At 48.4% G+C, this 144,179-nt stretch overlaps 1 long non-coding RNA gene across 1 annotated transcript; it reads right to left on the bottom strand.

Moving 5' to 3' along the window:
• Positions 1-44,098: 44,098 nt before the first annotated feature.
• Positions 44,099-109,038, bottom strand: LOC138296412 (uncharacterized). Its single transcript, XR_011203827.1, has 4 exons — positions 108,965-109,038; positions 84,438-84,490; positions 76,871-76,909; positions 44,099-44,309 (listed from the first exon to the last, which is right to left on the bottom strand). It is a non-coding gene; the product is annotated as an uncharacterized lncRNA (long non-coding RNA).
• Between the last annotated feature and the right edge of the window lie 35,141 nt (positions 109,039-144,179).

A 144,179-nucleotide genomic window follows, 5' to 3' on the forward strand; every position in this document is an offset into this window, starting at 1 on the left:
CAGTGAAGACAGTGCAGTGCATTCAAGCCAAGGCAGGCAGCAGCAAAAGCTGTCGTTTTCAAGCCTCTTCTGCACCGGCCTGCCACATGTGCAGTAAGTGCACACATGGAAGGCTGGTGCACAGGAGGCCTGAAACTTTAAGGCCTCTTGTGCACTGGCCTGCCCCATGTGCAGGGCACATGGAGCAGGCCAGTGCACTAGAGGCCTGGGCAGGCTGGTGCACAAGAGGCCTGAAATGGAAGCTTTCACTGCCTATGGTCAGGGCCTGAATTCAGGCCAGGACTGTAGACAGCGAAAGCTGCAAGTTCAGGTCTCTTCTGCACCAATGTGCACATTAAAGAAAAAACAAGGACTTACCTAGGTACTCCCAGGGGGTCCTTGTTGCCAGCGCCACAGCCTGGCTCTTTAACGCTCTCTGCTTCCTGCACCTGGAATCCATTCTGAAGCTGCCGGTGAGAAGTGCGCACCTCAACATCAGTTATGGGCCACACAGCGCAAGTGCAGACTGTCTGAGCTTGCACTGTGTGGCCCGTAACTGGGCTGCAGAGCGCATGCAGTGCACTCCGCTCCACTGGTGGGGCCAGCAAAGTTTTTGGTCGTATTCTGTGCTCCAAGTTGAGCGCAAAGTGTCGAAAACTCTGTTAGCTCCGCCAGCTAAGCTCGCCAACCACCCCTAGTTAATAGAGGAGGCGGGGGATTTGCTAAGTTCTCCCTGAGAGGGGGTGGATTGGGGAGGGCAAAGAGAGAGAGAGAGAGAGGAGGTCACCGGGAAACGGGATAGGAAGTCGGGGCAGAAAAGAAGAAGCAAAAACAAGGAAAGACCAAGGAAAGAGAGGTAAGATGGGGGGCGGTGGGTGGTCAGGGAGTGGGGTCCTCTTGAGCTGGGTTGAGCTAGTTCATGGAGTAGACAACAGGGGGGACAAAAAGATGAAACTGCAAGGATAGGGATGTATCTGGGGGTGGAGGAGACAGGGCACAATAAGGAAGGTAAGGTCCTTGTAAGCGTCAGTCCTTGAGGTTAACTACTAGATGGACCGGGTAGTGAAAGATCCCAGTCCAAACTGGAGTAGAAAAAACGGGTCTAGGTCTGTGGGTCTAAACCTGTGGGCCCATCATGCCTAAAGGGCCTCCTCCGGAAAGAGATGCTAGTGGTAATGGTAGGTAGTTTGTGTGTGCATTGGGCATGCATTGGGAGGGGATGATGATGGTGGTGTAGGGTGTCTTGGGCTCCTCGATCAGGGGGGAAAGGAAGGGAGGTTGCCATCAACTGAGCTGTGCCAGGATACAGGGGGATGGGGAGAGAGAGGGGGAACCATTACTCCTATTGTCAGCGGGAGCTCAATTTTGAGGTTCCAGGTTTCACGTATTTTTTCCAGGGGGAGGTGGGCAGAATTGCAGTGGGTCGGAAGAGGTATAGTAGTAGAAAAACATGGTAATTATGGTTATTTGTCATAGGGGGGTTTGAGGGTCTTTCTAATTATTCTCAGCCTTATTGCTGAGTGTCCCTATGGGATTCAGGAGTCTTCTAGGGGGAGAAGGTTGTTGTGGAGGAAGAGTGGGGGATGACTTGTCCTGGCACTGGGCCTGGATAAACTGGGAGTCATCACAGTGTCATTGGAATATAACAGAAACCAAAACAAGCAATAGGTCTGACATGTGACATGTAGCACATTAGAACATGGTATGGCAATGCAATATATTAGCGAACATGACTGCCTAACTTTGGCAAACAATGGTGGGGAGTCGCGGGGTCAAAGGAGAGGAAGGGATCCTTATCTATATTTGAGACTCAATATCTGCTACAATTGTTCAAAATCACACTCTACAGTTAGTAAGGTGATTATATTTAAGCATGCAAGTGATACTCATCAGAGAGACAAGGAATGGTCTTAACTCCCAGTCTTTTAGGATAATGCACATGGTTCGGCTGTAGAAATAGTGCCCCAACCATGTCAGGTGGTCTCTGTGGGAGAGGAGGTAGGTTTCAAGGGGGATCTCGATTTGTCTGTCTTGATTATGGGTGTGGTGGGCCACTACTTGTCATGCTTGATCATGGTCTCCTATGGGTTTCAACAGTCTCTCATGGTCCCACCCTCAACAGTCTCTCGTGGTCCCACCCTCTGTGGTAGGATCCCTCGCTGCTGGCTGCCCTGAGAGGGATGCGGGGTTAGTAGTGTCTTGGGGTATTTCTTCTGGGTGATGGCGGGGGCCAGCACTTCTACCTACATTGTCGAGGTTGAGAGTTCATCCAAAGAGAGACGTGGGTCCTCTGGGTCGAAGAAGTCCAGAGATTTGCTGCCTTTGGTTATAAGCATTCTGGCCAGACCAAATAGGCTGTACTTAATGTTAATTTGGTAGAGCCGGGGGTAGAGAGATAGAAATGCTCTGCAGCTGTCGCTGGTTTCTTTGGAGAAGTCTGGTGCAATACAGATTTTGTGACAGTCATGAGTGTAAGGGAATGCATGTGAGCTGTGGTTAAGAGTTGTTGTGTCTGTTCATGGCATAGGAAGCAGGCCATGATGGGGTGGGGTGTGCCATGCTGCCGTGACAGAGTGGTCCCATAGTGTGTGCCCAATGTAATTCCAGTGGACGTTCAAAGGTGAGGCCAAAGAGCTTCAGCAGGATTTCCCTTATGAAGTGTCTCACATCTGATCCTTACAGGCATTCTGGTATCCCAAAGAAGTGGACATGGTCCCTGTGGCTCCTATCTTCTAGGTCAATGACCTTGCTGCGGAGAAAGAGCAATTCTTGGTCTCTGCCCGGGAGAATGTTTGTGCGGTCTTCCAACAAGGTGAGTTAAGTTTTAGGCTCAACATCTTGCTTTGGAATCCTGCAATGTTCTCATGCACTCAATCAATCAATCAATTAATCAAATATTTTTAGAGTACGCTATTCACCCATAGGGTCAAAAGGCGCTGAGGGGTATGTCCTCAGGGTTCAGTCGAAGAGCCAGGTCTTGAGGTCCTTCCTGAATTGAAGAAGGGATGGTGAATGTCTCAGGAAAAGAGGGAAGGTGTTCCAACCTTTTGGTACAGGTAGGTGAAAGATCTTCTTCCAGCTGAGGACTTCGATATGTGGAGTACATTGACGAGTCACTGTTGGGATGACCGGAGAGGTTTGGAAGGGGAGTACCAGGAGATGCAGTGGTTGAGGTAGCTGGGTCCGATGTTGTGGAGGGCTCTGTAGGTGTGTACAAGGAGTTAGAATTTGATCCTCTTCTCGACGGTGACCCAATGGAGGTCTTTCAGGTGTTCTGTGATGTGTTCTTGTTGGGGGATGTTCAGGATGAGTCTGGCAGCAGTGTTCTGAATTTGTTGCAGCTTGTTCAGATTCTTCTTGGAGGTCCCAGCATAGAGGGCATTGCCGTAGTCAAGCCTGCTTGTGATTAGGGCGTGTGTCACAGTTTTTCACCAGTCGGTTGGTTGAAAATCTTTCATAGGAGTTGGAGGGTGTGGAAGCAGGTGTATGCGACGGAGTTGACCTGTCTGGACATGGTGAGCACTTAATTGAGAATGACGCCCAGGTTTTGTGCATGGTCTATGGAGGTGGGGGTCCTGCTGTGTGTTGAGGGCCACTAGGAGATGTCCCAAGCTGAGGAGGAAGGACCCAGGATGAGGATCTCTGTCTTGTTGGAGTTCAGCATAAGGCAGCTCTTCTTCATCCAGGTGGTGACTGCTTCCATCCCATCTCTGAAATTCATTTTGGCTGTTGAGGGGTTCTCACTCAGGGAGATGATCAGCTGGGTGTCAACAGCGCAGGATGTTCATACCGTAGCTCCTGACGACAGGGGCAAGCCGGGTCATGTAGATGCTGAACAGCATGGGGCTCAACGAGGATCCTTGGGGTACTCCACAGCTGATATCTGTAGGTTCGGACAGGTGTGGCGGGAGCCTGATTTTCTGTGTTGTGCCTGTCAGGAAGGAGTGTATCCATCGAAGGGCCTTGCCGCGTATGACTGCTGTGTGGAATCTGTCACATAGAGTGCAGCGGGACACTGTAATAAAGGCAGCTGTAAGATCTAGTAGGATGAGGGCTGCTCTTTGGCCGCAGTCGAGGAGGCAGCTGATGTCATCTGTAGTGGCAAGCAGAGCTGTTTTGGTGCTGTGTTTAGAACTGCTGATTGCTTTCTTAGCTGGGAAGGGCAGTAGGGAGATGTGGCGGTAGTTCTTGATATCCGTTGGGTCGGCTGGGAGTTTCTTCAGAAGTGGGCGGATCTTGGCGTGCTTCCAGTCCTCGGGGAAGGTTGCTGACTCTAGAGAGCAGTTGATGGTCTTTCAGAGTTCGGGCGCGATCAAGGTGCTGGCCTTGTTGAAGATGTGGTGGAGGCAGGGGTCTGTAGGGGCCCCTGAGTGGATGCTGCGCATGATGGAGTGAATCTCGTCCATTGTGAGGGGGGTCCAGGCGTGCAGGAATTATGAGGGTTTGGTGGATCCTGGTAGGGGCATTGTTGATGAGTTCAGAGAGTCTTGGGGTCCGAAGCTGTCATAGATGTCTTTGATTTTCCGATGGAAGAAGGTGTCTAGTCTGTCACAGAGATCCTAAGGTAGAGGGATGTTAGTGGTCTCGGCTCGTGGTTTGGCAAATTCTTTGATGATGCTGAGGAGTTCTTTAATTTTGTGTGTGGTGGTGTTGATGCTGTCCTGCAGGGAAGTTTTCTTGGCGGATCTGATGAGGCCATGGTGGGATCTTGTGTTGGATTTGAGGTTGCAAGGTCTTCAGGGGATTTGCTGTTTGCATGGATTTGGTCTCTCCGCAGTCAGTGCAGAGATGTTGAAAACTGTTCCTACAAGCCTGCAGCCCACTGCTGTGATTTTGTGAAAGATACGTTCCATGATGTTCTCAGCCACTTGATCAGTCTAATTGTCCTGACACTGATGTCCACGGGCCATGGCCATGGGGCGAGAGTGGAGCAGAGCTTCTGAGAAGAGAAGCTGTCTCACTAGTTTGCCGGTGGGTTTGCCAGGGTCTTGCCAAGGGACATCTCCAGGTCAGGCACTTGGTGTCAGGTTTGCACCCAGTGTTCCACTCTGTATGCTGTGTCCTCTGGAATGTTCAGATGTCTAGTTTTCAGTCGAGTTGACTGGTGGGGGCCTGTGGCAGTGTACTCCCTATCGCTGATCTCGTATCTGGGGTGGTCAGAGAGCTTGGTGTGGCAGGATCAGTCACCATGTGGGAGCATGTCTGCAAAAGACGTAAGGCAAGATCTAAGAACAGGACCCGTCGGGTAAGCTTCTCTGTGGTACCACGGGTCTGCCCCACAGGGAGCACAGTTTAAAAGGTCTCCATAGGTCAACAATCGGTTGTGCCTTGTGATGTTGAGAGTTCTAGGCTGGGGCCAGCAGATGAGGAAAAGTCCAGGAGTCAGGGCAAGGTGTAGCAAGGGCAAGGGTGAGTACAATAGTCTTCCTCTTCAGCTAGTCTAATGCTAGTCTAATGGCCTTCGCAATTGTGGGAAGGCAGATGGGAAGACTGGTAGGCTCAGCATGGACCCAGGGCCTGATCAAGAGGCCAGAGGGGGTGCCAGGCGTTTGCTGTGGTTCTGTGTGACTGCGGGGGGTCCTAACATCTTGTTTATGTGCGATGGTGACCATGTCCTAACCCCTCCTGCGATAATCTGTAGGGATGTCCAAGGCAGATATTTACCTTATGATGAACGGGTGGAAGTATGTTATAGTAGATGGCAATCTGAAGGCCTGGCAAGGCGGGATGGTGTTTTCGGAGGGCGGTGCATGCTGTCCCTCAGAGCTGGGCCAGACAACCTACCTCAACATTACTTTGCACCAGGGTGGTTGAGGTAAGGCATTGGTGCATGTACTTCCTTGTAAGGGGCCCAAGGATTTTTTATTGTTGGCCCGATTTTAAACTTGGGTGGGATTGCTGGTAGACGAGTTCCCCGATGAGGTGGGACGAGGGTACTTGCATGATCCTTGGCCGCCCCTCACCTTTCACTCCTTGCTCATCCCACTGCTGCAAGCTCATGCTGCCTGTGGGAGGTCTATCTTCTTGCTGGCGTATGGCTTGGTGCCTTCGCAACTATGGAGGGGGTGGCCTGCACTGCCGATCCTTCTTTAATGTCCGAAGGTGGGAGGGAGAGCTGTCAGTGCCATCCCAATTACCTGGGCATGTGGCTCTCCATTCCTGGTATGTTTAGTCCGTGACAAGGCCTCATCTCCCAGGGAGTTGCCTTCAGCATGAGTGACTCTGTGTCAAGAGGCTCCTAGCAGTGGCTTTCAGGCCAGTGTGCTTCTTTTATGACCGACTGCTGTTGCGGAGGTAGCAAGGGTGGAGAGCAGGCAGTGCTTCCGGGGTATCGTAGCAGGATTCCGTTTTCGGCTGCATTCGTTTCCTGATGCCTCTGCGCCTCCCTAGTCCAGCCGGCCAGCCCCTCGGGGCTAGCTCCACCACTGCTGGCCTGTTTGGTATGTGGAGCTCCAGGAGTATCAGCCCGCTCAATGAATACAGCCCCACTGGTTGGAAGTCCACAATTTTTTGTTGGGTCAATGTGCCCCCTCCTGCAGCTTGTGTGAAGGTCACTGTTTCCTTCAAAGGCCCTCCAGCACGCAGAGCTCCAGTTCAGGCAGCCATCTTCCACCGTGGCCAGACCACACCCCTCGCATTTCCCTTTCAGTTGGAAAGTACTCAGAGATGGCACCTCCTATATGGCCCCTTGCAGATTATGTTGTGTAGAGCAATTTCACATAAATAAAAAAGAAGGGAGTGAAGTTAATTTTGGCTAGTAGATAGAATTGATAGTTCCATGGCACAGAGTTGAAGGCCTTGTGAAAATTGACCAAGATCAGTGCCTGATCACCAGGTAGTCTGTCTGCTAGGGACACCGCATTGTGACCTCTCCAGATATTGAGACGCATAGGTCAGTGAGGCATGTACCACAACTGAATGGGATGGAGTAGGCATCCTACCATTTTCAGCAGCCAAAGATTTGGCCTGCATCTTCACCTCTGTGTTTAGAAGAGAAATGGGATGGAAAGATCTGCAGTGTATGCTGCTAGTCTGGCATAGTAATAACAATGATGTCTTCTGATTGCAAGGGTGGCAGAAGTAAGTCTACCTCTAGAGTAACCCAGAAGGTGCCAAGTAGCCAGGACCTTGAAGTATGACCATGAGGCTTTGACAAATGCCACTCACAGCCTACTTGGGCCCAGGGTTTTATCAGCTTGAAGTTGATTCAACACCTCACCCAATTTCTCTAAGAGATTGCCTCCTTAGCATCCAGTGTGCTAAGATTCGCCAGGAAGGAAGAAAGGTCCTTTAGCTCAGGGTTGCATAGTTTAGCATTTAGTTGAGTATACTAGGAAGCAAAACTCCATGCTATTAGGAGGTCGCCACAGGCAACCTTGCCATTACTGTCCAAGATCTAGTGCTTGGGCTCTTTCGTGAGATGAGGCAAGCTGAGCCAATGTAGCTTTTTGCTTGTTTTGATTGTCCCACTACTGGTATATGCAGCTCTGAGTGACGTGCCATGTGTTATGCTCATCATTCAAACAGAGTCTGCTGAAGGACTGATTGAGTATGGCACAAGTCACTGAGGATAGTCTTCCAGGGAGTCAAGGTACAGTGATTCCAGGTCTCTAATACGAATCTCCAGGTCCATAGTCTCCTGTTGGTATTTTCACTTTTGATCATGCAGCAATAATTCCCCCATTAATTGTGGCCTTAAGATCCTCCCACAATGTTCCCCAGACCCACAACCAAACTCTCATTATCCTATAGGTAAGTATCTATGGCTTTGAGGAGGAAGTCTCAGAGTTCCAGAGCTTTCCGTCTCCAAGCACTTAGGGGGTCATTCCAACCCTGGCGGTTATCGACCGCCAGGGTGGATGACCACGGAAGCACCGCCAACAGGCTGCAGCCGCGGTCGCCCAGCCGGGTCCGGCGGTTTCCTGCCGGATTTCCCCCAGCTGGGAGAATCCTCCATGGCGGCGCTGCAAGCAGCGCCGCCATGGGGATTCCGACCCCCTTCCCACCAGCCTGTTTCTGGCGGTTTTTACCGCCAGGAACAGGATGGCGGGAACCGGTATCGTGGGGCCCCTGGGGCCCCCTGCACTGCCCATGCCACTGGCATGGGCAGTGCAGGGGCCCCCTAACAGGGCCCCAGCATGATTTTCACTGTCTGCATAGCAGACAGTGAAAATCGTGACAGGTGCAACTGCACCCGTCGCACCCCTGCAACACCGCCGGCTCCTGTGTTGCAGAAATAATCTAATTTTTAAAATCTGTTCTGCACCCCTGGGAAGAAGCTATAGCATCTCTCAGATGAGTGGTGGAGCCACCAGACACCCATAATGCCCATAGACCTTAGGAATCCTGCTAAAAGTATCTGACTTGTACCCTTCCCAAGAGCCACAATGGAGAGATCAATAGTTGTTGCCTGCATGCTGATAACATCATTCCTACAACCAAGGGCACAGGTGGGAGTTGCATTGAAAGATCCCATAAGAATTCTGCTGACAGCGGAAGTGTGCCTTTAAAATAAGTAGAGATAGGGGTCGAACCAGAAGAGTGCCTGTAGCCCCTACATACCGGCCCATTCTATTGCACCAAGTTGAGACACTTTGAAGGGTACCCAACCTTGAAGCAAATAAGCACCAAAAAGTGGCATTTGTTCCCTAACAGGTGGGTTTCTTCAAGGACGTGCATATCAGGTCCCAGCATACACACTGCCCCCAAGACAGCTTCCCTTTGCAACTTGTTCAAGGAGACAATTGATATTCCAGATGGTCACAAGCAGTTGGCCCTGTAACACAGAAGCATGGTGCATAGCCATCTACACGGCGGCATATGTAGTAAGTCGAGTGCCATAGAGACAGAGATGGTGGGACACTTGATGGATGTCGGCAACCTGATCTGTATAAAATTAATCTGACTGACTGAAATACATTTAAATCTCTCACTCCTTCATACTTCTAAAACAAAAAGTATCTCTTATGGTGTAAACTGGGGGACATTGCCAAAACAGCAGATGTGAGGATAAAACCTCTGCTTAAACCATGATGTTACTGTGCCCTCCCAGTACACAGCCTGAAGCTAGAAAGTTAGTACAGTAGCAAGCTGTGCACTGCCAAACCCCTTCAGTCACCCATTTGAAGGAGAGACAGGCAGGCAACATGATGGTGATCTCAAAGAGCCCTAGATCTGGGCCCCGGTCAGCCTAGTATTAATGGACTAAGGAGTTCAGAGTTCATCAGTTCATCAGACTCTGACATTGGCCGGCTGCCTTCATACCTTTCCCCAGTGGCTTCTGCTAATCACATCCAGCGCTTGCCTCTCTGTATCCTGTGCAGTACCTGCCACCAGACAGCAAGGCTCTTATTTCTATTGAGGTTACCCGCATTTTTATTGGGACCACCCCGAGATGGGAGAGACCATCATGTCTGGTCTCTCTTTCACTCAGTCCCATGAGCTCTCATGGTCATTATAAAAGATTGGTTTGTAAAAAAAAAAAAGAACCTTTAACCTTTAATTGAGCCAGAATGAGTAGCATGTATTTGGTTTGCATTGTCCAGATCTTCTGTTTTACTACCAAAAAAGAGCAACACTATTGTAGGACTTTCAGTGTGCAGTCAGGAAATATCAGACTTCTAATGAACCGCTCGTTGAGGTGTCCAGAGGATAAGAGGCTCTCAACACTGCATCCCTGTCAGAGAAATTGGAGATGCAGGCAATGAATGGACGGTGTGGGGCCCCTAGTATTGTCCTTGGAGCCACTGATCTATGGGCTTGTTCCACAATAAAGCATGCCAAAACATGTTCTGCTGGCACACAGGATTTGTTTATTGTATTTTTTTAAAGTTTAAGACATTTGTTACTTTTCATACTATACATGGGGAGACTGTCGCCTGTGTGTGAAAACTTACTTGTCATAAATGTACACTTATAAATTACACTCCACCCTCTGATTTAAGGGGATGGTGACACGTAAGTCTATGCTTTGTAGAAAATTTACACTTGTAAAAAACTGGTAAATTTACAGCAAAGTGTAAGAGTAAAATTACATGTGCAGAGGCGTGTGTAAATTTGAATAATTAATGGACCCACTCTGTGTTGTTTCCATGCACAATGTCTCTTTCTTTAGACATTTGACATACACACACACACAAAAAAAACACCCATAAACAAACACATATATATAAATATATATATATATATATATATATATATATATATATATATATATATATATATATAAATATATGTGTGTGTACATGTATATATACATATATACACACACACACACACTCACATGGCACACAAAGAGCCAAGTTAAACAGACACACTGTAATCATAACCTGTTTGTGCTTGATTTGTATGTGTTAACACATTCAACTCAGATCTCTTGATTTTTCCAAAGGAATGGTTCCTTACCATTACTATCTCCCCCTTAAATTTAAGAAATGATCTCCACTCAGCACTCTTTAGATATTGCAGTTTAAACAATAGCTGTACATAGATGACATAGACTAACATAATTTTTAATTAACTAATGCTTTCTTTTTCTAAAATAAATATCTTTATTAGATTTTTATGAGGAACATAACAAAGAAAATAAGGAAATAATACAACAACCTGCAGTAAATACACTGTTTCCATGTCCTTATAATATCATGAATTTTGTGTAATATACAAGAACCCCCATTGCATAGCTATGTCAACGCAGGGCACCACAGACATAGGTGAATGAAGTGGCAGAAAAAGGAGGGCTGGCCTAAGGGCAAAGGGGAAGGGAAGGGAGATGATGGAGGGTTGGGGGCAGAGGAGTGGGAGGAGACTAGAACCAAGAGATAGGTGAGGTGGGGAGGAAGGGGAGCAATAAAGAGGGTACATTATCTGGAACCATCATCAGGGCCACCATCAATGTCTCCTCCCCATCCCCCAGGTCATAGTAATTCCTTCAGGGGTCCCAAACATCCTCTACCACTATAAGTTACTCTTTCTGCCACCATATCTCCATCCATTCCATCCTTCCATTCATGCAGTGTGGGGAGCTCAGACACACCCCTGTTTTTTGGCCACATTGTGTTTAGCCACTACCAACCCCAAATTACAAAATAAATATTTTGCCCTAGACAAATCAACATCAGTAGGCATCCCTAATAGGATGTAATATGGATTCATTAGTATTTATTGTCCTAGGATATGACTTAGTTCCTGTAGGATGTATCTCCAGCATACTTAAATGTTGCAGCAGTCCCAGATGGTATGAAAGAAGTCATCCTTGGTATCCCCACATCTCAGACATTGCAGTGTCTCTGCTCTCCCCATTCTGTGTAGCCTACCTCAGTCATAATATCCCCAGTAGAGTACCATAAATTGCATCAGAAGGAAACTAGATAGAATCACTACTTCACTAGGGTAAATTAAGGCAGTAATCCAGTCAGTGTTGTCTATTTCCCTCCAGCTCACCCTCCCAATGACCCTTCAGTGTACCCAGGTTTTCAGGAATATTATTATTTATGGTTTTGTACATGTATGAGACTGCTTTAGTGGATAATGCCTCTTTCAACAGCAGTTCTTTTTAGTGGGGCTCACTTTGGAATATTTTCCTCACCTAGTCCCTCAGCCTGCCATGAGTGCAGAGCTGAGCATATTTAGAAAAAAACTGGCTCTGTAGAAGACCTTTCTCTTCCTGCAGCCTTTCAAAAAACATCAGTGTCCCTTTCTCTCATATATCCCCTACTTTTCCTTCATTATGGCTCCCACCCAAAGGGAAGCTAATGCTTTCTTAAACTGATTTGTAACTCTTGTTACAGTCAATTCACTCCCTGTTATCTTTCCAATTTTTTTAGTTAACTATGTAGGACCAAATTGTTCTATGTAAAGCACTGCATCACCTTGACTAGAAGATGTATGGACCATGTAAATTGAGTGTCCTTTATTAAGGCAGGAGGCCCCCGCCTTCAAATTCCCCATCACGTTCAATTCCAGAATTTCTCCCTGCTACATTTGACATTTTACCACCCTCACTTGGGGGTAGGGTCAGAGATGGCTGTTGGACCGCCTCCTTCAGGTAACTGTGTATAAAATTGAATGTGCTCACATGAAACTGAAAATAGACACAAGCTATGCTAAAAGCTGAGTTGGTTCATACAATCACTTCACAGTTCTGTGTGATTAACCATAAGGGCACTAACTAGAATAACAGTTGGTGCCCTGGTGAAAAGAGAAAAATGAATATATAGACAAGCTATGCTAATCTCTGGCAAACACATTATTCTTGTAGGAAAGCTGAGTTGGTTCATACAATCACTTCACAGTTCTGTGTGATTAACAATGAGGACACTAACTAGAATCACAGTTGGTGCCCTGGCGAAAAGAGAAATATGAATATATAATGCAATGGTGTCCCATCCTGTGGCAAGAAGCACTGTGAATATGTAAGTGATTGTTTCAAAATGTATAACACATGGTATAGGATAAGCTGTTGGAGTTTACACAAAATATTACCCAAAATAATAAAGGCTACATCAAAATGTGGTAAAAGAGTAGGTGTTTAAGATCTTAGAGTGTTTTCAAATTGTTTTGTTAAGTAATATACAATAACATGCCTGAACCAAACTATTTTTATTAGGTTTCTGTTGAAAAGGATGAATTTCCTATTGTTAGCACGTCAATAATACCTCTTAGAAAGAATAACTCTTTGTCACTTTTGTCGCTTTGTACATCAAAAGGCCAATTAATGGATCAGGGCTGTGTGTGAGTCTGTCCAGATAAAATTCACTTAAACTCAGAGAAAAAGCATAGGAACATCCACACAGGAAAATCCATACAAGACAAAGTTCAAAGTACAAATCATGAGGGTTTTTTCAGAATTAGGAACCAATGCAATAGTTAGTCAATCAATTCAAAATGCTCAGAAGGCACAAAAGGCAAAATATAATTTAAATGAAGAAACGGAACTCTAAGTTAAATCAAAGTCAGCATCGTTTACAGTCCAGCAAAAGGCTAATAAGATATAAAGAACATTTGACATAAAAACTGCTCATTTAGCCAGAGAGAAAGAACTTATATATATTTTAAGTTCTGTTCAAAGAAAGGTTTAACATGAAGACGGTGTCTAAGGAGAGCAGGGTATGTCTGTCAGCTGTCTGTCTAAATGCCTTCAGCAGGAAAAACTGCAGTCACAGTTGTCTGACATAGAACTCACCAGTGAGCTACCAAATAGTAAACAAGAAGACACCTCCCATGTAAATTTGACTTCACTGTATATGTATTAAATAAGTTTGATGTAGGAAAGTAGACTACTAGTTGTGTGACTTACACAAGTAATGGGTCAACTATTGCCCTTCCTGGAAACCAAACACCCAATTATAGAGCTTGACTCTCACTGGGTAGCACAATGAAGCAGTCCAAGGCCTACTCAAGGGAGGTAGTGTGGGCTAGTAATCACCAATCACTGGCATGCAATAATAACACTCAATAAATGATTGACTGGACAGCACTTTTTCTTTCGAAGAAGGAGAAGTACATTGATTACACACCCACTACCATATACTACAAAATAATTTACAAATATGTCCATTGGCGGATGGATAATACCATATATGACATTGTGTAACCACTGGTGGCCCCCTAGAGGGGTCACCCAAACATGTTAAATGAGTATCAACATTTTGTTTTGGAATAAAACACACATTTAGGGACCTTTAGCAGAACTCATTGTCATTATTATTACAGTAATCAATAAAGCATTTTAAATAATTATGGTTAACCAACAAAGCATTTGTCATAAATAAGCCCTGTGATTGTGTATTTCTTATACCTTTATACCAAATTGCAATAAGAAAAACATTCCCTAGAGAGCATCACATTGAGTTAACATTGTAACACAACTATATACTTGGGCCCTAGACAGTGTAACAAAACCAGTATTACTTATAAAAGACTTATAGGCCTTTCAGGCCATTATGAGTGTTAACATACACATAACCCTAAAAGAACGTACAACTCCCAACTGTAGAGCCAAAACTCCAGCCCTATTACATTGGAACATGAAGAAAATCCAGGGGAAGTGATGGATTTGAGGTCCCCCCAACTTAGGTTGGGGACTCTGAAAATCCTTTAGGTGAGAAAAGGAAGAATTCTGCTGAGTTCATTGGTGGTGACCCCATAGTCGTGGAGGAGAGATTGGCAAAACCAGGTTAGAAATAGTCACGCCCAGCAAGACATTATGGGACGATCCTTGTGGTGCAGGGAATATCAAAGCAGCGGTTCTGCTGCTGCTCTGGGGAGAGCTGCCTTCGGGTTTACTATTTTTTAGGTGGCCTCACATGGCATCTTCACTTTCTGGGGGTACCCGGTCCCACCGAGGCACCCGACAAATGACTCCCTCATTTGAGGACAGCTTAGGGAGATCTCCCCCAGCTACCTTCACCAGTTCCCACACGGCCAGCACACTGGTGTACAGCGGTGAGTGTTGGCAGCTCATTCTGGTCTGCCAGCTCCTGCAGGCAGACACACATTGTGTGGCTGGCCTTCCCAATCTTCCAAGACACAGGCTCAGGGAGCGAGGCATGCTGCCCACCTGGGGAGCATGACAGCATTGCCAGCTCACCTTTCTGACCTCAAGACCTCGAAGTGGGGTCCTGTGCCCCTTCCTGCTTCTCATGGGCGAGCATGAGTGAGCCCCCTCACTGTCCAGGAGGGATCAGGGGTCTGGGATGTGGTCACAGCCCCCAGGATTAGAAATACAGCCTAGGAATGAGCTCCACAGGTGGAGAGAGAATATGGAAGAGGGGGCCCCATGCACACTCACCCCAGAATCTTCTTGCACCATCCCTTAGGCCCTGACCCACCCTGGGGAAATTTCACTGGCCCTGCCAAGAAGCCCCACGTGCTCAATGACAGGAAGGGGGTCAAAGATCACCAAAATTTAAAATGGCATAGCTCGGGCCCTGTTGAGCCAATTTGTATGACCTTTGGTGCTTTTTACTGCTGACTCTACCCACCAGGGTCAGTTGCTGCAACAAACCTTCTTACTTGCAAAACAGTGTAGCCCTCAAAGAACCAGTCTTGCTGGTCCCCTGAGCCAGCTCTCCTCCTAATCTTGATGACTTTGAGAATCTACATAGGTCATTCGACATGCATCACATTTTTTTTGGTAATTTGATTCATTGGTCATGAATGTTAGGACATATTTAACTTTTGTCACTAATTTAACTCAATGATTAGCTTGTGGTTTTTCTGTATGCCAGCGCAAGTCTTTTAGAACTTTTATAGTTTGATTGATTTATTATATTTTATTGAATCTTTGCCATGATGTCTTTGAAATTAAGGCAACATGTGAATGCATCGAACTTGTGGGTGATTTTGAATCGAAGATTCCTTTATTCTTATATGGAATACGAAATTTCCTAGCTATCGTGAAGGAAAGTTTCAATTCTATTAAGGACACGGAGGCGAGGATTATGCAAATCTTTCTTCACTCTTTATTCAACAGCAAGTTCAAAGTTAAACAAAACATGAACAGAAAAACTACAAGTTCCATGAGCCCGCCGCCATGGTAACGAGTATCCAATGAGGTGCCCTCCTTCACGTCAGTATAAATGGCCCGAGACACGTCACACTTCCTCGACTTCACTGCGGAAGGAATCCTGGTAGAGTCAATTGGTCGTAGTTTCGGAACCTAAAAAATAGGTGTAATTAGATGCAAGTCCGATAGAACACAGGAAACCTACCAAAGGCAACAAAGTTATGAACTCTAAAACACATATAAATGAAAATATATCTGAATCAAGTGTTTACCTGAAAAAATTAAAATATGAGCAGAATAACCAATAAACAAAGGCATAAACGCAAGTATACCACCTTGCTATGCAGATAGATGTAATCGGGAGGGAACATATCCGCGAAATGTATGTGGGTGGGATAATCCTCGCCTCCGTGTCCTTAATAGAATTGAAACTTTCCTTCACGATAGCTAGGAAATTTCGTATTCTATCACAGGACCGGAGGCGAGGATTATGCAAGTTCAAAGCTTACTTACCACCAGTGCGGCTGCGTCGTGAATTGGTTTAAAGTAAAACGTCTTAAAAGTAGACTCTGAAGACCAATCAGCAGCATGCATGATGTCCTCCAATCTGCCCCCCACTTGTATGGCTTTGGAAGCCATAGCTCCCCGAGTAGAATGAGCCCCAAAAACTCGAATATCTATACCTGCCTCAGAGAGAATCCACCGAATCCATCTGGCAATGGAGGGAGAAGAAACCGCCCTAAACGGCTTCTTAATAGAAATCAACAATTGAGTCTCACCTGGAGGTCTACAAGAACTGGTTACTTCCTCATAGACTTTTAGACATCTAACCACACATAGCCTCGGGGAATCAGGAAAAACGGGATAGGACACCGACCTGGTATTATTCTTTGTTCTCCTTGCAATAGTAAACGTGACTCCTTCTGGAGTAAAGACTCGAGCGGAAACATCCAGTGCTCTGATATCTGACACACGCTTACAGGAAATGAGGCAGAGAAGCATGGCTAATTTTGCCGACAATTCCTTCATCGACAAATATTGGTTGTCCCGCCAAGAGGATAAGAGATTAAGAACCAAGTTCACATCCCAGAGCTCCGAATATCTAGGTTGTGGAGGTCTGGAGAGTCTAATACCCCTAAGAAGTTTACAAACCCAGGGATGCCCCCCAATCGGGAGATTATTCAGGGGAGGATGGCCCGCAGAGATGGCCGAGCGAAAAGAATTGATGGTGCGATACGCTAAGCCGGATGCAGCTAATTCCGCCAGGAAATTGATGATGTCGGCAATGCTGGCCCCCATGGGATCGCAGTGTTTGCCCACACACCAACTAGACCACCTATTCCATGCTGATCTATATCGTTTGCATGTACCAGGGGCCCAGGCCTGTGCGATGAAGTTATTAGCTTCCTGCGAAAGCCGGTTGTTTTCCCAATGATGCCGGAAATCTTCCAAGCTATGAGGGGAAGATGACCTTGAAGGATTAGAGGGTGGCAGAACCCCGACGGATCCAGGAGTATCGAGGGAAAATCCGGGAGGCGAAGAGGACACTCGCACGAGAGTTCCAGCAGAGTCGGGAACCATGCCTGTGATCTCCACCAGGGGGTTATTAGAATCACCGTCGCCTCTTGGCGGCGAACTTGAGCAGCAACCCGCGGGATAAGAAGAAACGGGGGAAAAGCATAACCCTGAAGAGTGCCCCAATGTTGGAGAAACGCATCTACTGCCATCGCTCCCGGATCCGGACGCCAGCTGAAGTATAGGGGAAGCTGGGCATTCCAACGAGACGCAAAGAGATCCACTGAACAGGGACCCCAATGATCCATGATCGCCTGAAAAACCGAGCGATGTAGTCGCCAATCGCTGGGATCCCGGAGAAACCGAGAATTCCAGTCTGCCCACACATTCTGGGTTCCCGGAAGATACTCCGCTGTGACTGAGATTTGGTGTTGAAGGCAAAAATGCCAAAAATCTATCGCTAGCCCCGCTAGGGCTCTTGATCTTGTTCCCCCTAAACGATTTATGTATCGCACTGCCGATACGTTGTCCATCCGTAGTAGAACTACGCATGAGACCTTGTTTCTCGTGAGGGACTTGATTGCAAAAGAACCCGCCAGGAGCTCCAGGCAGTTGATATGCATGGTTAGTTCCTGCGGGGTCCAGCGTCCCCCCAACGAGATGTCCCCGCAACGAGCCCCCCATCCCTGGCGACTGGCATCTGACTCGATCACCAGATCCGGGGCCGCCCCAAAGATGGCCCTGCCATTCCATTCCTCCATGTGGTCCAGCCACCAACACAACTCCGTCCTTGCCTCTTGAGACAGGGAGATCAACTCGGAGTACGTCACCCCTCGGCGAAGGTGAAACGCTTTCAAGCGTTGCAGGGCTCTGTAGTGTAGGGGACCCGGAAAAATGGCTTGAATCGAAGACGAAAGCAGGCCTACTACTCTGGCTAACTGGCGTAGAGAGATCTGGTCCCGTTGCAGGACCTTTCTCAGTTCCTTCTTTATCTTGGAAATCTTCGTCGCCGGGAGACTGAGAGACGCTGAGCGGGAATCCACTAGAAACCCTAGGAAGACTAACGATTGAGTCGGAGTAAGTTGCGACTTCTGTTGGTTGATCACAAAACCAAGGTCCTGGAAAAGCGCAATAGTTGTGTTCAGATTGAACATCAACCGAGACCTGGACTGATCCATCAAAAGGATGTCGTCCAGATAAATTATGAGGCGAATGCCTTGTAACCTCAGAGTTTCCACTACTGGTTTGAGAAGTTTTGTGAAGCACCACGGCGCCGACGACAGGCCGAAGGGGAGTGTGGTGAATTCGAACACCTGGTTGTTCCATAAGAATTGCAGGAATCTGCGATGGGGTGGAAAAATAGGGACCGTGAGGTACGCGTCCTTGAGATCTAGACGAACCATCCAGTCCTCCTGTAAGAGGAGGTCGCGGAGCAAGTGAATACCCTCCATTTTGAAATGTCTGTAAACCACCCACTCGTTGAAAGCACGAAGATTGATAACGGGACGAAACCCTTTGTCCTTCTTGTCCACCAAGAAGATGTTGCTTACGAAGCCTGTGGGGTGAAGGGTAGTAAAGGAAATGGCACCTTTGTGAAGAAGGGCCTGAACCTCTAAATCTACGAGTTCTGAGTCGTCTGCCGAGAACGCGATGGGCTGAGGCAGTTTCTCCTGAAATGGGGTACCCCAGAATTCTATTTGAAAACCTGAGACAGTTTGCAGAACCCATGCGTCGGAGGTAATGCGCCTCCAATTGTCCCTGAAAAACCTCAATCTCCCGCCAAAATTTGTTGGGAAAAAAGGGATAAGCCTCACCCGAGGGACCTCCTGGGGCATTATATGCTCCTCGTGCATTTCTGGAACCTCTGCCTCTTCCCCTGCCTCTGTTGGGGAAGAAGGTTCCTTGTCTGCCGTCCCTCCAACCGTTGTTGCGGAAGGAGCTGGGGCCTTGCTGGAAAGGACGGCCGGAAGAGCGACCCCTGCCTCGCCCGGCCCCGCCAAAAACCTTGTTGGGGAAAACCTTCTTAATCGAAGATTGCGCTTTATCCAAAGCTGAAAACGTAGCCACAAATTTTCCCAACTCTTTCACAAAGGGATCGCCAAATAAATTGCCTTGGGCAACAGCCCCTGCCTCCGAGTTAGACAGTTCCCCTAACTTGGGGTCGATTTTGATCAATAAAGATCTGCGTCTTTCTGCAGAGATGGCACAGTTCGCGTTGCCCAGAAGACAAACAGCTCTCTGAGCCCATCCCGCTATGATGTCCGTCTGAAGGGGAGTGTTTGCTTGCTTGGCCCGCTCCGCCAATTGAATAATTTGTGTGAGGGGACCTAACACATCAAGAAGTTTATCCTGGCATGCCCTCCAGGAGCGATCAATCCCTTTTTTGGGATCCTTGGTGTACTTGGAAAAAAACGTACACATTTTTGGGTCAATAACTGGCGTGAAAGCGACCTTATCTGATAAAGACGGGCGTGGGCACTCCGCCCGTAGACGAGCGCGCACCTCTTTGTCCAGAGGTTGCCTAATTTTACTGGCGACATATTCAGCCACCTTGTGGTCTGGACGCCACTCCGAGGAACGCGGATGGTAGATACCCTCCGGCTCAAACATATCGGAGTCAGAATCGGCGTGATCCGAAGGATCTGGTAGGGTAGCACCCGGACGCCAAGGGCGACCCGAGTCGTCATCTAGAGATGATGAGTCCTCATCTGAACCTCCCATGAAGCCTTTGGGGGATCCCCGATCAGGGTTCCATAGGTGGTGAAGCTTGTCACCCAGTACTCCGGGCAAACGGTCCTCCCGGGAGGGTACGCGCTTATGCGCGCGCGCACTCTTGGGATTGGGTGAAAATACCCCATCCCCCAGGTGCCCCGCGTCGCGCTTGCGCATTTTCCTGGGGGCTGAAAGGGTAGAGGAATCACCCTCTGCTCCCGTCACACCAAACATGCCCGTACCTCTGGACACCTGTTCAGTAAGCTTAGCTACAGTATCCCTAAGAGGGGCCAAAGCGTGAGAAATAGCCTGGGAAAACAAAGTGTCCACTCCGGGGGGAAGGGTACGGTGAGAGGGACCCTCACCTGGGGACATGTTGGGAAAAGGTTCATTCTCTTGGGAGGAATGCATAATGAGGACTATGACAGAGTGTACACCCAACAAAAAATATACAATATATAGGGTAAAATCCCTACCCTCTCTGTCACTGATAGTAAGTCAAGAAATAATGCCTTCCCTAATGGGGTAATTCTTACCCAAACGGGTGTCAGGGTAGGGAAGAGAAAAAATGCACCAGGGTGGCAAACATGCAATAGAGGAGAAACCCTCAATCCTGGGAAGAAAAGCAAAGTGATTAATGCAGATATGCCTGCTAAGAGACTGAGTGTGTCATCTGGCAGGCCTGGAAATCGAACCCTGCTTGTCTGGGTGAAAGGCAGGAACCTAACCCCCTGGACAAAACAGGTTTCCCTAAAAAAAGCAAACGCGAAGCGCGAGCCACGCGCTGAAAAGATGCACGCTCTTCGAGTACGAAGAACACAGCGCGCGCTCCCTCTGGTGGGCCCGACGTGTATTAACACGCCGAGGGCCGAAAGGAAATTAAACGCTCGAGCGGCCCGTCCGTTCCGGACCGCTCGTGGCGAGAAAGCTGCTATAACAACAGAAAGCCCCGCAAAACAATTGAGCGGCAGCGCGCCAAGTTTAGGAAAACAAACTCCCAACGGAGGCAGAAAAGGCACTTATCTGAGCAGTGAAGAAAGAGGAAGTGTGACGTGTCTCGGGCCATTTATACTGACGTGAAGGAGGGCACCTCATTGGATACTCGTTACCATGGCGGCGGGCTCATGGAACTTGTAGTTTTTCTGTTCATGTTTTGTTTAACTTTGAACTTGCTGTTGAATAAAGAGTGAAGAAAGATTTGCATAATCCTCGCCTCCGGTCCTGTGATAGAATCTATATTTCAAAAGTTGATAATGTCTATTTTTGGCAATTTATATATTACTTTATGTGTGTTTGTTATGAGTTCACTTCGAGATGACGATAGAATTGTTATCAATCTTCATCAAATCCATATATGCAAACTGATATTTCTGTTCAATCACTGCATTGGTATATTTACGAGCCATATGGGTGACACTCAAAGATGGCCGCTATGTTTTTTGTTATTTTTTAAGGACTTCTTCGCTTTCTACATTAGCCCAATTCCGTCCCTTCTTTGACAGCTCAATAACCTATGCCGGTGTTCTGACGCTTGACGCTCCCCCGTCCGAATCTGCACCCCCTACGTCAGAGGGTGCTTGTTCAGTCAGCTCCTTCCTGAATGTTTCAGCTCGGGTGCCCGTCTCCGCTCCCCCAGCGCGATGTTGCGCATGCGCGAGCGCTCACAGCAACACAGATTCAAACGAGGTGTTTAACCCCTTCGCTGCCAGGACTTTTCCTTCTCAGGCGCCAGGGATTTTTTTGTCTATTTGGGGATCTTCGCTTTTAGGCCCTCATAACTTTTTGTCCACATAAGCTACGCAAGCCAAATTTTAGTCCTTTTTTCCCCACATCCCAGGGATTCTGTAGGTACCCAGACTTTGTCGGTTCCCCTGAAGGAGACAAAGAAATTTGCCAAAATGCAGCAAAAATTTCGTTTTTTCAAACAAGGTAAAAAAGGGCTGATGATGAGGGCTCGTGTTTTTTCCTTGAAAATGGCATCAACAAAGGGTTCGCGGTGCTAAAATAACCATCTTCCCAGCTTTCAGGAACGGGCAGACTTGAATCAGAAAACGCAGTTTTTCAACCCAATTTTGGCATTTTACTGGGACATACCCCATTTTAATGTAGACAAAATTTATAATTCACCAAGGGGTCATTTGTGTAGATCCTACAGTGTTTTCCTACTGAAATAAAACATTTTCCTCTCATTTCAGTGACAGAAAGTTCTGTAATCTGAGAGGAGACACAAATTTCCTTGCACCCAGCGTTCCCCCAAGTGTCCTGATAAAAATGGTACTTCACTTGTGTGAGTAGGCCTAGCACCTGCAACAGGAAATGCCCCAAAACACAACGTGGACACTTCACATTTTCCTAAAGCAAACAGAGCTGTTTTTAGCAAAGTGCCTAGCTGTGGATTTTGTCTTCAAGCTCAGCCGGCACCTAGGGAAACCTACCAAACCTGTGCATTTCCCCCAAGTCTCCCGATAAAAATGGTACCTCACTTGTGTGGGTACTCCTAGGTCTTGCGACAGAAAAAGCCCCAAAACACTATCTGGACACATCAAAATTATTAAATACAAAACTACCTGTTTTGGTGGGGAGGGGGGCACCTGCGTTTTTGTTCCTGGATTCAGCAACCATCTAGGAAAACCTACCAAACCCAGACATTTCTGAAAAATAGACACTAGAGGGAGTGCAGGGTGGTTTGACTTGCGTGGATCCTCCAATGTTTTCTTAGCCAGAATCCTCAGCAAACCTCACATTTAGCTAAAAAATCTAAATTTTCCAACATTTCTGTTTGGGATCACCCCACCGGGACAAATTTCCTACCACCCAATGTTCCCCTCAGTCTCTCGTTAAAAATTATACCTCACTTGTGTAGGTGGGCCAAGTGCCTGTGATAGGGAAGAGCCAAAAACATGTGGAAATCGAGGGGGAAACAAAGCGGGTCCAAAAAGGCAGATTGAAATAAAAAAAATGTTGTCTGACAAATGCAGCATAATCTTTATCGGTATAGATGAGACAATGTTGAGAGGTAGGAGGTTTGTGTATTCCTGCAGATTCCGGAAGGTTCCATCACAAAAATGTAGTAGAAATGTGTGATTCCCAGCAAAGTTGGAGGTTTGCAAGGCATTGTGGGAAAGAAAATGGTGTGGGGTGTATGTGAAGCACACTATCCTGGAATCAACTAGATGTTAAGTTTTCAGATGTGTCTAGGTGTTGTGGATGTTTCTAAATGGCAGCGTCCCAAAGTCCAAAAAGCGCAGCCCTCAACATTCCAAGTGGCACACTTTTGAGAGTTACCAAGCTCTCATGGCCCAAACGTAAAACCAAGACCCAAAATAATTGGGGGGGGGGCAGGAATGGCCTAAAAGTAATTAGGCCCCACCGGGAGTGACCCTTGACTAAGGGGTGGCTCCCCACATATAAAAAATAAAAAAGAAACAAAAAAATAAGTTATCCCTGGTCTCTAGGGGTTTTCTGCCCACCCTGGGGGCAGATCGTCCTAATTATATTAGGCCGATCTGCCACCGTGGGGGCAGAAATGGCCTACAAATGTTTTGCCCCTCCTTGAGAGCGGCTCTTGCCCAAGGGGCCACTCCCCTTCTGAGTAACTATAAAAACAATAAAAATTCCCTGGTGTCTAGTGGTTTCTGCCTCCCTGTGGGCAGTAATGGCCTAAAAATAATTTGCCCCCCCCAGGGGGTGACCCTTGCCTAAGGAGTCACTCCCCACATATAAAAAAAAATATATATATATATCCCTGGTGTCTAGGGGCTCATATTAGGCCGATCTGCCCCCTGGGTTGGTGGGACTGGGCAGAAATGGCCTAAAAATATTACGGGCCCCTAGGGAGCGACCCTTGCCCAAGGGGCCGCTCCCCTTATGTGTCAGCATGCTAAAAAAATTAAATTCCCTGGTGTCTAGTGGTTTCTGCCCCCAGGTGGGGCAGAATTGGCCTAAAAATAATTTGGCTCCCGGGGAGTGACCCTTGCCTAAGGGGTTGCTCCCCACACATAAAAAAAAAAAAAAAAACACATTTTTTTTTATCCCTGGTGTCTAGGGGCTTTCTGCCCCCGGGGGCAGATCGGCCTAATTATATTAGATCTGTCTGCCACCAGGGGCGGCAGAAATGGCCTAAAAATAATATGGACCCCTAGGGAGCGATCCTTTCCCAAGGGGCTGCTCCCCTTATTGACAGTACCTAAAATAAAAATTCCCTGGTGTCTAGTGGTTATTTCGGCTGCCCAATCGCATTGCGATCAAACAGCAGAAATGCTGTGAGAGACAAGAAAGGTAAGGTCTTTCCTTTCCTTTCTTGTCCCTCCCGCCCCACCTCCCGGTCGGAAGAGAAATGCAAAAGCATTTCTCTTCCGGTGTTCTAGCTGTCTGCGCATTCCCGTCTGTCTGCGCATCCCTGTCTGTCTTCGCTCCCCCTGATGTCAGAGGGTGCTCAGGAATACCGCTGCTGCCTGTATGTTTGAGTTTGTACGTCTGTCGGTGCCTCCCCAAACGTGATGTTATACAGGCATATCGCTGGATGAAATACTTATCCTTGCAAGGTCACACAATCTGTCCAACAGTCGCAGAGGACATGGATGCTGCCCTAGCGCGATCTGCTCCGGCACCAGGCCAGGCCAAATTGGGCCCAGTAAAGGAAGAACGGGTTGACGCCGTCCAAGGATGCTACAATCAGCCGCATGTGGCTCGACCACCGAGACTGGAGAAAAAGAGGTACGGTAGCTGTGGTCTAGAGCACAGGATACCAGGAATATGCCCTGCCAAGGGAAAGAACTTCTCCAAATGTGATAAGCCCAACGATTTTGCCAAAGTTTTCCGAGGGAGGTGGCCCAGATCCGTGACCATGTTGGCCCGGAAGGCGGCAATAAAGCAAGTTACGCCAGACGATGGCACTGGGATGGTGGCGGTTGACGCATACCCAGGCAACAAACCCTACGAGGATGATGAAGATAAGGAGATATTTGTTGTTTCGTTTGCTGACAGGTTGGACCAGAGGTGGAGACCACCACCCATGTGTACCATAACGGTAAATGGCACGACAGTGCTCATAGACACTGGGGCGTCAGTAAACGTTATGTATGTGGAACAATACAGCAAGATATCTCCCCCACCAGAGCTCACACCATGCTGGACCAAGATATATGCCCATAGGGGCGTGGACCCTTTACCCCGGCGAGGGGCGATAGAGGTTATTGTTGGTAGTGAGCGCCGTTCGACACATGCCAAATGCCATGTGTTGGAAGGCAAGAAAGGAACCCTTCTCCGATGCCACACGGTGGAAGACCTGGAGCTAGTGTTTTTCGCCTGGCAAGTCCACGACTCCCTGGCTGAGGCGGTGCTGGCCCATTTCCCGGAGTTGTTTCAGGGGCTAGGAAAACTGAAAGGAAAGTAGTTCCAGTTACATGTTGATCCTGCAGTACGACCCATTGCCCTAAAGCACCGGCGGGTGACTTTCCACTTACGAGCCCAGGTGGAGAGTGAACTACAGACAATTGAGGAGTGGGGGTCATAGAGAAGGTGACCGGCCCGACGCCCTGGGTGTCGCCACTCGTCATCATCCCAAAGCCTAAGCAGCCTGACACCATTCGCCTGTGTGTGGGCATGCGCCTTCCCAACATTGCCATAAATTGAGAACGCCACATCACACCCACCATGGATGATATTGTTGTGGATCTTAACAGGGCCCAGTGGTTCTCTAAGTTGGACCTATACTCGGGATACCATCAGCGGGAGCTAACCCCAGAAAGCCGTAACGTCACCACATTCTCAAACCAGGTGGTGCTGCGACGTTACAAGTGCCTTAGCTTTGGGGGCTCTTCGGCCGTGCATATCTTCCACAATGCCATACGGGAGACACTGTCCGGTTTGACCGGTGTCATTAATCAACATCTTAATTTTCTCCAACACGTTAGAGGAACATCAAAAACAGCTGAGAGCCACTCTCCAGAGGTTAGCAGAAGCAGGACTAACGTTGCACCGGAAGAAATGCGCCTTGTACCACAACTCCATTGAATTTTTCTGGTTACATCTTTGCAAGGGAACTTCTGAAGGTTGACCCCAAGAAAGTAGAGGCCATCCAAGGAGCAGCCTTACCTCGCAACGCCACTGAAGTCAGGAGCTTCCTCGGTATGGCAACGTACTTTGGGAGGTTCATCCCCAATCTGGCCACACTTTCCGAACCTCTTCGACAGCTCACGAAGGCCAACACCCCGTGGGAGTGGGGCATAGAAGTGGACAAGGCGTTCCAAGCAGTCAAAAGTTCACTGTTGGACTCTGTGGTCATGGCATACTTCCACCCGCACAAGAAAACGGAAGTCATGGTGGACTACAGCCCCATTGGGCTCGGAGCCGTATTGCTGCAGGACAGAGCCAACAGCAGTGGACGCCAGTGGCCTATGCCAACATGGCCCTCTCGGCAACGGATGCCCGGTATGCGCAAATTGAGCTGGAAGCGCTGGCCATACGACGGGCCTGTCAGCATTTCAACTTGTATTTTTGAGGGCACAAATTTATGATGGTTACCAACCACAAACCACTGGTATCCCTCTTTGCGGGCACGGCCCGAATTGCCCCGCCAAGAATTGAAAGGTGGGCGGTGCTCCTCCAGCCCTACCGGTTTTACATTGTCTACTGGCCTGTAGTCAACAATCCTGCAGATTACTTATCACGCCATCCGTTGCGGCCACGCTCGCAGGTAGAAGAAGAGGAGGAGGATGGACGGACAGAGAGTTTCGTAAACATGATTGTGAACCTAGCATGTCCCACAGCGCTGATGGTGACGGAGATCATTGATGCATCAATCCGAGATGCAGTCATCGGCTGAGCCAATCGGTCATGGAAATGTTTCCTTGACAAGAAGTACGATTTTGACTCTGAGGAGCGCAAGACGATGCAGTGGATTTTGAATGTGAGGGCTGGAGCTCTCTGTGAGTCCAGAAGGTCTTCCTCTCCAGGGCCAGCGCTTAGTAATACCCCACAGTCTACACCTTAGAGTTGTAGAATTAGCTTACCAGGGTCATCAGGGGACAGCGAAGACTGTTTGCGTGAGAAGGTGTGGTTCCCCAGGATGAACGCCATGGTAGATGACCTGATACCAACAGGTGATCCCTGTGCGATCACCGCTCGAGATCCCGTCCTTGCTCCAGTGATGACCAAACCTCCCAGCACTCGACCATGGCCCCGGGTAAGCCTGGATTTTGGTAGGTTTCCTGATGGATGGCTGACGGCTGTCATGACTGACTTGTGCGCCCGGTTCCCGACGGTGGAACTGGTGACGTCCACGGCATTTGAGCATGTCCATCCTGTCTTGGAGAAGGTTTTCGCTCTCCTGGGTCTGCTGGAGGACATAACAAGGGACAATGGTCCTCCATTTCACAGCCAGGAGTTTCAGGTTTTGTTCGCCATATCACACTGGTGAATTACCCCTCAATATCCCCAGGCAAACGGGGATGTTGAGCACTTCATGTGGACCTTGAACCCTGCTTTACGAACTGGAGTAAGTCAACAAGAGAACGCCAAGATATGCCTGCATGCGTTCCTGAGGGCATACCGGCAGACACCCCATAGCACGACGGGGTGTGCCCCGGCAGCGTTGATGTTTCTTTTGCCACCACAGGACTGCAGATACGCTGATGAGCAGTGGAAACCTACTGAATTGGATATACTCAAGATGCAGGAGAAGCGAAAACAGACCAATGTCTAGTCCAGCAAGAGGAGAAAGGCGAAACATTCTGACCTAAAAGTGGGGGAATCCGTCATTCTGAAGGATCGCCACCCAGGTTGGAAGTTCCGTACCACTTTTGAACCTGACATCTAGATAGTCGAGAAGAACGCTGGGACCATCGCTGCTGCCACAAAAGTGGGGCGTCAGGTGACCCGGAATGTGTCTTGGTTCTTGAGGGTGGAGCCTCGGGATGGCGATTCAGGAGCTGACCCGCTGGAGGAGAGTGGCGAAGAGCTTGAAGGAGGCTACGTTTCACAGCCAAGTTCTCCAGATGAATGCTGACCAGGAAGTGACGGAGGTCCCAGCAGAGATCTCGAAGGGTCCTGTTCCCCATATCGGGGACCCGCACGAGGGCTGAAGCAGAGCGGGAGAAGTGAAAGGTACGACCTGCTGCCCAACCCTGAACCCAGCCAAAGTCTTAAGAGACTTCATGTGTTTAAAAGAAAAGTGACTGGTGTGCATGTACAGCCAATAACTCCTGCTGTTATCTTCTTTTCCTTTCTCTCTCTTTTCTTTTGTATCTCTGGTTGTTATTGTTATTCATATGCCTTGTTCGAGGGTGAATGTTTTTGTAGTAGTTCACTAAAACATGTGGGGGAAGTAGACAATCACCCGGGCTCTCCCCTACATTGTTGCCTGCTCTGTGACACCATACGTTGTCCGGGGCGGAGGTTATAAAATAAAGAGGTGCCCGGCCTGCGCGGTATTGGCACACTAGTTAACTGTACAGCTTGCTCCAACGAGGTTTTGTTCCCCCATTAGGCCGTACAGTCCACAGTCAGCGCGACGCACCCAGCCGTGCTACAGTAACTAGAACCTCCGCCCCGCCATGCAGTTATGTCATCGAACATTTTCCTACAAATGTTATGGCCATAAATCAATTTTGTTATAACAGATGTAATGAGTGCTGTAATATATGAGTTAATTATCAGCGCACGGCGAGTGCACAAGTTATATTTAACCTCTATCATATTATTTTACTTTTAGCCCTGCGGAAGTGGTGGTCTCCAGGGTGTGGGGGCTAGGCGCAGCCCTTGCATAGTTACTAAGCTTAGCCCTGGGGAGGTGGTGGTCTCTGGGGCTTCTAAAAGCACTAGTAGGGGGGATCCTGTGTGCCCCCATCCTATTTTTAAGCCATAATGCCCTGAGGACCTGGCCAACCCTGGGGAAAAATAACTGTGAAACTTGGGAGACCATTTTTTAAAACCTCTGCAAAATCTACAGATCCAGCCGCAGATTTTGCAGATATTTAAGAACAAAATACCTTTAAGCCCTGGTGGGGTCCCAGGGGGACCCCTGGACCAAAGCTAGTCTGTTAGACTATACATATCCCGTTACATTTTCTTTTTATGTTTTTATTGGGACTCTGGGAAGCTGAATTCCACAGGTGCCTGGAAGAATGTATGGGATTTAGGAGTGTACGTACGTCTGATGTCTTAGGGGTCACCTCCTCTCCATTCTTAGGTCTGCACTACCCACAGTGCATTTACTGCCTCTGCAATATATACAGCATACCTTTTAGGGTTTGTAGCCTATTCATTGCTTGCTGTTGGACCGGACGCAAAAACGACAAGGTGATGGATGGAATGCTTGAATTAATCCCGGCCCATGGAAATTGCTCGGGCAGCATCCCATTACAACATTTCTTTTGCCCACCATGCCACCATATCACTCCAGTTTGGAACCTGCCATATGCAAAGCAGTTTTTACCCTACTGCTCAAGGAACAGTCCAGCCTGAAATGCCAGGCCAGATCCTCCCTGGACCATAAACAAGCATTCTGGGACCGTTTTTAGGGTATCACCACCTATGGGCCAGGCTAGCTTGAATTCAGTGGCACAGTGACCACAGGATAAACATCTGGGCATAAGCTTCCTACGTAGGGCAACACCACACCACTCCACTTTACACTACTCCTCCCTACAACACTCTACATCACTTCACTCTGCAACACTCTGCTCCACTCTATGCCCTTCTACTCCATGCAAGCCTCACTTCATACCGTGCTACTCCACTCCAAGACACTCCACTGTAAGACTTTCTATGACACGGCTCGCCACTCCACTCCACACCACTATAATCCATTCTACCCCACTCCACTCCAATTCAATACAACCCAATCTACCCCACTCCACTGCACTACAATCTATGCCACTCCACTCAAACCTTCCATTTCAATCTACCATACTCTAAATTACCCAATCTACTCTGCTCCAGTGTATCACACTCCATGTTAACCTACCCCCACTCTACTTCAGTCCAATCCACCCCACTGTACTCCACTACAGTTTAGCCCACTCCACTCTAATCCCCTTTACCACTCTGTATTTAACCCCAATCTACCCCACTTCACTCCAATCAATCCCACTAAAAATGTACCACACACCACTGCAATCTAACCCACTCCACCCCAATCTACGGCATTACAGTCTAGTGCAGTATACTCCACTACAATCTACTTCACCTCAATCTACTCCACTATACCCTATTCTTATACACTCCAACCTACACTATTCCACTATAATCTAACCCACTTCAAACTACTCCACTCCAATCTACTCCAGTATACCCCAATCCACTATTCCCCAATTTACCCCATTCCAGTGTATCTCAGTCCACTCTACTGCAGCCTACCCGGATATACCTCAATCCTATCTACCGCAATCAACACAGACTTATTCCTTTGAGACGTGCATCAGCTGCAAGGTGCTTCATTTGCATCTATCTTTACTTATATAGCTGAGCTGTTGTCTTAATGTATCAATGCTCATGCTGTATGACAGTTTATTCACACCTCATGATAGTATATTTCATTAGTGTGTAGCTCACTCTTGCAGGGATGCATTTCTTGCACTTACCTTGTTGGAGACTCAATAGTAGCCAAGCCTGGTTTGGGTTTATGTAACTTTCTTGACATAGAGAGGTAGGCCTCTTTTTGCCCTTGGTTGTGTGACCTTAGCTGTTCTTGCTAGTCCAGTTGATGCCTTGTTATTTGTTGTTTAGCAGGGCTCCTTCTCTGCCCCACCATCTCCTAGCACCGTTTTTGGTCTGCAGTTGCTCTTTTCATTGCTCAGCTCGGCCCCTAGGCACTGTTACTCGATGCTTGTTGTCGGTTATGTCTTGGCTGGTGGGTCTGTGTGTTTCTTTTGTACTCTTTGCATTTTATTTTGCCCTTTTATTGTTGTCCTACTGCTACTGAATTGAATTAATAGTGTCTTATTCAAATTCCAACATGTAGTCCTCTTTTGTACTTGGTGTACTCCTCTGTGTCTATGGCCGGAATATTGCTATTCCTCTTTTTCTCATAAGTCCATGTATATCTGTGGGTTCCAGTATGGCTCCACTCCACTCAATGCAACTGCAAGCCACACAGTGCCACTTCACTATACTCAGTGCCTCACCACTTCACACCTCACACCACATAATGACTACACTCCATGCCACTATACTCCAAGCCACACAATGCCACCCTACACCACACAATTACACCGCTCTTAATACCACACCACACAATACCAACTCCACTCCACCAGCACTAAGCCACTCCACCCTACACCACTGATCTTCAAACTTTTTAACCCCAAGCCCACACAGACACATACACCCACACAGACACACACACCCACACCAACTTTTTCACAATTATTCTATTAAATGTGCAATGTTTAAACTTTTTTAAATATTGCAGATAACTTGTGTTACTGTTATAAAAAATGCAATCAAATACATGATGCCAACCATACTATTCTGGTCAGGCATGTACTGTTCATTTTCTTCAGCTTAAGACACAGCACGGTTCTCACCATAATGCTTCTCTTGGCCATAGCCTGGTGCCTCACCTCCCTGGGATCATTTGAGGCCCCCCCAGGGGAACCCACCTCCCAGTTTGAAGGCCCCCTGTTCTACACAATGGCACCGTACTTCACTCCTCTAAGTGCAACTCCACACTACTTAATGCCACTCCAGTACACTCCAAGCCACACAGTGCCACTCCATCCCACAATGTACCACACTACTCTAATCCACACAATGCTACTCTTTTACATGTTGCACAATGCTACTTCAAACCATGCCAGTCCACTAAATGACAATACACTACACTCCAGGCCACAAAATGACACTTCCCCCAAGGCACTCCACTTCAGTCAGTGCACTATACTTATTGCAACATAACATAAGTCCACTTAATAACATTTCACTCCTCTACACTCCACTCCACACAGTGCCATGCAACACAATGCCACTCCACTCCTTCTAAATCAATATAGTTTACATATGTGCAGGAGCAGTGCGTGGTGGGGGCGGCTGGTGCAGGGGTGAAGAAAAATTAATAATTGAAGAAAAAAAACTTACCTGAATGCGCTGCCGCCATCACCACCACCAAGCATCACCTCTTTCCTTGGCAACAGGCACAGGCTCCCAGCCTGCCCTGCGGCCAATTTAAATGTTACCATCATGACACAAGTGTTCAGATTTGGGGGAGTGCCAAGCCAGGGTGCTCCTAGGCAGACTGTGAGAGTCTGCCTGTTCTCTCCAACCCAGCACTGCATTGCTGGATTGGACAGAGCTTAGTGCGCATGTATGTTTGCCCAGCCTGAGACGGCCGGCTAACATACATGCGTACTGAGGGGGAGTACTGAGTATTCCCCCTCTGTGCTCGTCAGGGCCCGTGGCCCCACCCCTTCTACAATACAACAATAATAAACATAGTTCATTATTGCTGTATTGTAGAGGTTTGGCAGCTGCCGCTGCTGGCGGGGGCGATGCTCCTCCGACCTAACGGAGGTTCCACCCCTGCATATGTGAGATCTATTGATTTTGCAAATGCTTGTTTTGCAACATCTTTGGCGTTCCGTAATCTTTGTGTTCCCTGGAGGTATAATGAGGGCAGATCTTCCAGTCTTTCCCACGGGTGAGTGAGAAGGACCATTAGAGTCCAAGGGGCTGGAATTCTGGTCTGAGGCTGGCGGTCTCCAAACATATTTTACTTTCATATTTTTAGATACATCTTTGAGTGCAATGGGTTTTTAACCACCCCTCATGCCCCCACCTCCAGAGATCATGACGGTTGGACTGTGGGTAATCCTCCAATATCATTGATAACTGTATTCGCAGCAACTGATGCTGTGACTGTTTGTTATGCGTCATATCATTTTAAATGTTTTTATCTGTTCTCTTTTTAAGTTAAATCAGAGTTTAACTTGTTGTGGAGCAAAATATACATGACAGATTAGAGGCTAACCGTAAACTTTCATACGTCAATACAGGTGTTGGAAATATGGCTGAAGGTGGTCTAGTCTTTTCAAGGGCAGAAACAGACACACTTGCCACGATTCTTAAGGAAGTTAATTATATATGAAGATCTCAACCTTTAACACTACTCTACTAGACATGGCACCCAATGTAAAATATTTCATATTAGAACTGATTTTTATTCATCAACATGTAGATAACACTAATAAAAGTATAGATGAAATATATCATGTCTATGGTCAACCGCCTGATTGGGGTACAGATATTGCCAGGTTACAGTAGAAGTTAACCCATTTGAAAGTCCGTGGAGATATACATATTATGTCCATCCCATATTAATAGGCCTCACTTTTTCGGGCAATCTGTAAAATATTTCCGACATGATGATGTCATGTCAGATGGCTATTTTGTTCTTCGGTGAGTCTGACTGCCAGGGTACATTACAGAGCCTTATTGTGTGAGCCCTCTGAAATTCTAAATCTGCAATACTCAAACGTCCTATTACCTAACATTACATGGACGCTCTGGCAGAAAAGGTCTAGGTTGAGTTTTTGATGCCCTGTTGCTAGAACATGGCAAAGAGAAATCAAGACCGCCCCCCTCCCCCGGAAAGAATAACTCATGGAAGGATTATAAAAATTACCTTTTCATCAAGGTTCAGTTATGTCCATGGTATGCTGTGGCTTACAATTGCTAAATCTTTATTGACGAGTGTTGAAAGAATGATAAAACAATTCGTATTGGGGGTCAACTAAACCTAGGACCCGGAGGACTAAACTGTAGGCTCACACAGAGGCTGAAGGCCTGCATCTCCTAAAATGTGTTTTTATTATAGGGCTAGTCATCTGTCACAGATTGTATCTGATAAGTGCAAAATGAGATTGCAGAATGAATCCTATGTGCAGACAACTGGAGTTTTTTATGTTGCTAAGAAACTCTGCACTGGACTTGTTTCACTCAACTAAGGGCCCGGTTTAATTAGTGGCCAACCCATCATTGAGTAAATTATGAGAACACGGAGTCTTGCGTATATGGAGGGGGGCTGGATCCATGCACACGCCCCTACATGGAATACTGCTCAATTTAACTATACCCAAGGACCTCCCTGATATGCAAGCCCTAGTAGATCCAATGGGCTCTTAACACAATAAGATATTGGGGTATTACCCTAACTCCCACACTGCCACCTTGGACGCAGGCCAGTTGGCCGCAACACTGGTTCCACATGGATCTGTCAGTGGACTGCTAGCCCCTCTTGGTTCTAGGCTGGCTACCCAAGCACGTTTCATTGTTCAGCACCTACATAGCTACCCCCCATTAGGACGGCACTAGACATATGAGACAGATTGGGAATCAGGTGAGGGCTTACTACCTTCCCCTCCTCCAACACTCCAATTGCACGCAACCCGGATTTCACTCTTGTGCTACTGCCTCCATTATTTACTAGCTTGGAGGCAGAGGAGTTTAGGAAATTAACAGACCTCTTTGCGGGAGCCTCCATTAAGTCATTTGAACAGTGTAAGGCTTATTACTCTCTGCCTGAAACAACAAGGCTACAGTACTGCCAGCTGCATCATTGGGCATTGCACCCCTCCAATTATTCTGGGGCTACCATATCCTATACTGACTTGAAAAATTAGTGAGCGCATATGACGGGTCTAAAGGACTACTCTCCAATACATACCGGACCATTCAGCACTCTACACCTCTTCAAACCCACACATTTCAAACTTTCAGGCAGACTACCACTGCAGATGGCATTTTGGGGGTTATTCTAACTTTGGAGGAGGTGTTAATCCGTCCCAAAAGTGACGGAAAAGTGACGGATTTACCACTAGCCGTATTACGAGTCCATTATATCCTATGGAACTCGTAATACGGCTGGTGGTATATCCGTCACTTTACCGTCACTTTTGGGACGGATTAACACTCCTCCAAAGTTAGAATAACCCCCTTTGTCTAAGCAATTGGAACCCCTTTGGCGAGACATACCTAAAACTTAAGAAAGCTTATCCCACTGTAAAATAGCTTATATGATCATTTTTCAATGGTATTATACACTGGCTTACCTCTCCACCATATACCCCTCCACATCTTTTTTCTGCTGGTAAAGCAGACTAGTTGTGGGAGATTATTGACAAATCCGCTGTTGACCCCCAAGCAGGAATTGGAATGTTTGGGGATCAGAGTGTGCTGGTGTCATGCTAACTGACCAAGCAGGCCGCATCCCTTTTGCGACCCACCCGCCACCACAAAACTCTTGGCCACAGAAAGGCCTGATACCGGGGGAGTTCAGGGCATAGGCGACCTTAGATAGCATCTTACATTGAACTGCCGTAGCATAGGAGCTTGCACCACACATCAGTGAACAGACTTTGGTTGATACCAGTTACTGAGAATCCCGGCGACCCAGTGGGCCTGAACTTCGACCAACAACCCCAGTGCGGGCTTCACGAAGGAGTGCAGACTGAAAGTGGGTGTGGGCTACCACCCATTTTTTCCCCAGGGCCTATAGTGACCACACTTGAGTATTTGCCAGTGCAGCACTGGGACTGCCTGTCCCCCTCTGCTACGTGGGGTAATTCGGGTCTTACAACATATATTACTGGGTGTAGAGTGCAGCAGGGGCTGACATTGCTGCTGGTCAAGTGGTGTGCACAGGCTCTCAGCTAGAACAGCAAAGCCATTCCGTTACAAAAATGGCAGTATTCCTCTTCCCGGATTATATCAGTGCAGTGCCGCAGGGCTCCCTTTTTGGGGGTGACGTGCAGATTGAGACAGGCTGACCTCCACTATTCCCTCCTTTTTCAAGTTAAACTGAAGGACATGGTTTAAATTAAAAGTTAATGCTTTACCAAGCCCATGGATGCCTGGGACTGGGTTGAGACATCCGCTTTCCCTTCACTGCCATGCCGACAACATGAGGCTCAAACATCGCATCGCCAGAAGCACTGGGCACGCAAACATGGTGGTGCTGGATTCAAAGGGGCATCTACCCCAGAACAGGCAAAGGAGGGACAAACCCAGACTTGAGGTTGGAGGTTACATTGTGGGCAGACTGCATTCACCCCTTGTTTACTGTTCAGACGATGGCATAGCCGATGTCAAAGCATGGTCTCAGCAACCCTGCAGGAGCTGACAAGGGAAACAGCAGAGGAGCTTCTATCACAACAAGAACCTCAGGTGAAGTAATCTGTATTCATCAGATTGTAATAACAGGTCGTCCCAACTGACCCAGAGAGAGTAGAACTGCAGACTGCTTACACACTGTGGAAACTGAAGACAGCCTGGCTACCCCCCTTGCCTAGCAAACATGATGCATGCTGGTAACATGCAGGACCTTTTCAGCCATGGGCCTTTTTTTTTTTTTTTTTTTACTGTTTAGGTGATCATAATGTTTGAGGGCTGTCCACGGTAGGATATTTTTTTTTTACAGTTTTGTATAACTGTGATGATGTGGCTTATGATCCGCTACAGAGCCCACACTCTCCCCACTTAGGATACTGACATGTCTAAACTTAGCATAATCTGGTAGAATGTCCATGGTATGGGCTCCACACGTAACAGACATGCGGTTCAGCAGTATCTTAGGTGATGGGGTGTTCAAATTGCACTGCTATAAGAGACTCATATCATGGGAGGGGAGGGTTCCCGTTTTAAAAAATGCTTTAAGGAAATGTTTTGTACTACATAGTCTGGCTTTGATTGCAGAGCCATAATCTTGCTTAGACCAGGTGTTCTCTTCAGGCTCACAGTAATCAAAATTGACCTGAAGTGCGGTCCCATGCTGGTCGAGGGGCAACTAGATGGGAGGACGGTCTTGTTTTTAGGGCCCTCCATTCAACATAGCAGGCCTACTTCTCACGTTTGTTCTCCATATTCACTAAATGGGCCCGCATCCCCTGTATCATTGACTCTAGGTGTTTAGTTGACCCACAGCGTGATTGATCCCACCTACAACTCCCATACTCCCCGGTGTAGGCTTCAACACTGGACTTTGTTGGACTGAAGGAGATTGCTGAACTCACTCTAGGGAATGTTCCTTTAATTCTCCCGCCCCCCCCCCCACCACCACCACCACCACATGCTTTGCGTATCTGATTCGATTGGATACTCTGTGTCACAGCTACTAGGCTATTGGCATCAAGGGCAGAATATCTGGGGGAAGACCTATTCCAACCTTAATCCCCTCCAGGTACAGTTTTAGTGGGGTGTGTCATAGTCACAGGTTCCCACTAGGCATTTACAGCCCACCATGCTTGTAGATAAGGTATTCTGTGACACAACAGCAGAGACACTCTCCCATAGCCTACTCGACAACTGGGGAACATCTGTGTCCAAGGTAATTGACTGGGAAGCGATGAAAGTTATCCACAGAGGTCACTGCATCCATGCGGTTGTAGGGGTGAAGGCAGGCCCACACAGTGACATGTCCTGTATTTAGACATCCCTGGGTGCACTGCAAACTACGGCCCAAGCTGACTGTACAATGCTGGGTGCAATGATTAAGGCACTGCATAGACATGCTCAAATGAGTGAGCAACTACAACACCTCGACATCCGTGCGTACCATGCGAAGCAGTATGCAGATGTTTATTGTCCTGGCTCCTGCGCAGCATGAACCTGCCCACACAGATCACGATAATCAGGGATTCACCAGCAATTGTCACAAATCAGTCAGATTCACAAGGCATTTACTATGCATTATCAGACCGCATATGACCCTCTATTATGGACAGTCAGGTTGCAATATGTCACTTTCTTGCGTCTGTCAACTTAGTAGTCCGTCGTCCACTAGATAGGGAAGATCTTAACGCACCCCTTTCATGAGAGAAAGAGACGGTGTCAGGCGGGGCACAGCAACTCATAAAACACTGGGTATGAATTCCAAATCTAATTCTACAAAGCCTACAAGCACCTTTTAGCCCTGAAACTCCTCAAACCTTAACAAGAGTTCCAAACGGACGGTTGACTTCTGCCCACCCTCCGCAAATCTTAGTATCCTTTTCCAAGCCTGTGAAAGACCCCATGGAGCTTGCCTCTTAATACCCGCATTCTATGTTGAGGTCTGATTATAAAATCCTGAACAAGGTTATAACGGGCAGGCTGTGTGAACACATGCCACGTCTGGTGCACACAGGTAGGTCCACCACCACTTTAAATATACACCTTCTGCACAGGGTAATGAAGCTTCCTCTGGTCCAGTTGCCATTTGCTGCATGCTTGGTGCTGGACTTGCATGAAGCATTTGATATAGTGGATTGAAATTGCCCGTTTTTGACCATGACTACTTTTAACATCAAGGGATGACTAGATGCGTTAATTTTACTCATATACATTGAACGCACAGTGCGGGTGAATATTGGCCAGTGTATCTTCCCCTGTTTCTGAGTGAGCAGAGGAATGTGGCAAGTCTGTCCGCTGTCCCCTCTGCTCTTTGGCCTCGCAATGGAGCCCTTATCCCTGAGGCTCCAACAGCAGGGGCGTTCCTGGAGTATCCCATTGTCTGAGGAGATCCATGTAGTCTTGTTATATGCAGATGATGCATTATTCTACATCCGAAACATACAGTAGGGTATAGCTGATATCCAAGACATACCCCTGGAGTTTCATGTTGCTTCTGGCCTGGGGGTGACCTGTGCCAAATCATGCCTGTTTATGCTGCACCTGAACTGTCCCCAGCAGCATTTCATTGTGGATTCCAATCCTTTGTGTTAGGAGCCCCGCACGTTTTGATACCTTGGCATAAACATCTATCACGAGACAAAGTATCTAATAGATGACAACCTTATAAGAAGCATAGCAACCCACATCCCCACATGGCTTTTTGCAGCACTTTGCAAGGTAGAGTGTCCCTATCGAAGATGGTAATGCTCCCTCTGCTACTTTACTTTTCCTATAACCTCCTGGTCTGTCACCCAGAGGCACATCCCATCCATTACACTTGGCCATAAGGAGTTTCATTCAAAACAAGGGGAGTTGCCACATTGCACTCCGTAAACTACAGTTGTCCCTAGACTAAGGGGTATTTGGGGCTCCAGATTTTGAACATTACTAGTTGGCGGCCCAGGTGCATTGGTCGGCAAGTTGTTTGTCAGGTCATCACACAGAAGAACTTGAATCTCCCACAGCAGCCCGAGCACACTTTGTGGTCTCGCGGATCTTCCTCTCCCAGGACAAGGTTTCACAGTATGGTAATGGATTATTGCTGATCACATGAGAGTTTTAATCAGAGCTTGCGATACATCACGCAGATTCTTTGCTTGAGATACCACTGAGCTACATAACCTCATTCAGCAAAATGTTTGGTAGCGTGGGGACGAGGGCCTGGGTAGAGGCAGGCATAAGTACACTAGTTGCTTTGTATCAGGGGGATACATTATTTTCTTATAAATGCTTACAGGAGGAACATGCCCTTCCAGCAGGTCATTTCTTGGCATACGGGCGCTTGCTGGGCCACCGTAGAAATACTCTGGGCCATCACAGACAATATGCCAGTACAGCGACAAACAACACATTACACATAGTTTATACAGTGGAAAAGGAAATTTGGCAGTGAATTACATCATGCAATACATAGCTATCAGCTATGTAGGTACCTTGCAATCTCGTGTGCATGGGAACGTCACTCGAGGGTGGCCGTACTCCAGCTTGGGGTATCATGTGCACTGCATTGTGAGGGCTGTCTGGTTGGGGCGGTGGAAATTGCCTGGTACTATTTGCAATTTGAGGGCGGCTAACTATGGTGGAAGGCTGCTGGTCAAGGAATTCAGGAGCACTCAGAGTTACGCTGTATGTAATAAGTGCTGTGTTGGGAAATAAATAATTATTTTGAAAAGAGCTGAACTCTCTAATTGGGAGCAGAAAGGCAAACTTTGGCCATGTGTCGGTTGTCCTTCAGGCCTCTTAATTGTATGAAGTTCCTTGTGACAGTGAGCACATAAAGGGTAGTTACATGAGAGGTTTCTTTAACAGGAGGGGATGGGTGGATTGAGGAGAAAGGTGGCGGTACTCCTTTGTGATGTGTACACCTGCATAGGGGCATTGCAAGAGAAGTTCTCATCTGACTGGAGAATTGAGAGGTGTTGTGTGGGTAAACTGATGAAATCGTGATGCCTTCATCAATATGGGGCCTCCCGTTGGCATGGGTAAGGTTCCACTTTGTCATTGGGTAAGGCTGTGGTTTAGTGAGTTATGGGTTTTTCAAGGGGAAGCACCTGCTGTAAGGGCCTTATATTGTAGCAACATCACTTCCCATGCTGCTGCGATAGGGCACTGTCTGATACAGCCGGCCTACAACCAGTGTAGTGCAAGCCTATCGGCCTCATCCTAGCAGGACACTGCCAATTGCCATGGGCCTGCGACGCGGTTGCGGGGCCTTTCAATACAAAGAGAGGAGGCATTTGGCCAATAAGAGGGCCAGCTTAGCAAATTTGGCTTGTACTTTGTGTTGCTTCCATCAATGGGAATAATCCTAGTGCGGTGGCATTAAGTTATGGGACTGTGGCCAAAGTGCTATGCAGCTTGTCCCAAAAGTGTGCCAATGTGGAGCAGGACTAGAGCATGTGTTGAAGGTGCACCACTGGGAAAGAGCATCTCAGGCAGATGAGGTGTGACACTAGGAATATTCTGTTAAGGGGGGGGGGGGAGGGGTTGAGGTAGCCCTTATGTAGAAGCACTTATTGGTTATTCTTGTAGCATGCTTTATGTCTTACCATCTTATGTGATTCCAGGGCCCTGGCATATTGATGATCATGAAAATGCCTCCTGTGGTTCTCCATACAGAACTGCCTAAGTTGCATCAGGGGTATGTCGAAGTGTTCCAATGGCTTTACAAAGCCAAATGATAAGATGTCACCCGTGTACCATTTGATATATTATACAAACAACTTTGTGTCTAGTTTTTTCTGTAAGGATTTACCATAGGGAGTCCATTGAGGTAGCAGGCATCAGTATGTGATGAATTGTCCTGGGAGATGGCATAGTCCTGGTCAAAAGCTGGCCGTCCCGGAAGAGGTCTTCCACTGTGTCAAATGAGTGTGCCTGCCAGTCTGGTAGCTGCTCTCTTGTCAATGAGCCCTACACGCTGGTGAGGCCCTGTATTGCAATGTTAGGGGCATATGGAACAATCTGGTTTGTTTGTTAGGCGAAAGTTTCTGGTTAGACATTTCCACGACAACCATCCAGGAAAGGAGCAGTGCATCATCAGTGGTGATCTTGAATGTGTTTTTGCCCACCAGCCATCGAGCCAATCAAGCTGTGCCACCAGGTAGTAAGACTCGAAACATGGGTCCCCTCAAACCTCCCTGAACCACTATCAACCCATCATTCCAAATTGTATCCCCCATCAAATGATCTAGATCACAGAAGTGGTATGGTGGAAAGGCTGGTAGGTTGACAAAATACTGCAATTGGGGAAGGATTATCATCTTTGAGAATGCAATCTTGCCGGTGAGGGCTCTGGGGAGCTGCTGACAGAGTTGCCCTCAAATTTGTCTTCCTGCAAGTGGTGAAGTGGAACCCCAGGTAACGGAAGGCTGTGGACTTCCAAGCTAAGAGTGTAGGGGCAATGTTGGCGGTGTGGGGTTTCACCTCGGAACAAGTATAGAATTTTCCCTAGTTAACTTGGAGCCCAGTCACCGCTTCGAAGTCCTGAAAGGCAGATGTCGAACAGGAGGTGTCGATTTTCATATCTCAGATGTAAAGTAGAACATAATTTGCGTAAAGGAACACTAAGTTCCTCCGTGCAGCTGTATTCCCCCCCTCCCCCCACAAACGGGGCTCTTCCAACTGAGGCAGTGCGCCATTGGCTACATGGATATGGAGAACAGGATTGGGGAGATGGGACAACCCTGTTTAACCACGACCAACAGGAAAGGGGGGCAATATTAGGCAGCCCTCTTGGACCCTTGAAGAGAGGTTTATGTTTAGTAGTTTGTTGTAAGCTAGGAGGCATGGACCTAGAACGAAGGATGATAGGGTCGCAAACAGGTGCTCCATAAGAGTCAATCAATACAGACTATTAGGCTGATCTAGTATATAATGGGGATGCATGGTCTATTACACTGAATAGGCGACGGATATTATAGGGGTGGCCAGTTAGCTGTGTAGGTCAGAGTGATACATACTGAAGAATGGCAGATTGCAATTGTAATATCCAGCCTGTAGGCAGGGTCATTTCTGTTCTTGTAGGGGACCACCACACCAGCAGTTATCAAGGTTTGTCCCCTTATGAGTGGATTCGAGCTGTGTATTTGCTAGAGTTAGGCTGGCAATCCGAGAGATACTGCAGTACGGTGCCTCAGGAAGCCCTCGTTAATAGTGTGGAGCAGACTGATTAAAAAGCCGCCTACAGTGTTGAAGAAAGAAGTGGATGGGCTGGCCCGTGGTCTTTGGTTTTTTCAGGTAGTCTGCTAATGGCAGGGTCACAACCTGGTCCGGAGTTTCATTGGCATGCTTCACTTGGCGTTAGCCTGGCATGACTCAGCATGTACCTAACAAGTGCACTTTGTCCAGAAGGTCTTGGGTGGTCTGTTTTTGGGTCTTCAGCTGTGGTACCATCTCTGTGATATTACGTTCTGTGTTGGTGAACCAGGAAGTCATTTTTCGCAGGTCCTTCTGAAGGAGACCAAATTCCACACATATCTCCTTTATGTGCGCTTCTACTGATGAGCAAGAGGATTTATTGGTAAGTAGGATGGTGGCCTGTTTTTCACCCAAGTCCTGTGGAGAGCTGGAGGTCTTTGCCCGTGTCAAGGCTCCTCCCCATGATGGAGTGTGGGATAGGGTGGACGGGGGTGAGGTTTTGGTGATGCTGGATCACTGTATGCAGGATGACTAAAATCATGTTCCGTGGGGTAAAAGTCTGCTAGTGTCAGCTGTGGTCTTTGTAGTAGCCAGCTCCCTACACCCTCCCCCTGTGCCGGGCATGCCCGGTATGGTATGCAAGGTTGGTTCTGGCCAGTCGACAGTCTGATGCAGCACTGTGTCTGTCTCTGTGTGTGTGTGTGTGTGTGTTTGATGACAGGATTAATGTTGATTGCGGCATTCAGGTCCTGGAGCAAAGTTACTCCACGGCTGCCATCTTTGGCTCCATGGCAACCCCATAAACACCCTCTCATACACACACTGTATATAATGGGTTGAGGCTGTAGACTTGTCACCTGGTTTGTTTGTGCACTAGCATACACCGCACACAACCTGTTAAATGTAGTCCTTAGGGAGTGGGGCTTAGGTTGCGAGTCGACAAGGAAATACTGGAAACAGTACTTACATACCCCATGATGATGCAGAATACCCAGTTCAGTAGATCCTGCATAATATATTTCATATAGCTTACCTCACTCCTGCAACTCTGTCCTAAATGTTTGGGTCCTCCTCTGTTTGCCCGAGATGCCAACATGCAGGTGCTGACACGATGCACGTATTCTGGAGTTGCTCAGTCTGTAACCTTATGGGTGTCAGTGTCCAACTTGCTGAGAGGTGACTGGATGTGTTCACAATGGAAGTTGCACTGTTGGGATTGTTGGGATTGTTCAGGTGCTCAAAAACAGATAAAGCTGCGAACCGGTTTATAAACCAAGAATTGCTGATAGCATGCAGACTAATTGCCATGCACTGGAAAGCCCAGGTATTGTTAGATATAGCCCACTGGTGTCCGGCAATACTGAAGTGGGGACAGGGAGAGGAGCTCAGGAGGCAAGAAATATGAGGACTACGCAAATACCCCAGAAATGTGGAATGGGAAGCACTATTACTTGACTTGCACACATTCAAGAGTTGGTGGCCCGTACTTAAACCTACCCTGGCGGGGACATAACCCCCTCCTCCCCCATCCCCTTTTATCCACATTCCCACACCTCCATCATAACCCCTTCCAGCCTGTCCATGGGTGAGTGACAACACCCTTCTGTTACACCCTTTGATGTCCCCGAATAGCTTCCTAGTGGCCATTATAGCTTCATGGATGTCACTGTTGATTTTCAATGTTTGCAGTACCTGCTTGAGATAGGAAGATTGAATAACACTTATGGTAATGGCAGAATGTGAGTTAACATCAACACATGACTTGTTTTTTTCCAATGTTGCTGTTTAAGGACTGAACCAAGGACTCCTGCTGATACTGATGTGAAACTATTTTATTAATGACGATGTAGCTGGATTGCGGATTTTACTAATGATAATGTAACTTTCATAGATGTAATTTATTCAAGATTGTGATATTGAAAATGCAATTTAAAACTGGTTAAAAAAAAGTTATTGGAGATGCAGTTGGGTAGTTAGCTTTCACTAAAAAATACTAATGGTAGGTCAGCACTAATGAGGGACACATTAGCAAAGCACATTTACTTTTGATAATTATTGAAAATATGAACTATGATTCAATCTCAAGACCGGAGCCATGGATTATGCATTTCCTTTGTCCATTTTATTAATCAGCAGCCTTTACAATTAGAAAAATAAACCTTTATTTCACAGAAATCTTAGGGAAGGGGTATTCCACATAACCTATCAAACTCTAAATTAATAACATAGTCCATGTTTATGTCCCCTCTTTCTTCGTGAGATAAAAATGGTCAGTTCCTTCTTGTTCATTCCCGTTTGGAGCCGTCATTCCCTAGAAGAGAAAATACACCTTGTAACTATTCCATGCAGAACCAATATGACGTTCAAGTGGAGGGCACGCAAATAGCAATGTCACCTTAAATCTCAAATACAGTATTCAAAAGCATGATAATGGCAAAACAGTCATACTACTACCATAGGAAAGTCCCAAATGTATCCTGCATCAACTTTGTCACCGGGTCAACAGAAACCTCTTGCTAAAGCGGGTGTTGTCTTCATGTCCTTAACCCCTTCACTGCCATGGACATAATGCTATTAAAGAACGTGTTACTTACCTTCGGTAGCGACTTTTCTGGTGGATACATTAGCTTCCTGTGGATTCCTCACCTAATGAATACTCCCATTGCGCCAGCATTCAACGGAAATCTTCTTCCTAGCTTCTGCACGTCGACGAGCAGTTGCCAACGCGATGCCGTCTGACGTCATACAGGCAATAAGAGGTCCTCGCCCACGTGAGTACCAACATTTATTTACGTGCCTGAGAATAATAGGCCATTGAGATGAAAGAACAATAGTAATATTTAATGATATTCCAAACAAACACATCATTCTGAGAATTCAACCTACCATTTTTTTTTTTAAAGTAAATAAATATATTAACTATATATATATATATATATATATATATATATATATATATATATATATAGATATAAACATATATACATAATATATACAAATCCTCAAAACCAAGAGGAGCACACTCAAGAATTACTTGGTTAGACCAAACAGGCAACGGGGAGGCGGGTGGGACCGCGAGGAATCCACAGGTAGCTAATGTATCCACCAGAAAAGTCGCTACCGAAGGTAAGTAACTCATTCTTCTGATGGATACAACTACCTGTGGATTCCTCAACTAATGAATAGAGTCCCAAAGCAGTACCGCACTCGGTGGTGGGTGCCTGAATGGTCAAACCAAGAAATCCTGCAGCACTGACCGTGCAAAATGGCCATCCCTTCTGACCTCAGAGTCCAAGCAGTAATGCTTCGCAAAAGTATGAAGGGATGACCAAGTTGCGGCCTTGCAGATGTCGACCACAGGAACACCCCTAGCCAAGGTCGAAGAGTCCGACTTAGCTCTGGTGGAATGAGCTCTTATACCATCAGGAGGATCCTTCTTTGCTAAAGAGCAACACATTTTAATGCAAAGAGCAACCCACCTGGAGAGTGTTCTCTTGTGGACTGCCTTTCCTCTCCTCTTTCCCACGTATCCGATGAAAAGCTGATCCTCCAGCCTGAAATCCTTTGTCCTGTCTATATAAAAGCTTAGCGCCCTCTTTGGGTCCAAGCGGTGTAGTCTCTCTTCTTCCTTTGACGGATGAGGCGGAGGATAAAACGTGGATAGAGTAATTGTCTGGGCCAAATGAAAGGGTGAAACAACCTTCGGAAGGAAAGCAGCCTTCGTCCTCAACACCACCTTATCCCCATAAAAAGATGTATAAGGGGGTTTTACCAATAGAGCCTGCAACTCACTCACTCTCCTTGCAGAGGTAATTGCAACCAGGAAAACCGTTTTAAGAACCAATAATCTTATGGGGCAAGAATGCATAGGCTCAAAAGGGGACCCCCATAAGGAAAGTTAGAACCACAGTCAAATCCCATTGAGCCATAACGAAAGGAGTTGGAGGGATTTTATTCATAAGGCCCTTCAAGAATCTAAGTACTATTGGTGATTTAAATAAAGAAGGCTGGTCTGGAAGACAAAGAAAGGCTGACAAGGCAAACAAGTAACCCTTAACAGTAGCCACTGCACAACCCCTCTGTGCTAAAGACAAAGCAAAAGATAAAACATCTGACAAATGAGCACGTAAGGGATCAATCTGCCTCTCTCCACACCAAACCACAAATTTAGACCACCTATTAGCATAGATAGATTTAGTGGAGTGTCGCCTGGCCGATAAGATAACATCCACTACATCAGGCAGGAGAGAGAAAGAACTCAGGTTGCCCCGTTCAATCTCCAGGCATGAAGGTGCAGGCTCTGGAGGTGGGGGTGTAAAACCTGCCCCTGCGACTGCGAGAGGAGGTCTGCCCTGAGAGGGAGACGGAGCGGAGGGCACAGTGAGAGTTGGAGAAGGTCCGAGTACCACACCCTCCTTGGCCAATCCGGAGCAATTAAGATGACTTGAGCCCGGTCTTGGCGAATTTTACTCAACACACAAGGAATCAAGGGTATGGGGGGAAACGCTTAAAGCAACTGGTCGCACCAGGTCATCTGAAACGCATCCCCCAAAGCTCCTTGTACCGGATACTGGAGGCTGCAGAATAACGGGCAGTGCGAGTTCTCCCGGGTGGCAAACAGATCTATCTGAGGAAACCCCCACATCTGGAAGATTAACTGGACTTGATCTGGATGGAGACGCCACTCGTGATCGGCCGAGAAATGGCGACTGAGATTGTCCGCACGTACGTTCAAGACTCCGGCCAGATGATTTGCTACCAAGCAAATCTGATGGTCCTTTGCCCAGGACCATAGCCGTAGAGCTTCTCTGCAGAGAAGGTACGACCCTACCCCTCCCTGTTTGTTTATATACCACATCGCAGTAGTGTTGTCCGTCAGGACCTGAACCGACTGACCAAGAAGGGACGGGAGGAAGGCCTTGAGAGCCAGACGTACAGCCCGTAACTCCAACAGATTGATATGAAACACCTGTTCTACTGGAGACCAAAGTCCCTTGATCTCCAGGTCCCACAGATGAGCTCCCCACCCTAGAGTGGAAGCATCCGTTATTACTGTGGCCACAGGCGTAGCTTGCGAGAACGGCCTTCCCCTGGAAAGATTGCCGTCCGCAATCCACCATTTCAAATCCATGGCAGCATCTCTGGAGATTCTCACCGAGCCTTCGAGATCTCCTTTGTGTTGAGATCACTGCCTTCGGAGGCACCACTGAAGAGCCCTCATGTGCCAGCGAGCATGCATGACCAACAGTATGCAAGAAGCAAACAGACCGAGCAGACGTAGGACCTTGAGGACTGGAATGATTGCTCCACTTTGAAACATTGGAACCAACGCCTGAATGTCCTGAATCCGCTGAGGCGGAGGAAAGGCTCGGTTCAATGTTGTATCCAGTACTGCCCCTATGAACAGGGGGCGCTGAGAGGGCTCTAGGTGAGATTTGGGCATGTTCACCCAAAAGCCCAGGTCGAACAACAACTGGGTTGTCGACTGCAGGTGATGCAACACGAGCTCCGGAGACCAGGCTTGGATCAACCAGTCGTCTAGATAAGGAAATACTGCTATCCCATTCCTTCTGAGCTCTGCCGCAACCACCGACATCACCTTCGTGAAGACGCAAGGTGCTGAAGTAAGACCAAACGGGAGGACCGCAAACTGATAGTGCTGCGACCCCAGCACAAAACGGAGATACTTCCTGTGCGACCTGAGTATCGGGATATGAAAGTAAGCATCCTGCAAGTCGACAGACACCATCCAATCTCCATTGTTCAGTGCCAAAAGCACCTGAGCTAGGGTCAGCATCTTGAACTTTTCCTGTTTGAGGAACCAATTCAAGATCCTTAGGTCCAGGATTGGTCTCAAACGACCATCCTTCTTGGGAATCAGGAAGTACCTTGAATAACAACCTTGACCCCTTTATTGCTCTGGAACCAACTCCACAGAGCCCTTTGAAAGGAGGACTTGAACCTCCTGTTCCAACAACAGGAGGTGTTCTTCTGAACAAGAAGATGGGCGGGGCGGGATGGGGGGCGGAAAGTCCCAAAAGGGAAGGGTGTAGCCTTTTCTCACAATGCTGGTAACCCAGGAGTCTGAAGTTATGACCTCCCACTTGTGGAGAAAATTCAGTAACCTCCCCCCTACAGGAGTGGAGTGAGTGGGAATTGGTGGAAGCCTAAGGCTGCTTCCCCTGCTGCACCCCTCCAGAGGAAGAGGAAAAGGCAGAGTGCTGCTGAGAGGCTCCCCTGGTACGGACCCTACCCCTCCCTCTAAAAGATCTATAGGAGAGAGCAGAGGTAGGCTTCTGGAATTTCCCTCGAAAGGAGGAGGAGGAGGAGCCACAATCAAATCCTCCTAAAAAATCTGGAGGAGGCAGAAGAAGTGGCTTGCAAGCCCAGCGACTTGGCCGTGGCCCTGCTCTCCTTGAACCTCTCTAAGGCCGAATCCGCCTTGGCACCAAAGAGCTTGTTCCCAACAAAAGGACGGTCCAGTAGGGTTGACTGCACATCAGAGGAAAATCATGAGTTACGAAGCCAAGCCTGCCTCCTCGTAACTACAGCAGTGCCCATTGCCCTAGCAATGGAGTCAGTTGTATCCAACCCAGATTGGATAACCAGAGTTGCAGCTGCCTGAGCGTCCAATACTAGATTTAACAGCCCCTGAGGGACCTCCGTATGCGTTGATGCAATCTCGGCCATCAGGGCATAAATGTATCTTCCTAAAATACATGTAGCATTGGTGGACTTCAATGCCATGTTACATGAAGAGAACACCTTTTTGGATGCCATGTCCATCTTCTTGGAGTCTCTATCCGAGGGCACAGATGGAAAAGAGCCAGGAGCAGACCTTGCCGAGCAGGAAGCCTGGACCACCAAGTTTTCAGGTGTTGGATGTCTGGTAAGAAAACCAGGGTCAGCCGGTGCAGCCCGATACCTCCTAGCCACAGATCTATTGACAGCTGAAGAAGACCCCGGCTTCTTCCAGACTTCCAAAACAGGGTCCAGCAAAGCCTCATTGAACGGCAAAAGTGGTTCTGCCGATGTAGAGGCCGGGTGCAACACCTCTGTCAACAAATTCTGCTTGGCTTCAGTTACCAGCAAAGGAAGATCCAAGAAGCTAGCTGCCTTCCTGATAACAGAATAAAAAGTGGCCGCCTCTTCTGTATACTCCCCAGGAGATGACAAGTCCCACTCGGGGGAAGTATCTAGGCCACTAGCAGTGTCCAGCCCATGGAGACCCTCACGAGAGTCCTCAATCTCTCCTTCCTCCATGTTTTGTCTCTGGTACTCCTGCTCTTCAAGACGGTGGAGAGCAAGCCTCCTCGAGTGCAGCCTCTCCTCTATCCTCGGCGTCGACATGGCGTCAGCTGATGTTGAAGAACGACTCCGATCGAGGAGTCGCATGGAGAGAAGACTGCTTCGGAGTTGCAGGAGGTCTAGACGGCGCCACTGGTTGAAACATCGAAGCCACCGGAGCCGAAGTCTCAGGAGCCACCGGAGCCGATACCGGCGCCGAGCCCACGTTCCCCAGGGGGAGAAAGGGCATAAAGGGTGCCGGTCGAAGCGGAGCCGGAGCACCCATGTTGAAGGCCAAAGGGCCCGAAGGACCAGCCGGTCCACCACCTGGAGCCATCTGCTGGAAGATGGAAAACATCGCATTTAAAAATGCGGTACTATCAGCTCCAGGGGCCGGGAAAGCCGGGTACTGGGGTGCTTGGTTCGAAGGCGACACCGACCTCGACGTCTGCAACGACGGAGAAAATATTTGAGGCTGCGGAACCTCAAACACTGAAGGTGGTTGGCCCGATGACCCGGGCGAAGTCGGTGAGGCTGGAGAAGGCAACGGCGTCGCCGGATGGGGAGTGACAGTGGGACTGACCTCCCAAGTCTTCAGACGTCGAGTTGATAGTGACCTCGACCTCTCTTTACTCGACCGGCGCCGTGATTCTCGATGACGCCGGGAGTCCCGATGACGCGGATGAGACTTCGGTGACGAGGATTTTCGATGACATCTCTTTTCCTTCCTTTTCGACTTCGCCAGAAAAAGCTTAGCCTCGCGCTCTTTCAGGGCCTTAGGATTCATATGTTGACACGAATCGCACTTGTCAACATCATGATCGGAACTAAGACACCACAAACAGTCTTAGTTAGTTACCGACATTTTGCCCCCACACTCACGGCAGGGCTTGAATCCTGACTTTCTTTGCGACATTGTAATCTCAAAGAAAAAAATAGATCCAAAAAACACACTGTAACTGTCGAACAGCAACAGTAGCTCCCTCTAAGATAACCGTTTCGAATGGCACGGAAAAAAGTGAACTGACGTCGGCGAGGACCTCTTATTGCCTGTATGACGTCAGACAGCGTCGCGTGGGCAACTGTGACGTCCTCGTCGACGTGCAGAAGCTAGGAAGAAGATTTCCGTCGAACGCTGGCGCAATGGGAGTATTCATTAGGTGAGGAATCCACAGGTAGTTGTATCCATCAGAAATAGGCTGATCTGCCCCCAGGGAGGGCAGAAGCCATTAGGCACCAGGGATGCTTTTATTTATATTGAGAACAGGAGTGACTCCTTAGGCAAGGGTTGTTCCCCCCTCAAGCAATTTTTTTAAAAGATCATTTCTGCCCCTCCCCCCAGGGGGCAGATTGGCCTTTATTAATTAGGCCGATCTGCCCCTTTTGGCAGGGGGTGGGGTGCAGAAGCCACTAGAAACCAGGGTTTTTTTTACATTTTTTTTAAACCTTTATACTGATAAGGGGTGCGACCCCTTATGCAAGCTCACAAATGGCCTAAAGTACAAATTACTTACCTTCGGTAATGAAATATCTGGTAGAGACATATTCTAGTTGCAGATTCCTTACCTTAGAATTTCCCCCCAGGCGTTAGACTGTATCTGGAGATTTTTCTTCGAGCAATACCCTTGGGGGTCTGTAGGTGGCGTTGTTAGACTCCGCAGGCATCGACTGATGCCTTGATGACGTCTGGAGTAGTACACTGACGCCGCCCTCCCGCAGTGATGTCAGTTTCTTTTAACGACTTTCCACGCCAGAGCGCAGAGCCGCTAAGAACACTGAGATTGGTGTGACAGAGCTAAGGACCTGAAAGGGTGGAACACCTGTCCCCAGAAATAATTTCGCAAAGCGGGGAGGATGGGCGGGCGGTAAGGAAGCTGCAACTAGAATGTGTCTCCCACCAGATATTTCAAATACCGAAGGCAACTAACCTGTACATCTGATAGAGACTTCTAGTTGCAGATTCCTTACCTTAGAATTGATACCCAAGCAATGCCATCCTATGTGGTGGGCTGCGAACAAAGATAAGATCATACTAGAAAGTCTTGCAGGACTGAACGACCAAAGTAGCCGCCTCGACGGACCTGACTATCCAGGCAGTAATGCTTATCAAACGTGTGCAGGGATGCCCATGTAGCTGCCCGACAGATATCCAGGACAGGAACTCCGCGTGCTAACGCAGTGGAAGCCGCAATTTCTAGGTTGGAATGAGCACGCAAGCCTTCAGGAGGTTGCTTTTTAGCCAAAGTGTAGCACATTTTGATGCAAAGAAGCACCCATCGAGAGATGATATGCTTTTGCACCGCCTTCCCTTTCTTAGCACCCACATAGCCAAAGAGTTGATTGTCCACCTGGAAATCTTTAGTACAATGGAGGTAGAACACCAACACTCTTTTTGGGTCCAGACAGTGGAGTCTCTCCCCTTCTCATGGGAAGGGTGTGGGAGTGAGTAGAAGGTAGGCAAAGTGATGGACTGGCCTACATAAAATGGTGTAAATACCTTAGGAAGGAATGAAGCTCTAATGCGTAACACCACTTTGTCAGGGTGTACAGACAAGTTTGGAGGCATTGAAGAAAGCACCTGGAGCTCACTCCCCTGCAAGCAGAGGTGATAGCGACAAAGAAAGACAGTTTGAATGCGAGGATCCGCAAGGGACAATTATGCATTGGCTCAAAGGGGGTACACATTAAATAAGTAAGTACAAGATTAAGATCCCACTGAGGCATAATAAATGGAGTGGGAGATAATAAGTGGGTGAGCCCTTTTAAGAACCTACTGACAAAAGGAGATTTAAAGAGTGAGGGCTGATCAGGTAACCTTTAAGGGTGCCCAAAGCAGAGCCCTGCTGGGCTAAATAATGAACAGAAGAACCTCTGACAGAGGGGCACAAATGTGATCAACAGATTTGTTGGTACACCATGCCACAAGATATATTCCAACGACAGGCATATACAGTTTTAGTCGATGGATGCCTGGCTGCCAAGAAACATTGCAGACTTTGGGTGGAAGGGCAAATGCATTCAACTGTTGCAGCTCAATCTCCACGCATGAAGGTGGAGGTTGGACAGGTGCCGGTGGAGAACCGTCTCCTGCTGCTGTGACAGAAGATCCGCCCAAAGAGGCAGTCTGAGTGGAGGATGGATGGACATGCTCAATAGCTCTGGATACCACACTCTTCAAGCCCAGTCCGGAGCCACCAAGATAACTTGGGCCCGGTCGTACTTGATTTTCTTGAGAACTCTGGGTAGAAGAGGGCTAGACGGGAAGGCGTACAGGAGGCTGGAGCTCCACTCGAGATGAAAAGCGTCTCCGAGCGAGTGCCGTCTTCGAAAATTCCAACGTGCAAAACAGCTGACATTGCGTGTTCTCTGTGGAGGCAAACAGATCTAACCAAGGCTCTCCCCACTTGAGACCTTGCGTCACCTCCAGATAGAGACGCCATTCGTGATCGACTGTGCGTCGGCGGCTGAGTTTGTCTGCTCTGGCGTTGAGAGCCAGCCAGATGTTCAACCATCAGCGTAATGCCCTGATATTCCAGCCATGTCCAGAGGCGTAGTGCTTCCTGACAAAGGGTCCAGGACCGAGTTGTCTGTTGGAGTACCACATGGCGGTAGTGTTGTCTGTGAACACCTGCACCACTTTCCCTTAGAGAGGGAAGGAATGTTTTTGACCTAAGCCTAATTGCCCGGAGCTCCAGCATTTTTATGTGGAGCCCGACTCCGCCGGAAACCAGAGGCCTCTGATCTCTGCTTCTCCCATGTGGCCACACCAACCCACAAGTGACGCATCTGTCACTATAGAGATATCTGGTTGGGGAAGGGAGAGGGATCTGCTGTTGACACAATTTGGATTCTAAAGCCACCACTGCAGGTCTTTCGCAGTCCCCTCCGAGATATGGACCATGTCTGAGCGATTTCCCTGATGCTGCGCCCACTGGAACTTTAGGTCCCACTGCAGAGTGCGCATATGCCATCTGGCATGTGTACTAGCAGGAGACAGGAGGCCATGAGGCCCAGCAGGCTCACACTCACCGAAACCCAAGACCGAGGCTGAAAGAAAGATCTGAATCATAGCCTGAAGGTCTTGGACTCGCTTGTCTGGAGAATAAGCGAGAAATCGCACTGTATCCAGAACAGCTCCAATGAAAGTGAGCGTCTGAGAGGGAGTCAGGTGTGACTTCGGCACGTTTATAGTGAACCCCAGCTTGTGCAGGAGGTTCGCCATAGTCTGAAGGTGAGAGACGACTGTCTGGGGAGAAGGCGCCTTCAACAGCCAGTCATTGAGGTAGAGGAAAACTGAGACCCCTAACCTGCACAGATGAGCTGCAACCACCGCCATCATTTTTGTGAACACCAGAGGGGGGGTGGTAAGGCCGAAAAGGAGCATGGTAAACTGAAAGTGCTCGTGACCTACCATGAATCGTAGGTAACGTCTGTGGGCAGGCAAGATGGGGATGTGAAAATAAGCGTCCTGCAAGTCCAACGCTACCATCCAGTCTCATGGGTCTAAGGCAGAAAGAACCTGAGCCAGGGTGACCATTTTTAATTTCTTCTTCTTGAGGAAGTAGTTCAGGACCCGAAAGTCTAGGATTGGATGTAAGCCCTTGTCCTTCGTTGGTATAAGAAAGTTGCAGGAATAACAACCACGACCCACTTCTGGCACAGGGACTCTTTCTATAGCTCCCTTGGCCAAGAGAGCCATGACTTCCTGGTGGAGAAGCACAAAATGATCCTCCGGAGGATGATGGGAGGATGGTGGCATGTGTGGTGCTGCAGATTCCAAAGGAGGGTGGGGAGGAGTAGCCCTTCCGAATGATCTGCAAAACCCACCCATCAGTGGTGATAAGTTCCCAGAGGGGCAGGTGATGGTGGATCCTGCCCCTAACTGGGTAGGAGTGACGGGACTAGGAGGGTTTGGAGACTGCAGCGGGGGGGGGGCAGAGGTGGAATGGACAGACCTATGGTTCCCCGTCTCACAGCCACGTGGAATTCCGCGACCTCGGCCATGCATAGGCTGCCCAGCGTGCGTGGCACGATGGCTGGGTTGAGGACATGACAGGGTGCCCCTTCCGTGTTCCACGAAATGGATGAAAAGCTGAATGCGGTGGGCGAGTGGCGGAGGAAAGACCAAGGGTCCGAGCCGTAGACTGGGAATCATTGAATCTCTCCAAGGCAGAGTCCGCTTTGTCTCCAAAGAGACGGGTGCCATCAAAGGGCATGTCCATGAGTGACTGTTTGACATCCCCCGAGAAGCCACAAGTGCATAACCAGGCATGGCGCCGTAAGACCACTGTTGTTGCAACCGATCTGCCCAGAAAGTCTCTCGTATCCCGCCCACAACGGATAGTGAACTTTTCTGCATCTCTCCCATCTTTCACTGCTTGGGAGACGATAGCACGGGCCTCCTCCGGTATCTGCGGCAGGACTTGCGCAACTGTAACCCACAGGGAGTGGGTATAACGTCACAAAAAACATACAGTGTTCACAGACCGCAGTGCGAGGCTGCAGGAAGAAAACAACTTCTTGGCAAATTGTTCCAGCCTTTTGGATTCACTATCCTGGGGTACGGAAGGGAATGCGCCTGAAGAAGTGGAAGCCTGGATAACACGACTCTCAGGAGTGGGGTGTTGGGACAGGAATTTTGGGTCGGTCGGTGCAGGCCAATGGCGGCTAGCAATAGTCCTGTTCACAGGAGCCCCTGTGTTGGGTTTGGACCATGTACCCAAAAGGACATCGGTGAGGGCCTCATTGAATGAGAGAAGGGGTTCTGAAGTAGAAGCCCCAGGCTGAAGCACCTCAGCTGCCCTACTGACCACCATACTGTAAGTTGCTTCCTTCGCCGTAGCCACACTAGGAGGAGACAGCATGCCAGCGTCAGGAGAAGTATCCAGACCACTGGCTTCACCCAAATCCTGTTCCCAGTCCACAGCATGGTCATCCTGGTATTCATAATGGTCCAGGGATCCATCCAATTCCTCCCCATAGGAAAAAGGGTCAGAATCAGACCTTGGGTGAATAGGCCCCACTGAAGCCGATGGTGCAGTCGACCGATGCCTCTCCGAGTCGTCTGGGATAAATTCTTGTTCTCCTCCAGGGGAACCCACAAACTATGGGTACCTCTCGAATCCCTATGAAGTTGGCAAAAATATAAATAAAAATAAATACGTATTTAAAAAAAACAAAAAAAAATCTTAGCCAAAGCGTAGCACTTTTTGATGCAAAGAAGCACCCATCGTGAGATGTTACACTTCTGCACCGCCTTCCCTTTCTTCGTCTCTTCACACCCATGCCGATCCTGGTATGACCAGACCGACAACTGGGAGGCGGGAGGGACCGTGAGGAATCCACAGGTAGCTAATATATCCACCAGAAAAAGCGTTACCGAAGGTAAGTAACTTGCTCTTCTGATGGATACAACTACCTGTGGATTCCTCACCTAATAATAGAGTCCCAAAGCAGTACCACCTCGGAGGGTGTCTGTCTGGTCAAACCAGGAAATCCTGCAGCACCGACCGCGCAAAATTGCCATCCATTCGCACCTCTGCATCCAAACAATAATGCTTCACTAAGGTGTAGAGGGAAGACCAAGTCACAGCCTTGCAGATGTCCACCATCAGAACACCTCTGGCCAAAGCCGATGAGGTTGACTTGGCCCTGGTGGAATGAGCCCTGATCCCCTCAGGAGGATCCTTCTTTGCCAATGAGTAACATATTTTAATACAAAGAACGGCCCACCTGGAGATCGCTCTCTTGTGGACGGCCTTCCCCTTCCTCACGTATCCAATAAAGAGTTGTTCATCCAACCGGAACTCTCTCGTCCTGTCGACATAAAAACTGAGAGCCCTCTTAGGGTCCAGACGAAGGAGTCTTTCCTCCTCCTTAGATGGATGAGGAGGAGGGTAGAACGTCAAGAGAGTTATTGATTGTCCCAAGTGAAATGGAGACACCACCTTGGGGAGGAAAGCCACCCTTGTCCTCAAAACCACCTAATCCTTATAAAAAGTGGTGAAAGGCGGGTGAGCAGAAAGAGCCTGCAGTTTGCTAACACGTCTAGCCGAAGTGATGGCCACCGTTTTGAAAAACAAATATCCTAATGGGCAGCAAGGAAGTCAACACCAAATTCAAGTCCCACTGCGGCATAATAAAAGGCCTGGGAGGAAATTTATTAGTAAGCCCCCTCAAAAATCGAACAACCAAAGGAGATCTGAATAGGGAGGGCTGATCTGGAAGATATAAAAAAAAGTCGAAAGGGCCGAAAGATAGCCCTTAACCGTGGGCAAAGCACAACCACGCTGAGCCAATGACAACGCGAACAACAAAACATCAGAAAGATGGGCACTTAAGGGATACATTTTCTTCTCCCCACACCAACGAACAAAATTATCCCACCTACTTGCATAGACCAACTTGGTGGAGTGTCGTCTGGCTGATAAAAGAACGTCCACCACCTTCGGTGGGAGAGAAAAGGAACTCCGGTTGCCCCGTTCGATCGCCAGGCATGAAGCTGCAGGCTTTGGAGGTGGTGTGTCGAACCTGCCCCTGCGAAAGGAGGTCTGCCCTGAGAGGGAGACGGAGCGGAGGGTATAGTGAGTCGGAGAAGGTCTGCATACCACACCCTTCATGGCCAATCCAGAGCTTTCAGAATGACTTGGGCCCGGTCTTGCCGAATCTTCCTCAAAACCCGAGGAATCAAGGGTATGGGAGGAAACGCGTAAAGCAACTGGTCGCACCAGGACATCTGAAACGCGCCCCCCAACGCTCCTTGCATCGGATACTGGAGGCTGCATAACGACTGACAATGCGCATTCTCGAGTGGCAAAGAGGTCTATTCAGGGAAAAAAAAACATCCGAAAGATGTAAAGAACTAGATCCGGATGCAGACACCACTCGTGGTTGTCCGAGAAGAAGCGACTGAGCTTGTCCGCATGTACGTTTAGGACCCCGGCCAAATGGTTTGCCACTACACAAAGCCGATGGTCCCGCACCCGGGACCAGAGTCGCAGAGCCTCTCTGCAAAGAAGGTACGACCCTACACCCCCGTTTGTTGATATACCAAATCGCAGTTGTGTTGTCCATCAGAATCTGAACTGACTGACCGCAAAGTGAAGGGAGGAAGGCCTTGAGGGCCAAACAAATCGCCTGTAGTTCCAGCAGATTAATATGAAACCTCTGCTCTACTGGAGACCAACGATCCTTGATCTCCAGATCCTCCAGATGAGCTCCCCACCCTACGGTGGAGGCATCCGTTATCACTGTGGCCACCAGAGTTGGCTGCGAGAACGGCTTCTCTTGAGAAAGGTTGCCTTCCACAGCCCACCATCGGAGATCCGCTGCAGTGTCTCTGGAGACCCTCATCGATTCCCCGAGATCTCCTCTGTGCTGAAGCCACTCCTTGCGGAAGCACCACTGAAGAGCCCTCATATGCCAGTGTGCATGCGTGACCAACAAAATGCAAGAAGCGAACAGACCGAGCAAACAAAGGACCTTGAGGACCGGAACTACTGCTCCTTCTTGAAACATTGGAACCAGCGCCTGAATGTCCCGTATCCGCTGTGGCGGAGGAAAGGCTCGATTCAATGTTGTGTCCAGTACTGCCCCTATGAACAGGAGACGTTGAGAGGGCTCTAGGTGAGACTTGGGCACATTTATTGAAAAACACAGACTGAACAACAACTGGGTTGTCAGCTGCAGATGACGCAGCACAAGCCCCGGAGACTCAGCTTTGATAAACCAATCGTCCAGGTAAGGGAATACTGCTACTCCCTTTCTCCTGAGGTGTGCTGCAACAACTGCAATCACCTTCGTGAAGACCCGTGGTGCGGAAGTAAGACCAAAAGGAAGGACCGCAAACTGGTAGTGCTGCGATCCCACCACAAACCGGAGATACTTCCTGTGCGACTTGAGAATGGGAATGTGAAAATAAGCATCCTGCAAGCCGACCGACACCATCCAATCCTCCTTGTCCAACACCAAAAGCACCTGTGATAGAGTCAGCATTTTTAATTTCTCCTGTTTGAGGAACCAATTCAAAATCCTCAGGTCCAAAATAGGCCTCAGATGACCATCCTTCTTGGGGATCAGGAAGTACCTGGAATAACACCCCTGACCCCTTTCTTACTCTGGAACCAACCCCACTGCACCTTTCAATAATAGGGAGAGAACCTCCTGTTGTAACAGCAAGAGATGATCTTCTGAACAAAAAGGAAAGACGGGGAGGGAAGTGAGGCGGGATCTCCCGAAAGGGAAGGGCGTAACCTCTTCTCACCAAACTGATGAAGTCTGTTGTTATAGACTCCCATATGGGAAGAAAGAGTGAAAGCCTCCACCTACCGGAGAGGTATAAGAAACAATGGTGAGAGGACTAGGGCTTCTTTCCTTGAGGTAAGCCTCCAGCGGAAGAGGAAGGGTGCTGCTGCTGGGTGGCACCTCTTGTGCCGACTCTACCCCGCCCCCTGTATGAGCGATAAGGGAGGCTGGAGGACTGCTGCGATCTCCCACGAAAGGAAGATCCTCTTCCAAAAACATGCAGCCGTCTAAGAGATCGAAATGGGGTAGCAGCAGCCTGCAGACCCAAAGATCTAGCTGTGGCTCTACATTCTTTAAAGCGCTCTAGCGAAGAGTCCGCTTTTGAACCAAACAGTTTTGCCCCATCAAAGGGCAGATCCAGCAACATAGACTGGACGTCTGTCGAAAATCCGGAAGTGCGTTATCACGCATGCCGTCTGGAGGCAACGGAAGTCCCCATGGCTCTTGCAATAGAGTCCGTGGTATCCAGCCCTGTCTGAATAACCTGTGTAGCCGCCACCCGAGCGTCCGAAAGAAGACTACACAAATCCTGGCACATGTCCGGAAGTACAGTCTTCGTCGCATCCATTATGGCATGGATATACCTTCCCAGAATACATGTTGCATTGGCAATTTTAGAGCCATGCTGCAAAAAGAACACACCTTTCTGGCGGATTGGTCCATCCATTTGGATTCCCGGTCCGAGGGTACTCCCGGAAACGAACCAGGGGCCGACCTCAAAGAGCAGGATGCTTGCACCCCCAAGCTCTCTGGTGAAGGGTGTTTGGATAAAAATTCCGGGTCTCCAGGCGCAGATCTATAATGCCTGGCCACCGACCTACTATCAGCCAAAGAAAAAAACAGGCTTCTTCCAAACCTCTTCGATCGGATCCATCAGGGCTTCATTAAATGGTAAAAGAGGATCCACCACGGCTGTAGCAGAATGCAAATCCTCAGTCGAAAGGTTGGTCTTCACCTGCGCCGTCGGTAAAGGAAGATCCAGAAATGCTGCGGCCTTCCTAATAAGATTGGTAAGAGGCTGCCTCCTCTGTATATTCATCAGGGGATGGCAGATCATATTTGAGAGGTTTCAAGACCACTTGCTGTGTCCAACCCAGGGAAATCACCCTGGGGGTCAGTGATCTCCCCTTCTTCGAGGAATTGCTGCTGATATTCCCCTCTAAAAGTCTAAGTCATGGAGCAGAGCAACGTCGGTGAATGGCGCCGGGAAGGCATCATGACAGGTTCTCCGGATCCACCGACGCCGCAGATGGATCCATAAGCGCCATGGAGAAGGCACCCGCATCCGATGCCGACATCCGACCCCATCACCTCCAACACCAGCATCAAAGGTCTCTCCCTCGACGTCGAGGGCTGCACTGTCGGCAGAGGGGCCTGACTTGAATCTCCAGCCAAACAAAATGGTATAAACGGCATCGGTTTATATGGAGCTGGAACGAGATTGAAAGCCAGGGGACCAGTGGGGCCAGCTGGCGCACCACCTCCCGGAGCCATATTTTGAAAAATCTGGAACATGGCATTAAGGAATGCCGCAGGATCCGTACCCGGAGCCGGGAACGAAGGATAAGCCTGTGGAGCCGGTGCCGAGCTGGACTCTTCAGGTTCAGGATGCACCGGCGAAGCCAGATGACTGAGGATCCACAACTTCAAAGACTGACGGGGCCGGGGACGTTTGCGGCGTCGCAGGTTGAGGGGGACACAGTCGGACTCACTTCCCAAGACCTTTGGTGCCGGGACGATGGAGACCTCGACCGACTTCTGGACTGACGTCGGGAGTCACGATGACGTCACTTCTTATGGGATGACTTTCCAGAAGAGGACCGATGGTGCTGCTTCCTCTCCTTCTTGGACCTTGCCAAGAAAAGCTTTGCCTCGCGTTCCTTCAATGCCTTCGTATTCATCTTTTGGCAGGATCCGCCTTCTTGGAAGTCGTGATCGGAACTGAGGCACCAAAGACAATCGTTGTGCGGATCAGTCACAGACATGCAACCTCCACATTCCCTGCAAGGCTTCAACCCCGACTTTTTCGGAGCCGACATCCTGGAAATACATACCTTCCGAAGAGCTAATGATACAGGTAACAGAAAAGGGTCGGTGGAGGAAATCAAGAGACTTGTTTCTACACCATGACACAAATTGATGCCGACAAGCGTATACCATTTTGGTGGAGGGACTCCTGGTTGCCAAGATAAACTCACAGACTTCGTGTGGAAGGTCAAAAGCCGTCAACTGCCGCCGCTCTATTGCCACATGGAAAGCGAAGATTGGACAGCTTCAGATGGAGAACCATCCCCTGCTGCTGCACCAGAAGTGCCTCCCTAATTTGCAGTCTGACTGGAAGATCGGTGGCCATGCTCAATAGCTCTGGATACCGTACTCTCCGTGCCCAGTCTGGAGCCACAAAGATTACTTGGGCCAGAAGTGGTATTGGCAGGAAGGCGTAAAGGGAGCCCGAGATCCACTCAAGACTAAACGCGTTGCAGAGCGAGTGCAGTCATGAAAACTTCAACATGCAAAACAGCTGACATTGAGTGCTCTCTACAGAGCCGAACAGATAACCAAAGCTCTCCCCATTTGTGAAAGAGACCTTGCACCTTTTCTAGATGTAGACGCCATTCTAGATCGACTGACTCAATGACTGCATTTGTCTGCTCTGACGCTTGGGGATCACACCAGATGTTGAACCACCAGCGATATGCCCTGATGTGCCAGCCATGTCCAGAATCACAGAGCCTCTTTATAAAGTGTCCAGGACCCTACTCCACCCTGTTTGTTGCAGTACCACATGCCAGTAGTGCCGTCTGTGAACACTTGCACTACTTTCCCTTTGAGAGAGGTATTTCAATGCAAGCGTGATTCCCTGGAGCTCCAGAAGGTTGATGTTGGGCCCAGAATCCGCATGAGACCAGAGGCCTATGATCTACGCCTCTCCTATGTGGCCGCCCAATCCCAGTAGCGAGGCATCTGTCACTACTGAGATATCTGGTTGGGGGAAGCAAGAGATCCAGATTCCAAAGCCACCACAGCAGATCTTTCACAGTCCCCTCCGAGATCTAGACCATGTCGGAGAGATTACACTGATGCTGTGCCCACTGGAACTTAAGTCCCATTGAAAAGCCCGCATATGCCATCTGGCATGTGTCACTAGCAGGATGCAGTACGCCATGAGGCCCTGCAGCCTCTGAGTTGTTTTCACCGAAAGCCAGGATAGAGGCTGAAACATCAGAATCATAGCATGAATATTCTTGATTCGCTTTTTGGGAGGATAGGTCCGAAACTGCACTGTGTCCAGAACAGCCCAGATTAAACGGAGCATCTGATAGGAAGTCAAGTGAGACTTTGGCATGTTTATAGTGAACCTCAATATATGCAGGAGGTTCGCCTTAGTCTGAAGGTGGGAGACAACTTTCTGGGGCGTGTCTGCCTTCAACAGCCAGTCATCGAGATAGGGGAAGACCGAAACCCCTAACCTGCACAGATGAGCTGCAACCACCGCCATCACTTTCGTGAACACCCGAGGGGTGCTGGTAAGGCCCAAAGGGATCACAGTAAATTGAAAGTGCTCGTGATCTACTAGGAATCGTAGACAGTACCCATGGGCAGGCAGGATGGGAATATGGAAACAAGCACCCTGCAAGTATAACGCTACCATCCAGTCTCCTGGGTCTAAGGCAGACAAGACTTGAGCCAGAGTGATCATTTTGAACTTCTTCTTGCAGAACAGAATGAGGGCCCGAAGGTCTAGGATAGGACATAAGTCTTTGCCTTTTTTGGGCACCAGAAAGTAGCAGGAATAACAACTACAACCTACTTCTGGCACAGGGACACTCTCTATGGCACCTTTGGCGAAGAGAGCCGTGACTTTCTAGCAGAGAATTGCCAGATGATCATCTGGTAAGGGGCCGTAAGATGGAGGCATGGCCGGTGGGGATTACCCCCTTTGTATGATATGCAAAACCCACCTGTCTGTCGTGATGGTCTCCTAGTGGGGCAGGTGAATGCGAATCCTGCCACCAACTGGTATATGAGGGTGGGTACTGACTAGGAAGGTTTGGAGGCTGCACCAGGGTGGAGTGGGCAAACCTGTGTTTTCCTGTCCCATGGGCCTGCAGGATTCTGCATCCCCGGTGGCTGTAAAAGGGACCCAACAGGAAGCCCGTTCCGTTGCCACGAAAGGGGCAAAATATGGACTGTTGGCGGTGAGGTGAAACAGAGAGGCCAAGGGATCGAGCCATAGCCCGGCACTCAAACCTCTCATGCGCTGAGTCCGCCTTGTCCCCAAAGAGACAGGTGCCATCAAAGGGCATGTCCATGAGGGTCTGTTGGACATTTCCTGGAAAAACAGATGCCCTCAACCAGGCATGGCTCCTCAAGGCCACCGTCTACGCATCTCATTTACCTGTAGAATTGGTTGTGTCCATTTCACAGGGAATGGTGAACTTAGCTGCATCTCTCCCATCAGCAAAGGCTTGGGAGATGTTAGCCCGGGTCTTCTCCAGGATCTGCGGCAGAACTTGCACGACCGTATCCCACAAGCATTGGTTAAAGCAGCACAAAAGGCATGCAGTGCTCACCGACCGCAACGCCAGACTGGAGGAAGAAAACCTCATCTTCTTACCAAGTTCGTCTTTGATTCTCTATCCGGGGGAGTGGAAAGTAATGCACCAGATGACAATGATGCCTGGATGAAAAGGCTCTCAGGTGAGGGGTGTTGGGCGAGGAATTTAGGGTCGTTTGGAGCAGGCTGATGGGGGCGAGCAATTCTACTGTTTACAGGAGCCCATGTTCTGGGTCTGGACCAAGTACCCGGAAGGACATCAATAAGGGCTTCATTGAAGGGGAGGCTCGGCGGTAGAAGCCCCAGCTTGAAGCACCTCCGTCAGGAGATTCGTCCTGACCGCTACAGTGGACAGCTCCATGTCAATGACCTCAGCCACCCTACTGACCACAACAGAATAAGAGGTTCCCTCCATCGTAGCCACGGTAGGAGGAGAATGCATGCCAGCATCTGGAGAAGTATCCAGACCATTAGCTTCACCCTATTTCTGTGCCCAGTCCAAATCAGGGTTATCTAGCTGGTATTCTAAAGGGTCCAGCGTCCCCTCCTATCCTTCCTTGTATTTGTACCCATAGTAATAAGGGTCCAAACCCAATCTGGGGTGAGAACCACATCGAAGTCAGAAGCAGCGTCGGCAGGCGCCGTTCTTTCTCCGGGTCATCGTGGGTAAGAATTGGGTCAACATTGATCGTGTGCACCACCAATGTCAGAAGCACTGATGACCTAGCTGGTGTCGGGGAAGGTCGCGATGGCACGACCAGGGTCAGCAAGGATCCGGAGGGACCACTGGGGGCAGAGGCCAAAGACGCTGTCGTGGAACCAAAAGGGCCCTCATATGAACCCCTAGGCCTCGAAGGTGCCACAGAAGGGTCAGAATGACCAAATATGAGGCGCATGGCCTCAAAACACATTGATTTTGGCAAGGGTCGCCCTGGCTCACGGAAAACTGGGGAGGTGCGGAGCACAGCAAGGACACTCCTCCCACATCGCATCGGCTGAGCGATGCGTTGAAGTTGGAAAACGCCTGGCCTTCTTTGACAACTTCTTTCTCTGACCTGAATTACACGAATATTATGATGATGAGTGGTGGTGACTCCGCGAACAGTCTCAAGACACTCCTCATGAGTGACACCATGAACGATGCAGTGTCGAGCGTCGGGCCTTCATGAGCTTTAGGGACTGCTCCCTCAAAGCCTTCGGGTGCATGGCCTGGCACTCAAAGCACAACTTCAGGTTGCACTACAAACACAAACGGACCGGATGCCGATCTGTCCCAGACATCATATGGTGACAGGCCTCGCAAGGCTTGAACCCGTTCTTCGGGGACATCATGAGGCGCCAAGGGTCAACACAAAAAACAAACAAAAGGGTCCAATACACTTAAAAAATTAACAGGGTATCTCTTCTCCACATCAGCGTGTGGCACAGAAAAGAACAGACGTCACTACGCCGATTTCCTCAAGTAGCGGAACTAAAATGTTGTGGATGATTGCATGGCAAAGTAGTGGCTTATGGAAGGTAGGTATCCATACACAGACTTTTGAAAGGTTTCTCTAATGGAAGGTAAACCTCAGTCAATTTCGAAGTACTTAACTTTTGTATGATACAACAAGATACAAGTAGGAAAATACAGGTCTGGTTGAGATGGGAACTGGGGGCAGCAAACAACACTCTACAGCCTTTTCCCCTGCTTAGGTCAGACTTTAGAAGGACAACATGGTTGAGCCTTTTTTGGGCGTTTCAGGTATGAAATCACTAAGGGCCTGATTCTAACTATGGAGGACGGTGTTAAACCGTCCCAAAAGTGGCGGATATACCACCTACCGTATTACGAGTTCCATAGGATATAATGGACTCGTAATACGGTAGGTGGTATATCCGCCACTTTTGGGACGGTTTAACACCGTCCTCCAAAGTTAGAATCAGGCCCTAAGTGTCCTTTTCTCCCTTGCTACGTTCTCCAGAACATATGAAGTGGAGGCTGACGCTTCTGTAACAGTAAGACTTTCAATAACAGGCAAAAGAAAGTGAAGGAAAAACACAAGACTTCATGTGGTTGTCTGATGAGGAACAAAATACGCAATGTACTTTACCCTCTGGATTTGGAGGATAAACAATTTCTAGTACCAAGAAGTTTTATGACTCACATTGTATGGATGAAAAAACTGGTTCTTATCCAGTCCGTCCAATGAAATCAGGTGATCAGAAGATGAGCTGGAATCCAAAGGCACCTAACAGTGAGCTGTAGCCTCGGAGTTCTGAGCAGTATCCACCAACTGATAGGGAGTAAGAACCGCAAGTCCTTAGGATTCACAAAACCTATTGGTCCTTGAGGTGGGCAGAAGACTTTAGTAGGAGTGTGAACCTCTGGGGCCATGTGTAGGAAGTTGGCTCTGCGTATACTATTTCAAAGTATGAAATAGTCTGCACAAATCCCAAGGTTTCCCCTTACAGGTAAGAAGGTGGCAAAATCAGATAATACTAATGCACTATTTGTGGGAGTGTGGTCGAGCAGTAGGCTTATCAGAGAGTACTCTTAAGCATTTGTTGTACACACACAGGCAATAAATGAGGAACAAAGACTTACTCCAGTCCAATAGGTTTTTATATTGAAAAATATTTTCATAGTTTATTTTAAGAACCACAGGTTCAAGATTTACAGTTAACACTTTAAATGTAAGGTACTTCACTTAGATACTTTAGGAACTTTGAACAAAAGCACTATCATATACAGTGTTTGCAAAAATGGCAATAAGCTATTTTCAAAATGGACAGTGCAAAAATCAACAGTTCCTGGGGGAGGTAAGTAAAGGTTAGATTAGGAGGAAAGTAAAACACTTTCAAGTCTCAGTTCTGGGGCATAGGCAGCCCACCGTTGGGGGTTCAAGGCAACCCCAAAGTTACCACACCAGCAGCTCAGGGCCAGTCAGGTGCAGATGTCAAAGTGGTGCCCAAAACACATAGGTGCCTATGGAGAACAGGGGTGCTCTGGTTCCAGTCTGCCAGCAATTTAGTACCTGCGTCCTTAGGGGCAGACTGGGGGGGGGATGGAGGGAGGATTGGGCGCACAAGTAGGCATACAAAATACACCCTCGGCAGCACAGGGCCAGCCGGGTGCAGTGTGCAAAGCAGGCGTCTGGTTTCAATGGAGGGACCTGGGGGTCACTCTAGTGGTGCAGGCAGGCACAGGGGGTGGTTCTTGGGACAGCCACCACCTGGACAAGGGAGAGGGTCACCTGGGGGTCACTCCTGCGCTGAAGTTTGGTTCCTTCAGGTCCTGGGTGCTGAGGGTGCAGTGTTGGTTCCAGGCGCCGGACCCTTGTTGGAGGTCGCGGTCAGGGGGCGCTTCTGGATTCTCTGCAGGCATCGCTGTGGGGGCTCAGGGAGGGGTCGTCTCTTGTCACTCACTGGCTCGCAGACACCGGTTAGTCCTCCCTGTAGTTTTTGTTCTCTGGATCTTGAGCCGGGGGCGTCGGGTGCAGAGTGTGAAGTCTCACACTTCCGGCGGGAAACGTGAAGTCTTTGAAAGTTGCTTCTTTGTTGCAAAGAAGTAGCTGGTTTTGAACAGGGCCATTGTTCAAGGGAGTTTATTGGTCCTTTAATCCAGGGCAGTCCTTTGAGGCTTCAGAGGTCGCTGTTCCCTGATGGATGCGCCGCTGGTTGTAGGTTTTCGAAGTTGGAGACAGTCCGGTAGGGCTGGGGATAAAGCAGTTGTGGTCGCCAGTCTTCTCTGCAGGCTTGTAGGTCAGCGGTCCTCCTCGTTTCTTCAGGTTGCAGGAATCTAGTTTCCTAGGTTCTGGAGTGCCCCTAAATACTAAATTTAGGGGTGTGTTTAGGTCTGGGAGGGCAGTAGCCGATGGCTACTGTCCTGGAGGGTGGCTACACCCTCTTTGTGCCTCTTCCCTGTGGGGAAGAGGGCACATCCCTAATCCTATTGCCCCTAATGCCCATTGCTTCACAGCTTGTGTGCTGGTGGGGAGAAAATGACTAAGTCGACATAGGACTCCCCTTAGAGTGCCATGCCTACCTCCCACTGCCTGTGGCATACGTAAGTCACCCCTCTATCAGGCCTTACAGCCCTAAGGCAGGGTGCACTCTACCACAGGTGAGGGCATAAGTACTATGCCCATACAGTGGCCAAGCAAAACCTTAGACATTGTAAGTGCAGGGTAGCCATAATGGTCTGGGAGTTGGTCAAACATGAACTCCACAGTTCCATAATGGTAACACTGAAATCTGGGAAGTTTGGTATCAAACTTATCAGCACAATAAATGCACACTGATGCCAGTGTGCAATTTATTGTAACATACACCCAGAGGGCATCTTAGAGATGCCCCCTGAATGCCAACCAGAATTCTAGTGTAGGCAGACTAGTTTTTGCCAGCCTGCGACAGACGAGACATGTTGCTGGCCATGAACAAAGCCTGTACTGGGTGGAAGTGCTTCTCACCTCCCCCTGCAGGAACTGTTAACACCTGGAGGTGAGCCTCAAAGGCTCACCCCTTTTGTTACAGCACCACAGGGCATCCCAACTAGTGGAGATGCCCGCCCCTCCGGCCACTGCCCCTACTTTTGGCGGCAAGGCTGGAGGTGATAATGAGGATAACAAAGAGGAGCCACCCACCAGTCAGGACAGCCCCTAAGGTGTCCTGAGCTGAGGTGACCCCTGCCTTTAGAAATCCTCCATCTTGAGTTTGGAGGATTCCCCAATAGGATTAGGGATGTGCCCTCCTCCCCACTGCAAAGAGGCACAAAGAGGGTGTAGCCACCCTCCAGGACAGTAGCCATTGGCTACTGCCCTCCCAGACCTAAACACACCCCTAAATTCAGTATTTAGGGGCTCCCCAGAACCTGGGAAACTAGATTCCTGCAACCTAAACCAAGAAGGACTGCTGACCTGAAGCCCTGCAGACAAGACGGAGACGACAACTGCTTTCGACCCAGCCGTACCGGCCTGTCGCCGGACTCAAAGAAAACTGCAACAGCGACGCATCCAACAGGGACCAGCGACCTCTGAAGCCTCAGAGGACTGCCCTGAACCTAAGGACCAAGAACCTCCTGTGAACAGGAGCCCTGTTCAAAACCAGCTACTTATTTGCAACAAAGAAACAACTTCCAAAGATTGCACATTTCCTGCCGGAAGCGTGAGACACTACACTCTGCACCAGACGTCCCCGGCTCGAGATGCAGAGAACCAACACCACAGGGAGGACTCCCCGGCGACTGCAAGCCTGTGAGTAGCCAGAGACGACCCCCCTGGGCCCCCACAGTGACCCCTGCAGAGAGAATACAGAGGCTCCCTCTGACCACGACTGCCTGTAACAAGGGACCAGACGCCTGGAACCAACACTGCACGCGCAGCCCCCAGGACCTGAAGGAATCTAACCTCAGTGCAGGAGCGACTCCCAGGTGACCCTCTGCCGAGCCCACCCAGGTGGTGGCTGTCCCGAGAAGCCCCCGCTGAGCCTGCCTGCAACGCTAGAGTGACCCCCCCCCTCCCCCATTGATTTCAACCTAAAAACCGATGCCTGCTTTACTCACTGCACCCGGCTGCCCCTGTGCCACTGAGGGTGTACCTTGTGTGCCTTCTCGTGTCCCCCCCGGTGCTCTACAAAACACCGTGGTCTGCCCCCCCAGAGGACGCAGGTACTTACCTGCTGGCAGACTGGAACCGGAGCACCCCTGTTCCCCATAGACGCCTATGTGTTTTGGATACCTCTTTCCTGTGCACGTGACTAGCCCTGAGCTGCTGGTGTGGTAACTTTGGGGTTGCCTTGAAACCCCAATGGTGGGCTGCCTATGCCCCAAACTTGAGACTTGTAAGTGTCTGTCTTATCTCCAAAACTAACCTTTACTTACCTCCCCCAGGAACTGTTGATTTTTGCACTGTGTCCACTTAAAATAGCTTATTGCCATTTCTACAAAGACTGTACATGATATTGTGTTTATTCAAAGTTCCTAAAGTATCTATGTGAAGTACCTTGCATTTAAAGTGTTTGATGTAAATCTTGAACCTGTGGTTCTTAAAATAAACTAAGAAAAGCTATTTTTCAATATAAAAACCTATTGGCCTGGAGTAAGTCTTTGAGTGTGTGTTCCTCATTTATTGTCCTGTGTGTGTACAACAAATGCTTAACACTACCCTCTGATAAGCCTACTGCTCGACCACACTACTACAAAATAGAGCATTAGAATTATCTCTTTTTGCCACTATCTTACCTCTAAGGGGAACCCTTGCACTCTGTGCACACTACTTCTCAATTTGAAATAGTACATACAGAGTCAAGGTCCTACATATATGTACTCCCTTAAACATACACTGCAACCTGCCCATGAGGCTACCAAGGGCCTACCTTCGGGGTGCCTGACAAGTAGTAAAAAGGGAAGGTTTAGGCCTGGCAAGTGGGTAAGCTTGCCAAGTCGAATTGGCAGTTTAAAACTGCACACACTGACACTGTAGTGGCAGGTCCGAGCCATGGTTACAGGGCTACTAATGTGCTGCAGGCCCACTAGTAGCATTTGATTTACAGTCCCTGGGCAACTCTAGTGCACTTTACTAGGACTTACCAGTAAATCAAATATGACACTCATGGATAAACCAAACGGTACAAGCTCTATAGGGAGCACTTGTGCACTGATTAGAAGTGGTGAAGTGCACAGACAATAAACCGTCAAAAACGGACCAGAAAAATATTGTAGGAAGGCAGCAAAACGTTTGGGGATAACCCTGCAAAAAGGGCCATTTCCAATATCACACCTGCAGGAGCTGATGGTGAGCCTCAAAGGCTGAAGCCTCTTGTTACAGTGCCATGGGGCACTCCAGCTAGTGGAGTTGTCCGCACACGGACAAAGCCCCACTTTTGGCAGCAAGGTGATCAGGAAAATTATGGAAAGCAGGGAGGAGTGACCCCCCAAAACTCACCCCTCCCCCTGCCATCTAAAGCTAGGGCCATCCCTAGGGTGTCCAGAGCGGAGGTTGCCCCCCCCCCCTTCCTGCAGAATCATCCATCTTAGTTTGGAGAACAGAAACCAATAGGGTTAGGTTTGCGTCCCCCTCCCCAAAGGTAGTGGACACAAGAACGGGGTGTAGCCACCCTCTGGGACAGTAGCCATTGGCTACTGCCCTCTGACCCCTGTAACCCCCCTAAATCCAGGATTTAAGGGCTTACCTGAACCCAGCTCATGAGATTCAGGCTGACCTGACAAGAAAGAAGAAGGACTGCTGAGCTGAACCCCCAGCAGAGAAGACAACGACAACTGACTGCCTCAAAAAACCTGCACAAAAACAGTGAGGCATCCAGCGGGGCCAGCCACCTCGACCAAGTTATAGAAGTCTGTCCTGCACCCAAAAGGACCAAGAACTGCAGTGGACAGTGGCCCTGTCCAAGAAGGAAACATCCAGGGACTCTGGCACACCTCCAGACACGTGAGTCCTGACCACCCTTCACCAGACACCCTACGGCCGGTGACCACGTGGCCCAACCAGCTAAAGAATCATCAGGTGATTGTGAGCAAGTGCCCACCCTGGGTTGACCTTTCGACCCCCCCACAAAGATGCCTACAGAGGGAAGACCGAGGACCCCGACCCCTGAACGCGAAAGCACTGGATGAATATACCCGCACTGTGAGAGACTGGCACCTTATTGCAGTACTCCCCCACATTTTTGCCTGGTTTCCGAATGCAACTTGGACTGGAGTGCACTGGGATCCTGCTAACTAGGTTCCCGGTACCAGTGTTCTTTCCCTAAAACATTTTAAAAGTGATTGGATACATCTTTAGCTATCACTACAAGTCCCTAGTAATAAGGTACTTAGGTACCCAGGGCATGCAGTACTTTGGATAAGCCCCTGGTGGCAGTGGCACTGATTGTGACAACCTCAAGGGACATGCATCAAGATGTGCACAGCACTGTCATAGCAGACAGTCTCCTGCTGCAAACCTAAAATACAAACTCTACTTGGCACACTACCTGTGTGCCCGGTCCACCGTACACTGCATTAACTATGGGTAAGACACCCCTATAGCAGGCCTTACAGACCTTAGGCAGGTTACTCCATACTATATGTGAGGGCACAGCTGAATGAGCAGTATGTTCCCACCGTGTCCCTGGCAAACCTGGGATATAGTGAGTGAATAGAGCTGCCATTTTAATGTATGTGCTGGACACTGGCCAACACGAGATTCCCAGCAAAATAATGGCTACTCTGAACCCTGGGTTGTTTGGTATCAAACCACTCCGAATGATAAATTCAAACTGGTACCAGTACTGGATTTATAATAAAATGCACCCAGGGATCACCTTAGAGGTGTCCCCTGCAAAAGCCAACTATCCTGGCATATTTTCTGACTGGTTTCATCAAGCCTGCCACACCCACAGTTCATATACAAACCTTGGTGGAGAGCCCAGTCTCCCTGGTTCGTAAACCAATGCCCTCCCTTGGTGGAGGAGCTAACCACCCACTCCCCCAGGAACGTGCAAAACCCCGGTAGTGAGCTTCAAAGGGCTACAGCCCCTGAAACTCGATCCTCCAGGCCTGCTGCTAGCATCTGAGGGGTTGCCACTTTGCAAAACACCCACTTTTTGAGTGAGCAAAGGTGGGAAACCACACAAAGATTAGGAGTGGCGGCCTAGCATGCACCACCTCTAAGGTGTTGTCTGCGAAGTGGACCCTCAAATTCAGTTTCCTCTATCTTGAAATGAAGGAAACTAGCCAATCAAGTTTAGGGAAGTCACCCTTCCCAAAGGAAGTGGACACTAAAGTGGGTGGAGCCACCCATAGGTAAGTGTCCCATTGGACATTACCAGGTTTCCCGTAGAACGCCCACTAAATTCTGTATTTATTGGACATCCCTAGAACAAGAAATCAGATTTCAAAATACAAAGAAGACCTGCACCAAAGAAGATCCAAAGCAAAAGAACTACAGACCTGTTGCACAAGAAAAGGCACCAAACCCTGCCTGCTGCACACAGGACCTGCAAATTGCTGCTGTGGAGGAGCTGGACACTGGACCGAGCCCGAGAAACCCAGGAAATATCCAGGCTTAAAGAATCACCCCAGATATCCCTTTTGAGTGGAGGCACCACTCAAAAACCAAGCAAGATCCAATAAGCCAGTGAAGGTCGCTTCACTGGCTGGCCGATATGTCCACAACCGGAATTTGCAGCCGGACCCCACGACACACTAACTACCGTCCCGGACGTGACCTACAAGTGTGCCAAGATTGGTGGCACTGTGCCCTCCAGTGGCCGAGTTACGCCAATTCCCTGGGACAACCTCAAACCAGCTCCCCAAGAGCTGAAAGGATCCGGAGGAAGCTCCTGTAGAGAGGACTTTAATAACACCCTGGGACCTACCACCAGAATGCTCACAGTGTCCTGTAAGCAGCCAGAGAGACTCACCTCCAAAAGGACTCAGTTGCGCACAGCTCTGGATCTCACCCCGCATCCGGCCGCTCTGCACCCGCAACAAGGAACCAGCTGTGCTCCACTGATCCCCAAACCCTTGCGACCTCGACAGCCCAAGGGGACCCAGAGAAACCATCTTTTCCAAGTGGCCCCTACAGGTGGCCATGTGCCAAAAGCGTTTCCTACACTGCTCCCGCCGGAAATGGGAGCCGCAAGAGGCTCTCCAGCTGGTGCAAGGTGCCTACTGACTGCTGCGACCACCCTGCAAAAAAATAAATAAATAAATAAAAAAAAAAAAACACACAAGAGACTGGTAACTTAATTGTACGATTTTGAATGGTAACTGTACATTGATTCCAATGATGCGTAATTATGGGCAGAAAGACTAACTTTATTACAACTTTTAAAACTAATATCTAAAAAAGTATTTGAAAGATCTTGGTCTTAAAAATTTAATAAAACTGAAGTATTTTTATAAACTCTGGTCTCGAGTTATTCATTGAGTGCATGTGCTGCATGATTGGTTTTGTGAGCACAACAAATGCTTAGTACATCTCCTGGATTAGCCTAACTGCTCGACCAGCTACCTTAACAATTGTAGCATTAAGTGGTCTAATTTTTGCTCATGGAAACCAAAGTGTGGTCACCTGGACCCACTGCATAGTGTGCCTAGTTTTGCACACTGCATAGAAGGCCAGCCTCCTACAGATGCCTAAAAGACCACTGCACCCGCAGCCCCCAGAGAACCCGACCTCCAGCACAGGTACATTCCTCCCTGTCTAGCTTAGGGTTTGCTCCAGGGGACCCCCTGGTCCTCACATGGAGCATCTGAGTGACCCCGGGGTCTCCTCACAGAGTTCTATTGGAAAACCAATGCCTTGTTTGCATCCTGCACCCAGCTGCCATAGTGCCACTGAGGGTGTGCGTTTGATGCCTCCTTGTGGCCCCAACAGTGCCCCTCTAACCCTCCCCCTCCTACCCCAAGGGCTGCCCACCAAAGAACAGGTACTTATCTTCTGGCATATCTGATTCAGAGTGCACCCTGTCTCCGTAGGAGCCCACTTTAAAATGGCTCAAATTTAACCTCTGCACCCGAACGGCCCAGTGTTGCTGGGAGCTTGGGGTTCACTTGAACCCCCAGCTGTGGACTTCCTAAGCCCCAGAGACTGAAACTGTTAAGTCAAGTACTTACCTCTAAAACTGTGCTTTAGTTTCTTCCCCAAGGAAGTGTCCTGAAAATTGCAGTGTCAACATTTAAAATAGCTTTATTGGCATTTATTCAAAAACTGTATGCTATATGAATTCCATTCAAAGTATTATTATTGATATATATGTGAAATAATATCTATTGATGTAATTACATGCAAAGAGAATCTTGTGATTCTAGAAATAAACAAAATTTATTTTTCTATATAAAAACCTATTGGTCTGTAGTTTAGTCATTAAGTGTGTGCTTCTTCTATTGTGTCTGTGTGTAGAACAAATGCATTTGTAGTATCTACTTTAGCCTCGGTGGAACACCTGGAGTCTGTGCATGTCATTTTGATATAGTATATAAAGAATGAGCTTCCTACAAAGGGGGACTGACTGAGTTGGCGAGGTAGCATGTTCCAGGTCTGTGCTGCGATGTAGGAAAAGGATCTCCCTCTGGCTGCATTGTTACCAATTCTAGGGGTGGCAGCAAGGGCAACTTGTGCAGAGCGGAGTTACCTGTCTCTGGGTCTGAGAGACTCAGTTGGTGCACGAGTCGCTGAGTCTGAGTGGCTCTGAGTGTGCGCATGAGTACCTCAGTGAGTGTGAGTGCTTGGGGATTCTCTGAGCAGGTCTGTGTGAGTTCACGAGTGCCTCTGTGGGTGTATTACTGGGTGCATGAGTATGTGAGTATTGTAGGAAGCAGCATATATAGTGAACCAAAACGAGGTACACTGCGCAAAAAGTCAAAGCAATCAGAGGAACAAATTACATCCCAAATGCTCCTTTTTTCAGTAGTGTGGTCAAGCGACTCCTACGGTAAGTGAGACACACACTGAAAGAAATCACACCAATTTATAGTAATAACATGTACTTTGATATAAAGTCTGATATTTTGATTTATTAATTTTTACAGCTTGCAAAACTTGATACAGTGCATTTTTCAGATGTAGTAAAGTTATCCTATGAAGGAAGAACTAGCACTGCATACAGGTATAGTAAAGCGACTTACGTGATCAATCTCCTGGACTTCGTCCACACGGACCATTCACCTCAGGAAGCAGGGTGCATGGGTACAGCTCAGCGTCAAGTGCCCCATGTAAGTCTATGGGGACCGGTTTGGTCACAAAGTTGCTTGAGGGATGGATTGGGAGTCCACATCAGAGGAACCCACGTGGGTTTCGAACCTTGAGACCCTTAGGCACGTAGTGACACCACCGATCCACTTCACCTCAGGCTGTGGGGTGCAAGTGCAGTGGTGTTTTATCGCATCAGGTCTGGTGCTGGAGTTCCTTGTGGTTGTAAGGAGCCCTGCAGAACCAGTCTATAGGCATCGACTTGGGGTTTAGTCCAAACAAGCCAACAAGTGGCCTCAGGTCTCACGAGGCAGAGAGATGTGGGGACAGCCTTGGTCCTCTTCTCCTAGGCCCAGGGCAGACGGGTGCAGAGGTGTCCTGAGACATGGGGTCTTTGTCACTCACTGTTGCTAGGGGTCTGCAGAATCAGGCTGCAAACGCTGTCAGGAAGTCCACATAGGGCAAGCTCTGGGTAGGCTGTGTCTGGGGACCATGGTGACACCACTGGACCACTTCAACTCGGGCTAGGCAGCTCAGCTGCAGTGATGTTGCCCAGTGTTGGGTTTTTGGCAGTCAAGGTCCTCATGGTTCTTCCTTGGGTGCCTGCAGATTCAGGGCAGCAGCTCCTGTAATCCAAAAGAGTTCTTCTTGGTGATTTGTGAAGCACGGACAGCGCTCCCTGATTTTTGGAACCTGCAGTGGCAGGACAGGTCAGATGCTCCTCAAGGGCCAGGCGCAGCAGGCTTGGCACCACGTCAGTCGTGCTTCTTAGGTCTATGGTTTTGCAGTCTTGTTGCACACTCCTTTTGTGTCATGGAAGAAAGTCAGAGAATCTGTGTAGGAAAGTGGCCTTGTTGGCATGGTTGCCCTCCACTTTGTCTGATATTGGTGATAACTTGACAGAGCGTGATGGGATCCTGCTAACCAGGCCCCAGCACTAGTGTGCTTTCCCAAAACTGTAGCATTGTGTCCACAAAACAGCACACCCTTGGTACACAGTTAAGTCCCTTGTAAAAAGTACCCACGGTACCAAGGGCCCTGTTAACTGGAAAGTCCCCAAGTGCTGCAGCATGACTTATGCCACCCTGGGGACCACTCACCTAGCACATGCACATTGCCATTGCAGCTTGTGTGCGCCGGTGCTGAGAAAAAGGCAAATTCGACATTGCACCTCTCAGTGTGCCACACCACGAACCACTGCCGATGGTATACGTAAGTCAACACTCATGCAGGCTTTACAGCCCTAAGGGAGGGTGCACTATACCATAGGTGAGGGCATACCTGCATGAACAATATGCCCCTAAGTGTCTAAGTCCATTCTTAGACATTGTAAGTCTAGTGGGGCCATATTAAGTATATGGGCTGGGAGTTTGTCATTATGAATTCCACAGATCCATAAACTAAAGTCTAGAATGTTTGGTATCAAACTTGTCAGCACAATAAACCCAAACTGATGCCAGTGCTGGTTTTATTGAAACATGCACTCAGAGGGCATCTTAGAGATGCTCCCTGTATTTACCCATTCCTTTAATGCAGGACTGACGGGTCTGCGCCAGCCTACCACAAACAGACAAGTTTCTGATTTCATGGGGTGAGAGCTTTTGTGCTCTCGTAGGCCAGAAACAAAGCAGACACTGTGTCCGTGCTTCACACCTCCACCCTGCAGGAATTCTAACACCCGGTGGTGAGCCTCAAATGATCAGGCTTCTTACCTAGAAGCAGGCCTGATTCTGAGTGCCCCCAGTCGCTATAGGTTCCCACTGTAAAACCCGGCAGCAACGTTGACCTCTGCATAAAGCCAGCCCCGTGTGGCTGGTGGAGGGTGCTTGGCACTAACTCAAACTCAGACCCATGGTATTATAACCCCCAGAGAATGGAACTGTAGGTCTGGTACTTACCGCCATAACTGTACTTTCTTTTATTCCCTACGGAACTGTTCCTGAAAATTGCAGTGTGTCAACTTTTAAAACATATTTGCTATATTCACATAAGCCATTTATATTGCCAAATTAAAACAAATAGGTATTGATACATATTTTGGAAACTTACTTGTAAATGTGCTTTCCTTGCAAATTGAATCTTGTGGTTCTAGAAATAAATGGACAAAAACAAGTTTTGGTATCTAAAAAGAATTGCCCTGAAATTAGGGCTTTGAGAGCATGCTTCATTTATTACCTGTGTGTACAAAAAATGCTTTGCACTACCCTCTGATAAGCCTAACTGCTCGACCACAGTACAACAAAACAGCATTAGTATCATATTTGTTGCCTCTAAACTCTGGTGAATCCCTGTACAGACTATATCTCAATTTGATATAGCATATCCAGAGCCATCTTCCTACAATCTTGTATCAGTGGTTCCCCTAAATAGTCAATTTAGGGGAACCGGTATTGAGAGTCAAGGGTAGTAATCACTGGAGTTCTGTAGGAATCTGGCCTGGTGTGTGCTAACTACCTATGGTATGATCACCTTATACAAGGTCCATGTATCCCTTATGAGTGAAGTGGAGTCAGTGTCAAGGAAGCCCGGTTCTCTAAAGGTAGCTGTGGCTAAGTAGCCAAGGCTTATTTAGGAGACATGCAAAGCTCTCATGCAATACCACTGTAGTCATACAGCACTTACACAAATGAAAGAAGGCACTCAGTACTACGAAAATAGAGGCTCTTTATTAGAGTAATACAAACACTAGTTAGGCAATACTCTAATTGTAGGTAAGTAAACATACTACACATGTACAGTAACAATCGGGAATAGGCTTAAAAAGCAATTGAGAACACTGAAAAACAGCAGACAAAACTCTAGACCAGGGGAGTGGGGGTGGGGTGGTGTTGTTGTTAGGTGGATGCAGGAGTTGGTCGACAGTGGAAAGAAGACGGTCAACACTGGGGCAGGTGAAGAGTTCCTGGCTGATGCGGTCGACGTCCCACGCTGGATGAAGGATTGCAGTCAGTCTGTGGAGTGAAAAAAAAACACATACAAGACCTGAAAAAGGAAAATATCACAGTTGCTAGCAGTGGAGCTGTTGGGGTCCAGGAAGGCCAAGTGAGGGGGAGAGGGAACTAAACCCACAGGGGATGTCCGTAGCGACCCTCAGCAGTGCGGAGAGTCCAAAGAAGAAGATGCAGCCCACACAGATGACTCGCAGGCAAGGAGCACAGGAGTCACAGTGAGGCCCATGCAGGACACTTAAAAAGGAGTCCCACGTCGCTGAATAACCATGCAAAGGGCTGAGCGTCACAGGGAAGAGTAATGTGGACAGGAGCAACACAAAGACTGAAGTTCCCCTGGAGGCGGTGCCATCAAGCCTTGTCAGTTGCAAGAGACACTATGCATGGAGAAGGGAAGGTCCTACCTTCACCCAAGTTGGACAGTTGGTAGGGAGGACGCAAAAGAACCACCAACTGTGATGCAGGATCCACACAGTTCCATAGAAGAGGAGATCCATGCAGCCGGTCATCATTGCAGCAGAATGCCTGCAGATGCACAGGAGCGACTTTCATTCCACGGGAAGTTTGCTTCTTAGGGCAGACTGAAGACTCGCCACCCTCATATGATGCACAGCCGGGGAAATGTTGCAGTTGCTAGAAGAAGCCAGAGAAACAATGTTGGAGAGCAGAGGCGTAGCTGTAGATGCGGACTGTAGGTCCCTGTGGAGTCCAGCTGCGGTTCGAGAGGCCAGAAGTTTCAGTAAACGATGCAGATGATTCCTGCTGGAGTCTTGCATGTCGAATCTGGGAACCCACCCATGAGGAAGACCCTAAATAGCCCTGGAAGGGGAACTGGTCACCTAACCACATGGCCAGTAAGATGCCCCCAGAGGCCTCTGCCCACCCTAAGGTCAAGATGGCAGAATCAAAGGGCCATCTGGAGGAGCTCTGGGCACCAACCCTGGGGTGGTGATAGACAGGGGAGTGGTCATTCCCATTTCCATTGTTCAGTTCCAGGACAGAGCAGGGATTAGGGGTCCCTCAACTGGCGCAGATTGGTTTTATGAAAGGATGGCACCAATGGTGGCCATCAAAGCATACCAGTGGCTTGGCGAGGCTACCCTCCCAAGTCATTTAACACCTTTTTTCTACACAAAGGCAAAGGGTGTTGCCTCCGTCACCTAAAGGAAATTCTTTTGTTCTGCCTTCCTGGACTACAAGTCAGAAACGTTTGATAACAAACATGCCCATGTTCAGAGTTACCCTTATGTAGCTGGCAAAGGTAGTGACCTATGTCCAGTACACGCGTGAAATGGCATCCCCGCACTAATGAAGTCCAGGAAAATGGAGATGAGTCTGCGGGGGAATCTCTGCTCATGCAGGGGTGCCCTCCGACATCGGTACTTGCAGCAGGCCCTCTGGGCTAGGAGGCCCTGCCTTAGGAGTGACTTACAGGGACCTGGTGCAGTGATCTTCAGTGAAAGGGTGCATGCACCTTTGCATGCAGGCTGCAATGCCAGCCCTTCAAACACATTTTACATAGGTCCCCATGGGTGGCATACCATGCTGCAGCCCATCGGGAACCCCTGGTGTCTCCCCGCCCTGGGCACCATACACTAGGGACTTACATGGGGGCACCAGTATGCAAATGTGGGAGGTATGAAGTCATAGCAAACAAATGTACAGGGGGAGTGCACAGTAACTGGGGTCCTGGTTAGCATACTGACAAGCAAAAAGTGGGGGTAACCATGCCACAATAAGGGTACTTTGCTACAGCTACATACCCTGGAGTCACAACACCCTGTAGATGACCACTTTCTGTGGGGAGTGGGCAACACCATGTCCAGAGGTCCTAAGTTCCACCAGACACAAGTAGAATTTCCTAGGCTGTGTCCATTTCGGGCTGGTCACCCTAGGGGTGTGTCCAGCCTCGAAATGCAAAATGCCTCCTACATAGCTAATGTTCCTGAATATCCAGGTGCCAGATGGGGTCTGGGGGTGGGCATCTCCCTCTCAGAGACTAGATCTGTCTTGGAATGCAGATCATGCTATGGGAAGGGGTGTCCAACACCTCACCCGAGAAGCTTTGTGTCTGACCTCCAAAGAGCAAAGGATCTCACCCCTGGATCTCACTCTAGTCTGTTGGTGGCAAACTGGCTAGAACTGGTCAGTTAGCTCAGAAGCAGTTGTTATGTTTTCAGGAGGAAACTGTAAGGTACACTCTGGATGCGTGCATTAATAAATCCATCGCCAGGGATTATAAAACATGAGAGGTTCAACATCCCTATTTTCATTTAAGACATCATGGAGCTGGGCAACTTGTATTAATGAGTGGCCAACACATCTATTTAAAATGGATTCCCTGTTCACCTAATATATCTAAGAAACGACCGACCTAGCAGGGGCATATCTTCTCTTGCAGATATGACCACGCATATAATAATATGCACCCTGCCTTAGGGCTATAAGGCCTGCTATAGGGGTGACTTACAAATATTACATGCAGTGTTTTGGGGACATGGCACACAGTCCATAATTTATGTTGCATTTTCACTTTTAGGGGGCACCTTGTCAAGCAGTCTGCATGAGGTCAGTGCTGGGTCCCTTGGAGAAGAACTAGTTCTGCTACAGCTCTTAGCGACCCTCTGCAGTACAGAGGCACTCTAGGTAACACTTACTATGGGACTTAGAAGGGTGCTACAGAGCCTTATCACTTGGGATCAAGGGATCAGGTGTCTTGTTTTGGGGAAAGACTGGCACTGGGGACCAGCTTACCAGGAAGCCAGTGAACTTCAGTTAAAGCTGCATCATAACTTGGCAACAAGTTGGGAGGGGGCAAGGGACGGACAGCTAAGTACAAGTGTGAGTATGACTTTTTTGTGATGTTCGTTAATTGGTTGCAATTTTACACAAGGAGGACGGGCTGGGAGTTGAGATGAATTTGTGAGTATGGCACGTGGTGCCAAAAAAATCTTGCCATTGAATGTATTATGACCTTGGCCTAAGTTGTTAAATATAGGGCTGCTCAGTTCCAAGGCAACCAAGACTTACTTGGTTTCACCTTATCCCATTTTCTTCTACCGTCCTACTCTTCCTTTATTCTTATTTTATCCTTGCAGGTTCATTTTCTTCTCTACTTTCTCCTGGTGATTGCTTCTCTATGACCCTGTTCCCCTTCCCATTCTGCCTTTTGCTCTTTGGCCAGGTCACTGGCACACTGGTCTACATTCTAAAAGTTTTAACATCTAATTTTCAGGGATAGGGAGGTCTTTCCATTATTGTAACACGGGAGCAGCTCACTACTATTCATGGAAATAATATGTGTGACACCCTCACATTTACAATATATGAGGTTCTATTTTGATGTATGTAGGAAGTTGGCTCTGAATATACTATCTCAAAGTGAGAGATAGTGTGCACAGAGTCTAAAGGTTCCCCTTAGAGGCTGATAGTGGGAAAATTTGATAATTTGAATGCTCTATTTTTTGGTGGGGTAGTTGAGCAATAGGCTTGTCAGAGGGTAGTGTTAAACATTTGTTGTACACACACAGGCAATAAATGTGGAACACACACACTCAAAAGACTTAACCCAAGTCCAATAGTTTGCCTGCAGAACATCAGGATCCCTCGGCGCCGGCGAAAAGTGAGGGCTACTTTGAGCGACCTCAAAAACTTAAGGGACCAGTGACAACTCCGGACTCTCCTGCTGAGGCGTGACAGTAGGACTCATCTCCCATGTCTTCTGGCATCGTGAAGATCGAGACCTCGACCTCGATCGGCTCCGCTCCGAACGGCGCTGAGAGAGTCATGATGACGCTGCTTCTTATGCTTTTTGAGAGAAACATGGAAGGAATCCTTTTTATGGCCCTTCTTTGCTTTGGCTAAGAAGAGCTTCGCCTCGCGCTCCTTCAGAGCTTTTGGATTCATGCTCTGACACGAAGAGCAACCTTCCACATCATGCTCTGAACTAAGGCACCAAATACAGTCCGAGTGGGGGTCGGTCACTGACATCCGGCCCCCGCATTCTCTACACAGCTTGAAACCGGACTTATTCGGAGGCGACATTGTAACCACCAAAAATCGTTACAGTGAACAACGAGCCAGGAAGAAAAACCATTGGCGTCGAAGGCACGGAAAAAAGGAAAACTGATGTCAGTACGCCGACAAGGACCTATTATTGGCACGTTGTTGTCAGACGGAGTCACGTGGAGCCATGCCATTATGACGTCCTCGTCGACGTAGACAGCTAGGAAGAAGACTTTCCGTCGGATGCTGGCGCAAGGATCCAATTCATAAGGTGAGGAATCCACAGGTGGTTGTATCCATCAGAAATATATTTTAATTTATTTTAGAACCACAAGATTCAACTCAGGTTACTCACGTTATCGCAGTCGCCTGGGAGTCCCCTCTGCGGTATTTGTTTTCTGGAGCTCGAGGTGGGGGCATTGGATGCAGAGTGAGAAGTCTCACGCTTCCGGCGGGAAGGGAGAGTTCTTTCAAAACTTGCAAAAATGTTGCAGTGTCCTCAGAGGTCGCTGTTCCCCGACAGATGCGTCGCTGTGCAGTTTGAGTCTGGGGACAGGCCGGTAGGGCTGGAGCCAAGTCAGTTGGTGTTTCCGTCATCTCTGCGGGGCTTTCAGGTCAGCAGAACTTATTTGTGCAGGTTGCAGGAATCTGATTTCCTGGGTTCAGGTTCGCCCCTAAATACTCAATTTAGGGGTGTGTTTAAGTCTTGGGGCAGTAGCCAATGGCTACTGCCCTTGCGGGTGGCTACACCCTCTTGGTGCCTCCACCCTGAGGTGATGGGGGCACATCTATATTGCTTTTGGGGGCATCTTCCAATCTCAAGATGGAGGAATTATAAAAGTTAAGAGTCACCTCAGGGCACCTTAGGGGCTGTCCTGACTGGTGGGTGGCTCCTCCTGGTTTCCCTCATCATCTCCTCCAACAACCTTGCTGCCTAAAGTTGGGGGGGGGGGAGTGCATCTCACTAGCTGGGATGCCCTGGGGTGTTGTAACAAAAGGCATGAGCCTTTGAGGCTCCCCGCCAGGTGTTACAGTTCCTGCAGGGGGAGGTGAGAAGCATATCCACCCAGTACAGTCTTTGTTCCTGGCCACAGATTGACAAAGGTACTCTCACCATGTTGCCAGAAACTCGTCTGGTTGTGTCAGACTGGCAGAAACTGGTCAGCCTAGCACTAGGAGTCGGACTGGTATTCCGGGTCCCTCTCTAAGATGCCCTCTGGGTGTATTTTAAAACAAATACCACACTGGCATCAGTGTGCATTTATTGTGCTGAGAAGTTGGATATCAAACTTCTCATATTTCAGTTTAGCCATTATGGAACTGTGGAGTTTGTGCTTGTTAAACCCCCAGACCTTATACTCTTATGGCTAACCTGCAATTACAATGTCCAAGGTTTTGCTAAGACACCGTAGGGGCATAGTGCTCATGCAGCTATTCCCTCACCTGTGGCATAGTACACCCTGCCTTAGGGCTGTAAGGCCTGCTAGAGGGGTGACTTATCTATGACATAGGCAGTGTGAGGTTGGCATGGCACCCTGAGGGGAGTGCCATGTCGACTTATTCATTTTCTCCCAACCAGCACACACAAGCTGGCAAGCAGTGTGTCTGTGCTGAGTGAGGGTCTCCAGGGTGTCATACGGCATGCTGCAGCCCTTAGAGACCTTCCTTGGCAACAGGCCCTTGGTACCAGGTGTACCATTTACAATGGACATATCTGTGTGCCAGGGCCGTGCCAATTGTGGGTACCGGTTAGGGAAAGAACACCAGGCAGATCTTATCCTCCAAACCCACCCTTGCTGCCATCCACAGAATCAGGAAGAGCACATCTGAAGGCAGATGCTTTTCTTACCTTGTAGCCCAGTCAAACACGCTTCCACTCAAACTCAGACATGCAGACTCACTGAACCAGCTCACAAAGGATCTAAAGACATGGATCGCAGAGTGTGCAGCACGTCCGCAACAGCTATTTGAGCCTCCATGGGTGATAAGCCGCCCTTTAAAAGCGTCTGATTGCTCAATTGACTGATGTGTGCAAAAATACCTTTATTAGGAATGAAAAACTTGCCTAACAATAGCTTTACAAGTATGTCTCAATAAAAACATTAAAGAAAATAATTGTTTTACCTAGAAGTTATTTTGAAAGATTAGCAACACATAACTCACCCACTGTTCAATATCAGTCATGTTTGGCCACTAGAAATGGCTGTCAATACTCTTTTTTAGTTTTGTTAGTTCCAGAGTGACCTCCAATTAGTGAAGAATGTAACTTATTAAAAATGTGTTTTGCCAATTCTTCACCAACGATAACTTGTGCCTTCTTCCCCTTTCCTACAAAGAACACCTTTTCACCTAATTTGCCAAAAAACATGAGAACGTTTAAAGGACGATTTCTATTTACTGCAGATGTTGCACGAGAGATACATTAAAAGCACGTAATATATATATATATATATACACACATACATACACACGCTAAAAATCATTAAAAAAAATAAAATATAATGAAATGAATCAGACTAAACAATATTTGTTAACACATAAGTAGGTAGATCAATATAATTGAAAGGATCACCAATTCATGAAGCTTCATTCAAACAAGTACAGTAAATTGTATGAATGTATAACAATTTTCTAATTCCAAAGTAATTTGAAAAATAACTTACCATCAATGGTGATTTTTTTGGAAAGTCTCCGTAATCCATGCTTCATTATTTTACTGAAATCCTCAGGGTACACATTACTGCGTATATAAAATTCAGAATCTGGTTGTACTTTGTAGCATCCATTGTTCTTTACAATAACAAAATAAATATAAACTGAAGAAAATCTAAACATCGTAATAGTAAAAAAATAAAATCACATGGATGAATATACGTTAACAAAAGGTAAATAATGTGTTCCTCTGATTGACAATTTGCACCCACACATTTGTTTTTTGAGAATGGATACCATAAGAATATCTCTCCACAGTAGCTGCCTCTGCTCTGGTGGGAGGAGCACATAAGCCATCAGAAGTCTGCTTCTTCGCCAAGGCATTGCACCTTTTAATAGGAAGAAAAAGATAGTTGGAGATGGTCCTCTTCTCTCAGCTTGCCTAATTTTCACAGCAATTAAGCCAATAAAAAGCTGATCATCCATTTAGCGTTGTTTAGTACAATGAAGGACCGCTGTGGGTCAAGTATATGTAAGAATGAGGAGGTAGAGAAAAAGTCGTCAGGACAATATTTAGACCAACGTGAGAGAGTGAACACTTTTGGAAAAAGAGAACCAGCTTGCCTCAATAGATGGTAGTTAAAATGTGTGGCTACAGAGAGGGTTAGATGCTCGTTAACCCTTATGTAAGAAGTAATTACGGGAAAAAAAGAATATTGTATCGTCAACAAACCTATAGGTCCTCATTACAACCCTGGCGGTCGGTGTTAAAGCGGCGGTAAAACAGCCAACAGGCCGGCGGTAAAAAAAATGTAATCACAACCGTGGCGGAAACCGCCAACATAAACAGCCACTTTAACACTCCGACCGCCACGGGGGTACAAACAAACAGCATGGTGGTCACCACCAACAGACAGACGGAAGACAATGTACCGCCCACAGTATCATGAGAGGCCAATCCGCCACCTTTTCAGGGGCGGATTCAACGCGAACAAAAACTCGGCGGAAAAAGAACTTGGAAGGAAAAATGCTCACCTCTACACACCATACGAGGAACCAGGATGCCATGGAGCCGGAACTCCATATTCTACCAGCCATTGTCTTCCTGCTCCTCTACCAGGAGCACGAACGCCAGTGGCGAAGACCACAGTGAGTACTGCACCTACGACACAGGGGAGGGGGGAGGGAAAAGAGTGACACACACACGCAACACCCCCACCCTCACCAACTACAACACACACACACACACATAAATACATGTTGATACATTACAGTTACACCCCCCAAGGCCCCCGGAAGAATGCAAGGACAATGGAAATGATTGTAACGATTCTGATCAATAAAAATCCAGTACTCATAAATATATATACACACTATTAACAAATATATACACCAAGAATTAAAGTCCATGTGCTGCACATACATAGTCCGTGGACCACTGGGCCCAAAATGCATGGGCGAGGCCCACACAAGATATCCAATCAAAACTGAGCGAACACTGCAGGGGCATCAGATCGAAATACAACAGGCACCTCAGGGGGAAGGGAAGGGGGGGCACCTCAGCCGGATGAGTGCACAGGGCTCCATGCCCATTGATGTATCCTGGGGAGTGCAACGTCACAGTCTCACAAGTCTTTTCAGTGGGTGGTTTGCCCACTGCTGCATCCTGGGGAGTGGAAAGCCACAGTCTCACAAGTGAATAACAGTCTGCAATGGTTCTGGAGGGGGGGTTTGTGCCCAGAGTGCTTCATTCTGCCAAGGACTGAGGTAGTGGATGCTTTTCTCCACTGGTTCTGGAGGGGGCTTTGTGCCCAGCGTGCTTCATCCTGCCAAGGACTGAGGTAGTGCATGTGAATATCCACTGGTTCTGGAGGGGGCTTGGTGCCCAGAGTGCTTCATCCTGCCAAGGACAGAGGTAGTGGATGTGAATCTCCACTCACGGTGGGCCATGGAAGCTGTCCAGGCCCTGAAACTGACCAACTGACCACCAGCTTCGTACGACTGACCACGGAGGATGGCAGCCATATCTGCGGTGGTGCCACTGGCATATGTGGCGTGTCCACTGGCGGTGATTGTGGCAGCCTCAGTAGCGGCGGTGCTTGCGGCGCTCATTGGCCTGCAGTGCTGGTGGGTGGCTCAGTGAGCGGGCTGGTGGCGGCGGTGTCCTGGGACACGGTGCGGCGGTGTCCTGGGAAGCAGTGCTGGTGGCGGCGGTGTCCTGGGAAGCAGTGCTGGTGGCGGCGGTGTCCTGGGAAGCAGTGCTGGTGGCGGCGGTGTCCTGGGAAGCGGTCTTGTCCGCCGTGCAGGTTGGCGGCGACTTCCCTTTCTTTCTGTGCCCCTTCCCCACCTTGGATGGTGGCGCAGCTGTCTTCACACAACCAACTGTACTCATGGGAGAGCCCTTTGTGGCAGGTGTTTTGCCCTTCTCCCTCCAGGCTGTGGCCAACTTCTTATGTTTCTGAGGTGGGGGGACTGTCTGTGGTCTGGCTCCTTGGCACACTGGCTGCCCTGCTGCTTGGCGCACTCCAGAAGCCGGTTACTGCTGGCACCACTGTTCCCGTTGATGTGGTGGCTGAGGTGCTGGGTTGTGACCTGACAAGCCGTGCCATAGGGGACAGAAGGGGTGGGGGAGGTGAGAGGGAAGAGGTCAAGGTTTGACAGGAAAAGTTTTAGACACACTGGGAAGGGTAGATGGAGGGGGTTTGGGAGTGGAGGAAGAGGTAGTGGTTGTAGGAGGTGTACATCTGCTGAATTTGGGTGAAGGTGCATGGGCTGGAGGCTGTTGTGAGGTGGGTGCCTGCGTTTGTGTACTTTGGGAGGAGGGCTCACAGACACACTGGGAGAGGAAACTGGGGATGTGTGACTGGTAGTGGTGTGGTGAGTGCACATGAGCGGTGTGTGGTGATGGACGTAGTGGCTGAAGATGTAGTGCATGCAGGTGTGAGTGGAGACGTGACCGGGAGGGATGAGGGAGACGAGGAGGAGGGGGACACAGTGGAGGCAGTGGATGTTGTTATGTCTGCATGGGTATGATGCTTGTGTGAGTGCCTGTGGGATGTGTGGTGCTTATGTTCGCCAGAGCTACCCTTGTGTGTTGAGGTGTGTGCATGCTGGTCTGATGGTGTGCTTGGGATAGGCTGAGGTACAGGGGATTAGGTCTGGGTGGAGGAAGTTGGAGGGGGGAGGCTGGACACAGGGACAATGGCTGCCATCAGTGCTGAGGCCAGCGTATGAAAAGCTGACTGTTGGGCTGCCTGACCAGAATGAATGCCCTCCAGGTATGCATTTGTCTGTTGCAACTGCCTCTCTACAACCTGGATAGCATCCAGAATGGTAGACTGCCCAACAGTGAGGGATCTGAGGAGGTCAATTGCCTCCTCACTGAGGGCAGCAGGGCTGACAGGGGCAGGGGCTGCTGTGAGGGCGGTGCTGGTGGGGTGGGGGGGGGATGCGGGGTTGGCGGCTGTACCTGTAGATGCAGGGGGCACAGAGGGGCCCGCCACTGCAAGGGAGCTCCCATCAGAGGAGGAGTCCGTGTCGCTGGTCTCAGCTCCTGTCCCCGCCGTGGAACTCCCCTCGCCTGCTGTCCCACTGGTGCCTTCAGACTCCGCTGTTTTGCCCTCCAGGGCCATGTGGGATGCAGCTCCCTCCTGCTCCGGTGCCAATGCTCCTCTGCCTGATGATGCTAATGCACACAAGAACAGGTAGACCACAAAAAGGTGGGGAAGACAGAAGAAAGACATGTTCAGTGCATGCAATACCGCTACAGTTGGCGGACACTACAGACACAGCAGCCCTCTGCACTACGCCATGCACTTAGAGTTCCCTAATTAATCATAGGGACATGGGGTACAAGGCCTATGCCCGACTGCTGCACACATGAGTCACAGGAGCCTGACTGGGTGTAGATGGCTCTTAACACTGGTGGGGTGCCACATAGCCTGCCTTACGGAGGGAACATGCCTACAAAACTCGTCCTGGCCAAGGGGTACCCATAGCCCACCGCCCCCAACCAGACACCTCCAATGTGCGCTGAATCAGCTGAATGAGAGTGTACTCACCCCCTTGTGGCTGCTGTGATGCTCTCAAGCGCCCATCCAACTCCGGGTACGCAACCGCCAGGATCTGGAACATCAGGGGTGTGACGGTGCGAAGGGCACCCCTCCCCCCCACCTTGGGAGGCAATCCCCAGCGGGGCCTCCGCTGTCTTCTTGCTCAAGCGCCGAATGTCCTCCCATCTTTTCCGGCAGTGGGTGCTACGTCTGTGGTGGACACCCAGGGTCCTGACTTCCTTGGCGATGGCACGCCAAATATCCTTCTTCTGGTGGGCGCTGACCTACAGGAATAGGACAGGGGAAAAGGAGAAGATATAACCGTCCGCACCGTCACAGTCATTGGCCCGCATTCCTACCCTTGCCATGACACACATACACTCACCGTCGTTTCATGCACGCCTAATTCTCCCCTTCCATCTTCCATCCACACAGGCATTGCCCATACAGCATGATCACAGTGTACTTACCTGTTTGTCTGGAGGAACGTAGAGCAGCGTGTGAGGGGGGAGGGGGGGTGAAGGCAGGGGCCCTTTCCCCAGACACATGAGCTATTGGCTCTTCCAGACTGAGGTCACAGCAGCACTTGCAGTGTAGGTCATCTCCTGTTGAACATCAGGTATCAAGTGAGTGAACAGATAGAAAATGGCGGTCATGTCCGCTGGGGTGTGTACCGTCACCGCCAGCGTACATAGTCATTGGCTCCTGGGACCCATAGGGCCCAATGTTAACCAATGAAGGATTGCGCCGCGGTCTTCGACCGCCTACTGCGGCAGTGTACAACGCCAGCGCAGTTACCTCATATCCCATTGTCCCACCTTACAGGTCAGGCAGCCGCCATTTCAGGGGGCCACATGGCATTATGTTTAAATGCGTCACACATACCTAGGCCTTGCATACACACTAAGATAGGCACATATCGGATTGAAAAATATGTGCAATAAAGTTGTGTTTTCGTACATCAGTGTTGGCTGACCCTCTGCTCGCTGTTCTCCTCCACAGAGTACGTCCGCTGGGGTAGGTGAGGAGATGGCGGCATTCTCCGGTGTACAGACCGCTGGTGGACCTGTTGACAATGGAAGAGCGACATGTAATTGTCACCTACAGACTGGACCGTGCCACAATCCATGAACTGTGTGCCCAGTTGAAGCCAGACCTGATGTCAGCTATCCGCCATCCCACTGGTATCCCCCCCTATAGTGCTGGTGCTGTCAGTACTCCATTTCCTTGCAAGTGGGTCTTTTCAGACGACAGTGGCCATAGCCTCTGGGATGTCCCAGCCTATGTTCTCCAACGTGTTGTCCAGAGTGTTGTCTGCCCTGCTGAAACACATGCACAGCTACATCGTGCTCCCTCAGATGGAGGATTTGCCTACAGTGAAAGGTGACTTCTATGCCCTGGGACATATCCCCAACATAATAGGTGCCATTGATGGGACACATGTGGCCTTAGCCCCCCCCGCAGGAGTGAACAGGTGTACAGAAACCGGAAGAGCTACCATTCAATGAATGTGCAGATGGTGTGTTTGGCCGACCAGTACATCTCCCATGTGAATGCCAAGTTTCCTGGATCAGTGCATGACGCTTACATTCTGAGGAATAGCAGCATCCCTTATGTGATGGGGCAACTCCAGAGGCACTGTGTGTGGCTATTAGGTGAGGACATGGACCCTATACAGTGTGACTAGGTGTCTGGGAATGGGGTTGCCCCTAAGGGTAAGTGTGTGTCTAACAGTTGTAACAACATTTGCAGATGACTCTGGCTACCCCAACCTGTCATGGCTACTGACCCCAGTGAGGAATCCTAGGACAAGGGCAGAGGACCGCTACAATGAGGCACATGGGCGAACTAGGAGGGTTATAGAGGACCTTCGGCCTACTGAAGGCCAGGTTTAGGTGCCTACATGACGGGTGTTTCCCTATTCTACGCACCAAAGAAGGTGTGCCGGATCATCGTGGCCTGCTGTATGCTGCACAACTTGGCTTTGCGACGACAGCTGCCTTTTCTGCATGAGGATGGTCCTGAGGAGGTCTTGTGGCAGCTGTGGAGCCTGTGGATAGTGAAGACGAGGAAGAAGAAGAACAGGAAATCGACAACAGAAACAAGGTGATTCATCAATACTTCCAGTGAAACACAGGTAAGACGACATCACTGCCTGCTACATCTGATACACTTTTTCTACCTCTCATCTGTCTGTCACTTTCACCCAGTGTATGGACCCTGATTTGTCACTTTCCCTTTCGATTTCACAGATGTGGGTCCACAGTGTGACCTCTGCTATGTTTGATGGAGGAATGTCCATGGCAGAGTCCAGTCTATTTGTTTCACAGGTGCATTGTCCAAAGGGGCATAGGAAGTGGAGCTGAGGCAGTTGGTGGATGGACAGTGTGACAAAGTGGGACAGAAGGATGACAATCAGGGTGGTCTCATTTCTTGACGGGGGTCTTGGCATCGTGCTCTGTCTTTGTCCTAGATCTCAGGGACCGCTTGCGGGGTGGTTCTCCATCTGCAGGGGGTGGGGTGCTGGTGTCGAGGTCCTGTGGCGGTGCCTCCTGTCTACTAGCGCCGGCGGTGGGCAGTTCATCGTCCAGGCTAGTGTCAGGGGCCCCTTGTTGTGCCACAGTGTCCCTCCTGGTGTTCACGAGTTCCTTCAGCACCCCTACAATGGTGCCCAGGGTGGTATTGATGGATCCGAGTTCCTCCCTGAACCCCAAATACTGTTCCTCCTGCAGCCGCTGGATCTCCTGAAACATGGACAGTACTGTTGCCATCGTCTCCTGGGAATAGTGGTAGGCTCCCATGATGTTGGAGGACCTCATGGAGAGTGGGTTCCCTAGGCCTGTCCTCCCCCTGTCGCCCAGCAGCCCTCCCAGTTCCCCTGTGTTCCTGGGCCTCTGTCCCCTGAACCGTGTGTCCACTGCCAATGCCCCCAGGTCCCTGCTGTTCTTGGGGTGGTGGCTTAGCCTGAGTTCCCTGTAGTGGTGGACACACTGCTGCTTGACGTGTCATGGGGACAGAGGTATAGGTCCGGTGGGTGCTGGTGTTTCCAGAGGGGGGAGGCTCTGTTGTGGCTTCTGCCAGTGTGAGGGGAACCGACTGTCCTGAGGTCCCAGATGGGCCGGGCTGGTCATCTAGATCCAGTTGGACAGAGCTGCTGTCATCAATGTGGGCCTCTTCTGTGGGTGGAGTGGACATGTCTGGAACATCTTGTCCGGTGACGTTGGTTAGGGGTCCTGCAGGGGGTTTAAAGGCATAGTTTATCTGTGTGTTCCATGGTGTGCAATGGGTGGGTGACCCTGTACCCCAGTGGTTGCATTCCTGTGTAGGAGCTTGCATGCTTGATGTTTAGGTGTCTGTGTGGGTATGTGCAGTGGACATGCATTTATGATGGGTACCCATGCTTTGTTGTTGCATGCAGGGCCTGGTGTTGGGATGTGTGGTTTGTGATAGTGGGACATCTGTGAGGAGTGATGGGGGGGTGAGTGTGAGGGTATGTGATTGCATGCAAGTAGGGTGGGGGATGAAGTAGTGAAAGCTTTGACTTACCAAATCCTCCAGCTACTCCTGTGAGGCCCTCAGGATGCAGTATAGCCAAGACCTGCTCCCCCCATGTTAGTTGTGGGGGAGGAGGTGGGGGTCCGGCAGTCCTCTGAACCGCGATGTGGTGTCTTGAGACCACGGAACACACCTTCCCCCGTGGGCCATTCCACCTCTTACTGATGTTATCCCGTGTTCTTGGGTGCTGTCCCACTGCGCTGACCCTGTCCACGATTCTGCGCAATAGCTCCATCTTCCTAGCTATGGTGGTGTGCTGCACTTGTGATCCGAATAGCTGTGGCTCTACCCGGATGATTTCATCCACCACGACCCTGAGCTCCTCCTCAGAAAACCTGGGGTGTCTTTGCGGTGAACATGGGGTGGTGTGGGTGATGTCTGAGGTGATGTTTAGGGGTGTGTGGTGTTTTGTGCGTGGATGTGTGTGTGATGGTGTTTTGTGCCTCTGTATGGTGTTGTCATCTTTGCTTTGCTGTCTCTCTGCCTTCGTCAATATTTTAGGTAGTAAGGGTTTGTGGGTGATGTGGGAGTGGTATGTGTATAAGGTGCGTGTATTTGGAATTGTCCAATGTGGTTGTGTTTTGTAAGAGTGTATTTTGAGCGCGGCGGTGTGTTATCGCAAGTTTATCACTGACATTTGGTGTTACCGCCAATGTTGTAATGAGGGCCATAGTGATTAGGCTCAAATGGAGTTCACGAGAAAATCTCCAAAAACAAATGTAAGATTTCAGTGTGCTCTAAAAAAAACATGTTTAGGCTGCTAGTGAAACAAGCTGCTTGAAACACTATCGACAGCTGGTGACTAACATGGAAGATCGGTCAGGCACCCGCAAACAGGCTGGAAACACTGAAAGATAACCTTTGTTTGTGCTCAAAGATGACGATAGTCCCACGCCAATGAGCTGACACCACCATCATCAGTTTTGTGAAGACACGAAAGAGGATCACAGTAAACTTAAAAAGCTACTTGCTCACTTTGAAACACAGTTAACATGTGTGAAAAATTCAGGATGCGGGTGTGTGAATAAGCATTGTGAAGGTCCAACACTACTATAAAGTATCCTGTTTGAGCACTGACAACACCTCAGCCAGGGTGTGCATTTAGAAATTGTCTTTGTGGAGGTAGCTGTTGACTGACCACAAAAAAAAAAAAAAAAAAAAGGACCTTTTAGTTTTTTTTGTGCACAAAGAAATGAAAAAGAAAAAGAACCACAACCTATCTCTGGAGGTAGGACAACCTACTCTGCGCTTGTGCAGAAGAGAGATGGAAACACTCGCTGGAGCAAGGAAGATTAGCTCTCCATCAGACACTAAATGAACATAGCAACAGGTCATGAGCTTCGCAGGTTTCTAAACGTAGATGACCACTGCTGTTGCTTTTGCCATCTCCATTCCTCCCAATGACTCCCTCCCATTTCTGTTAGTCAGCATAAACCTTGGCACTGAAAAAATAAAAAATACCAAGCCAAAGGCACTTTACCGTCAAGTCTGCGAAGATCCACATCCAGAGCCGATCCCAAATAGCCTGCTCTTCCTTGCCAGCACCAAATGTTGCGGCGTTAGTCACACAAGCGCAGAACATTTTGATAGCTGCCTGTGGATCTTCCATGGTGTGTACAAGCTTGAACTTTCTGGTGCAGAGCCTGTGGGTGTCTAAAACTGAAAAACTTTATAACAGAGGGCACAAAAACGCATAGACCTCAGGCAGATTATGTTGTGACTTTAAAGACTCATATTGACTAGCAGGCTGTATGTCACCACACTAGACTGAGGAATAATAGTAGGTAAGAGACAAAGAGCCCACACAAACAGTTGTAGACTACAGTTCTAAGAAAGAATATTATTTTTCCACACTATGTTCTATCTTGCGTGTGATGTTTAATTGAAAGACAAGTATTAAATGGAACATTTGTTGTACACACACGGGCAGTAAATATGAACACACACTCAATGCTTAACCCCAGACCAATAGGTTTTTTATATAGAAAAATATTCTTCTCTTAATTTATTTTAGATCCACAAGATTCTGAATTCAAGTAAGTACATAAATTGTAAGGTACTTGGCATAAGCAAATATAGAACTTGGAATGAAAACAGTAAGGTACACAGTTCTGGCAAATATGCAAATAACCTATTTTAAAACAGGGCACTGCAAAATTCAACAGTTCCTGTAGGAGGTAAGTAGAAGTTAATTTAGCAGGTAAGTAAAGCACTTACAAGTTCGGTCTCCAGGGCATAGACTGGCGACTGTTCGGGGTTCAAGTCAACCACAAACACCCAGCACCAGCAACACAGGGCCGGTCAAGTGCAGAGGTCAAAGTAGCATAGGCGCTTATGGAAAAAAGGGGTGCTCCGATTCCACTCTGCTAGCAGGTAACTACCTGCGTCCTCTGGGAGCAGACCCGGGGAGTTTTGTAGAGCACTGGGTTGGGGGGTGTCCCAAACAGGCACACAGGGCCAGCCAGGTGCAGTGTGCAAAGTAGGTGTCAGGTTTTGAATAGAAATCAATGGAGGGACCCAGGGGTCACTCTGGTGATGCAGGTAGGGCATGGGGTTCTTCTTGGGCCAGCCACCGACTGGGCTAGGATGAGGGACGCCTGCTGGTCACTCCTGGATCAGTAGTTGGTTCCTCTCGGGCCTGGGGGCTGCAGGGGCAGTGCTTCTTCCAGGCGTTGGGGTCTCTGTTACCAGGAAGTTGCGGTGAGGGGGAGCCTCTGGATTCTCTCTGCAGGCTTCACCGTGGGGATGCAGGGAGATTGTCTCAGGGTGGCCACGTCGTTGGAGTCACCTGGGGGTCCACGCTGCAGTGTTGGTTTCTCTGGACACAAGCTGGGGGCGTTGGTGCAGAGTGGTGGGGACTCACGCTTCAGGAGTGAGGTGGGTGTCCCTTTAAAGATGGTTTCTTCCTTGTTGTTTGACAGAGCCCATATCCACTAGGGTTTTTTGGACCTTTGGGTTGAAGGGCAGTCCCCCGAGTCGGCAGAGGTCGCTGGTCCCGCAGGATGCGTCGCTGTTGCAGGTTCTTTGAGTCTGGACACAGGCAGGTAGGGCTGGGGCCAAGTCAGTTGCTGTCTCCATCTTCTCCCCGGGTGTTTTGAGGTTAGCAGTCCTTTAGGTTTTCAGGAAATCTGAAATCCTGGGTTCAAGGTCGCCCATAAATACTGAGTGTAGGAGGGTGTTAGGGCTGGAGGGCAGTAGACAATGGCTACTGACCTTGAGGATGGCTACACCCTCCTTGTGCCTCTCTTTGGGGAGGGGGGCACATCCCTATCCTTATTGGGTAAATCCTCCAAAACAAGATGGAGGATTTTCCAAGGAGGGGGAGAGGGTCACTACAGCTCTGGTCAACTAAGGGGTGGAACTGGCTGAGGGGGTGACACCTCCTTGTTTTTCTCATTATCTCCGCCGGACTTTCCACCCAGAGTTGGGGCTGTGTCCAGGGGGCGGGCATCTCCACTAGCCAGAGTGCCCTGTGGCAGTGTAACACGAAGCCTGAGCCTTTGTGGCTCACTGCTGGGTGTTACAGTTCCTGCAGGGGGAGGTGTGAAGCACCTCCACCCAGTGCAGGCTTGGTTTCTGGCCTCAGAGAGCACAAAGGCTCTCATGCCAGGAGGTCAGAAACTAGTCTCTCTGTGGCAGGCTGGCACAGACCAGTCAGTCTTGCATTGAAGGATTGGGTAAAATACAGGGGGCATTTCTAAGATGCCCTCGGAGTGCATTTTGTAATAAATCCAGCACTGGCATCAGTGTGGGTTTCTTATTTGGAGAACTTTGATATCAAACTTCACAGTGCTCAGTGTAGCTATTATGGAGCTGTGGAGTTCGTTTTGACAAACCCACAGACCATGTTCTTAATATGGACACACTATATTTACAATGTCTAAGAATGGACTTTGACACTGTAGGGGCATATTGCTCATGCAGCTATGCCCTCACCTGTGGAATAAAGCCCTAAGGCAGGGTGCATTAAGGCCTGCTAGAGGGGTGACTTATGTATGCCAAGGCAGTATTTGGTGTGCATGCCATCCTGAACAGGATGCCATGTCAACTTTGCCTTTTTATCCCCACCAACACACACCAACTGCAATGGCAGTGTGCCTGTGTTAGGTGAGGGATCCCTTAGGTTGGCACAACACATGCTGCAGCCCTTAGGGACCTTCCCTGGTCACAGGGCCCTTGGTACCACTGGTACCTTTTGCCAATCAACCATTAATCAATCATTAAATGTATAAAGCGCGCTATGTACCCGTTAGGGTTTCAAGGCACCTAGGGGGGGCTACAGCTGCTATCGGTCGAAGAGCCATGTCTTGAGGAGTCTCCTGAAGGTGAGGAGGTCCTGGGTCTGGTGCAGGGAGGTCGGGAGTGAGTTCCAGGTCTTGGCGGCGAGGTAGGAGAAGGATCTGCCGCCAGAGGTCTTGCATTGAATTCGGGGAGCGATGGCAAGGGAGAGGTTGGCAGAGCGGAGTTGGCGGGAGGGGACGTAGAAGTTGAGTCTGTTGTTCAGGTAGGGGGGTCCGGCGTTGTGTAGTGCTTTGTGCGCGTGGGTGAGGAGTTTAAAGGTGATCCTCTTGTCCACGGGGAGCCAGTGGAGGTCCTTCAGGTGGTGGGAGATGTGGCATCGGCGGGGTATGTCGAGGATCAAGCGGGCGGATGCGTTTTGGATGCGTTGGAGTCGTTTGATGTCTTTTGCTGGGATGCCTGTGTAGAGTGTGTTGCCGTAGTCAAGTCTGCTACTGACGAGGGCCTGGGTCACCGTTTTTCTGGTTTCCGTCGGGATCCACTTGTACATTCTGCAGAGCATGCAGAGGGGGTTGAAGCAGGAGGAGGAGACTGCGTTGACCGGTTTGGACATGGTGAGAGCGGAGTCGAGGATGAAGCCTAGGTTGCGTGCGTGGTTGGCAGGAGTAGGTGGGGGACCCAGTGCGGTGGGCCACCAGGAGTTGTCCCAGGCAGAGGGAGAGCGACCGAGGATGAGGACTTCCGTCTTATCGGAGTTTAATTTCAGGCGGCTGTTTCTCATCCATTCGGCGATGGATTTCAGTCCCTCGTGGAGGTTGGCTTTGGCGGTGTGTGGATCTTTAGTAAGGGAGAGGATGAGCTGGGTGTTGGCGTAGGAGAGGATGCTGAGGTTATGCTGACGTGCCAGCTGTGCGAGGGGTGCCATGTATACGTTGAACAGCGTTGGGCTTAGCGCAGAGCCTTGGGGGACGCCGCAGATGAGGTTGGTGGCTTCGGAGCGGAAGGGTGAGAGTCGGACTCTCTGGGTTCTGCCGGAGAGAAAAGAAGAGACCCAGTTGAGGGCTTTGCCTTGGATTCCGGCTTCGTGGAGACGAGTTAGTAGGGTGCGGAGGCAGACTGTATCGAAGGCGGCGGATAGGTCTAGGAGGATGAGGGCTGAAGTTTCGCTGTTGTCCATTTGCTGTCTGATGTTGTCTGCGGCGGCGAGGAGTGCAGTCTCTGTGCTGTGATTGCGTCTGAATCCGGATTGGGAGGGGTCTAGGGTGGAGTTGTCTTCGAGGTAGTGGGTGAGCTATGCGTGGACGATCTTCTTGATGACCTTCGCTGGGAAGGGGAGAAGGGAGATCGGGCGGAGGTTTTTGAGGTCGTTGAGGTCGGCCTTGGGTTTCTTGAGGAGGGCTTGGATATCGGCGTGCTTCCAGCTGTCCGGAAAGGTTGCGGTGTTGAAGGATAGGTTGATGATCTTGCGAAGTTGGGGGGCAATGGTGGAGTCGGCTTTGTTGTAGACGTGGTGTGGGCAGGGGTCTGAGGGGGATCCTGAGTGGATGGAGTTCATGGTCTTTCAGGTTTCGGCGTCATCTACGTGGGGTCCAGGTGGTGAGGCGGTCGGCGTGGGAGGAGTTGTCGGGGTGGGGTCTGGCGGAGGTGTGGTGTTGAGGCTGTCGTGGATGGCGGCGATTTTCTGGTAGAAAAAGGTGGAGAGTGCGTCGCAGAGTTTCTGGGATGATGGGACGTCGTTGACGCTGGCGTTGGAGAGCTCCTTCACGATGCAGAAGAGTTCCTTGCTGTCGTGTGCGTTGTTGTTTAGGCGTTCTGTGAAGTGGGAGCGTTTGGCGAGTCGGATAAGTTGGTGGTGCTTGCGGGTGGCTTCCTTGTGGGTTGCGAGGCTGTCGGGTGTGCGCTCGAGAAGCCATTTTTTCTTGAGTTTCTGGCAGGTGCGTTTGGAGGTGATCAGTTCGTTTGTGAACCAGGCTGCTTTTTTCTTTTCTTGGTTGACGGTGGGCCTCTTGAGTGGTGCGAGGGTGTTGCCGCAGTTGAGGATCCACTGTTGGAGGTTGATGGCAGCGGAGTCCGGGTCGGACGGTGGGTTCTTGGCGAGGGTGCTGGTTAGTTGGTCTTCGGTGACTTTTCCCCAGCGGCGGTGTGCCGGTAGTGGGGTGCGGTGGTGTTCGGTGTTTTTCTTGAATGTGAAGTGGACGCAGTGGTGGTCGGTCCAGTGGAGTTCAGAGGTGTGGCTGAATGAGATGTGGTTGCTTGCAGTGAAGAGTGGGTCTAGGGTGTGACCGGCGATGTGGGTGGGTGTGTTGACCAGTTGTCTGAGTCCGAGGTTGATGGTAAGTGATGCGGTGTTGGCGTCGTTGTTGTTCTCCAGGTGGAAGTTGAGATCTCCCAGGAGGATGTAGTCCGTCGAGGCGAGGGCGTAGGTGCTTGCGAGGTCGGAAATGGTGTCACTGAAGGGGGCTCTTGGTCCTGGAGGTCGGTACTAGGGACTTATCCGTGTGCGAGGGGTGTCCCAATTGTGGAAATAATGGTACATTTTAACTGAAAGAACACTGGTGGTGGGGCCTGGTTAGCAGGATCTCAACACACTTCAGTACTCAGTAGAGTCAGCATCAATAGCAGGAAAAAAGTGTTTGGGGTAGGAGGGGGTTGTGGACTGCAAAAAGGAGGCATTTTCCTACAGAGGGTGTGTAAGCTTGTTGAGGAGACAGTGTTAATTTTTTGTGTTATTGATAGAGAAGCCAAGGGTAAAGGTCAGGTTACGCAATTGGTTAATGTGGGCGGGGGCATTAACATGAGTGTGGGGGCCACCAGGAGTCGTTCCAGGCAGAATGGGGTGTAGGCAATCACAAGCAATTCTTGTCTGAGTTCAGCTTGAGGCAGCTGACGTCCATCCAAGGGCAGACTGCTCTCCTCCCATTGGGAAAATGCATCTTGGCTTGAGCAGAGTCGTCCGACATGGAGAGGATCAGTTGGGTGTCATTGTCGTAGGAGACTATCTTTACGTCGTGTTTGATGATCTTAGTGAGCGAGCCATGTAGAGGTTAAAAAGCTTCTGGCGGTGTGTGGATCCTTGGGCCACTCTGCAGCAAGTGTCTAAGTTCTGATGTGAATGGTGGTAGTCTGACCCTCTGTGTTCTTCTGGTGAGGAAGGACCAGATCCAGCTCAGGGCTTTGTCTCAGATGCCGGCGTCGAGCAGCCTGTCACAGAGGCTGAAGTGGGAGACTGTCTAAAATGCAGTAGAGAGGTCTAGAAGGTTGAGTGCGGCAGTACCTACGCTGTTCAGTATGATGCGTATGTTGTTGGTGGTGGCTAAAAGTGCAGTTTCGGTGCTGTGATTGCTTCCAGATCGGAAATGGGAAAGTTCGAGGATACGGTGTCTCTCGAGGAACTCTATCAGTTCCTAGTGGATGGCTTTTTCCGTTACCTTGGCTGGGAAAGTGAGCAGAGACATGGGTCAGTAATTCTTCAGCTCCCTATGGTCGGCTTTGGGTTTCTTGAGAAGCGGGCGGATTTTTGCGTGTTTACAGTCTGAGGGGAATGTGGCAGTCTTAAACGATAGGTTGATGGTTCAGCAAAGCTCTGGTGAAATGATGGGAATGACAAGCTTGAGGATGTGATGAGGGCATGGATCGGAGGGTGCTCCCAAGTGGATGGAGTTCATTATTCTTTGGGTGTCCTCTACAGTAATGGTGGTTCAGCAGTTCATATCTGGTGGGGGAGCAAGGTCCATGGTGCTGAGCGGTGAAGGCGGGCTCTGTATGCTGAAGCCTTTGTAGATGTCCCAGATCTTACAGTGAAAGAAGGTGGGGAAGATCGTTGCGGAGGTCTTGGGAGGGAGGGATGGATGAGGTTTCTGCCCTGCGGTTCGTGAACTCTTTGACAAGGATGAAGAGCTCTTTGATATTGCGAGTGCTGGTGTTGAGGCATGCTTGAAATGCAGCTTTTTGGGTGGCTCGTATGTTATGGTGGTACATTGTGTCAGTATTTTTGTAGGCAGTGCGGTTTGGTGGATTTGCGGAGGCTCCATTTGCATTACAATCGTCTGCAGGCGCGCTTGGATTGATGTAGGTCTTGCGTAAACCACTTGGGAGTTTTGCTATGTAGATTCCATGCCAATTTCCTTAGGGGGGCTACATTGGCTGCACATTCAGAGTCAGCGCTTTAGTTTGCCTGCGGATTCATTGGAGTGGTTGACAGCGTTTGGTGATCTGTGCTTCTGTGACTATACCCTAATGTTTGGGGGTTAGGGAATGTGGTGGCGTGCAGTGTTTGAGTAGGTTAAGTAGATGCACTTGGTCAAGCCAACAGTGTTTGGAGGTGTGGATGAAGGTGAGGTTGTCCCCTGCTGAGAGAATGGCGTAGAGGATGTGAAGGGGTTTGTGGGTAGGGACGATGACTAGTTGTTTGACGCCGAGAATTGTGGGGTCGTACAGGATGTTTGATGTATTGGGGGTCATTGAGGGTATCAAGCTGTAAATCGAGATCACAGAGTGGGATGTAACAGGAGGAAGTGAGTGCTTGGAGAGGCAATGAGGTTGACAATGTCTTGTAAAGACTGGGGTTGAGGTGCAGGTGGCCTGTAGATGAGGGTGCCACGTAGGAAGGTGTTTCGGTTGGTCAGGATGTGGAAATGTAGATGCTCATGCGTTGACAGAATGTGACTAGATGATGAAAGGCGGAGGTTGTTCTAGTAGATTATGGCAATGACACCTCCAGGAAGGTTGGCTCTGTCCTTGTGTATGATTTTGTAGTTGTGCGTAATGGCCGTGGCAATGTCCATGGTAGCTGCAGGGGTGATCCAACTCATAGCGAGATGGTGACGTCCAGAGCTGTTGAGTCGAGGTCTCAGACTTGTAGTGCATGCTTGACGAGGGAGCATGTGTTAAGGAGCAGTGAGGAATCATGGGGTGGTACTTGGGAGTATGCTGGAGCAGGCGCAGCAAGAAAATGATCCATGTTTGTACATGTGGTCAGCTTGGTGGCATGCTGATGATCTTATGGGGTTGAGGGCACGTAGAGTGCTTGCGTTAAACCAGCAGAAGGGGTGAGAACCAGGGTCCCTGGTGCTGGGTGGCGTCCATGCACAAACAGGCTTCCCTGTGGAGCACTAGCGTGGCGGCCGTCGTTAAGGAAGAGAGGTATGGAGGCGGTGGTCCAGCAATAAGGAGGTGGGAGAACGCTTTGCATGGGGCGGGTGGGGATGCTGGGACACCAGCAGTGCAGGGTAAACACAAGAGGGAGAAAAAGAGAAAAGGACAGAAAAGCAGCAAGTGAAAGGGAAAAAATGGTCCAATTATTATGCCCAATGGAGCCTCTGAAATGGGGGAGACTTAAAAAAGAGGCTTTGAAAAAAGTGCAAATAGGACAGGAAGTGCAGTGACTAGTTGCAGACTCACTAAGGGGGATTATGCATCCATGTGTGGGAAGAATAGCCAGCACATTTAGATGTGCCAGCTGCACCATTTCATCCTGCCAAGGGTGGGCCATCAGGATATTTATGATCCAGTCACACCTGAGCTTCCTTGGCGTGTGCCTGTCTGGAGGGAATGCACAAGAGATGATGCGTCACCCACCCAAACATGTAGACATGCCAGTAGGCAGTAAATATTTAAGAAAATAAAACGGCAAATTTATTAATGTGACATTTTCAGCCACACAAATTAATGTTAGACTTGACCATAAGTTGTGATTTTGAATTGCGAGTCCATAGACATCAAAGTCCAAATTTTGTTTTTTTCAATTCGAAATTAGACAGGCTGCTTCAAGGTAACCCTGATGTTAGCTTAAGTGAAAGTTAGGCCTTGCGGTGGTGAAAGACAAGTGTAATAGTTTTTGTATTACCACAACAGGTTAAAATTAAAAATACACGTCCAACTTGCCCCTGCCCTTTGATCTGTCCCAGGCCCACTAAAGGGGTTACATATGTTTTAAAAATAAAGGTTTGAACCTGGAAAGATTTAACTTGACAGATCAAAATGGAAGTTTAGAACTGCACACACAGACTCTGGAATGACAAGCAAGTTATGTTGACGTACTACTTAATTGGGATGCACAATCATTACTGTGGGCGCACTAGTAGCCTTTAATTTACAAATCCAGGGCATAGGTAAGTACAATTTATTAGGGACTCATAAGTAAATGAAATATGCCAACTGTGTTAAGCATACATCACCATATTTTAAGGCAAGAGCGCATGCACTTCAGCACTGGTTAGTAGTGGTAAAGTGCTCAGAGGCCCGACAACAAGAAAAAGTCTGAGAAAGAGAAGGAAGGCCAAAATTTGGGGGTGAACCTTAAGAGAAGGACATTTGACAATAAGCAAAAACGCAAAATACATACAGATATTGTATTTGATTCTCATTTTTGAACCACTGTAACAATATGTCCTGCAGAAAAAAATATAAACTGAGCAGATAGGATAGATGCTCGTACAAAATACCAGTAGACTGGACTAACCAATTAACTGAAAGAAGAAATTGACTGCCCATACACAATTAAGTTCAGCTGCTAACTGTATATCAACTATATTAACAGGGGAGCTATACTATATGTGAGTTATACTAAGTATGATGATGTACCTCAACTAACCAGTACCTCACCTACTTATCTCAAATGTCCGTAATACAAATGAAGGTCACTCTTCTTTCCATGAAAGAAACAGTAATGGGGCAGATGTCAGACAATACAAGTTCGTATAGATCCTCTGAAAAATGGCCATTTAATTTTGGAATCCTTGAGAAACACTGCACTGGTCGCCACCATACTCTACACCACTCTACTCTGTACTAATACATTCTGCACCAATACACTCTATTCCACTGTATTCTATGACACTGCTCTGTCCCATGCCACTGTACTCTACGCCAGTGCACTCTAAACAACTGCACTGTATGCCGCTGCCCTTTACTCTGCACCACTGTACTCTATGCCACTGTTCTCTGTGCCACTCCACTGACACTCCAAAACTGCACTCTATCAATCAATCATTAGATTTATAAAGTGCGCTATGTACCCGTTAGGGTTTCGAGGCGCTGGGGAGGGGGCAGCTGCTATTGTTCGAAGAGCCATGTCTTGAGGAGTCTGCTGAAGGTGAGGAGGTCCTGGGTCTGGCGTAGTGAGGTCGGGAGTGAGTTCCAGGTCTTGGCGGCGAGGTAGGAGAAGGATCTGCCGCCAGAGGTCTTGCGCTGGATTCGGGGGACGATGGCGAGGGCAAGGTTGGCAGAGCGGAGTTGGCGTGAGGGAACGTAGAAGTTGAGTCTGGTGTTCAGGTAGGTGGGTCCAGTGTCGTGTAGTGCCTTGTGTGCGTGGGTGTGGAGTTTAAAGGTGATCCTCTTGTCCACGGGGAGCCAGTGGAGGTCCTTCAGGTGGTGGGAGATGTGACATCGGCGGGGTATGTCGAGGATCAGGCGGGCGAATGCGTTCTGGATGCGTTGGAGTCGTTGGATGTCTTTAGTTGGGATGCCTGTGTAGAGTGCGTTGCCGTAGTCGAGTCTGCTACTGACGAGGGCTTGGGTCACCGTCTTTCTGGTTTCTGTTGGAATCCACTTGAAGATTCTGCGGAGCATGCGGAGGGTGTTGAAACAGGAGTAGGAGACTGCGTTGACCTGTTTGGACATGGTGAGAGCGGAGTCGAGGTTTCGTGCGTGGCTGGCTGGGGGGCCCAGGGCGGTGGGCCACCAAGAGTCGTTCCAGGCCGAGGGAGAGCGACCGAGGATGAGGACTTCCGTCTTGTCGGAGTTTAGTTTCAGGCGGCTGTTGCTCATCCACTCGGCGATGGATTTCAGTCCCTCGTGGAGGTTGGCTTTGGCGATGTGAGGATCTTTGGTCAGGGAGAGGACGAGCTAGGTGTCGTCAGCGTAGGAGAGGATGCTGAGGTTGTGCTAACAGGCCAGTTGTGCGAGGGGGGCCATGTAGACATTGAACAGCGTTGGGCTTAGCGAGGAGCCTTGGGGGGACGCCGCAGATGAGGTTGGTGGCTTCCGAGCGGAAGGGTGAGAGTCAGACTCTCTGTGTTCTGCCAGAGAGAAACGAGGAGATCCAGTTGAGGGCTTTGTCTTGGATACCGGCTTCGTGGAGACGATTTAGTAGGGTGCGGTGGCATACCGTGTTGAAGGCAGCGGAGAGGTCTAGGAGGATGAGGGCTGAAGTTTCGCCGTTGTCCATTTGTTGTCATCTGTGGCGGCGAGGAGTGCAGTCTCTGTGCTGTGGTTGCGTCTGAAGCCGGATTGGGAGGGGTATAGGATGGAGTTGTCTTCGAGGTAGTGGGTGAGCTGGGCGTTGACGATCTTCTCGATGACCTTCGCTGGGAAGGGGAGGAGGGAGATCGGGTGGAAGTTTTTGAGATCGTGGAGGTCAGCCTTAGGTTTCTTGAGGAGGGGTTGGATTTCTGCGTGCTTCCAGCTGTCCGGGAAGGTAGCGGTGTTGAAGGAAAGGTTGATGATCTTGCGGAGTTGGGGGCGATGGTGACGTCGGCTTTGTTGAAGACGTGATGTGGGCAGGGGTCAGAGGGAGATCCTGAGTGAATGGAGTTCATGGTCTTAAGGGTTTCAGCGACGTCTACCTGGGTCCAGGTGGTGAGGCGGTCGGCGTGGGAGGAGTTGTTGGGGGTGGGGTCAGGGGGAGGTGAGGTGTTGAAGCTGTCGCGGATGGCTGCGATTTTCTGGTAGAAGAAGGTGGAGAGATTGTCGCAGAGTTTCTGGGATGGTGGGACGTCGTTGACGTTGGGGTTGGAGAGCTCTTTCACGATGCAGAAAAGTTCCTTTCAGTCGTGTGCGTTGTTGTTAAGGCGTTCTGTGAAGTGGGAGCGCTTGGCGAGTCGGATCAGTTGGTGGTGTTCACGGTTGGCTTCCTTGAGGGTTGCAAGGTTGTCAGGTGTGCGCTCGAGGATCCATTTTTTCTTGAGTTTCTGGCATTTGCGTTTGGAGGTGATCAGTTCGTCTGTGAACCAGGCTGTTTTTTTCTTTTCTTGGTTGACGGTGGGCCTCTTGAGTGGTGCTAGGATGTTGGCGCAGTTGAGGATCCATTGTTGGAGGTTGATGGCGGCGGAGTCCGGGTCGGTGGGGTCGGGTGGTGAGTTTTTGGCGAGGGTGCTGGTTAGTTGTTCTTCTATGGTGACTTTTCCCCAGCGGCGGTGAGGCGGTAGTGGGGTGCGGTGGTGTTCGGTGTTTTTCTTGAAGGTGAAATGGACGCAGTGGTGGTCGGTCCAGTGGAGTTCGGAGGTGTGGCTGAAAGAGATGTGGTTGCTTGCAGAGAAGAGTGGGTCAAGGGTGTGACCGGCGATGTGGGTGGGTGTGTTGACCAGTTGTCTGAGTTTGGAGAGGTTGGTGGTCAGAGATGCGGTGTTGGCGTCATTGTTGTTCTCCAGGTGGAAATTGAGGTCTCCCAGGAGGATGTAGTCTGTTGAGGCATGGGTGCTTGCGAGGTCGGAGATGGTGTCGCTGAAGGGGGCTCTTGGTCCTGGAGGACGGTATATGAGGGTTCCTCTGAGGGTAGTGTTGGGGTCCGTGTGGATCTGGAAATGAAGGTGTTTGGCTGTCTTGAGGGTGTCTTCCGTGTGGGTGTGGATCTTGAGGGTGGATTTGTGGGCGATGGCTATCCCTCCACCGATTCCGTTGGTGCGGTCTCTTCTGGTGCTCTTGTAACCGTCAGGGATGGCGATGGCGATGTCTGGGGCCGAGGAGTCGTTCAACCAGGTTTCGGTTAGGAAGACTACGTCTGGGGCGGTGGTGTCGAGCAGGTCCCAGAGCTGGATGGCGTGCTTTCGTGCGGAGCGTGTGTTGAGGAGGATGCAGTTCAGGTGGTTGGTGTTGGTTGTTGTAGGCTTCGTTGTTCTGTTGCAGGTGAACTTGCAGGTGCGGCAGGAGAAGGGTCCTTTGGTGTGCTTCGGGGTGGCCTGGAAGCAGGCTGTGGATGGGCCAGGGTTGAGGGCGAGGAGTTCGCTGGCTGAGTAGCGAAGGCTGGGGATGCGGGGGCGTGAGGACCAGGGGGGGTGGCGCTGGGCGCGGACCCGCAGCGCCAGCCATTAAGAAGGGAGGGGGGAGGGAGGAGCAGCTGGGAGGCGGGAGGGAGCGGCGAATGGGGACGTGAGGGGGGCGGGCCGCAGGGAGGCAGCGGCAAGGGTAGATCGGCAAGGGGGAGCGCCCAAGGGGCAAAAAAAAACAGGGGAAAAAGCAAGGCACAAACAGTAAGGATAAGTTCAAAAACAGTCACAAAATACAATTCTGGCACAAATTACAATCGGGGTACAGCAATCAGAAGGGGCACAACGGGGGCAGAAGCGCAAGGAGGCAAGGCGCTGAAAAAAAAAAAAAAAAACACTTACAGGACGGCGAAAAGCGGCACATGGGTCAAGTGAAGCTTAAACAGAGCCCACTAGACACCAGGGATGAGGCGCAGGAGGACTCCTGCGGGTGGAGGAGGGCCTCGAACACGCTAGCAGCAGCGTGGGTGGGGGTCAGGGGCACGAGACAGCAGGGTGGTGCTGCGGACGTGGGGGGCGAGCTCTAGACCTAAAGCAGGTCAGAGGTGGCTCACTCGCGACGCTCAGCGCCAGCCATTAAGAAGGGAGGGGGGGAGGAGCAGCGAATGGGGGCGGGGCCGCAAGGAGGCAGCGGCAAGGGTAGATCGGCAAGGGGGAGCACCCAAGGGGCGAAAAAAACAGGGATAAAAGCAAGGCACAAACAGTTAGGAAAAGTTCAAACACAGTCACAAACTACAATTCTGGCACAAATTACAATCGGGGTACAGCAATCAGAAGGGGCACAACAGGGGCAGAAGCGCAAGGAGGCAAGGTGCTGAAAAAAAGGAAAAAACACTTACAGGACGGCGAAAAGCGGCACACGGGTCAAGTGAAGCCTAAACAGAGCCCACTAGACACATGGGATGAGGCGCAGGAGGATGCCTGCGGGTGGAGGAGGGCCTCAACCACGCTAGCAGCATCGTGGGCAAGGGTCAGGGGCACGAGACAGCAGGGTGGTGCTGCAGACGTGGGGGGCGAGCTCTAGACCTAAAGCAGGTCAGAGGTGGCTCACTCGCGACGCCCAGCGCCAGCCATTAAGAAGGGAGGGGGGAGGGAGGAGCAGCGAATGGGGGCGGGGCCGCAAGGAGGCAGCGGCAAGGGTAGATCAGCAAGGGGGAGCGCCCAAGGGGCAAAAAAAACAGGGAAAAAAGCAAGGCACAAACAGTAAGGAAAAGTTCAAAAACAGTCACAAAATACAATTCTGGCACAAATTACAATCAGTGTACAGCAATCAGAAGGGGCACATCGGGGGCAGAAGCGCAAGGAGGCAAGGCGCTGAAAAAAAGGAAAAAACACTTACAGGACGGCGAAAAGCGGCACACGGGTCAAGTGAAGCTTAAACAGAGCCCACTAGACACCAGGGATGAGGCGCAGGAGGATGCCTGCGGATGGAGGAGGGCCTCGAACACGCTAGCAGCAGCGTGGGCGGGGGTCAGGGGCACGAGACAGCAGGGTGGTGCTGCGGACGTGGGGGGCGAGCTCGAGACCTAAAGCAGGTCAGAGGTCTACACCACACTATTCTTTACTACTGCACCCTATGCCACTGCACTCTAGGCACTATACTCTGCACTGCACCACTCTATGCCACTGCACTCTGCAACAAGTCTACTCTGCACTCTGACACTGCACCACTCTGCATTACTGCACTCTCTGCCACTCTATTGTATGCCACTCTATGCTACTCTACCACATGCCACTGCACTCTAAACTACACTGTACACCACTACCTTCTACTCTGCAACATTGCACTCTCCGCCACTGTACAGCAATTTACTCTGTACTACTGCATTCTACGCTACTGCACTCTATGCCACTCTACATCAATCCACTCTACGCAACTGCACTCTACAGCACTATAATCAACTCTGCACTGCACCACTCAACACTATGCCACTGCACTCTCTGCCACACAAGTCTACTCTGCACTCTATGCCACTGCACCACTCTACATTACTGCACTCTGCCACTCTATTGTATGCCACTCTACTTTGTCCCATGCCACTGCACTCTACGCAAATGCACTCTAAACAACTGCACAGTACCTCACTGTACTCTAAATGAACTTCACGCCACTATATAGCCATGCTAAACAGCAGCCACTCTGGTCAAAACACATTGGCAAAGCCAATAACTTGCGTAGACAAGACCTATTGGCTTTGCCAATGCCTGTTAGTACTATGAGGTAGGATGTCCCTGAAAGAACTGTGAATGTGTAAGTCCTTGTTTTAAACATGCAACTGATGCCTCATTGGGGGTAGTAAACGTTATATAAATACAATTACATCATAATATAGGCTGCTACAAAGTGTGCAAATACATCCCAGTTAAATTTTTAAAAAAGTGTTTTTCAAATACAGATTTGATTAATATATAGTTTATACCTAGAACTAACATTATTTATAACAGTCTAATGAAACCACACACTCCACAGCTCACCTTGGAACACCATTACAGTATCTCTGCCATTTATTTAGTGCTCACAAAATGCCTGCAGCGTCCCGAGCTGCTTCTAACGGCCCAATGAGGTGCTGTGACGCAGCTCGGGAACAGGTAACTAGTAGAAGGGCAGTGACACAAAAGAAACTCAGTAAAAGAGGAAAGCCGAGATTATGTAGTAAAAGAGGAAAGCCGAGATTATATATAGAATATATAATCGGCACGAGTACTGACCTTAGAGAAGGGGTAGCGCCGAACGCGGTACTGTTGCTCCAACCGCAATCCGTTGTGCCCCTGGCAATGCCGACTGTTAAAATGAACGCTCCAGAAGTGCCCGTGGAGGGGAGCAGTCCCAGACGGCGAAATTGACAAATTCGCCAGTGCGCATGCGCACAGTTGTGCGCATGCGCACATAACACAGCCGACCCGATTCGGACGGGGTGCGGCTAAAGATAGAACACCGGCAATGTACGCATACTAGTCTTCTTAATGAATATTTAAGGTGGTGATTTCACCGGTCACTCAAAGATGGCCGCTATGTTTTTTGTTACTTTTCAAGGACTTCTTCGCTTTCTACACTAGCCCACTTTCTGTCCCTTCTTGGACAGCTCAATAACCTATGTCGGCATTGAACGCATACTAGTCTTCTTAATGTATATTTAGGGTGGTGATTTCACCGGTCAGGTTAGAGGTTTATATTTTCTGACGAAGACAAAAGGGACACAGACTCACGATGCTCGACGTTTTTAAAATACAGGTGCTTCCTGATACCAACTTGTATAATGGTTATTATTTTCTTTGGTTCCTGTTAGTGCTATGATATGTTTGGTCACCTTTTATAATGCTCGTTTTAGTTTCCAAATTAATGTCTTGAACATGTACAATGCTGTGTATAGTGTATACGGACTACGATGCTATTTGGTTTTGTAGTAACTCTTTTATATCTTTGTATTTAGATCTTACATACAGGGTCATATTAATACCTAAATCTGAGCGAACTTACCTTACCTTCTTTATAAGCCATCATTCCGGATTTGGAATTTGTTGGATACCATTTTGATACATTATGATGTCTGCATTCTAATACTCATCTGGTATATTGAAACATCTCTTGATGTTAGATACATCTGCTCATAATTTAGCTTTGATGTTGTCGTAGTAACACGTTTGATAACAATATTTTCCAATTTTAACCGTCACACGATTATATTGTGTGCGGTTTTGCAACAAATAGGTGTACAATGGAATTTGTTCAAGTAAATAAACAAGCCACATGCTGCTGTTCTATTACGAATTTAGAATTAGGGTTATAATAATCATATATAAAGCCCTTTAACCTTTAACCGCAAATCTTTTCTCAACACTTACCGATTGTATTATCATTCTTTCAGGTATAAGAACACTCTTTCGTGATGTTCTACATTGCATGTGAGGTACATGTTTATTATATCCTCTCCTAGCCGAGACCAGAGAGATAAAGTAAAATTTTATTAAGGAAGTTGTTTTGGGCCTAATATGAAGAATTCAGATATAGGTTGTACAATATCAAGGTTAGTATGAGAGTTAATATTTTCAGGACTATCATATCCATTTAGTACCTAGTTTAGGAATATAATTTGGTCTTCTTTCTTCTTATAGTCTCAGACAATATTTTGAGACTTATGAATATGTGGACGATTAAGGTATTTACCTTTAGGAATAGTGAGTATAATCACCTGGGTGATGACATGACACATAGGGTTTATTCCCTCACAACAACTTTGGGACCTTTTCGAACTCATATTCTCTGCATGGCTGATTTTCTTAAAAAATATTTGCATCTTTATTACTTGAGCACCTAGCTCTGTTCACAGTGAATAAATAGTCATCTACCATCTTTGTAACATTCAAATACTATTGATAATGGACACTTGGTGTTGGTCCTCTTTGCACAATTTATATTATTATTTCACATTTTTGGTGACTTGATGTGACTTGATGTGTTTTTATATCTATCTATAGTATGTGGTTATTTTTGCATTTTTTTTATATAAAATAACTTTAACCAATAATATAATGTTTTGTATTATAATTTATCAGCCTTGAAGAAGTCCAGTTTTGGATGAAACACGTGTCAGCTGATGCTCCATGATCATCATAATAAGACTATACAATGTTCTGACAGATGCAATTCTGTCCATCTTGGCTGATGCTCCATGATCATCATAATAAAAATATACAACATTCTGACCAATGCAATTCTGTGCATCTTTATTGTATCATTTCTTGTGCTGTGATTTGTTTCTTATAATATGTGTTGTCTTTAATAACATTTTGTATGTATAAAAGAATTGGTTTGTATATCATAATAAGAGAATCAACACCTTTGCTGTTAATTTAAAATATTATTTTAAGAACCACCAGAAACTCACAGTATTTTCTTTAAGCCAGTATTGGCCTTTAATATGTTCACATAATCATTACTCTGTGTGCTCCGCTATCCTTTTTTCTTGTTCTATGTCACTGGTCTTCTGTTATAGAATTCCGGTATGCACATCATGGCAATGATGTGCTTTAGTGTATGAGCACCTTTAGCTATTATTACATGTAGAGGACTATGGGAATATGCATCTATTGCTTTTTCAGTGTTGCCATTCTGTTGTGTTACTCCTCTTCATCTTTACTTCTGGGTGCAGAAATGTCCAGGGCTTCCCCTCAACTGGTCCTTGGGGATATAAGGAGGCCATTCTCACTGGCCCTTAGGGAGACCGACTAGTCCTGGGGTCAACTGGGGACACTCCTTAGTCCTGAGTCGGGGACAGGGAGTTCCTCCTTCCAGTTCTCCATGGTGGTCCTAGGATCCAGCATCAAGGCATAGAAAAATCTACCGGAAAGAGAGAGTCTCCCCCTTGTGCAAGAATTTTTAAAAGGGAGAGGAAGCTTCCAAAAGACAGGCAGCCCTGGCGAATCAGAGGGTGCCTTGTCACCTCTTCAGACTTGCCACACCCTCCTGCACAGCATGCTGGGACAAACCAAAATAGCATCATCCAGGGGCAGCTGGTCACATCAGCACCTGGGGTGTCACTTCCACTCCTCTCTGACATCCCTGCCATGGGCTTTCACATTAGAATTTAAAGAGGAAACCGCTGGTGGGTTGGCTCCAGTTGTCTGGGTACTCTCCTTTATTCAGTGGGCATGGGCAGGCCCAATCTTTGGTACAGTGTGACATCTTGGTGATTGATGCATACCATTCTACCCCATCCCTTTCTTCCTCAGGAGCACAGAGAAGTACTGCTAATTGGTCCTATTGTGTCGGGGGGCTTGTTGTTCGTGCTGCTGGAGAAAATGTAATTGACTGGGCACAGCAGGGTGACAAAAAGACGGGGCTTTGTTCCTATGCTGAGCCGGGGAAATATAAAAACTCTGGATGACCCATGAGATGTACAGCTATAATTTTGGAGGTTACATGATTGATATTCCACCACAGGTTACACCCCAATTCAAGACGTCAATGGTCTCTGTAGGCCAAAGGGGTGTGACACTGCACTCTATGTGTATAATGGGGTGCAACCATAGACAAAACTATAAATCACACTGACTTTTCCTATTAGTGTACACTACCCTAATAAGATATATCCCAGGTGAATACCTAATCCAGAAGAGTTCTTATGGTGATAGGCTACCTGTGCACTGTTACAGGGCTGGACAAGCCAGTAGTCCACCATGCGCAGCCAGCACACATGTGCACCCATGTTCATGTTTAACCAGCCAGATGTCCCTTGCCCTTCCTACGTCGCAGCAGCTTTATCTTAGAAGGCAGACACTGCCAGTAAACATGTGCAGTCCGCTTGCCATATCAGCTTGAGTGAGCCACCAGTAGTTAGACTCTCCCACAGTAAAAAGTCCAGAACCAGGTGAGCAAAAAATAAAAATATCTGGGTGTACTAAATGGAAGGAACACAATTGCAACATGGGTTGCTGCCAGCTGAAAGTAGGGAAGGGATATCCATCACTCATGGCTATTCTTACCTACTCAGCGGTAACAAATGGCAATGGGTTGTGACAAAACACATCCCTCCCCAGTTGTCTATTGCCACTGAGAACTTTCACTGGCCTGCCTATTCCAAGACTAGGCCCGGGCAGTAAACTCTGCTTTGCTTGCAGAATTTTCAGAATTCAGGCACTCGACACAAAGTAGCACAGAGTTCCCAAATTCCTCCAAATTTGGTTACGTTCACATGCACAAGATCTGGTTCTTATATTCTCAGGCTGCTAACGAGAATATGGGAGATTTCACACCCACTCACATGGCTTCCATCCGCGACACAGCAATATAGTGTCGTTTGTGAGCATGAACACACCTTGAGTCGATTTTCGACTCGAGAAGCAGCTAAATCTACTCAAAAAGTTGTTTTCAAGCATTTTTTTCTCCTCTATCAGACCGTTCAAGTTGTTTTTTAGCGTGAGAAGCCTTTTTTTTTGTTTTTACTTTTTTCTCCAACAAGAAAGAAGTGCCCCGGAGACTCCGATTTCCTGTTCCTTTCCAGCAGGCTCCTCCCAGTGCTCTGCCCAGCTCCTGGTCATTTTTTACTTGGATTTCGAGGTGGAAAGAATTAGGAACTTTCTTTTTGTGATATCACACAAGTAAGTTCAAAACCTGTTGTGTAAGGGTGTTGCTTGTTTGATAGGGCATGCACCAATATTTCTTTGTATTTGTATTTTTTTTAAAAATTTCATTGGGGGGGTTTGCATTTCATTTTTCACCTTTTGTAAAGGGAAAATGGTGTACATTTCAGTACATTTACTCCATGTTTGTTACATGTGCAATATTCATTCCAACAGGCCATTTAACCAGTAGGCCCAGTACTAGTCCTCAGTGAATGATAGAAATGTTTCTGTGATATATGTTTTTAAAACATAGTTTAGGGCAGGGATTTATTTAGAATAAATTAGAAATGTTAGCTATTGCTTGTATTTCATGTTTTTTTCCAACAGAAAATATATATGTGGGGTAATATTTGATGCCATAGGAGGATGTGTGCTGTTGTAAAATGTTTATAGCTCAGTTAATTTTTGTGTTTTGCATTGCTGAATCAATGCTAGTGTTTCTTCAGTGTTACCATAATATTCCTCTTTTTTTCTGGCCAGTCTGTGTGTGTGTGAGTGAGTTTGACATCTGCCACCATTTGTCCTTGTTCTCCATGCCATGTGGCCAGGGGCCTTTTTGTATTGTCTGTGTACATAGGCTTGAACGTGTTCTTTGTTCTATATGCCTCCTTCCTCATTTTTGTTTTTTGCCCATGTGGCTGGTGGGATTTTGTGCAGCCAGCCGGTATACTTTTTGCCATATGCTTGCATGTGTTCTTTGTTTCCCATGCCCTTTTGCTTGCTGTTGTGATTTGACCATGCGGCTGGCAGACATTTTGTGTATCTAACCAGGGTGCCTTTGTCAAAGGCTTGCATATGTTCTTTTCTCTGTACCACTTTGCTCGTTGTTGTTTGACCATGTGGCTGGTGGCAATTTTGTGCATCCAGCCAGTTTGATTTTGCCATAGGTTTGCATATGTTCTTTGTTCCTCATGCCTTTTTGAGCGCTGTTGTTGTATTATCATGTGGCTGGTGGTCGTTTTGTGCATCCAGCAAGAGTGCTTTTGCCATAGGCTTGCATGTGTTCTTTGTTCCCCATGCCTCCTTGCTCACTGTTTTTGTTTGATCATGTGGCTAGTGGCCATTTTGTGCATCCAATCAGTGTGCTTTTGCCATAGTTTTGCATGTGTTCTTTGTTCCCATGCCTCCCTGCTCACTGTTGTTGTTTGACCATGAGGGTGGTGGTCATTTTATGCACCCAGCCAGTGTATATTTGCCATTGGCCTGCAAGTGTTTTTTCTTCCCCATGCCTCCTTGCTCACTGTTGTTGCTTGGCCATGTGGCTGGCAGCCATTTTGTGTATCCACCCAGTGCGCCTTTGCCATAGGCTTGCATGGATGGATGTGATATCAGTTTAATATTAGCGAGAGGATCATCGTTGTATATGTATATTATTAATATAATTATGATGATGCTATTTTACATGCATTTGTTTGCATATTTCATTTTCACCTCCTTGTCCCACAATAGGTTTCTTCTCATACTCCAATACCAACATCAGCAATTATTTATGCTTTTCAGTTTAATGTTTTTATTTTAATTTGTAATTTTACTATTCTTATTACATTTTTATTTTATATTATTTTTAAATATATTTTTTGCATTTGCCTTGCTCCATCAGGTGCACTGCCACACAATAGCATTCATTGTTTTAGGTATAATTCCATTTCCTCCTAGACATCCTGCCTGTGGTGCACTGCAAACACATCTGCGTCATTGTTATGATTATTCTATATCCCCTTGGGCTAACTTGCTTGCCATTGGTGCACACTAATCTTTATCTTTAAGGATGATTCCATTTACCCATGTGCCTCCCTGACACAGGTGTCTCCTTTAGAATAGATGGACATAAAGCAAAAAGGTATATCTGTATGTTGTGTTTTCCTGATTGTAAATAACATTTTATGGTTTGGTGGTGTGGCTTGACTGTAAAATATTTGATGTATTATTACCAAAGCAACCAACCACAGTAATATTACCATTGTCTGTACTTATTCAAACTGCAACAGTGCCGCATTTCACTAAATGTTTTTCTTGCTTGTTTGCTTTTAGGTGTACAAAAAGAAGGCCTGTTCAGTGATGTCAGTCCTCTAATCTATTACACTTGTGCCCGATTGGTTTTACTCTGCGAACTGAGTGGTTTAAGCTGGCCTCAAAGAATGTTGCTCTCAAGAAAGTGATCAGTGAGGAGGAGCAGCTTTCCACCAGTGGTGTGCCAACCACAACCTTTTTCGGGAGATTTGTGCTTGCAAAACTGGTCTCCGGGGAAGAACCTGGGAACAGCACTCCTACGTCAACAGCACCACCCCAACCTAAGCTCAAGACCATGTCTGTCAGTGAGGCAGCCACTGTAATCACAGTAATGCAGATGAGCAGTGATGTTGAACTACATTTGTCTTTTTCCAAAGTAGTAGCCTATTGTTTCAGGGAACAGAGTAAAGTGGACAGCAGCCACAGCCAGCAATGATAGATCTTCCTAAAGCTGAAGCAGAACAGGGGGTTAAGCTTCCTGCAGAGCAATAACCTCCTCTTTTAGAATCATTGGCTGCCAGATCTTAAGCAAAGACAAGGAAGGGTGCTTCACCATGTTCTCCAAGCACCACTTATGATGATGATAGGGACATAGAGTGGACCCGGGCAGAGTCTGAAAGACAGCAGGAGAGGCAAGGGAAAGGAAAATTTCCTGAAAGCCTTAGAATTATGGAAGGGGACGATGAGGAGGATGACAATGATGAGCCTGTCACTTTGGAAGCTGGCACAGAGGAGTCCGACATTACTCCTCCTATTCAACCTGCTCCAAGGGACGTGGCACAGGTAGCACCAACAACTCCCATGTTTGCAAGGCCCCAGCTGAGATCTGCACAAACCCCTACACCAGCAGAAGTATGCACTGTAGATGCAATCAACGACATACCCACCTATCTCTAGTTCTTATTCAGGCATTGGCAGCGGACCACAAAGAAAGTTCTTCTCCCTAGTTTGGGTCTTTTTTATGCTTAGAAAACACGAAAACATGGCAAAACGCTCTGTTTGTCATGCAAATGTTTATCGAGGTATGCCTACTTCACATTATGGTACTATAGGCAAAATTACCCATATGAAAAATGATAATGTAATCCGGTGGGAGGAACACCTTAAAAAAAATGCTGAATGTTGGTCAAGGTGAAGAAAACCGGGTAAAATCAGCTACAAGTCTATTCACACTGGGAGGTTATGATGAGGAAGAAGCAGGTGACATCCTCATGCAAAGCAGCCCTGTCCCCAGCAGTGTACCAGAATCACCCACCTCTGTAACCTCATAGTAGCACAAGAAGACTGAGAGTCAGATGGAGACAGCAGGGCATACAGTAACTGCCCAAGGACGCACAATGGGTCTACCATCATCTACTTCTCGAAAGTCACCTGCGTCAGTGGCCCCAGAAATTAAGAAAATCCAGGCTAATATTACAGGTATGTTTAGGCAGGAGGGGTCCTACGTCCATAATCACCCAATGGCACATTTGTAAAATGGGAAGCTGGCAAAAATGTTATCGCTGGACCTCTTTCTTTTTCTTTTGTGGAAACTGTGGGATTGTTAGAATTTGTGGCAGCCATCGGCCCAAAATGGAAGGTTCCGAGTTAGACCTATTTTGCCAGAGTTGCTGTTCTAGGACTGCCTCACAATGTGCTTCAATTGTTTGGATAAATTCACACTACTCACCTGACAACAGACGTGTGAATCAATTGTCAGGTGACAGATTCCATGTGCATCCATGCACACTGGATTTCTTTTGTAGCGGTAAGGCAACAGCTATCTACGGGTCTTGGACCTGAAGAAAGTTTTAAGAGTGTTCGGTGGCATGCAACAGTAGCCATGTTTGCCATGGAGAAATCACTTACAGATGCAAACATTTTGGACAAAATGAACAGCAAGATGTCTGAATGGCTGTGACCTAGAGGTCTTAGAATTGGATTTGTTGCCATGGACAATGACAGTAGCATAGCATGGCAGATGGTGGCTATTTAAAAGTCCTGTATTGGCACATTGCTTCAACCTCATTGTGCAAGAGTTTCTCAAAAAAGAAGACATGGGCCCTCATTACAACCCTGGCAGTCGGTGTAGAAGTGGCGGTAATACCGCCAGCAGTCAGGCGGGAAAAAAAATGAAATTACAAGCATGGCGGTTACCACCATGCCAAACTGCCACTTCTACACTCCGACCGCCAGGGTGGTAACAACCGCTGGGCTGGAGACTTCGGTCTCCAGCCCGGCGGCTGTCACTAGACCGCCGGCAGTATCACGACCCTGCATACCACCATGGATTTCGTGGGGTTCTGTACTGCCACAAAATCCATGGTGGTAGGCACTATTAGTGCCAGGGAATTTGTTCCCTGGCACTGATAGGTGTCTCCCCCACCCCTCTCCCCAAAGTCCTCCCCCCCAAACCCACGACCCCCCTACCACGCCCCAAAGGTGGCACGACCCCCCTCCCCATCCCCAAAACATTGACACACACACACCCCACTACACACACGCTCACACAACCACTACATATACACACAGACATACACGAAAACATACATGCACACATGCACACAGACATATACGCACACATTTCCCATACACACAACACGTGCTCACTCACCCCCTCTACACACTGACACGCACACCCCCATGCACGCACACAACACACAATACCCCCCATCCCCCGCAACTAACGGACAATCACCTTACCTGGTCCGGTGATCCCCCGGGAAGGAACGGGATCCAGGGGGGCTGCTCCACTGCCAGCTCCCCATCACCAGAACACCGCCACACCGAATGCTGGGTCGTGATTCGGTGGGGGGTGTTCTGATGGCGTGGTGGTGGAGGGGGAGCAGCCTCCACTTCTCCGCCGACCGCCAGTATGGCTGCTTGCAGCTCTCTGTCCGAAAAAGGGCAGAGGGCTGCCAGCAGTCATAATATGCTGGGCGGAAAACTGCCTTCACTGACGGTCTTCAGCCCGTTGGTACCTCGGCAGTCTTTGAAAAAGACCGCCTGGGTCCAAATGGGGCCCATAGTCAGCAACATATTGACCACCTGCAGAAACATCTGTACTCATTTCAGCCATTCTTTAAAAACCCAGAACCAGTTGTGGATCATTCAGCATGCTATTAGAGTACCAGTTAAAGCCCTGATAAAGGAGGTGTCAACACGTTGGAACTCGACCTATTACATTTTGCACTATCTGACCAGTACAGACAGATAAAAGATTATGGTGGTCATTACAATCCTGGCGGACGGTGTTAAAGCAGCGGTAAGACCGCCAACAGGCCAGTGGTAAAAAAATTGGAATTCCGACCATGTTGGAAACCGCCAACAAAGACAGCCACTTTAACACTCCGACCGCCACAGCAGTACAAACAAACAGCTTGGCGGTCACCGCCAACAGACAGGCAGAGGACAAAGTACCGCCCACAGTATCACAACCTACCAATCCGACACCTTTTCCTGGTGGATTCACCGCAGACAAAATCACGGCGGAAACAGGACTTCGAAGGGAAAACACTTACCTCTACTCACCCCGTGAGGAACCAGTATGCCGTGGAACCAGAGCTGCAGATCCTGCCAGCCCTTATCTTCTTGCTCCTCTACCAGGAGCACGAATGCCGGCGGCGAAGACCACGGAGAGTACTGCACCTAGGGCACAGGGGAAGGGGGAGGGAAAAACAGGGACACACACACGCAAAACCCCCACCCCCACCCTCACCCACGACAACACACACACTAATACATCATGATACATTATAGTTACACCTCCCAACCCCCCCGGAAGAACGCAAAGACCAAAGAAAATGCGTGTAACCATTGTAATATATTAAAATCAAGTATGCAAAAATATATATATACACTATAAACAAAATATACACCAAGAATAGTAGTCCAGGTAGTGGTCCATTGAAGTCCGTGGAACACTGGGCTCACACGGTATGGGCGAGGCCCACACAAGATCCCCGACCATGACGGAGAGAACACTGCAGGGGCATCAGATAGCAATACAACAGGTACCTCAGGGGAGGGAAAGGGGGGGCACCTCAGCCGGTTGAGTGCACAACGCCAAATCCACGAGGGGGCCACATACCCACTGTTCAATCCTGGGGAGTGCAAAGCCACAGTCTCTCAAGTCTCTACAGTGGGTGGTTTGCCCACTGTTCAATCCTGGGGAGTACAAAGCCACAGTCTCTCAAGTCTCTACAGTGGGCGGGTTGCCCACTGCTGCATCCTGGGAAGTGCAAAGCCACAGTCTCTGAAGTGGATGGATCTCTCCACTGGTTCTGGAGGGGGCATGGTGCCCAGAGTGCTTCATCCTGCCAAGGACTGAGGTAGTGGATGGATCTCTCCACTGGTTCTGGAGGGGACTTGGTGCCCAGAGTGCCTCATCCTGCTCGTGACGGACTCAGTAGCGTCATTGCCCTTGGCGCTCATGGGCCAGAAGTGCATGTGGCGGCGGTGCCCTGTTCAGCGGTGCTTGTGGCAGAGGTGCCCTGTTCAGCGGTGCTTGTGGCGGCGGTACCCTGTTCAGCAGTGCTTGTGGCGGCAGTGTCCTTTGCAGTGACTCAGCTGCTGGCGGTCCTTCATGGCCCAGCAGGGCTGGTGCTGGCGGTCCTGTCTGGCCCAGCGGGGCTGGTGCTGGCGGTCCTGTCTGGCCCAGCGGGGCTGGTGCTGGCGGCCCTGTCTGGCCCAGCGGGGCTGGTGCTGGCGGTCCTCTCTGGCTCAGCGGGGCTGGTGCTAGCGGTCCTGTGTGGCCCAGCGGGGCTGGTGCTGGCGGTCCTCTCTGGCCCAGCGGGGCTGGTGGTCCTGTCTGGCCCAGCGGGGCTGGTGCTGGCCTCTTGGGCAGCAGGAAGGTGCTGGTGGTGGCCTCTTGGGCAGCAGGGCAGGTGCTGGCGGTGGCCTCTTGGGCAGCGGGGATGATGGCTGGGGGCTCCTGGGCAGCAGGGATGATGGCAGTCTTCTCCGCCGTGCTGCTCTTCCCAGACCTGCTGACTTTCTTGTGGCCCTTCCCCACCTTGGAAGGTGTTGCAGCTGACTCCACACTCCCACCTGTACCCCTGGGAGCGGCTTTGGTGGCTGGAGTCTTCCCCCTCTCCTGCCGGGCACTGGCCAACTTTTGATGCTTCACAGGTGGGGGACTGTCTGTGCTGTGGCTCCATGCCACACTGGCTGACCTGGTGGCCGGTGCACTCCAGATTCCGGTGACTACAGGCACCACTGGTCCCGGAGATGTTGTGGCTGAGGTGCTAGGTTGGGACCTGGAGAGTCGGGCCCTAGGAGACGGACGGGGTGGGGGAGGTAAGTGAAAGAGGTCAAGGGTGGACAGGAAAAGTTTTTGGGAAACACTGGGACGGGTAGCTGGAGGGGGTTTGGGAGTGGAGGAAGAGGTTGTGGTTGTAGGAGGTGTTCGTTTGTTGACTTTGGGTGAAGGTGCATGCGCTGGAGGCTGTCGTGAGGTGGATGGCTGTTGGGTGGGTGTGTGCCTGCGTTTGTGTATCTTGGGAGGTGGCATCACAGACACACTGGGAGAGGACACAGGGGACGTGTGAATGGCAGTGGGGGTAGTGACTGCACGTGAGAGGGGTGTGGTGGTGTGTGTGCTGGTAATGGCAGTAGTGGCTGTAGATGTAATGCATGCAGGTGTGAGTGGAGACGAGACTGGGAGGGAGGAGGGAGACGAGGAGGAGGGGGACACAGTGGAGGCAGTGGATGTTGGTGTGTCTGCATGCGTGTGATTCTTGAGTGAGTGCCTGTGGGATGTGTGGTGCTTATGTTTGCCAGAGCTTCCCTTGTGTGTTGACGTGTGTGCATGCTGGTCTGAAGGTGTGCTTGGGATAGGCTGAGGTAGAGGGGTTTGGGTCTGGGTGGAGGAAGTTGGTAGGGGGAGGCTAGTCACAGGGACAATGGCTGCCATCAGTGCTGAGGCCAGAGTCTGAAAAGCTTGCTGAAGGGCCGCCTGACCAGAATGAATGCCCTCCAGGAATGCATTTGTTTGTTGCAACTGCCTTTTTACACCCTGGATGGCATTCAAAATGGTAGACTTCCCAACAGTGAGGGACCTGAGGAGGTCAATGGCCTCCTCACTGAGGGCAGGAGGGGTGACTGGGGCAGGGCCTGAGGTGCCTGAGGCGAAGGTGATGCCCACCCTCCTGAGTGAGCGGGCACGGGGCAAAGCCTGAGGGGCTGCTGGGAGGGCGGTGCTGGTAGGGGGGGTGGCGGCTGTACCTGTAGATGCGGGGGGCACAGATGTTGCCGCCACCACAAGGGAGCTCCCATCAGAGGACGAGTCCGTGTCACTGGTGTCAGCTCCTGTCCCCGCCGTGGAGCTCCCCTCACCCTCCGTTCCACTGGCGAACTCCGAGTCCATTTCTCGCCCTCCAGGGCCATGTGGGATGCAGCTCCCTCCTGCTCCGTTGCCACTGCTCCTCCACCTGATGATGCTAATGCACACAAGAACAGGGAGACCACAAAAAGGGGGGGGGGAACAGAAGAAAGGCATGTTGAGTGCATGCATTACCGCTACTGTTGGCGGACACAACAGACACAGAAGCCACCTGCACTACGCCGCGCACTTGGCCACAACTGTTAAATCACTGGGACATGGCCTACAAGGCTATGGATGACATCTGCGCACATGGATAACACAGGAGTCTGACTAGGTGTACTTGGCACTGTACACAGGTGGGGTGGGGTGCCACAGGCTCTGCCAGAACAAGGGGACCTTGCCTTCTAAACTCGCCCTGGCCTAGGGAAACCCACAGCCCATCTCCCCCACCCAGACACCTCCACTGCACGCAAAATCAGCAGAATGAGAGTGTACTCACCCCCTTGTGGCTGCTGTGATGCCCCCGAGCGCCCATCCAACTCTGGGTATACCACCGCCAGGATCCTGAACATCAGGGGGGTCATGGTGCGACGGGCACCCCTCCCACGTTTGGAGGCCATCCACAGCTGGGCCTTCGCCGTTTTCTTGCTCCAGCGGCGAATGTCCTCCCATCTTTTCTGGCAGTGGGTGCTCTGTCTGTGGTAGACCCCCAGGGTCCAGACGTCCTTGGCGATGGAACACCAAATATATTTTTTTTGGTGGGCTCTGACCTACATGAATTGTACAGGGGGAAAAGAAAAGAAAAGTTATTACCAAATGCACCCTCACAGTCATTGGACCCCATCCCTACCCTTGCCATGATGCACATGCACTCACCGTCGTTTCATGCACAACTCAATCTCCACCCCCATCTTTTATCCACCCAACTCCACACAGGCATAGCACATACAGCATTCTCCCAGTGTATTTACCTGTTTGTCTGGAGGACCGTAGAGTAGCATGTACTGGGGGAGGAACCCATCCACAAGTTTCTCCAACTCCTCCGATGTGAAGGCAGGGGCCCTTTCCCCAGTCGCACGAGCCATTGTCTCTTCCAGACCGAGGTCACAGCAGCACTTGCAGTGTAGGTCCTCTCCTGTCAAAGATCAGGTATCGAGTGATTGAACAGATAGAAAATGGCGGTCACGTCCGCGGTGGTGCGTACCGTCACCACCGGCATACATTGTAATTGGCTCCTGGGACCCATAGGGTCCAATGTTAACAAATGCAACATTGCGCCACAGTCTTCGATCGCCTACCGCAACAGTGTACAACGCCAGCGCAGTTACCTCACATCCTATTGTCCCACATTACAGGTCAGGCAGCCGCCATTTCAGGGGCCCACATGGCTTAATTTTTAACTGCGTCAAACATACCTAGCCTAGCCTCAACACACATACGGGCCAATTTTCTGATTATGATTTGTGTTCTGTGTAAGCTGTGGGTACATACCTCTGAGTTGTTTGACTCTGTGCTCGCTGTTGTACTTCATAGGCACTGTCCGCTGGGACATGTGAGGAGATGGAGGCATCCTCCGGTGTACAGACCGCTGGTGGTTCTGTCGACAATGGAGGAAAGACATGTGATCATCACCTACAGGCTTGACCGTGCCACAATCCAGGAACTGTGTGCCCAGCTGGAGCCAGATCTGATGTCAGCTATCCGCCATCACACAGGATTCCCCCCTCAAGTGCAGGTGCTGTCAGTACTCCATTTCCTTGCAAGTGGGTCATTTCAAACAACAGTGGGCATAGCATCAGGGATGTCCCAGCCTATGTTTTCCAACGTGTTGTCCAGAGTGTTGTCTGCCCTGCTGAAACACATGCGGAGCTACATAGTTGTCCCTCAGGTGGAGGATTTGCCTACAGTGAAAGGAGACTTCTATGCCCTGGGACATATCCCCAACATCATAGGTGCCATTGATGGGACCCATGTGGCTTTGGTACCTCCCCCCCCCGCAGGAGTGAACAGGTGTACAGAAACTAGAAGAGTTATCATTCCATGAATGTGCAGATGGTGTGTTTGGCAGACCAGTACATCTCCCATGTGAATGCCAAGTTCCCTGGATCAGTGCATGACGCCAACATCCTGCGGAATAGCAGCATCCCTTATGTGATGGGTCAACTCCAGAGGCACCGTGTGTGGCTAAGGTGAGCACCTGGAAGCAAGTCAGTGGGAATGGTTGTCTGGGTTTGGGGATATCCCTCCAGGTTAGTGTGTGTCTAACAGTTGTCCCTCGCCATTTGCAGGTGACTCTGGTTACCCCAACCTGTCATGGCTACTGACCCCAGTGAGGAATGCCAGGACAAGGGCAGAGGAACGCTACAATGAGGCCCATGGGCGAACTCAGCGGATAATAGAGCGGACCTTCGGCCTCCTGAAGGCCAGGTTCAGGTGCCTCCATATGACAGGTGGATCCCTATTCTACTCACCAAAGAAGGTGTGCCAGATCATCGTGGCCTGCTGTATGCTTCACAACTTAGCTTTGCGACAACAGGTGTCTAGTCTGAAGGAGGATGGTCCAGAAGGCGGTGTTGTTGCAGCTGTGGAGCCTGTGGACAGTGAAGACGAGGAAGCAGAAGAAGAGGACCTGGACAACAGGAACTCCGTGATAGTGCAATATTTCCAGTGAGACACAGGTAAGAATACAAACCTGCCTACTACATGTACTTTAACACTACTACCTCTCTACTGTCTGTCATTTTCACCCAGTGTATGGTCACTGAGTTGTCACTTTCCCTTACGATTTCACAGATGTGGGTCCCACAGTGTGACATCTGCTTTGTTTCCTCATGGACTAGAGCTGTGTAACATAGGTATGTTGACATTACAATTGAAAGAGCATTTTGCCACAGTAATTGCTAATACACTATTCCAAAATCACAGACAGACTCCAGATTGTTTTGTGCTTCAAGGGTGTTTATGTAAGTGCTCAATATTGGAGGGGGTTTTAAAATGGTGAGGGGTGATGGTGGAGGAATGTCCATGGCAGAGTCCAGTCTATTAGTCTCACAGGTGCATTGCCCAAATGGGCATAGGAAGTGGAGCTGGGGCAGTTTGAGGATGGACAGGGTGACAAAGTGGGACAGAAGGATGATATTCAGGGTGGTCTCATTTCTTGGCAGGGGTCTTGGCATCATTCTCTGTCTTTGTCCTGGATCTCAGGGACCGTTTGCGGGGTGGTTCTCCCTCTGCAGGGGGTGGGGTGCTGGTGTGGTGGTCCTGTGGCGGTGCCTCCTGTCCACTAGCGCCGGCGGAGATGGTGGGCAGTTCATCGTCCATGCTAGTGTCAGGGGCCACTTGTTGTGCCACAGTGTCCCTCCTGGTGTTGAGTACTTCCTTCAGCACCCCAATGATGGTGCCCAGGGGGGAATTGATGTCTCTGAGTTCCTCCCTGGAGCCCAAATACTGTTCCTCCTGCAGGCGTTGGGTCTCCTGAAACTTGGTCAGTACTGTTGCCATTGTCTCCTGGGAGTGGTGGTAGGCTCCCATGATGGAGGAGAGGGCCTCGTGGAGAGTGGGTTCCCTTGGCCTGTCCTCCCCGTCGCACAGCAGTCCTCCCAGTTTCCCTGTGTTCCTGGGCCTCCGTCCCCTGGACCGTGTGCCCACTACCACTGCCCCAGGTCCCTCTTGTTGTTGGGGTGGTGGACTAGCCTGGGTTCCGTGGAGTGGTGGACACACTGCTGATTGACGTGTCCTGGGGACAGAGGTATGTGCCCGCTGAGTGGGTGCTGTGCTGGTGTTTCCATAGGAAGGAAGGTCTGTAGTGGCCTGTGACTGTGTGAGGGGAAACGACTGTCCCGAGGTCCCTGATGGGCCGGGTTGGTCATCTAGATCCAGTTGGACAGAGCTGCTGTCATAACTGTGGGCCTCTTCTGTTTGTGGTGTGGACATGTGTGGACCCTTCTGTCCGGTGACGTTAGGTAGGGGTCCTGCAGGGGTATGTACATCTGTGTGTGCCATGGTGTGCAATGGGTGGGTGTCCGTGTACCCCAGTGCTTGCATTCCTTTGTAGGGCCTTGTGTGATGATGGTTTAGCAGGGTGCATGGGTATGTGCAGTGGCCATGCTTTGGTGATGGGTGTCCATGCTTTGTTGTTGCATGCAGGGCTTGGTGTTGTGATGGGTGGTTTGTGATAGTGGGACATTTGTGAGGAGTAGGAGTGATGGGGTGAGGGTGGGGATATGTGATGGCATGCAGGTAGGGTGGGGGATGTAATAGTTAAGATTTGACTTACCAGAGTCCATTCCTCCATCTACTCCTGCGAGGCCCTCAGGATGCAGAATTGACAAGACCTGCTCCTCCCATGTTGTTAGTTGTGGGGGAGGAATTGGGGGTTCGCCGCCAGTCTGCTGAACCGCAAGGTGGTGTCTTGAGACCACGGAAAGCACCTTCCCCCGTAGGTCGTTCCACCTCTTCCTGATGTCATCCCGATTTCTTGGGTGCTGTCCCACTGCCTTGATCCTGTCCACTATTCTGTGCCATAGCTCCATCTTCCTAGCTATGGAGGTGTGCTGCACCTGTGATCCGAATAGCTGTTGCTCTACCCGGATGATTTCCTCCACCATGACCCTGAGCTCCTCCTCAGAGAACCTGGGGTGTCTTTGCCGTGCCATGGGGTGGTGTGGGTGATGTGTGGGGTGGTGTGTGTAGTGATAAGTGGGGTGATATTTAGTGGTGTGTTGTGTGAGGTGCGTGGAAGTTCTGTGGGTGATGATATTGTGTGCCTGTGGATGCTTGGTAGTTGTTTGTGGTGGATTCGCGTGTCGTGATAGTGTGGGCGTATTTCTGTTGGCGTGACGGTGGAGGTTTTGTTTTCACCAGTTTATCACTGACCTTTGGTGTGGCGGACTTGTGTGGGTGTCTGAATTTTGGCGGATTCCGTGCTGTGGGTCATTATAGCTGTGGGGGAATTCCGCGGCCGTGACGGTGTGTTGGCGGTCTTCTGCACGGCGGTAAGCGGCTTTTACCGCCAATGTTGTAATGAGGGCCTATGTTGTTTAAAGAGGAGGGGATGCAATTGGGAAAGATATGACCATGGATGCAGACAAATGAGGCAGGTCAAGTGCCTGACACAGATGCTATTACCCTTTGTGGTTTTCACATAGGAAGTTAGCAAGGAGGACAGAAGAATGGGCCAAGCTATCCTGTTGTTAAATCTGCTACATAGCTGGCTAAAGTAGGTGTTTGAAATGTTTACAGTCACAGGTGTGAACGAAAACCCAGAAGCACAGAAGTGATTGAGAGCTTAATATTTTGCTTGGCTTGTAATGCAAGGCTGCAAAATGACATCATCTTATCCAAAGACAACATCTGTGCAATTCTACTTGATCCACAGTACAAACAAATTCTGCCCACTTTCATTCCTTTTTCAAGTGGGATGTTTCAAAATACAAGAGGTGGATTGTTGAGCAAGCTGGAGACCTGGAAGAAGAACGGTTGGAACTTAGAGTCACACTTTGCAGTTCTGGTGAGCTGCTTTCAACTTCCAAAGAGGGCAGTCTTGTCTCACAGCAGCCAAAACCAGCAACAAAAACACCGGCAGCAACAGCAACAGAGGAATCAGACCCAACCTCTACATTGACTTGGATTCAAGTTGCAGGTTTTAAGTCCAGTGCAGAGGCAAAGGCAAAAGAGTTCGAGCAAGTGCCAGCACCAAAGATCATGTTGTGGAGTATCTGGATGACCCAAAGAGGTGTCTGTGGATCAAAACCCACTGGAGTTTTCGTGTAGGAAGATGCACCAATGGTCCGGGGTCAGCTGGCTGGCAATAAAGTATCTGACTTGTCCTGTAGCCAGTGTGCCTGCTGAGGATGTGTTCAGTGCAGCTGGCACATTTGTTACAGTGAGAAGGACAAGTCTCCCCTTAAAATGTGGAGAGATTGACCATGGTCAAAATGAACCAACATTTCTTACCACACAATTACACTATTCCTGAAATGGCACTTGTCAGAATCAAGAATGTTAGCTGATAAACTTCTGGGTAAACCACTTGAGTTTGAGGACAAACGTATGCGAGTGCCACCATACAACTTTTTAATGTATTATTGTTGAACTTCTTTCTTTGCACAAAAAATAGCTAGTGGAGCTTCCTCTCTTGCCGTATGCAGAGGACCCCCACCCTTTTCTCCACACCCAAATACATAATCTGTGGTGTTTCACAAGGCTCCTCTCTCTGTCCCACCCTCTTCAACACCTACATGACTCCACTAGCTGATACCGCACGCACCCAAAGCATGAACATCATCTCCTATGCCGATGATACCCAGCTCATCCTATCCCTCAAGGATGACTCCTCCACCACACAAAATTGCCATCTGGATGAGGACCAACTGCCTCAAGCTGAATTTGGACAAGACAGAAATCCGTATCTTTGGGAACAAGCCCTCCCCCTGTGACGACACATGTTGGCCCGCTGCCCTAGGCCACCTGCCCACCCCTACCTACCACTCATGCAATTTCGGCATTATCCTGGACACCCAACTCACCATGAAACAACAGAAAATGCCATCTCCTCTTCCTGCTTCAATATCTTCCACATTTTCCTCATGATCTTCCAATGGATCCCCATCGCGGCCAGGAAGACAGTCACCCAGGCCCTCATCTCCATCCTACTCAACTACTGCAATGCCCTCTATACTGCAAGCATGAAGCAGCTCTAGAACGTGGCAGCGATACTCATCCTCCACCTCTGCAGAAGAACCAGCATCTCTCTTCACCTCAGGGCCCTCCACTGGCTCCCAGTCGAGCAAAGCTGCCACTTCAAGCTCCTCACTCATGCCTACAAATCCTCTATGACATTGGATATGCCTATATCAACAAATGCATCACATTCCACTGACCCACCAGAGAGCTTTGTGCTATCAACCTCACCCTCGCCTACGTCCCAGCAAACCCTGCAAGCCCCGGGAACACCTCTGTGGCTGCTTCTTCTGCCACCTCACTGCCAAGTACTCAAATGATATCCCCGTTCATCTGTGCACCTCCCCTTCTCTGGAAGAATTTAGAAGACAGCTCAAGACCTCCATCACCAGCTGGCCATTGCTCGCAGTCTCCCCCCAGTGCATGGAGACAACCTGGGGTGATATGTTTGCGCTCTACAAATCTCTGTGATTGCTCCCTAACCATTGTAAAAAAAAAAATACATGTCCAAATATGCATAAAGAAAAAAGCCCTTCCCAAGTTCCTACCCTCTCCACCCACAAAGTAGCTGGTAGAGAGCATTCTCAATGAGGGTCCTTCGGTGTTGGATCTGGGCCTTAAGGAGTGCCATGCTACGGCCCAAGTGTACCAGCTTGTGCAGCACTCAGTGATGATATAGCTGGTTGGAAAGGGGGTGGCAAATGTGGTATGGGGACAGACAGCTCCAAGCTGCTGGCAGCACTGGTGTGGCCTAGAGGTGCAGGCGGTTGGCTGGTTGAACTGGGCTCAGAGCAGGGGCATTCAAAAGCTGCTGGTAGTGGGCCCTTGTTGTCTCTGCTGCTGGAGCTTGGCCATTATTTCCTGCTGGGTCATGGTAGTTGTGGAGGACCAGCAAGAATAGGGATCTCAAGAAAAAAGAAAAATTTAAAAAAAGACAAATTGTAAAGAATGCTCTTTGAAAACACTTTTTTTTAAAAATTATATAGTGGCACAATATAAGTACAATGCTGGTCCCTTATGGTCACTGGAACCTTTTGATGTGATTAGGAAAGTCACAGGGCCATGAATTTACCAAAGCATGCCTCAAATAACAGTATTGACTGGCTGAAAGAAGGCAACATAAGATTGAAAAAATGTTTTTTGTTTTTCTTGTAAAGGATTTCCCTAAAAATGATACCACATACAGTTTGAAAAAAGAAAAATAACTCAGATTGATGAGTAAGGTATCATCCACTATGGAGTACAAGTATTCTGTATCTTATCTTTGATTTCAATGGCCCTGCTCTTCTCCAAATGCCTTTCAATTCTACTCTGACTCTATAGAGGCAGATGACTAATATGTCACACATGTCATGTATAACATGCGGATAAGAGATATCCTGTCTGCCGTAAGTAGACGGAGGAGAAACCATGCACTGCAGTACAGAGAATGGAATAGGATATATAAATTTTATTGGGCAGTATCCCCTCTACAAAACCTGAAATCACAGTCACTTAATACCACTTTAATTTCTGGCCTCATCCTCAAACACAAATTATTTAAATCAAACACATTCGCTTGGCAGTTAGGGAAGGAAACTAAACTTAGGGCCTGATTTACATCTTGGCGGTGATACTGCAAAACCTCCATTGCAGTTGACCTGAGAAGACTATCAAGTTGATGATGTTCTGTCCGCCGTATTTAGATGTTACAGTCCTGCAGGCGGTGTACTAGTGGGGATTTGCTGATGGCGGGAGGACATCACGGAACCCAATGGACATCAGACAATGGCAGTAGCTGTAAGTCACACATACACTATACTTTTGACATATGTGTCCCCTTGTATCACACACAACACAACATACCACATACACACTGTTTTTCAGTGCCAGTCCACCACAACTCAACATGTACATGCTGCAAATACACATTGACATAGATGTATGACACAACATACATACAGTATTGACACTGTACCCACACATGACACAACCACAAAAACCAACACAACTACACACTCATCTACTCAAACACACTAACAAATCACAACTACACACATAACAACAACCACCACACAACAATACTCATCTAAATGATGCACACAGCAACACAACACACAACACAACATACCCAACAACATCAATGCCATATGCAAGTACCACAGATACTGGCACAATCACAGCATGACCACAGCACAGCACCCACAGCACCTCTGCATCCACTCAACCAGGCAATTGCACACAGACATACACGTACTATCTCATACACAAAACTTGAAGCGCAACATAACAGATAAAGAGTCCCTTTGTAATGTGCACACATGGACACAGATGACAAGTGTGAATGTACCGCCATTGTGATGCCAGCATTCATTTGCCAATAAATACTGACACCTAAATTACAGTTGTGTATTTGTGCAATATTGTTGTGTTAAAGTAGGAAGTGTATCGCCTAGAAAGACCAAGGAGCATTCATGTTCCCTAGCCTGAGCCTCAGCAAAGGTAGCAGCGTTCCGTGGTGTGCCCAGTAATGAGTTCAGTGCCACATCCTCCAGGAATGGAAACTCATAAGCAGCTTCTCGTAACAAACGCACCCTCAACGTGCATGTCCAGTAATAAACCTTCAGCAAGAACATCAACAGATCAGAGTCCAATAAAAGCAAGCTCTGCGAAGAAAGACAAACTTTCAGTGCATGTTCGGACGAGCACCAGAGGCACTGAAACACGGGCTGCACACAATGCAAAACTGGTCTGAATGACAGAGACCAGTAAACACTCCAATTCCGCCAGGAGTGTGCTCCCAAATCCTGCATCATGTGTTCACAACACAGCTGCACTGGTGGGAGTGCTTTCAGTCCTCCTTGTTGCGACGGGACAGCCATTGTGCAGAAAAAGTAGCAATTGCAAAATGCCACCTATTATAGACAAAGTTGTCGGAAATCCCCCCAAAATACTTGAGATTATTGAGTGGATGGCTGATGGCATTAACCTGAATATGGAGGAGAAGGTGTGAACGAAACCAGAACTAACAGCCTTAAAGAAATGTGCAATTCCAGAAGTACTGGACGCATTAAATATTCATCCCACAAGTTCACCAAAGTATCTTGGAAAATTGGTACCTAAAAGGTAATGTGTCTCAGCTGATGACCTTGCCACCTGAAGTGCGTAGGCCTAGCGTGCAGATGTGAGCGCTACATGCTTTAGGAACAATGAAACCTTGATTCTACCCAACTTGTCAAAGTTCACATTTGAAGTAGCAATATGGGGCCAAATGTCAGCTACCTCTTTTAGTCTATTGGGAGGAAAAAGTACATTCCCGCAGCATGTTACAATTTTAGAGATGGAAACAACATAAACTATTCTGGCTCGCATCCCACAACAGTCTTCACTATTGAGGAGAACATAGCTACCATTTGAAAGCACCTGGAACGTAGGCCTAATCAAGGGGACTGGGACTCCATTCAGATAACAAGCCAAGTTCTCTGCTGATGTGTTTCATGCTCCGTGCAAGCACAGCGATTTACAAACCATTGAATGGCTGACAGAAGTCTTGCATTCACTACCGCTAAGAAAGACCTCTTACATGCCACTGAGACATTTGTACGAGAAGGGCAGCTCCTACACCTCCCCGATGTAACTATCTCCCAGCCTTTCATATCTGCCTACCGGAATGTGTTTTAAACAGGACGTGAATTGTAGTGTTGAAATAGGCAGATTAATGACCCCGTGTATTAACCATTCAGCAGACGGTATGCCGTCCACAGTAAAAGGCAACTTTTCTAAGTTTTCGATGTTTAGCATGACATAAGTCGCTTCTTTCTTAGGCAATAGTTGTTGTTGTCATGTTAAGTTAAATGTAGAGAATATGTCCCTTGCACTAAAGTGGTGCCAGGGAACGCGACCTGCCTTCAGTGTTTGAAATGTCAAACCCATATGAATAATGGACTTTAGTTGACTCTGTCCATGGTGTAACAAAGACATATCAGTTTGTATTATGTCTATAGCAGAAGAGACAATGTTATTTAGGGTGTATATCTGGTCAGACAGGGTATTAATCCCATTATCTACAACAGCTAATGCCTTCTGTAAATTTTCCTAGTCTATTTGCCTTAACTGGGCAGCAGCTTCTTGTTGGGAAAGCTTCCAAATTTTGTTACATACTTCATATAAGAATCTCTTTCTGCGTTGTTTTCTTTGGCCTAACTGAAAGTCCTGCAAATCAGTGTTGTTAGATAGGAGACTAAGGTGTTCCCTAACCGCATCTAGTGTAGAGCTCTTTAACCATTGCTGGCATAGATTTCCTACACTGTATGTCGTTACTATACTCGCATGTTCGGAAGAATATTGCGAGGGTCTGGCCTAAAAATCCTAAAACCCCCCGTGGAGTTTATAAAACGTTTATAACACCCACTGGTATCTATTGGCCACAATAACCACCCGCCGGGATATGACAGTGAAGCATTAAATGTGCCATTCTGGACCTATTCATCGAGCTGTTCTTCAGTTGCATTTATATATTTTTGCCATTTATGAAATTTTTCAAGGGCAGGAATACTAAGTGCATTCAATTCCTTAATCTTAGCTAAGCCTAAACAACTTGTTTGCTGTACAGTTTCATTTAGAAACATCTTTTGAACAGGTATCTGGCATGCTATAAATAAAGCTTCCTTCCCCTGTATTTGCCAATGTCTCGTTCCCTACACACTTTTTGAGTCAATCAACTTCAGCCAATATTCATAGCCTTCTATAGTAAACCAGGAAACAAAGGAATCTGAATAAATAAATTTCGTATTTGTCAATAATATGCGTACATATTCTGTCTTTGGCAATTTAAAATAATATGACTCAGCATTTTTAACATTGTGCCCAGAAAAATATGCAAACTTTCCAGAGTATGTTTTAGAACTCCCTGGTGGTGGAGCTGTACAATGTTCCCATTGGGTGTAATTAAAAACAATCTTTGGGGTACTTTTTCTGTAAATTAAATGGTGCCCGTAATAATTATAGCAAAACATATCACCATAATTCTCTTTTGACTGGTAAACATCTTCGTTTTCAAACACAGTGTAATACTGAAATTCAGTCATCATAGAATCAACTGTTTTCACATCCCAATCATCAGAAACAACTCCGGGCATTATTACATCGTTCATTTAAAGTTTAAACACATGGTATTTGGATGACCTCTGTCAGGCCGTATATATCAAATGTTACTTTATCCCAAACAATCCCATCAGGAATTGACATAGCGTAAATATTCACAAAAGACAAGTCTCTGCGAACCTTATGAGAAGAAAAATGTGGTTTTAGGACCTCATCCACCAGTTCAACTGTTGGTCTTTCAGGAAGAAAGTGGCCATGTATTAATAAAAAGAACATAATAACAAACCTAATCCAAAGTAGGAAAGCCAGTACAGTCAAAGAAAGCCACAGAAAGTTCCATAGAATAATAAAGTAAGTTGCTTTAAGCCATCTTATCAGCTTATGTGTTTTTGACATTTCAGATGTAGAAGAGGCGAATGAGTCCAAAATGGTGTTGTTGATGTCGGCAAAGTATCCAGAAGTAGTTCATGCAAAAACTGGAGCCATGTTTGTAGGTGGAGAACCAGTGGGTGATTCCCGTGGTGGTTCAGAATAAATGACGCAATCTGTCTGTGTTGAAGTTGTGTCAAATCTTTCAATTATTTCTGTGCTGTTTGATGAAACAGATGTCAGTGGAACCAATGCAAAATCATTTTCCACCCTCCCCAAGTTCGGAGAGGTGTCAGTGTTGCTGCTTACAACTTGTAGAGGAACTTCTTGACCAGAAGTGAGAGGGATTCAGGAGATACTGGCTGTTCCTCTTGGTCTGCTGTGCAGGATTGGCCACATGGTGTAACATGACATTGTCAATAGATACAAAGCGGATTTCTTTAGCACCAGCCAACGGTGGTAGAATGACAGTTCTGGTACTGTTTATCCCCAAGACTGGGAGCGGTGCACGATTAGAAGGACAAAACAGTTTTTTCATAGCAACCTTTTCACGTACTAGATCCCCAACCTTAGGAATCCAGTGCATTACAGGTTCCAGTGTGTAGGCGTTACAGGTACATCCTTAATTCCTGTGGAGGCAGCACTGGCAGAAGTGTTGTCATCACAGAACTGTTGTAATTCCTGTAAGAAAGTGGCACATTCATTTATGTCGAAGGGTGTTTCTGCCGCCTCCACGCCAGGACCATTAAGATCTGGAACATATATTTGAGTTCTGAACAGGCACTCATATGAAGTATGACACCCCAGGGACCTCCTAGGCAGATTGTTAAGTGCTCTCTGGACTCCATACAGGTGGTTAAGCCAACTACGACCTGTACCTAAGACTCTGGCTGTTAAGGACTGCTTTAAATCACGGTTTAGTCACTCCACAACACTATTTCCTTTGGGATGAAATGGAGACGGGTACTGGTGTTGGACCTCTAACGAAACCATGGCGTCCCTGAAATCCTTGAGGCGAAAGCAGGGCCCTGGTCCGAGTGGAAAGCTGCAACTGCATATGTACAGATAAAAACTCGCAAATCTTTAATAACAGTTCGAGCGCCAGCCAAGCATTGTGGCCACACCCATAGAAATTTGGAAAAGCAGTCGACAGCAACTAAAATGTATTTGTATGCACTGTCCAGTCTGAGGGGACCACAATGGTCCAAGTACACACATTGTAATGGTTTGTTGGAAGTTAGGAGGGGTATCTGCGGTGGGTGTTTGGCAGTGGAAACCTTAATTTGTTGGCAGATGTCACAACAAAGGACATATTGCTTGGCCTCTTTGTACAGACCTGGCCACCAATAACTTGCTTGCAACACATATATTGTAGCCGCCACACCAGCATGTGCAGATGCAGCCCCCTCATGCGCTTCTTTAATTAACTCTGATCTTTTGTCCTTGTTGGGAAATACTCGAACCCCTATGCTTGGTATTTTTACCTCAGCGTCTTGGCAGCCTCCCATTCAGTAGGAATATTTAGCAGAAAATGCTTTTGGATAGGGCGTGCTCTCAGCCGTGGCTATCAAGGCAGCCATATGTCATAGTCTGGTTTCGCTCCTGTGCGGGTTCCTGCAGCAACAGTGGCTGTAGCTACTGCTGACTTTGCAGCTTCATCAGCCAGTGTATTTCCAGCAATGTGTATTCCAATGCTCTGCGGTCCAAGTGTATGTACAACATGCAAATTAGGTAACGTTTCCTTCAAATCCGCTACTTTCCCCCTTAGAAGTCTGTGTTTAATGGTGTTGCTTTTAGAATCTCTGAACCCATTCTGGCGCCAGTAATGCAGGTATTCATTGAAGGACTGGACACAGTAGTACAAATCACAAACAATCAGTGTTAACTGTTCAGGATCGGTATGTTCCAGTGCCATTACCAGAGCCTTTAGCTCTGCTAATTGTGCTGTGCAATCCTCTAGGGTTTGGCTGAACGTATGTTGGCGACAACATTTATTATCCTCCGTGTAGCCACTTTTGAATGCACAAGCAGCGGAGTATTGATGCTTTGTGCCAATTGCAGGTTGCGCTGAGCCATCGGTGTACATGACTCTTTGATACTGATCAATAGGGAGAGTGTTTGCTGGACTGGGTATTATAGTTCATATTGCAAAAATTCTTGAGTTTGTAATTTTGGGTAAAAAATTTAGTTTACATCAGTGCAGTCAAAGACGTTGCCCATTGATCCAACGTGGATGTAATGCTTTAGCGTTTGGAACGCTGGCTTTGGTGACAGCCTCAAAGACAAAATTGAAGAGACAACAATAATGTGTTTGCCTTGAGACAGAGGTCTTTCTTTAATGACAGCCATCTGAACAGCAGTGAGAATTTTCTCAGTGGGAGCAAAGAGTTGTTCTGCTGCTGAGTACAAATGTGATTTATATGCAATCGGGACTGTCTCACCCTCATTGAAAGTTACATAGGTGAAACCAGTGGCACCAGCAAATACTCTGATGACCAAATGTGTTTTGTTGTCCCTTGTGTGTAAATGTCTGTTTGCAGGGCTCTGAAAATGCGTTTGTGTTCGACTGTCCAAAATGTACTTGAAAAGTCAGGATGTATTGTCTTTAGCATCATGTTTTATTGGATATTGGTGTTGAGGTTGGGGTTGATTCTTAATAGGAATTACATGGTAGAGGGAATCTTTGTCCCATCCTATGTGGTTGCGATATAATGCGGGTGCCTGTGGCAATACCCAATCAATGGTGTAGGATTCTGCGAGCTCCTCTGGAACAAGGTGCGAGAAACAAGGTTTGATAACATCTTCCCCATATGGGCATGTAAGGACAAATTCAGGTGGCCAATCCTGTTCGCCCAGCAAAATATCATATATGTTTACGAGGGGGTCCCAAAAGATTGCGTCTATTGTCCATTCAACACTTCCGGTAAACTAGCAAGTGTCAGAGTACTGTGCGGTAGTGTAGAGCTGGCAAATACCGTACACCATGTATTACAGTTGTCACTGTGGGAACCATCCCAAATGGCAAGCACATAGTTAGTATTCTGTGTTTATCCTGAGGTCCTGTATAGGGAAATACTGCTTCCAGCGCATTTATTTTTTGAGCTAACCAAAACTGAATTTCTTCTCGTTTGGCAGATACCTTACCCTTGATAAAATGTACAGTTGCAGGGTTAATGCTTGGCGTCACTGCATTTGGTTGCGCTGGTGCAGCATGTGCTGGGTTTGTGTTTAATGTTTGCATTACAAACTGTACTAACCTTCTGTATATTGCCATCAGCTCAGTACATAAGCGACAGACTTCAGCTGCTGTTAGGTTTGCTGCAGCAGGGTGAGGTGTACATGTGGCCAACAAAGGCCAGGTAGGACCATCATTACTTAGAGGACTTAACCTTTAGGCTATGTGCCAGCAAATGTGCAATAATGGGTGGTCTCATATTGACTGCAATTGCTACCTGTTGTGGATTTGCCATAATGAATGGTAAATTTGTTCGGAAATAATCACACCAAATGGGGATTCTCCTTTTAGAGTTCAAGCTTGAACAACCTACAGCTTTAGTTAGGTGTTCCCTACTTAGCTGAGGAGGAAATCCTCAATACCACGGACATCTCCGTATGTAGCGCTGAGGCGTCTTTGTATATAGGGAGGCAAAGATAGTCAGGAGGACCCGAAAATTAGAGCCTGACCAAAACATTGGCGGCGCCATGTCACGTAGGCTCTCATTATTCTAATGAGACTACTGGATTTGAGCGGCAGAATTACCTGCGGTGTGGGAGACTGAGGCGGTCATTCTGACCACGGCGGTCGCCGCCCGCCAAGCGCTTCCCGCCGAAAGCCTGCTCCGCGGTCAAAAGACAGCGGCGGCCATTCCGGCTTTCCCGCTGGGCCGGCGGGCGACCGCCAGAAGACCGCTGGCCGGGCCAGCGGGACAGCCCCTTCAACAATGAAGCCGGATCGGCTGTGGCACCCGTCGCGATTTTCACTGTCTGCTAAGCAGACAGTGAAAATCTTTGTGGGGCCCTGTTAGGGGGGCCCTGCACTGCCCATGCCAGTGGCATGGGCAGTGCAGGGGCCCCCAGGGGCCCCACGGCACCCGTTCCCGCCATCCTGGTTCTGGCAGTGGACACCGCCAGAAACAGGCTGGCGGGAAGGCGGTCGGAATCCCCATGGCGGTGCTGCAAACAGCGCCGCCATGGCGGATTCCCTGGGCCAGCGGGAAACCGCCGGCTCCCCTTTTCCGACCGCAGCTTTACCGCTGCGGTCAGAATCGCCAAGGAAGCACCGCCAGCCTGTTGGCGGTGCTTCCGCCGCCCTCCGCCATGGCGGTCATGGACCGCCAAGGTCAGAATGACCCCCTGAGTCTTAACCCACTACAGGTGACACCTGTCGCCCTAATCCAGGTTTTGCTTCGGCTAACTAGCAGTGCCTCATCTCTACCCAAGAGCAGGGATGACTGGGCAGCCAAGAGCATGACACAATTGACTTCTCAAGGAGATCGTGGTTACTCCGGTCTCATCAGTTTCTCTCAGTTAGATTAGTCTCACATATACAAATGGCAAATAGAGGCATATGTTTCAATAGAGTTTTAATGAAGTGACTGCATCTTAGACAATAAAGCATGTATTGCAATAATCAGGATGATAAAGCTTGACAGAATTAGAATTGTGACAAGCAGTAAGGCATCGAAATAACGTTACCATATTGTCACTAGAGTCAAGTAGACTACTTCCTACCTAGGGTATATTAGAGCACAGAGTGTTAAGCTCTAGTTCTGCCCTTCAGGTTCCCAAGGGAAGACATCATCCCCCATACCTGAGCAAAGGCCTGAAGTCTGCATAAGCAGCTGTAGCGAAGCATTCAGCAATCAACATACAGTCGTGGTCCTCTGGCTGGAATCGCCCTCTAACATGTAAGAGACAGGCAAGAGTTTTTTATAATAAAACAGCTGATGTGATTAGAAAATGTCCCTACGTAAGGATCTGTTTTTTTTTAATGAATGCCAGAGACAAAACTTTTACCACGTTCTACCGGTAACCTATCTTACTGAAGCCTTGAAAGAATCACAGAGTGAAAAAGAATGTCTTGTTTCAGAACATAGTGCGGGCCTTAGAAAGAACAGCTAGATAGAGAGAAATAAAACAAGACCGGAAAAATGGCTATTGTTAAATTATTAAATGAAGCTGAATAAAATATAACCTTAGTTAAAGTGCAAAGCGGGAGGCAGAGTGTGCTAAAATAATGTGCATGGAGTTATAACTAAAATGGCTACACAACAAGGGAATGGGGCAGGCCAGCCATGCGGGGTAGTGCAGTGGCACTCCCTCTCACCTTTCTGACATTGGGCACAGGGATGGAGTACTAGGTCCCTTCCCACTTATCGCAGAGAATGCAATGGCACTCCTGTGCTGTCCATGAAGGGATCAGGGTTGAGAGATGTGGTCCTGGCACCCTAGGATTCGAAATACACCTAGGGGATGGAGTCCACGGGTAGAGAGAGGATAAAGGAGAGGTGTTCCCCATGCATACCACCTCTCCACAATTTGGTTACATGTTCTTCTTGTGCCGTACCCTATGCCCTGGCCCACCCTCAGGGAATTTCACTGGCCCTGCTGTCTAGCCCCACACGCAGCCTGCAGAAATGTGCATATTGTAATTGTATTGTAATAGTATTTATATAGCGCTTACTACCCCTGACGAGGCGTCTAAGTGCTTTTCGGCAATTACCACGCTACTCCGGAACCCAAAAAGAATTAGTGTTGGATTAGTATACGGAAATATGAGTACAGTTTTAGTATTATTATGAGTTAGTTTGAGCTGTGGATATAAGGGTTTGTTAGTTACATTGACTGGAGTAATAGAGGGGTGGAGGAGGGAAGAATCCAGAAGTGTTAATTGGGAGTTTATGGTAATAGGATTTAGGCTTGGGATGAGTAAAGGGGGGATGGAGGAGGAAAGAGTTATGTGGAAAGGGTTAGGGAGATCATAGTAGCAGGGTGAGATAAATGAGGGAGACTATAGTAGGGTTGTTTGGGAGATCATGGTAGTAAAGTGAGGTTTGGGTGAGTTAGATGTGGAAGTGGAGGGAAGAGCTTAGGCAGAGTCATTTAGGAGATGAAAGTAGTAGAATGGATTTGGGATGAGTCAGAGTGGGAATGGAGGATAGATTGATAGAGACATGACAAATGGTGATGGGTAGATAAGTGTGATATAAGATGAGAGCAGGGGTTCATAAGTATCTAGTTTAACAACTTATCTAGGAATTTTGCAATGATCTATGAACATGTTAAGCATAGAATAACACACACACATTATATATATATATATATATATATATATATATATATATATATATATATATATATATATACATATACAGAAAATGTCACTTACCCAGTGTACATCTGTTCGTGGCATGTTCCGCTGCAGATTCAGATTCACATGCTATGCATATGTCCATCATCCAGTGTTGGGCTCAGAGTGCCACAAGTTGTTCCTTCCCGAAGAAGTGCTCCCGAGCCACGGGATCGAGCGACTCCCCCTCCCCGGCTCCACCGCGCATGGGAATCGACTCCATGCTAGACCACTTCCCCGCAGAGGGTAAGGTAGGAATGAGAGTATAAAGAAAAGAGATGTCCATGCTAATGTAATGGTAAATTTAAATATATATATACATATGTACAAATCTGGTTAACTTAAACGACTACTGGCTTCCAGGTAGGAGGGAGGGTGCATGTGAATCTGCAGCGGAACATGCCATGAACAGCTATACACTGGGTAAGTGACATTTTCTGTTTGATGGCATGTGTAGTTGCAGATACACATGCTGTGCATAGACTACAAAGCAGTTAGTCCTCCCATAAAAGCGGTGGTTAGCCTGTAGGAATTGAAGTTGTTTGAAATAATGTTCTGAGTACAGCTTGACCTACTGAGACTTGCTGCGTTGCTAAAACATCTACACAATAGTGTTTAGTAAATGTATGTGGTGTTGACCAAGTAGCTGCTTTACATCTTTCAACCATTGGTATATTTCCTAAGAAGGCCATTGTAGCACCTATCTGCCTTGTGGAATGTGCTTTAGGAACAACTAGGAGTTGTCTTTTAGCTTTAAGGTAAAATGTTTGGATGCATTTTACTATCCATCTTGCTAAACCTTGTTTTGAAATGGGGTTACCAGTATGAGGTTTTTGAAAAGCTACAAATAGCTGTTTAGGTTTCCTGAATGGTTTTGTTCTATCTATGTAGTACATTAGAGCTCTTTTAATGTCTAATGTATGTAGAGTTCTTTCTGCTACAGAATCTGGTTGTGGGAAGAAGACTGGTAGTTCCATTGTTTGATTGATATGAAAAGGTGATACTACTTTAGGAAGAAATTTAGGGTTAGTTTGAGGTACAACTTTATGTTTGTGTACCTGTGTGAATGGTTCTTCAATAGTGAAAGCTTGAATTTCACGAACTCTTCGCAATGATGTGATTGCGACTACAAAGGCAACTTTCCATGTTAAAAATTGCACTTGACATGAGTGCATAGGTTCAAATGGTGGGCCCATAAGTTGCATAAGCACTATGTTTAAATTCCAAGAAGGAACTGGAGGTGTTCTGGGTGGAATGGTGCGTTTTAAGCCTTCCATGAAGGCTTTGATAACAGGTACTCTAAACAAAGACGTGCAGTGTATATTTTGCAAATATGCAGAGATGTATTTTTATGGAAGAGAATGCTAGATTTGATTTTTGCAAATGAAGCAAATAACATACAATATTTTGTATTGATGCTGAAAGAGGGGCAATTTGTTTAGAATTATAGTAATATACAAATCTTTTCCATTTGTTGGCATAGCACTGTCTGGTAGTGGGTTTTCTTGCTTGCTTAATTACTTCCATACATTCAGTCGGTAATTGTAAATACCAAAATTCTATGATCTAAGGAGCCAAATTGCTAGATTGAGTGTGTTGGGATTTGGGTGCCTGATCTGCCCTTTGTTTTGTGTCAACAGATATGGTCTGTTTGGGAGTTTGGCGTGTGGTACTACTGACAGGTTTAGTAGTGTTGTGTACCACGGTTGACGTGCCCGCGTTGGTGCTATGACTATCAAATTGAGCGTGTTTTGACACAATTTGTTGACTAGAAATGGAATGAGCGGGAGAGGAAGAAAAGCAAATATCCCTGACCAATTCATCCATAGAGCATTGCCCTTGAATAGGGGATGTGGGTATCTGGATGCAAAATTTATGCATTTTGCGTTTTCGCTGGTGGCGAACAGATCTATGTTTGGTGTTCCCCATTGTTGAAAGTATTTCTGAAGTACTTGAGGGTGAATCTCCCACTCGTGTGTCTGTTGATGATTTCTGCTGAGAACATCAGCTAGCTGGTTGTGTGTCCCTGGAATGTATTGTGCTACTAGGTGAATTTGATTGTGTATTGCCCATTTCCAATTTTTTTGAGTTAGGAGGGAGAGTTGGGACAAATGTGTCCATCCTTGTTTGTTTAGGTAATACATGGTGGCCATGTTGTCTGTTTTGATCAGGACATTCTTGTGAATAAGGAGAGGCTTAAAAGCTTTGAGTGCTAGGAAGACAGCTAACAGTTCTAAGTGATTTATGTGTAGCTGTTTGTGTTGTGAATCCCATTGTCCTTGAATGTTGTGATTGTTGAGGTGAGCTCCCCAGCCAATCACTGATGCATCTGTTGTAACTATGGTCTGAGGCACGGGGTCTTGAAACGGCTGCCCTTTGTTTAGATTTGTGGAATTCCACCACTGAAGGGACATGTATGTTTGGCGGTCTATCAACACTAGATCTTGAAGCTAACCCTGTGATTGTGACCATTGTTGTGCAAGGCACTGTTGCAAGGGCTGCATGTTTACTCTTGCCTATGGAACAATTGCAATACATGATGCCATCATACCTAATAGTCTCATGACAAATTTGACAATATATTGTTGACCTTTCTGTATTTGTGCTGATATATTGTGGAATGCTTGTATTCTCTGCGTATTTGGACTTGCAAGTGCTTTTTGAGTATTTAGTATTGCCCCTAAATACTGTTGTATTTGCGCAGGCTGTAGTTGTGACTTTTGGTAGTTTATTGAGAACGCTAGCGTGTGCAGGGTTTGTATTACATAATGCGCATGGTTTTGACACTGTGTATAACTGATTTTATTAGCCAATCGTCTAGATATGGAAAGACATGTATGTGTTGTCTTCTTGGGTAGGCTGTGACTACCGCTAGGCACTTTGTGAATACCCTTGGAGCTTTTGTTATTCCAAAGGGTAACTCTTTGAACTGATAGTGCTTTCCTTGAATGACAAATCTGAGATATTTTCTGTGCGCAGGATGGATGGGTATGTAAAAATACGCATCTTTGAGGTCTAATGTTGCCATGAAATCGTGTTGATGAAGTAGTGGGATAACATCCTGTAGTGTTACCATATGAAAGTGTTCTGACAGAATGTAAAGAATGAGGGTTCTGAGATCTAATATTGGCCTTATGGTGCCATCCTTTTTGGGAATGAGGAAATACAGTGAGTAAACTCCCGTTCCTACTTGATTTTGTAGCACGGGTTCTATTGCTTGTTTGAGTAATAGAGATTTGATCTCTTCCTGTAACAGAGTAATATGGTCTGTGGATAACCTGTGTGGTTTTGGTGGAATGTTTGGTGGAGTTTGTATCAATTCTAGGCAATAGCCATTGTGGATAATTGATAATACCCAGTTGTCTGTGGTAATGTTTAGCCAATTGTTGTGGAACTTTTGCAGTCTTCCCCCCCACAGGGGAGGTGTGAATTGGAAAGGAAGGTTACAAGTCACTGATTACCTTGTGAGGCTTGTTTAGATGCCTGATATTTTCCCCTGCCTCTGGGGTATTGGCCTCTAAAACCTCTGAAACTACCTCTTTGATATTGAGGTTGGTAGGGCGATTTTGGCTGTGATGTGGATGGCTCTGTACTCTGGGGCCTAAATCCACCTCTAAACTGGTTTCCGAAAGGATCCCCTGTATTGTGTGGTGTATAGCGCACCCATGGCCTATGCGGTGTCTGAGTCTTTATGACATTTTTCAATTGCAGTGTCCACCTCTGGGCCGAAAAGTTGTTTTTTATTGAACAGCATATTCAACACCGCTTGTTGAATTTCAGGTTTGAACCCGGAAGACCTGAGCCATGCGTGCCTCCCAATTGTTACAGCAGTGTGGACGCTCCTGGCAGCTGTGTCTGCTGAGTCTAGGGCAGACCTAATTTGGTTATTGGAGATGGCTTGCCCTTCCTCTACTATTTGCTGTGCCCTTTTTTGGTGTTCCTTGGGGAGATGCTGAATTATATCTTTCATCTCATCCCAATGGGCCCTATCGTATCTAGCCAGATAT

This window comes from Pleurodeles waltl, chromosome 5, assembly GCF_031143425.1.
Source record: "Pleurodeles waltl isolate 20211129_DDA chromosome 5, aPleWal1.hap1.20221129, whole genome shotgun sequence".
Taxonomy (NCBI): Eukaryota; Metazoa; Chordata; class Amphibia; order Caudata; family Salamandridae; genus Pleurodeles; species Pleurodeles waltl.